Source organism: Polyodon spathula, chromosome 30 (assembly GCF_017654505.1).
Source record: "Polyodon spathula isolate WHYD16114869_AA chromosome 30, ASM1765450v1, whole genome shotgun sequence".
NCBI classification, from domain to species: Eukaryota; Metazoa; Chordata; class Actinopteri; order Acipenseriformes; family Polyodontidae; genus Polyodon; species Polyodon spathula.
Genome location: NC_054563.1, coordinates 4792742 through 4898798, shown reverse-complemented (window position 1 = coordinate 4898798; position 106057 = coordinate 4792742). Strand labels below are relative to the sequence as shown.

The 106057-nt window shown below is 38.7% G+C and overlaps 5 protein-coding genes across 18 annotated transcripts; 3 read left to right on the top strand and 2 right to left on the bottom strand.

The window, feature by feature from the left end:
- Positions 1-15603: 15603 nt before the first annotated feature.
- On the bottom strand, positions 15604-35199 carry LOC121302689 (cilia- and flagella-associated protein 44). Of its 4 annotated transcripts, none has more exons than XM_041232762.1 (34): positions 34571-35199; positions 33089-33286; positions 32536-32734; positions 32225-32390; positions 31916-32018; positions 31455-31671; positions 31203-31317; positions 30556-30720; positions 30302-30457; positions 30033-30080; positions 29502-29601; positions 29153-29247; positions 28620-28829; positions 27618-27728; positions 27113-27265; positions 26632-26859; positions 26002-26150; positions 25192-25471; positions 24861-24916; positions 24581-24743; positions 24120-24250; positions 23338-23540; positions 22657-22822; positions 22261-22438; positions 21546-22025; positions 20708-20911; positions 20279-20474; positions 19542-19652; positions 19175-19305; positions 18962-19078; positions 18519-18720; positions 17808-17968; positions 16677-16811; positions 15604-16242 (listed from the first exon to the last, which is right to left on the bottom strand). In XM_041232762.1, the coding sequence occupies exons 1-34, from the start codon at positions 34614-34616 to the stop codon at positions 16054-16056; spliced, it is 5562 nt and encodes a 1853-aa protein (XP_041088696.1). In that variant the 5' UTR covers positions 34617-35199; the 3' UTR covers positions 15604-16053. The 4 variants fall into 4 exon arrangements, with proteins under 4 accessions (XP_041088696.1, XP_041088697.1, XP_041088698.1 ...); XM_041232763.1 differs by having other exon boundaries at positions 33128-33286; XM_041232764.1 differs by lacking the exons at positions 15604-16242; positions 16677-16811; positions 17808-17968; ... (4 more) ...; positions 20279-20474; positions 20708-20911 and having other exon boundaries at positions 21615-21874.
- A 270-nt stretch (positions 35200-35469) lies between these two features.
- Positions 35470-42850, top strand: LOC121302691. Of its 3 annotated transcripts, none has more exons than XM_041232772.1 (11): positions 35470-35581; positions 36351-36416; positions 37075-37365; positions 37592-37612; positions 38143-38394; positions 38565-38624; positions 38879-38935; positions 39351-39452; positions 39776-39841; positions 40252-40488; positions 41378-42850. In XM_041232772.1, exons 2-11 carry the CDS (start codon positions 36383-36385, stop codon positions 42670-42672), a joined length of 2415 nt encoding a protein of 804 aa, XP_041088706.1. In that variant the 5' UTR covers positions 35470-35581; positions 36351-36382; the 3' UTR covers positions 42673-42850. The 3 variants fall into 3 exon arrangements, with proteins under 3 accessions (XP_041088706.1, XP_041088705.1, XP_041088707.1); XM_041232771.1 differs by having other exon boundaries at positions 38876-38935; XM_041232773.1 differs by lacking the exons at positions 35470-35581; positions 36351-36416 and having other exon boundaries at positions 37273-37365; positions 38148-38394; positions 38876-38935.
- A 781-nt stretch (positions 42851-43631) lies between these two features.
- spice1 (spindle and centriole associated protein 1) lies at positions 43632-53960 on the bottom strand. Of its 4 annotated transcripts, none has more exons than XM_041232766.1 (18): positions 53538-53960; positions 52808-52916; positions 52147-52194; positions 51610-51756; positions 51198-51300; positions 50444-50565; positions 49839-49951; positions 49463-49584; positions 49085-49237; positions 48451-48725; positions 47935-48066; positions 47306-47456; positions 46644-46847; positions 45727-46289; positions 45139-45316; positions 44662-44764; positions 44322-44397; positions 43632-44131 (listed from the first exon to the last, which is right to left on the bottom strand). In XM_041232766.1, exons 2-18 carry the CDS (start codon positions 52904-52906, stop codon positions 44078-44080), a joined length of 2643 nt encoding a protein of 880 aa, XP_041088700.1. In that variant the 5' UTR covers positions 52907-52916; positions 53538-53960; the 3' UTR covers positions 43632-44077. The 4 variants fall into 4 exon arrangements, with proteins under 4 accessions (XP_041088700.1, XP_041088701.1, XP_041088703.1 ...); XM_041232767.1 differs by having other exon boundaries at positions 53543-53960; XM_041232769.1 differs by lacking the exon at positions 53538-53960 and adding an exon at positions 53455-53533.
- A 369-nt stretch (positions 53961-54329) lies between these two features.
- Positions 54330-78368, top strand: LOC121302891 (SID1 transmembrane family member 1-like). 4 transcript variants are annotated; one of them, XM_041233197.1, is made up of 26 exons: positions 54330-55076; positions 61302-61423; positions 62584-62754; positions 63733-63778; positions 63973-64074; positions 64410-64493; positions 64932-65022; positions 65389-65460; positions 65962-66055; positions 66232-66278; positions 66691-66762; positions 67458-67609; positions 67814-67887; positions 68071-68137; positions 68295-68368; positions 68683-68806; positions 69013-69130; positions 69524-69633; positions 69941-70049; positions 70893-70907; positions 72440-72516; positions 73766-73812; positions 74179-74284; positions 74757-74867; positions 75786-75899; positions 76481-78368. In XM_041233197.1, the coding sequence occupies exons 1-26, from the start codon at positions 54801-54803 to the stop codon at positions 76541-76543; spliced, it is 2538 nt and encodes an 845-aa protein (XP_041089131.1). In that variant the 5' UTR covers positions 54330-54800; the 3' UTR covers positions 76544-78368. The 4 variants fall into 4 exon arrangements, with proteins under 4 accessions (XP_041089131.1, XP_041089130.1, XP_041089133.1 ...); XM_041233196.1 differs by having other exon boundaries at positions 69497-69633; XM_041233199.1 differs by having other exon boundaries at positions 54999-55076; positions 61328-61423; positions 69497-69633.
- Positions 78369-82018: 3650 nt separating this feature from the next.
- On the top strand, positions 82019-104048 carry casr (calcium-sensing receptor). Of its 3 annotated transcripts, none has more exons than XM_041232657.1 (7): positions 82019-82863; positions 89435-89852; positions 93296-93602; positions 94966-95844; positions 97123-97353; positions 98258-98381; positions 98884-104048. In XM_041232657.1, the coding sequence occupies exons 2-7, from the start codon at positions 89668-89670 to the stop codon at positions 100269-100271; spliced, it is 3114 nt and encodes a 1037-aa protein (XP_041088591.1). In that variant the 5' UTR covers positions 82019-82863; positions 89435-89667; the 3' UTR covers positions 100272-104048. The 3 variants fall into 3 exon arrangements, with proteins under 3 accessions (XP_041088591.1, XP_041088590.1, XP_041088592.1); XM_041232656.1 differs by lacking the exon at positions 82019-82863 and adding an exon at positions 85922-86308; XM_041232658.1 differs by lacking the exons at positions 82019-82863; positions 89435-89852 and adding an exon at positions 90687-90780.
- The last annotated feature ends 2009 nt before the right edge of the window (positions 104049-106057 follow it).

Here is a 106057-nt window from a genome sequence, read left to right as displayed (position 1 = left end):
GCCAGTGGCTGGCTGGTGGCGGTGAGCCGAGGACACCTTGGTCTACCTAAGCCTTCCCCCTGCGGGTGGCTCTTGGCCAATTGTGTGCCGCCCCCTGGGAACTCCCGTCCACGGTTGGCAGTGGAATAGCCTGGATTCGAACTGGTGACCTCCAGGCTATAGGGCACATCCTGCCCCTAAGTTAAAATATTTTAAGACATTCATTGTATGACCGTGTTGATTTATCATATAGAGCCATACACAAGGCAACCCTGCAGAACACTACCTTTTACCCCAGTGGAAAGATAATGTAACAAAATGAATACAAAACACATTAGCCAGCTAACATTTCAGAACCTGAAAAATTTTTTCAATAAACAACATACATAGACTTTTCTAAATATCCAACACATAGTATTTGAAAATAAAAATGTGCTAAACTCCATTTACATCTTTCATCTTGTTGAATTTACTTTTGTATCTTAAAAGCAAAAGCATAACTAATGGGATCCCAGTCTGTATTCCAAAATCAGTTCTGGATTCTTTTCAGTACTAAGAAAATCTGTCCCTAATATATACTATAAGGACGACGCTGGGTCTCTGTTTTACGCTTGTAAATCTGGCTGTGTGTGACAGTAGCATTGGTGTCTTCGAGTCTGAACCAGACAAGAGTTGACAGAACAAGGGGCACCGTGGAGGTGAACTCTGAGGCCTGGAAGGGGAAGTCAGCAGGCATCACCATTAGCAGGATCCATGCTGTTCACTGTGAAACCCAAGCTGGAAATCAGAGAAACCTGTGAATCTCATTAGCGCCATTATAGCTAAACATGATCCAGCACACTAGATTGGCATGTTAATAGGAAGTTAGCTTTGTGGGACTTTCAATTGATTTGTCCATATTCTTTGGTAATAACAGTTGAGCAAAGAGGAGCTGTTACTTGGATCAACTTACCAAATTACCAAAATGTACCACATAAAAAAAAATAGTGCAGTTAATTAGTGTGTGGTTTTATTTAACGACTCTGTTTAGAGTATTGTTGAAGGCATGTCTGATTTCCAGATGGTGTTTTATCACTTTGGCAGCGGCTTGAGAATCATAAATATCAGTCTCTTTGGAGCTGGCTATAAATTTCAGAGAATTTCAGTGTGGCTCATAATGATGAAATTACTTTTCCTTGCCTCTACAGACCTAAATCAAAGGCTTTGTAAGATGGCTTCCCATGTGTGACACATCAGGCCTGTTTTACTGGCTCAGGTGTGCATAGTGAGCTCTGGTAGACTATCATAAATGCCATAAGAAATGTATTTAATAGGTACTACTACTCAGACTGGAATCTCACCAATACCAGTTATTTATTATTGTACTAACGGTCCTACTTTAGGTATAAAGGTCAGATATAGTTTATAGATTCAGTTTTGTAGCCATGCCGTTTATTGTCTTCATAACTAGTTTCAGACTCCTTTCCTCAGACATCAAAGAGTAGCTTTCTAAGTGTAAAATCTCTTTCCTTTCTTTGGTTTTCTTTAGAATTTTGGAACTCAGTCTTCAACCTTCTGTCTATTAAAAAAATGTACATCTTCTATAGCTTTAATTATTAGTGAATCAATGGAGGGAGTCAAGCCACGTTTCACGAGGTGCTCTCTATCAAACATATTCCTTGCAACCTTGATTGTGGCAGTTTCTTTAAACAATACAACTATAGTACAGTTGCAGAGGGCGGATTCCATAGTACAGAAGCGACTGGCAGCCAGAAAGACTTCAGAAGGGAAAAAAAGATTGAATTAAATAAATTACACTATGTAACACAATTTTTGTTCCTGGGTAGTAAGTGTTATTTCCTAATTGCTTATGCCTCAAAAGTATAGAAAATGGCTATTATTCCCCACAAACTTTGCTTTTGTGACCAGGACAGTGATATTTCAAAATATCACTATTTCCAATGGGAAAACGGGCAAATGTGTGTCTTTTCGTTCACATAAAGTCAGAAAAAAACAACATATGAATTCAAATTAACATGTATTTATACTAAAGTAATACAAAAATGACTACAAAAGATTTAGAAGTGAGTAATTTTTCGAGATTTACGATTATACTGTAAATACAGTATAATTATAAATCTCGAAAAACTACTCACTTCTAAATCTTTTGTAGTCATTTTTGTATTAATGCCGTCTTAATGCCAATTAAAAATGAACTGATTTTTTGTCTAGGTTAAGTGATAAAAAGAATAAGATGATTCTGTTTGGACTGATTGCTGTTCTTTGATGTCGGTTAAGATGACATATTATGACGGGGCTTATGCTTGCAATTCTTTAGGGATTTTAGCATGTTATCTATGATCTGCTTGTAAGAACGAGATATGATGGAGATAATTCCTGTGTTTAATAATGATGTCAATTAAGAACATCTGCATGAAATATGCTGCAATCCCCTGCAGCAAATAATCCTGCAGAATGCTGAGCGTTTGTGGATGATTCGCAATGCTGATTGTATATTAAGTGCAGATGTTGGAAAAGATTCAAAGGTTTCATCACTCCATACACGGAAAGCCAAATCATTTTACTTGAGATGTGTTTCACGCTTGAATTGTAACTTATGTAGATCCTGTTGACGGAATCTCATCGGACACTTTGCAATCCTTTGCTGTGGAAGATCACCCAGAATTGTTCCAGGAGAACTTCTGTTCTATTACTCAACAAATAAACAATTCCACAGTCCAATACTGTTTCTTATCCAAGAGTTTTGGACACCACAATCCAAGGCTGTTATGCAAGCACCAAATAAACGCCTCATAGTACTTATTCACAGAAATAGTTTTGGAAGGCCTTATTTAAAAAGTACCCCAAAGACTTGAACCCAAGGGAAAAATCACTGTCTTTGGGTTTGGGTTGAATTGTGCACATATCTTTTTAAACAGGTACTTTGTCAGGTGGATTGTGCCAAGCATGCGAAAACAGCCAGACAAACCACTGTCCTACATATGCTTTCAACCCAAACCCAAAACCCTGTTTGTGTGAAACATTAAAAGGGTTTCTTTAAAAGCAAAAGCATGACTAATGGGATGGCAGTATTCAATCCTACGATCTCAACAATGTTTTGGTTGAATTCAGAAGGACTGTGCGGTTACTGCCTTGACCCTGACTGGAACTATACCCTCCTCCAGAGACCAGATCCACAATCTCCATGTAGATTCCTAGCCAACCTTTTTTTTCCAATAAATATTTAATTGCACTCACATGTGGCTCTGGGCTGATTATTTAGTTATTAATATAATTGTTTGAAACGTATACCTCCATTCACCCAGTCTGAACTTGGGGTCAGCAGTCCGGGTGAAAAATGTCCCCCCATTAAATTACAGCCACTTTTTTGACAGAACGCTGGTTAAAAAGTCTCAAGGCCACATGCATAAAGCATTAGTGTGCCAGTAATTGAATTGGGGTTTGTGGCAGAAGCCCTGCTGGCATAAAGTGTGTGTGTGTGTGTGTGTGTGTGTGTGTGTGTGGGTTGGCAAGGAAGAGGTTAAATTCCTCCCTGCCAGAAAGCATGTGGAAATGATTAATGGTTAATGAGCCTCCAGTCACAGGTATATAAAAGAGTTAATCACGGGTGTTGTTAGAGTTTAATGAAGGTGAATGTATAGGTATAGGTATAGGTATAGGTATGTGTTGCTGTGCTGTTTGTTCGTTGTTATGTCTGTGAGTTTTTGTAGACCGTTTACTTTGGCCCTTGTGCTTTTTGTTTTGTTAATGTGTTTTTTTGTCTATGCTGTACAGAGTGAATAAGCATGTAAAATATCGCTTAACCTACAGCTTCTTGCTTCTGAGTCTCTCTTCCCGTCAGTAACGGCTTGGGCCGTGATGCTACGCTGTCACGGGGTTCTATGCATTTATTGGCATGTTAATGCTTTATGAATACTCCTCCACGTGTTTTCATCTCGGGTATGTTGGCAATATAGACCACATGATAAATGCATTGCAGTTTGACAAGCCTCTGTTTTAATTTTCTCTTCTTGGCAATTATATTTTGGAATATCAGTTCAGTATGGTTAAGATTCAAATTGCATTCCGGTTTCAGGTTTGTGTACATGCCCATTTAGCCAATCATTTGTCATTCGGTGAATGCCAAACCAGCACAGATTTGAAACGTTATTAAAAAGAACTGTACCACCAGCATAGGAACTTGCCTTCGGTTCACCAGAGCAGACTACTGAGAGATATATTGCAGTTCAATGCCTTTAAAATAACTGCAGATTTAACTATTTTGTAAATTACAAGTTTTAAATTTTACCACTTTGATTTTGTATTCAGTAGTGGCTTTACATTAGAATTGTTTACATGTGTGAAACATCTGTGCAACCCTATTTAACCAGACTAACAAAACTAAACCAGAGTGAGGCGACTCCTCTTATCCTGACACAGGTCTGGATACATTCATATTAGGGTAGAGTTGAGGTGGTAGGGAGTGTCATGACTTTCATTAAAGGATCACGCTATAGGTCTTCAATTCCTCAAACCCTGTTAACAATGGCAGGGTATGCCTGAGGACTAGAACTTTCATCTCAGTGGATCTACAGAGCTGTATGTTACAAAAATACAATAAAAATTGCATTTACCATGGCTAACCTACCTCATAACAGGCAGCCACTTGCCATAAGAAAAATGGAGAGAATCATGTAATCAAAGAAACTACAAAATTATATTGCAAAAGTCTATACCAGTAGCCATAATAGTAGGTCAGCATTTAATGTTAGATTTCAAAATGTCATGGAAAACTACAAAGTGGTAAGTAATTCAATATGTTAATGTAACATTCTTCAGCAGGTTTCATTAGTTCATTCTATAGGGTGATGCTAAACTTTTGGCCATAGATCAACCATTTTTAAATGAAAGCTCTTATTTTGATCGTTTCTAGCAACCTTGCTTAGATTCTGCACAACATGAGCATTGCGGTTTTGCTGATTGTATTAGTACAAAATGTAAAGGCTTCTGTAATTCACTAGGTGGAAAGCAAATGATTGCAGTCTGCTCAACAGATCCATGCAGCTTAGCCCATGACTAAATGGAAGCCATATTTACTGAGAACAAGATTAGTTAGGGAGTCGAAAAAATGTTGAGTAAATCCATGCTCAGAGATCCCTTAGTGTGTAGAAAAACAGATTGTTTCCAACTCAAGTGTTTATCCAGACAGGACTGTGGTAAACTTTTTCATTTTAATCTCTGCCTTTTTGTTTTTTTAGTTTTTTAGTTTTTTGTATTATTAAATTGCATAGAGTTCAGGCAAGCCGGTTTAGAAAGCATGCATTCCCCCATGCTGAGAGATTTCTCTTTTTTTTTTGTGAGAAAACTTTACTTCAATTGTGATGTGCTGGCAGGAGGCGATTCATTCAGAATAACCTACTGGGTGAGGTATTTCCATTCAAGACTGACTGATGACCATATAAAATTGATTTATGAATTGAAACAGCCATTAATTGATTATATGTGCTTTAAGAGAAGAAGAAAAAAAACGTTCATACACCGAGCAATATTCTCATGGCTCTTCCTGACATGCACCCCTGTTCAGGGTTCTTTTTAAAAATACACTGTGATGGACTTAGCTGAGGGAGCCATTATTTACTGATTTCAAAGGCTCTTTGAGAACATGAAATCAAGTACATTAAGTAGGTTGTCTACTCCAGCTATAAGTGCCAGCACATTTCAATAGGCATGCAGCAGACAGCATTATTTCAATTTGCAATTCATTCCCCCATTGTGCCAGGGCATTTTCATAGAGCTTTCGCAAAAGCTGGTTTATTAAAGGCTTTCTGGTCTGTGACAACAACTACAGCAAGTTTTTTTTTTTATTCCCTCCCCCTCCTGATTGATAATGATTCAAGAAAGTTTGAGAAAAGCATTGGAATATTATAACACAAGCCTTGGCTGTGCAGCATGTTGATCAAGCACAGTAAACCAAAGTTGACCTTGAAGTAAGACTATAGTGAGTACCGTGCTGTGGCTTTTTCATATGCAGTAATATAAAGAGCACACCCTATATTGAACTGAAAAAGGACGGGTTAACTCTGCTGGTCATTGACCACAAGACCTTTAGTATTTTTATAGTTTTGTTTTATTTGTGGAATTCCAGGGGCCAGTTTTTCAAACCTTGTAATCTGTATAAAAGAACACTTCATTCAGCAGAACGTATATCCCAGGAAGCCTGTTTGTATTGCGCCTTTAGGCTCTTTTGTGGCAGGTGTTGCTTTAGATTCCTTTACGTTTTCAAGGTAATCAAAGCCACTGAATGTCAGCGGTGGTGTGTGATTAACACAGTACGCATTTAAACTCATTCAGAAAACATCTACAATCTGAAGCTGATACTGCTGTTCATCAAAAGTCCAGGTATGGATTATCTAGTTCTGTCAAAACTGGTGGCTGGCTGCCAAGATAGTTTTTATTGCAAACAGTGGCAAATCAAATATTTATATATTTGCATATAGAATACAGCATCAGTGGTATTCTAAAAAAAAAAAAAAAAAGGCTGCACAAGAACTGCCTATCAGGTTGACACAAACTAAACTGAAATACTTTATTCTGTATTAACAAGTTCTTGAATGCACAATATGCAGAACTGTATAGATGGGAAAACCTCATCATTTATTAACCAATATAGTGAAATCTGTTGTGTCTGAGTGTGATATTTTTTACTTATGTTTATAAAACACAGATCTGCAATTTACAAATTTCAAACATGAATACAGGAAATCAACACAACACAGCATGATCATTTATTTATTGCATTTACACGGCACTTTTTACACAAAAGTATCACAAAGCACTGTACAGTACAGAGCAGAAAAAAAGAACAAACCACAATACATTTGTATAAACAGTATAAGCATAATAATCCAAAAGCAGACATTTCAAAGTTACATTAAAACCCACTAAGATAAGAAAGCCATTTTATAAAGTATTTTACATATAGGTAAGATTCGTGCCGGGAGGCGCATCACACAGGGTGAGGCAATCCACACACAGGCGGAGGGCGGGCGCGAACCCGGGACCTCTCGCACTAAAGCATAGCGCCGATACCGCTGTACAAAAGAGCCGGCCCCCTTGCAAGGAGCATATATCGAGCTTATGTCTTTGTATGTGATTACGTCACCTAGCAGCCCTGCTGCTGCCTTTCCCCGTGCACGCTACACTCTCCCCAGCCAGCCTCAATTCCCCCCGGACTTGCTCACCAGGCGACAGTCCAACGAGTGCGTGCCGGGGTACCTGCATCCCACTGCTGCCACCAATGTAGCGTTCGAGATGACGAAATAACTTACTGACAGAATAAAACAAAAACAAAGGGAGGCAGGCTTGCGAGGTGAAATCAACAATGGCGGAATAATCTTTATTCTCCTTTTTCCGGCCAAAAAATACACAGCTTCCACTTCCCTTGTCATATAATACATAACCTTATTAAACCACTAGTTGGCAGCATAAGACCACAAATAGCTAGGGGACTCATTATTGATTTAGTATAGTTTTTAAACGATTACACCAATGAAAACTGCAAGCATTAAGAAAGACCAACATCTGGAGCAAGCCTAAGTATTACTATGAGGAATATTGGATATAAAAATGAAAATATGAACCTTTAAAAGACTGCACTAAATTGTAAATATCTGAAATATTTAGTTTTAAACTGAAAATGAAGACTAACCTAACATGTTTTCAAACTGTTTAATGCTTAAGGCGTTTCCATGTTCTGTATTTCTGTAATTCTATTTATCATTGAGCCCTGTATCTATAAATTAATGGGCATGCACATCAGTGCCAAATGGTACAGAACACGATTTGGCGGCATTCCGTTCTGTGCTTTCCTTTACTTACCAGATGGCCTGCATTCTAAAGAGGCATATTTCAGAATTCTGTTAAAAAAAAAAAACACAAACTTGCTAGTTTTATTATCAACACAACACTGACTGACCCAACTAATCTAAACAAGGTATTGTGAAAACTGAAAGCCGAAGGCATTGCGATTCAAATGGCTAAGATGTTTAAGGTGGATTTTAGACTGTGCCTGAACTTATTTAAAAAGCACTTCTTTTTGTTTCTTCTATGGTGTGTGTGGAAGGCTGGTGGGTGGAGTTTAAGTTGCTTGCTGAGAAAGGTATTTCTTTAGAAGAACACCACTACTCCGTTTGAAAAGGCCCATCTTACCACCCCCAGAAAGAGACCATTTTTTGTGCCTTTGGCTGAGCTGTCACAAGTAAATCCCTGCGCCGCTCCGTAACTAATCAGTGGCAATAGGGGGCCTTTAGGAGCGCGGGGATACAAGGCATTTATTAACCAGCCTGCACCAGGGTAGGGAGGAGTATTGTGGGAACTGAGAACTCAGACTGAGGCCTGAAAATAAAACATGGAAATGGTTTTCATCCCTATTGGTACATGTTTGTTACAATAGAATCCCTTGGAATTTTTTTTATTTAATTTTTTTGTATATTATTGTACTGTCAAAAAATGTTCCTTAACTTCAAAATAATCCACTTTTGGACCTACAGCAAACTCATTACTCATGTAACCTGTTTTGAATAATATCAAATGTCAAACTCATGAGTCAGGATCATAACTCATAGCTGGCAAATTAGATTTGATAGATTAAAAAGTCCTGTGTTAATTAGGATTAAAGGGAGTCAGTTTTACATTTTTGCATTGTTATTTATCATGTTATTTTTTTTTTTTTTTTTTTTACCATGCCTTACCAGTGTTCCTTATAGTACATCATCCTTGCCTGTGCTTTACGTAGCATCGTTACACCTTTACCACAGTTTACTGCTGTAATTTTTTTTTTTATGGAACCAGCTATTGGATAAGCCATTAAAACGTGGTAATTAGTTGCAACCTGGCTTTAAACTTGGATTCTAAACTGCTTGGTTCAAATGGCAGATTCTCTCCAAAGCAGGGAAAGCCTGATGACATCTGATCTAATTCTTTTCCAAACATATGAAGAGCAGGAAATCCCCTCTGTGCTAAAAGAAGAGCTGAGTGTTTACACTGCAGACCGGCGCACTCTCCAAAACTAACCAGGGGGTACACTTATAATTGTTTCAGATAGGCAAGATTACCTGGCTGGATTAACCTGGAAGAAATTATATCTGCTACCTTAGTGTTAGGAACTGAGAGGCAGCAAACCAGCTGTGAGTGGTACCTCTGGGTGTGGATAAAATCACTTAATCTGCTTAATCTGCTGTTGTACTGGGGGGGGGGGGGGGGGGGGGGGGGTCTTTTACATGTAATTGATACATAGATCAAATAAACTACTCAGCAGAGTTTGCTTTATTTAGTCATGAACTGTTACGGACTTGCAAAATTCTGCCTATTAACGATTCACAGGTTGACAGTGTTGATTGAAAAACTTACTGTGGGGTCTATTTTAATTCTCTAAATACACCTTAAAATGTATAAAGCTTTGTTTTCGTGGACCTCATTTCACTGTATTTGTAATGCTAGCAATAGGGTCCGTAAATCACTCTTGAGGGGGAAAAAACGACTGCCAGCACGAATTATGTTTTTAACCGGGGTCACACTACAGTATTTGTGCACATAAAGTGCACGTTTTCAAGGACTCCACCCCCCACCCCCCCTCCCCCGCTGCCCAACTTCCAGATTTGAATCACAGGCACTTCAGTTCAGAGAGACAAACTAATCAAATGCTTCTGAGGGCTTTTCCCAAGGGGGCCCTCGATGAGAGAAAACATTCTTCTTATTCTTTTCTGCTTTGTCTGTCTTCCTTCCACTGGCCTTTTAATTACTTCCCTCAAAAAATGTTCATTAAATGTGAACTATCATGAACTTTAAAAAAAAGAAACTAAAAGACTAAATGACAAGGAAAGCTGTGCGGGGTCAAACACAGTTTGAGTTTGTTATAGAACAGGAACGTGGTAACATATGAAAGCATATCAGAGCACTGTAAGAAACCCTTAAGGGCTCATATGCTGTTGCAATTTGGGTCAGGTTTTTTTTTTTCAGTGCTTAAATACATTTTACCATAAGTTCAAAAGGCTAGAACTCAATAGTCAGTGTTTTATAAAAGTAATTTAAATGACACAGCTAGTATTTTATTTTAAATTTGGTAACAGAGGTTTAAGCTTTGCTATGAAACCTGTAGTTCTTGGATAATAAATGAAAGACAGTATAAAAACAGTAGCCTCATGCTACACTTATATACAAGGTGTGCTGATTTGCCTTGTAGTGACTTGTTTAATGTGAGCCCCTGTCTGGGGCTTAGTGCCAACATCTTCAAGGTTTTTCTTTTTTCCCTACTAAATAAACATTACATGTGTGAAAGGGGTTTTAAAGAAACTATAGAGACAGCTTTCCCAGCCACGTTTTAAAATAACCGAAATATCCACCTGTGGCGCACTTGTTGATTTGTATGATGCCAAACGCTCCAGGAACATTCATGCTTCCACGAGAAGCTTAACATTAAAACATAACCCTAATCCTAACCTTAAATCACAATTGTCCCCCAGGCCATTATCTTAACCTAAACCTAAAGTCACTATCAGATTGCAAAATGACGTCCTCCAGGTCATCAATTGAAATATTTCTTCATACAACAGATGCTCTTCAATGGATGTTCACCAAGCAGATGAACTGCCCTGATCACCTGATTTGCAGGTGCTGAGAAACCTGCTGCTGAGAATATGCTGGGCGTGCCACGCAGAACAGAAGTTGCAAGTAGCCTTCCACTACGAGATTACACACAACACATATGCACACAGTGAAAAGAGTAGGGAGCACTGTTTATTTTTTATAATCAAATCCACATAAATGTTGCACCCCACTAGTTCTTTTTAATGCATAGACATATTCCCAAAGGTTTTTGACAGAAAGTTAATTGAATTAAGCCTTTCGCTGTATAGCAGTAAACAAATGAGGACAATGGTCCCCTTAAAATGCTCGGAAAATTTATTCAATCAGGGAGTGAACTTTGACTCTGGTACTAATTCTATAGCAGTCAAGCCCATGGGTATGGAACTGCGAGACACTTATCCAGTGTGTGTGCGTGCGTGTCCGCGTGCGTGCGTGTCCGCGTGCGTGCGTGCATGTGTGTCACATTCATTTATAATGCAGTTGCAGAGTCTGCAGGTGTGCTGGCTTATCAATGAGCCATTGAAGTAAAAACTGGATGAAAATGACAGAAAGCATATTACAATAGAAGAGTTTAGATAATAAGAAGCATGAGCTTCTGAAATACTTTTTATGAAATTTAAATGATCTCTGTATTACATATTTATTTCATATTACCACTAAGATATGCAGTTATTTTAAATGACATTTTAAACTGGGGAGCTTATTATACTTGATATGGATGTTGTTGTTTGAAGCAAGTTTCAATATTCAAAAGTTACCTTCAGAGGGCATCTACTGTAATTGATTGACCGTTCTACAGAGCCTGAGTGGCTGAAACAATCTGGGAAGTTTATAATGGGACCTGTTATTGTCAATACAATTTTGCTGGTCATGAAATTGTTCTATTCCTGTTTTAACCAGGACAGCATTTTTCCTCTTTTTGTTTCTTATTTCTATATACCCACTTTGTAATATTTGTTTTTAGAAACTTTTTTTTTCATTGAAGAAAAACATTTGAAAATAGCCACTGTTTGTATACAACGAAGAACAACTGCTTCAAGTGTAAGGCTCTGCAAACAGACACTAAACTTGTAGCTTCCATTGATCAGCAGCCTTCGGCCTTGTTCCTTGGTGCTCAGAGTCAATCCTGTTGAGCATCATTCTTAACGAGTAACCCACATTTCAAAATAATGACATCCATTACCAAGTAAACACTCACCTGCTTTGAAATAAAAGCCATGCCTGGTGATGAAAACTACTAAGGTGATATTCTATTAATAAAGCACCCACAAAAGCTGTCTTATAGTTCAATACAAGTTGAGATATACAGAATGTGTTTCAGAAATTAAGGGATATAGTAAAAGATGGAGCCAGAACACAGGGAAATAATGTATGTCATAAAGAAGCAATTATGTTTTGTTTAATCTACTCCATAAATTGTTTTAAAGGTGGTGGTGGGTAGACAGTGTGGACTCTACTAACCCCAATAATCTTTTGAAAAACGCAGTGAGGTCTGGCTTGCAGTCTTTAAGTATGTGTTGCCATTTAAAATGTCTTCCACAGGACTGGGAAGATTTCAACTTGGGATGGGCTGTTTGGGGTTAATCCAACTCTGTGATCTCAGCCACGATTATTTTCTACCACTGAAGTCCCAGTTGAACTGGATGGAGCCAAGCTGCTGTTAATAATAATTTCCAGTGTCCTTCTCAATACAAATGCAATTAAACACATGGAAATGGCAAAGGATCTTGAAAGGTAGAAAAAGCCTTCTTGGTCCAAGTTAAATATTTTAATTCCTAAGTAATGGAATGCAGCATGAACATTGCACATGTTATTTACATTGACTGGAGAACCATTCAGACAAAATAAAGGGTGGTCAAATGATCTGTGGAATATTAAGAAAGAAAAAAACACAAATTGACTAGCATTGCCATACCTGTATTGCCACACATTGTGAATGTCAGGACACACGATTTTTTTTTTTTTTTTTTTTTTTTTTAAAAATATTAGTACCATCAAACAATCAGCTTCCAGCTCTATCGGACTTCGATCATACGGAAGGTGCCCGCTGCTACGTCACACCATCAAATGTTAAACAGTCCGCGCAAGTACCGTTGTTATTTTAAAGAAGTTAATGAGAATTGCATTTTCTAATAGTGATGCTGCCCCCTCAATGAAGGCTTTACCATGTGGTAGCTGACCTTGACTTTCGTTAGCGCTCTCGCCTTCCAGTCGCGGTCAACTACCACACGGGAGACACACTCATCAACGAGCACTACAGCAAAATAAATCAGAATCACTCAGAGTAAAAAGTTAAGGGAAAGACGAAATGACAGATAACATTTGAAGCTGCTTCCCCTTCACATTATAATGAGTGAGCTAATATAAGATGCTCGTTCAAGTGCCAGAAATGGGTTTTGTATCAAACAGTGACCCTCATTGTTAAAATTTTAAAAAGCTTGATAAAAAACAACATTTTTCTATGAACTGATGAGCTGTTGTGTTATGCAGCAACTGTGAAAATATTTGACAGCAGAAAAAAATTTGATCTATGTTTACTTGGCATCTCCATGTCAACTGGCCTCGTCTTTTGTTTAAATTGTAATTTTATTGCCCCGCCCCTGGCTAGTGAGACTGGCAGTACAGAGATTTCATTCCTGGGGTTTTCTGGGGCAAGAGGAGTTATTAATCTTCTTTGTTTATAAAATGTAAAACAAATAAAAAAGCTTTCATTCCACACGCAGAGGATTGTAAGTGCTAGGTAGGAGTACAGACATGTTTCAGTTGCAAAGATGCCTTGTTATCTGTGCCAATCCCTCTGGGGTTTCAATGCAAAATTGCTTTCTTGGACAGAATTTTGAAATTTAAGGCTGCTGGTGTTGGAGATGGATTAAAAGGGATTAAAAAAAAAAAGAAACAATCTTAGATTATCAGTCACTCCCTGGTGATAAGGAGATAAGAGGTACACAGAAAAATGTTTGCTAATCAAAGTTTGCAAGAGGCAACTAAGATTAAGGCTGTTACACTTATATGCACAAAACCAAATGCTTTGGATGTTCCATTTTATTATAGAGAACTTTGCCATTTAGAACAATGCTTGACAAGTTCTCAGAAAACAAGTTATTATATCATATTTCATACTATATCCACACATGCTGTTGCTTACAGTATCTAGCCAATGTAGCATGCAGAGGACATTGTTGAAGCCCATAATTGCATTTCAAATGGTTAATCAAGTAGCTTTAAATTCAGTTGTTTTATTCCCCCCCTTATGATGTTTTCAGTCATTCTGATTGGTTCTTATTGCAAATACGGTCTTTTAAAAGTCTGTTTTAAGGTGCTGTAACTTTAGATCAGCCCATGTCTTTATGGAAAAGCCAGCATCCTCTAGTAATAGTTTCCTTTTGTTTTTCCAGCAATACAGTGCTTTGCACTAGATTGTGTTGGTGCTTAGTAATAAATCAACAAATACCTGATACAAAGGAAAAATTAACCTGTTAGGTGAAGGAATTACAAAATAGTGAACAATAAATCACCCTGTAACACACTTTGTACAGACTTTGTATGTACATCGCTTGAAACTGAATTCCTTGCTAATACCTTAGATTTGAAAGATAACAATAAAAACATTTAAATTTAAAACGATCAGAAATAAATAGATCTTGTGTCATACTCAAAGGAAAATCACACATGTGTACAGGGGGTGGGGTGAACTGCAGAGAGAAAATTCTGTACCACTTATCAACAGAAACATACATTTTTTGTGGTCAACATGCTGTATTTCAGGTATTCTAATATGAGGTCTTTAAACACTGAGTATGCACTGTTAAAAGCATAATTAGTATTTCATTGTTTTGTTAATATATTATTATTACTCGGTCTAAATCAAAATAAGCTATTCAAACACATGCCTCTCAAGAAAGAAAACTCGACATCTGTGCAACCTATGGAAAACAAAGACATGATATCCGAAAACAGGCTCTCACTTAAGTGTTTTCATTCATCCCTATCAAAATGAGATCTTCGATGACCTTATCATGAGTGATAGACAAGCAAACACAAACAAAAAGGGGGTGGGGTGCATTTAAACAGAGCTGTCCCCTCCCAGCGTCGCGTAACCCTCATTAAGGTTAAGTAGAAGTATATTTAAATGCAAGTTAAGCAAACACTCCAGTGAGTGACTGCCCTCCAAGTCCTTTTTTTATGCCTATTTTTGTCAGACAATTTTTTTTTTTTGCAGAAGAGAAGGGAGGGGGTAGTGGCAGAAGGGAAGAAAAAGGCAGGCTCTATTGACTCCTGAATGGGGAAGATAAAGGGGACCACATGGGAAACGTCGGCAGAATGGAGAGAGCAAGAGCCCTGTTCCTTGATCCCATTTTCTTTTTTTTTTTTTGCCAGTGCTATTCAGGCCCCACTGCTTTGGCCGTTGAGTGAGCTTAGGGTCCTTTCAGAATCACTGGATCAGGTTAAATCCCCATTCAAGCTCTCATCAGCTGTGCCTAGGCCTGAACAAAGGACTAGGCCGTATAATTAATGGTCTCTGTGGCGACCCCGCGCCCTGCATTTACCTCAGCTATTCCAAACCTCTTTACAAGTGCACACAGTTATTATGTGTAATATTTACTCCCTTTGATATTCTTACTGGTCATTGTGATGAGAATGCACCCCCCAAACAACTTTTTTTCTACAAGGACTTATTCGGTTAATATCCTTTTGGGAAGGCTAAAAAAAAAAAAAAGAACTACATTTTAAATTCTTACCACCTACAAAACCTTCTTTACTACAACTAAAAACATATCAGAACACATTTATGTTTATCCAAGTTTGCTTATGTAAAACAAGTCCTGCCATTTGCAACATTTTTGAAGTTACATTCCAGTGAATACAGTAAGAACATTTTGAAGCAAAAAGTTAAACAGACAAATAGCTTCAATATATAAAAAAAAAAAAAAATCTGCTGGTTATGTTAAAACAACAGTTACAGCACATTAGGTTTTGTACAAAAATAAAGATACTAAAATACAAAGTGGGCCTTTTTTATTTACGTTTCAGTGTTGAAGTTTCAAAGCCAGTTGTGTTGCCTCATGAAACACAGTGAAAGTTGGCGAAAAATTAACAGGTTCCAACTGAAACCAATACTGAGCAAACAGCACCATCTGTGGGACAATCTAAAAACTCAAAAACAAGACAGAGATAAATAGCTTGCTGAGACTAAAAGCTGGGTGCTTCCTGATAAAATACATTTTACATCAACAAAATAAACAAAGCAAAACAAAAATGCCTGGCATTTAACTTTATTTGCAATGTTACTCAGTGCTAGTTATATTTTTCAAGTGTTTTAAATGTTCCCTAAATTATATCATTGAAGTTGCCACAAATATGTGAAAAACAATAGCATGCCATCTGTTTAAGAAAATAAAATTAGGATCTGTATATTTGATAGCGTAGTAAGGGGGCTGCCAGCAATGGGTGCTAGACGACGCTCTGGCTGCTTGTTGGGATGGGCGGCTGGGCGGGTGGGAGGATGTGCCCCCCCTTCCTAGACAGGAGGCTGATCTCCTCTCTCAGAGCTTGTATCTCTTGGGCCTGCAGCTCCACCAGCTGGATCAGCCGCTGCCTGTCCTTTATCTCCTCCTGCCGCTTCTCCTGGAACACCGCGGCCTGAAAATCAGCAGCAATTTCAGGTTAAAATACTGGACGTTTTATTTATTTATGTATTTGGTTATTTAGGAGAGTACCAATTAATGCTGTGATATTTTCTTTTTACATATTAAATATATAACTCTCAGTACTAGTATGTTTTAATTGAAATGTATGTAATTTTTTATTGTACTGTGTAACTTGTCCCCACGCAGAAATGACGGTCATATTCACTAGGGGTAAATGCTTGCGAATATGGCCCTTAATCTCAGTGAGTAAACTTCACAGTTATCATTTTATATACCAAAAGGTAGCTGCGATTATTTCTAATCTCTTCTAACGTTTTATGGCTCTTCACTCTTGTTTTGCTTTCATTTTCATTTTCCACAAATAATTCATTTAGTTTCTAATTTTCCATGTAAATCTTGCAAAAAGCGCAGGCTACGAAAGCGTACCATTTTTTTTTGACGTGTGTCCAGGTTGGTTTCAAGCTCCTTCTTCTGATTCAGCAGCTCATTCATCTTCACTAGGTTCTGGGTGTGCAAGCGAGTGACCTCTTTCAGGCGATCCTTAACCTCCCATATCTTATCCTGGATTTTTATGAGAACAAATTATAAATAAAAAACATTTTCAGTTCAGATATGTTTATTTTAGTACTCAATCATCTCATTGTTTTGCACAACCACCCGCAATAACTGTTTTCTAAATTCCATTAGAAAATGATTCAGTGTTATCAGCCAATCAGCTTCCAGATATAGCAGGCATTAATACACAGTAGATGCCCGCTGGAATGCCACTGCATCACCTGTGAATCAAATTTAAAATCAATCCGCGCAAGCACTGGCTTTTTCATTTTGACTTGCTGTATTTTTAAGCATAGTTTTAAGTGTAGTGGACAAAAAATACTAAACACGGATACAATTGGTCCAAATTTATTTTATTATCCACCAAAACCAGCCAATCAATACTTTGCATCGACACAAGCAACCAATCCTGTACCTGCAACTGCCGAGTCAGCCAAACACAGCCTGCCGGCTCAACTAGAGCTCGGACGGCATCTTTCAATAGCAACAAACGGACACACGGACAGTTCAGTAATATTGCTCCATTCAGATATCTGGTACCGTTCAGATAAACTATAAGTAGCGCTGACAAGTAAAAAAGTTATTTGTTTAATGAAGGTTTTTTTTTTTTCCTCTAATTATGTGTGTGATCTTTTTATGAACATTTTTGGGACTGTTTTCCTAAAATTTCTCAGCGGAAGGGTTCCCGACTAATCATTACAAGTTCAAGGTAAATGTAAGCTTTAAAGTTTTTTTGTTTTTTTTTACAAAAAAATAATGAGAATTTTGTTTTCTAATAGTGATAGTACCCTTTCGATGAAGGCTCAACCGTGTGTCAGTTGATCTTGACCTTCGTTAACACCTTCGCCGTTGACTCAACTACCATGTGGCAGAGCCTTCACCGACGGGCACTATCGCTTAAATAGAGTCATCGGATGTTCAACCACTGACATAAAAGTGTTTAATCTAAACTAGAAATTCCCTTTTACTGAAATGGAATCTTTTGTCATTAAAAGCATTTACCTCCCACAGTTTTAAGTCTCTGGAGAACTCTTCTTCGTTGATTCTGGCCTTCACTTTCAACTCCTCCAAGTTCTTGTTCATTGAGACAGTCTTTAGGGCCTCCAAGTCCACCACTTTGCCAAACTTTGTTAGCATCAGCTGCATGCACTTCCCTTCCAGCACTACAGTGTCATAGGTACAAAACAAAAAAAGAATCGATATCGGTCTCCACAACAGAGACTGCTCAATGCCTTTTTTAAATGCAATCAAAAGGGGCATAAATGTAAATGAGCACCTGACATTATGTGATGATCATAAGTCAACAGCTAAAGATGTGTGATAATACAGCGAACATCACCATACAAGTACAATCTACTTTGTGTACACGATGGATCTCATCATTTCCATATTAACATCTCTCTATTGTACTTATTGCAGTCCAATAAAGGGTTCCATTTGCCCTGTCAAGAACACTTTCATAAATATCAAGGATTCTTTTAGTTATTAACTTTGAGTTAAAGGATCATGTTATATACATGTATTTTTTTGCTGATTTAATATCCTTTTTTTAGCAAGCATGGTAAATAATAATATACACAGAAACAACAGAGAATGACAGAGGACATACATGACTGGATAACAGTTAATAAATGTCAGTAAAAGGTATATATCACTTAAACAGCATTGTGATTAGGGCCGAATGCATGTTAAAACATAGTGAGAAGTGCTGACTCTGGATCTTAGCCTCCATGTCCCTTCTGTCTCGGATGAGCTGGACGTGTTGCTGCCTGGCCAGTTTGTAGAGGTGCCTCTGCTCTGACTTCTCAAGCTGCAGCTCCTGGATCCTCTGCTGCAGGGATACCAGTGCCTGATTTGTGAAGACCAGTGCTGAGGACAGATCTCCAGGGACCGTACCGTTGGACACAAACTCGATCTGTAACGCCAACCCAACAGACAATAAAACTGTAAGTAGCACCCAGCCAGTGCTAATTATACCATGGTCGTTCTTGTTGACATCCATTCCTAATTAAACAAGTACTACTGTATATGCAGTAATACTGTGCTAAAAGAAACTTATAGTACAAATATTTGACAAAGAGTTAAAATGGGTAAGACTGCTCTCATGTAGGAATTTCAAAACCGACAAATCCTGACCAGAACTTTTAACAGCATACCTGATGCAGTCTCAGTGGCACAACCACGTTCAGCTCATTCAGTCTCTGTTGTTTCTCTCTTTGAAATAACTCAAGATCGCCCTCTGCTGTTTTCAGACTTGATTGAACAATTTTCACCTGGCAAAATATTAACACCAGGGATGTTGAATAATGAAATCAGCTCTTTTAAATCAGTTTAATACCTTTAGAATGTTTCAGTGTTATTCTGCATACCTTTTTGGCCAATGAATCATTCTCCTTCCTAAGGTTATCCGCTATTTTCTTCTCTTCAACTAAAACCTCTTCAATGTCCAGACGTTTCTCTCGAAGTTGGATGGTGTTTTCAAAAAGGGCTGGATCACAGTCTACAAGTATAGGAAATGGTTTTGTATACAAACAGTCTAGGTTATAATCTGTATGTGGAACACTAAAATGCAATTATAACTATACATTTTCAATCGTACTGTATATTAATCTTCATGTTACTGAATTGTGTTAGTTTCTTTGGGAATGCACCAGTATTACTGAAATTCAAGTAGAGCTGCGGCAGCTTGGCTGCACTTCAGAGTTGGTGTAGGAGCGCAGCATTGAGCTTACTTACGCGGTGGACAGACACTGTCATCGAGTGCACCACTTTCTGATCCTGAGTCATCTTCATCGCTGTCCCATGCTGACTCTTCATCTGATTCTTCACCACTTTCCTCCTCTTCCTCTGTGGGAAAAGAGACAACTATACATAACTGGGATCAAAAAAGTCAATGAAGGTTTGCATACTTCTTTAGAAAATATAGATTTTACTAACTTGATTGGCCCAAACTATTTTGAATTGTATATGGATTTGGCTAGGCACTACTATTATTTTTAAACTATACAACTGTGTAAAAAACCGCAATATATTCAACAACATACTGTTCTCTGAAAGACTGTGGGCCCTCCTTTCTGGTGATGAATCTTCTGATTCACATCACTGCTTTAGACAGCAGAGACACTTAATGTGGCTGAGATTAAAAACTCATTGGCTGCTGTGTATAATAACTAAATCTTCATAAGATCCATAATTATGCACAATTTTCTGCATGTATGTAAGACAGTGTATATGGTGCTCCTATAGTAAAATGAACAGCTCTTGTACATTACTTTGGCTAAAACACCAGAAATTGTATTTTTATATATTATATATATATATATATATATATATATATATATATATATATATATATATATACACACACACATACATATAAACCACCCACACTCATATACTCCTAACATTTGCAAACAGGATGTGTGCCATTATCTGTCAATTACAGTATATGGCAGAGAGAGAAGGGGCCACACCTTCATCTCCCTTTTTCTCCTTCTTCTTCACTCGCTTGATTTTCTTCTTGAAGACCTTAGTGAGAAAGTCTGCAAACTTGTTGTTTTCTCCGAGGGAGACGAGGAAAGTACTGTGCAAGGTTTTCTCTCGTTCCTGCAGTTTGGCAATGTCTCGCTTCTTAGCCTCCAACTGCTGCAGACATTCCTCTGCCTTGTCCTGAACCGTTAAAAAAAAAACAAAAACAAAACAAAACAAAACAAACAGCAAATATTAAACGTGAGTTTATGGTTAAGCCAGTAATTTAAAAGTATATAGAAGTACTACCTTCCTAAAAAAGAAAATAATGCTCTTCATTCCTATAAACCACAGAACACAAGGCCTAGGTATTAATGTCTTTCTGTGATATCATTGTTTTACAAGTCAATCCCGTCTCATTTTGAGTGTCTGACCTGAATCTCCAGCTGCTCCTCGATGCGGCTGTTGACCTTCTCTAACAGAGAGTTCTCTCTCTTCTCAAACTCCTTCAGCAGCAGCAGCTCCTCAAAGAGCGTGACATGTCGCAGGTCTGCCATTTTAACGGCGATATCTGCCTTCAGCTTGTGGTGGCGCAATAGCCGCAGCTCTGCATCAAAGTTCTTGATGAGATCCTTAATCTGACATGAGAAGGAACAAAACATAAGGAACCACTATCACTACCACAGCACCCTACCTCTAAACTCTGTTGAATGGATTTACTTGTGTCCTAGAACACAAATACTATGCTCCAACAAGTACTGGGGCACATAAATAAATGCAGAAAGACAGTGGTAGGACATGTCTTGCCTTTTTCTCCCCATTCGTTGCCTTGCCTATTAAATAACTGCATTTCTAAACAGATCCTCAAATATCCTTCTATGTGATTTCAGCTCCAGTGAAGACTGGTTTCCTATCAAACCTTTGTAGGACAGTTTCAATGAAGTCTCTATGAATTCTGCTTAATAATGCATGTTTTTGAAGGACATAATGTTTACCTCCAGTAATCAAAGCACAAGAACATCAGCTTTTTGGAGCAGGACTACTAAAGATGGTTTGCGAAGACTAGCACCAGTTTTGACAAACTGAACCCAGCATACATTGGTGACATTAAACTGTACTGTATTTCTAAATGTGTTTATTATCCTAATGCAATAATGAATTCCCATATTAGACACTAAAAGCAACAGCAGTCTGTCATATTTCACAACATTTTCAGGGCATGGATATACAGTAACATGAGTTTGCATGAATTTCTTTACTGTCATTTCTTACCCTTTTCAGCAGACTGTCTTGAAGGTAGAGGTTTTTAATCTCCTCTGCCTGCATCACTTCCAGCTCTAGTTCTGAAAGTGACGTCTCTTGCTGGCAAGCTTGGCTGGTATCAGAACAGGCTGTGTCTGCCCTTTCAGAGTATTTACTGGGGGATATCATGTCCCGTTCTTCCCCCGGTTCTTCCAATCCCCTGCTGAATCCTCCAAACCCCTGCTCTCCCTTATTGGCCTGTTTTGCTTTGGTGGAAAGCTCTTGCTTATACCTGAGCAGTGTCTCTGTGGTGTATTGCCTCTTCTTCTCTGGCGTTTCCTCTGGAAGAAGTCTGGGCACTTGTGGAACAGGCAGACGTTTAGAAGGGTCTAACTTGGCCTGCACTACCTTTAGCTCATTCACATGGCTACGGATCTTCTCGATTGATTCAATTTTAAAATTTCGAAGGCCAAGGATTTTTCTGTTCATCTCAGATTTTAGCTCATGTGTCTAAACAGAAACGGATTGAATAGAGATATCTAAGAGATTATTGTTACTTCATCCCCAAATGTAAATTTCTTCTTAAGTCTACAAGTAGGTTTCCATTATGACAACTCAACGATCCAATTAGATGCATTAATAATAATAATAATAATAATAATAATAATAATAATAATAATAATAATAGTAATAAATATTGCGGGTTAGAGAGTAAGCTGTATATTTAATAGTTTGTTTCCCAAACCTGTTTTTCCAAGATTACAAGCTGTACTCTCTTTTTCTCAGTGTTGATACGCTGATGCTCGGGCACAGTGAAGTCCTTTGCTGTCTTTAGTTTGAAATCCCCCATGTGTTCACGGGCCTCTTTAATAGCCATCACATCCATCGGGTCCTCATAGTTCTCATCTGGCTTCCTGGCATATCTGCAAATTCATTGTTGTGTTTACACACATTAGGTGGCATCATCACTAATCATTTTTAAGTGCAGTCTTATATATACTGATCAGCAAAGTAACATAACTGGTATAGGATACATTTTGGCCATGTTATTTTAGTAAAAACTTTAAATAAAAATCTTGATTACAGAAAGACTTAGGTAAATGAGATTCTAGGACACCCGCTGTGTAATAAAAGTACTCACAGCTGCTCCCACTCTCTCTTCCTCTTCTCCACCTTAGCCTTAGCTTTCTCTGCTTTCTCAAAGTTTATTTTTAGTTTCTCAGCCTGTCGATTTCCAAGTTTGGTTTGCACACCTGGTTTCTGAAGCAAGCCCTCCTTCTTCAGTCCATCTCCCTGGTCCACATCATCTGAAAAAGAAGCACATGGCTAGAGATATATCTTGTATTCATAACAAGATTTTTCAGTTGAAAGGCTATAGTTTTCATTGTGGGTTTTCAACACGTACAGTTTTTTAGAGGTAAATTGTTTTCTCTACAGGCACTGTGGATTTTGTTAAGAGGGACACCATTGATTGGTAAACATATAAATGTGTAGTTAAAGACGTTGTTTTGAGAAATATTTTTACAGAACGATAATGCTTTTGAAATTGGAAAAACACTCCATGTCGGAATCATGGATAGCTCAGCAGGGTTCATATGTTTTCTGTAGAAAAGACACAGGATCTAATTATAATGAAAGGCTGTTATATGTCTAAAGAGATATAGTATAACATAAATATAATTTGCTGTATTATAATAAATCAGTAAAATAAACTGTTGATGTAATTTAGCTGCTTTTTCTTTGTTATTATAACAAAATGTTCAGATGCATAGATTATTGACGATTATCACCCACAACATCCTTAAGTACGGTATATACTTGCCTACTGCATCTTTGCTCGCGTCTTTCCAGAACTCTCCTGCTTTGCTCTTCCTGCGATCATTCCCTTCCGGCCCTTTCTTCCCGATCCTTTGCTGCAGCGTGTGGTATTTCTTCGACAGAGCCAGGAGGCGGTAAGTAGATACTTTGTGTTCACTTTCAAAAGCACTCACCATAACAGTGTCACACTCCAAAGAGTCCCAGAACCTGCAAAAAGCACACATGCATGTTTTACATATTGAAAGAAATACCTGTAGTACTTTTTCCTTAATTACCTATAATTATTTTTTATTGTCATGCCGAATTTTTAGAGTGCTCATTTTAAAAAAATGGGTATTCTATGTACTGATCTTGTCTGTCTTCAGTCCATCAGTCATGGTAAGCATGATAATTGCCTTACCCCTTCCTCTAGCTGAAACAAGGCTAGTTCTGTCAGATGTTAAACAAGTATTAAAATAAGTTTTAGACAGAATGTATTAAGTATTTAAAATGTATTGTTGTCTGGTCCATTGAAAAATAGGTACATCCATGAAATGAAAAGTGTAGCAAGTCAAAGCCTACCTATTAATAAATTACACAAAACACTTGCTGTCTACATTGTACCATGTCAATTGTATTGCTAGCAATGCAGAATGAAGCAATGATGTACAAGAAAAGTGGCAGTTATTGCACATAGACTATTCTATTATGTATGATTGTCTGTCTTTATCAGAAAAAAAAATTGTTTAAAATGTTATTGAAAGTGGCATCCTGGTATACATTAGACTATGATTCTACATGTTTTACCTTGCCTGTAGTTTCGCTAGCCCAATTCTGCACTTCTCTTGTTCCCATGCTAGCTCTTTGCGTACCAGGCGGATTCTCTGAGCTGTCTGCCTTTCTGTCTCCTCTCGAATCCTGGGGTCCAACTCAAACTCCTACATATCACAGGATGAAAATGAAGCCGAATGTGTATCACACAAATAAAGACACATCCACGGATCCATGTACACAAAAAAACACATGATAACATATGGCAATATCGTACTCAGCTACACATTTATGCACTGAATCCATTTTAAATGAACTGCTACCTGATTAGTTGTGATATTCCACAGACTTCAACTGGATCTGAGGAATCACTGAATTGTTCTGGATTGATTTTCTTTAAAAAAAAAACTATGCCAGACATACTTGTATAATTCAGATTTTGTTGCTTTTTCAGAAGTCTAATGTGTAACTGTAATCTAAAAAAAGAGAAAACGTACAGCTCTGTCAAGCCGCACATGTTCAGGAAGCTTTTTGTTCTTCAGCAGCAGCTGTTTAAAATCATTCTGCAGCTCGATAAGCTTCTTTCGTTTGCTGGCTTTCTTCTCCTCTGCCTCTTTCAGCATCTTGTCCATTTCAGTTTTCTGCTTGGCTGTCTCAATGCTAAACAGAAAAGAAATAGGGCAAACTTTTTTATTTATTTAAAAATAAATTATATATATACATATTACATATATTGGCTCTCGGAAGTTGGCTCTTATATATAAAGGCTCTACATACCTGTATGCATTGGGATCCACAATATCATCTGCAGCCTTCTCCTTCTCAAGATTAATCTGTGATAGATAATAATCAAAAACATTAGAAGTAACAATATCCAGAGTTCTGATATATGAGTTTATATTATAAATAATTGCAGAAAAGCTACAAAAATTGTAACCGATGCAATTTTTTTTTTTAATGTGCCACCATCCTTTGCATCAAAAATGCTTTGTAAGGTAACATTTAAGAATCCAAACTATTTAAAATATTTATTTTATGTATATATTACTATTTAATTCATTGTTATATTTATTTTTCTGTCCTAGTTATAGTCCCCCTTTGTGCTCACCCTTGGAGAAGGAACCTTTGCCCTTCTGTTCTCTATGGCTTTACTGATGTCCTCCTGCGGAAGGAGGCTGAAAACAAAGATGTTGCCGTCCTCTCCAGAGGTCAAAACAAACTGGTCATCGTAGCTGCTGCGGATGTTCTGGATGTGTCCGTACTGGTTGTCGTGGACACTCAGTACCCAGAAACCCTGCATGGAGCTTAGATTTGGGTCGTTTGTTTGCACGGTGTAGACCCTCACTTTACCACTCTGCATGCCACACAACAGCAGCTGCCCATTGAAGCTGCAAAAAAGACAGACAGTCACATGGGAATTAGACAGTGACATTTTTTTCTGTGCCCCTGGGAGGCATATTCTTGAAGAGTATAGTGCAGGCGCTAGTGCACACTTAAATATAAAACGTTTCAGAGTTTTACATATTAATATTGAGAGAACCAACTGTTCTATTGTGAGAAAAAGTAATGTATTTTAGTCTTGGGCTGTTTGGAGGCTGTCTGTCTGATTGTCTGTATGTCATGCTTATATTTTTCCACATATAAAATCGACAAAACCATTTATCCAAATGTGTTGAAAATGTCCATACAGAACATGGTGATCTACTTTTTCATATTAATAATAACCTTGCTGGAGACAAAAGTCACTGACATTTATTTTAACTGCCATTTTAAGCGCAGTGTTACCTGAAGGTATTTTGCTTCATAGCTAACAATTATAAAAAGCATGCTTGAATACAAAATCACAGAGGTAAATCTTAAATGTTTTGAGAGTCGCTTTAAAAAAGTGAAATATTGTGAATGAATACAATACACCCACCTGAAGCGCATGCTTCTGATGGCATCATTTTCTGAATCCTGAATTGGTATGAAACCGAAAGGTTGGTCCTGTCTTTTAGAAGGGTCAATTTCAGGGTCTTGCTGCTCAGAGAAGCTGCAGTGATACAAGAAGCCGGAATCATAGTCCCCCTACATGGAGAAAGAAAAGAGTGAAATCGTCAACGGCACTAGTGTTGTGAAAATGTGGGTTAGGTTTAAAGGAGAAGCTTCATAAAGATGTACAGTAATAGTACTCAAGAAGTACTAAACAGCAGTACTTCTAAATAGTACTATTGTATTTACAACATTCTGTGTCTCTAGATACAGCTCGTCTCTAGCGCTTTGTTTTGGGATCTGGCATTTTACTTCATTGTCTTTACATCCCTCAAAAACAAACTTTATTTAGAGTACAACGATCATAAAAGCGCTGTTATAAGGCAAACAAGAGGCATCCGGCACAATTTTGGGACATATTCAGTGCCGGTAACTACTGTATGAGAAAATCAGCAGGAATACAAAAAAGCCAAGTTATTTATAACTTCATCTTTAAATAACGTGAAGATCTGGGATGATTTTGTTACTAAGTAAATGTACACAAGTCCAGCAGCTATGAAATGGATTGGTGCTGTACCAAAGAGAGCCAGAATTCCCCTGGACCGGAGTAAAAGCCACAGTAAATGGGGCTGGGCTTCTCGGGGATGTAGAGAACCGGCAGCTCTTCTTCCTCAACCTCAGGCTCTTCTTGCAGTTCCTCCTCTGTGATCTCCAGGCCCAGGTCCCTCTTCCTCTTCAGCATGGCCTCCTTTTCCTTCAGCATCTGCGCCTTCACCTTCTGCCGCCGCTCAATCTCTGCATTTCTCTGCAGAACAGAGAAGCATATACATGTTTTTAAATATAAAACGTTACCATTTAGTTGTGCAACATGCTCTATGTTGGCAATGTAGGTTCTGCTAACAAACAAGCCTAAACATAAACAAAATAAAAATGACAAGCTTATGAGAACATACCCTGGGTGGTTCAAGCTAATTTATAACATTGTGTGACAGCAAAAGCCTATAAACACATAACCAAATGGCAGACATTTAGTGGAAGTGTTGATTGCTGATAGTTACCTTGATCTTAGATTTGATGCTGCAAAAGTGGAAGTGTCGACAGTAGATGTTTTGGATCTCAAATGTGACGTCTGTGATCTGCTTCTCAGGATCAGGAGCCTGGACCTCCACAACATGTCCATTTAAGCAGAGAATCAATAAGGTGTTCTTCTCCTAAACCCAGTAAAGCATATCGGCTCAGTTAGTAAAACCAACTTGTATAAATAACTTCTAGCAAATAAATACATAAACTTAGTTCCTACATCACAAAAGCTGTCATCTGCTGATCACATACACAAAATCATTCATGCATCGCCAGTTTACCCCTCACCACTGCTGCGCTCTCTGACTTTGGAACTGAAATGTTACCTCTCCTTAGCTTTCAAAATGAATAAAAGCAGGACTATGTTAACAAGATGGGTACATTTCAATTGGGATACCCAGCCCAAGATGCAAGGAAAAGAAGAACAAAAGAACAATTTAAATTCTAATTGAAATAAAAAGTAAATATTAGAAAAGGACGTACATAAGAAGCTGGAGACCACTCCAGTGCCTGCACCGGTCCAGGTACCCTGACAAACCCTATGGGTTCATAATTGTCTCCAACGGTGAAGAAGAATACAGTATTATCCGTGCTCTGAAAAAAGAACATGCAGGCACATACGTGAGGGCCCTCTTAATCTTGTAATAAGCGTAAGGTTGCAGTGAAATGCATTCTGAAACTTCTATAGCAGGTCAAATAAAAAGAAAGTTTGGTGGTGCAAAATCACGATGTGGAGTGTGACAGTTAAATAGTTAAATTAAATATATAATTTACATTTTGGTAATACTTAACATGCCATGCTAGATACTGTACTTTGTAGAACACTGATTCTATCCATGTAAGTTTAAATGCAGTTGCATTAGAGTCACAGACTTGGACAAAGTGGGTATTAATTAAGGAGCAACAATCTACTTGGCTAAAAACGCTGCCTAATAGTCAAAATAAATGCGTTGTTTAAATGTGCATACACTGCAACAGTACACAGAACAAATAAATAATTATCCAACTGCATTGTCACTCGCCAATGATAGAAGGATGATTGGTCATACATGTCTACCTTTTATGAAATAAAATATTGTGAAAACCAAGAACATATAACCATGAATGTTTGTAAGAATTGCATTTAGGGTTTCATTTCAATTAAACTCTGCATATCTCACCTGAAATGCCTGTTGATGTCAACAAAGATCGGAGCATTGTCTTATTGTAAAACTCTGCACTGGAACCCAGCAGAAACACATCTCCCTTACATCATTACATGGCACAGACATGCTTATCAGCATTTATTTTCATTTACAATGCAATGCAAATCTGTGTGTTTAATGACATTGCAGGCTTAAAACTAGTTTTGCCTGTTGCATAGAAGTAGAATTGACATTCCCACCCCCCCTCAGAAATAATAATGATAATTATAATAAAGACAATAAAGACTACGGGTCTCAAAATGTGACTAGATAATTGACGGGTGCAGTAACAGTGACTTACCCCAGTAGCCATCATCTCCCCATTCCTTTCATAAGCAATGGCAGTGACAGGAGCAGTGTGAGGTTTGAAGGCTTGTTTTAGACGGATTTCGGCATCTCCAATGTTGGTGCGGCCAGCCACTAGAGTCAGGCCTTTAGGACTGTAAATTTCTAAAATACGTACAACTCCATCCTCAAACCCAACAGCAATCAGACCTCCCTTTGGGTTTACCTTAATAAAAAAAATGCATAGAATACAATGCATATCATAAACATATCATTACAAGAAAAACATTAACTATATTGACTCATAAGAATGAGCTGGAACTTACTCAATTTCAAAGGCTCAATTCATAATGCATGCATATGTGCTACAATGTACTGGAGTCCGGAAACAGAAACTGAATTCATGAAGTTATTATCTGCTGATGCTGGTGCAAAATACAAACTGCGCTATCTCTTTTTTTATTTAAATGCTAGTCTCCAAAATGTACTGTGGTTGGCTCATGAAAAAAACTTGTCTTTTCATGGTTGAGCACACTATCTTAAACTCACCACACGTGGCGCCCAAGTAAGTGTTGTTCCTCCTTGTTTGAATCGGATATCTGTCAAGTCCTTTTTAGCAATGAAGTCAGAGATTCTCACTGAACCTAAAAGTACAAAAGCTTATTGTACTTTCACTATATGTTCTTTATAAGCTGGTAAAAGACAGTGAGGGGATTTAACTTAAAATGACTATACAGGCAAAGTGGTGGTATGTTCTATGCATACCAAAATAGTAACATTATAGGTTTAAATGACATTATTAGAAAATTATACGAGGCAGTTAACATGGGTTTCAGTATGCATTATTATAAAAGGTTGTTAATTGGGGATCAGGTGTCAGAATGCATCTTTCTCGTACGGTCCAGAGCAGTGGTAGCCATCAGATGCGTGGTCAGAGAGACGTCCATTCCCTGGATCTTTCCAGAATGAAATGAAAACAGACATTCTGGATCTTGAGTCTAAAAAAAAAAAATTTGAAACTAAAAGTGTCACATGACATTCATGTCAAAAATAACATGCTGTGACATAAAAGTAAAATTAAAGTGTAAGCATAAATCGTATTTTTTATAGCAATCTCATTATTGTTGCAGCCTCCTGCAAATGTATTTCTAGTAGTTTTTGTGTTTTTATCTAAACTGTTTTAAAAGAAGTGTTTGATAACGCTTCAATATGTAAAGAATTGCTATTACAAGTCTCTTGCTTTCAATGCTTTTCCGTAATAAATTGCATAGCAGGATATTTGCTGGGATTTCGTCTAGGGAATTATCCTAAAAGTGACAATTGAAAAATATTTTTGGTTACATGCAGTCCATCTCACTTGTTATTTTCCTGTCAAGAATTCTTCTACAGTATTCATTTGCTTCTAAAAAATAAAAATAAAATAACTTACAATATTTGAAAAGGAAAGATCAAGTTTCCAAATTCCTCCATTAGCATCCTAGAAGAGATCAACAGATGAAGTATTTCATGAACATATATTGTCAGCCAACATATCTACACAGAAGTGTTTGTTAAAATAGGGCAATTGATGATCTAGGCCCAGTATCAATTGGCATCATTTAGTTTTCCATAGATAAATCAAATAATTAAAGGGAAACAGTGTTTAGATCTGCTGCTGTTCTTTTCATCACTAGATCAATAAAAAGATGAATAACCTACTTGAGCAAACCATATGACTGAGTCTGGGTCACACGATTTAACCATCGAGTAGAGGTTAACGTTCTTATCAACCACCATTTCATTCATGGGTTCAATCTCAAAGAGTCCACTGTCATCCACTGAATCGGCAGCATCGATACCCTCAAAGTCCCACACCTGATGAATGTATTTTTTTATTAAAAAATAAAAAGTGACATACATTTTACCAAGTAAAAGGTGCAGACAAAAGCTTCAAGGGTAAATTCCTTACTTACCCTGATGCCCCCATCAGCTCCGATGGTGATCAGCTCTCCTTCGTCCAGGACAAACTGGTGGATGGGGCCACTGTGGCAGGGTTTACCCCCCTTCCTACAGATCTCTACCTTGATCAGCCCTCCATCCCAGAGCAGCATGTTCCCCCACTCTGAGCCTGACACAACCTAGCACGGGTAAAACTGCACTGTTAAAGTTACTCTTTTAACTGTGGTTTCTTTAAATAATTATAACATGGTACTCCCTACTATCTTGTAAAGCATTATTTCATCTATTTATTGAAATACTGTTGGACCATTTAATTTAATGGCCACAAAATGAGGAAACATATTTGTACAATTTCAAAACATTTAAAACATCTAAAAGTTCTAATAACGGTTAGTTAAAATAAATGGGCCACATGTACAGTATAAAGATGTAATATTATGTTTTTATCTTTTAATTGTGTACATTTTTTAGACCTTTCAAGAGTGTCTCCAATTTGAAGTCTATAAAATTTCACGAACTTTCTCCTTTATTTTGCAATATGTTTAGTTTCTTCAAAAACAATTAGAATTTTTAGGTAATCATGTTACATATTGTAGTGAATTGGTTTCTAAAACATGACCCTGGAAAGGATTGAAAAGACCAAGCATGGCAATGTACAAACCTTCCCATCTGGCAGCTCTACATATCCTTCGATGTCCGTCAGTGCTGTTTTACCAAACCGTCCAAGCATACCCTGGAGTTTGAGGCCAGTGAAGGTTCTCGCCATCTTCCAAAATCTACACAGAGGACAGTGTAACAATCAAATACTAATAGCAATACTAAAAGAGCTAACATTGGATCACATTTCAAATAAATTACCTTCACCTCAAGATCATTTAAACACAGTTTTGGACATGTTTGCTACTTCACATACTTGATGTGACCAGCCCCAGATGTAGTGAGCTGCCCTTCATTGTCAGAGGAGAAGGTGACTCGAAAAACATCCTGGGAGAAGGCTTTGGATCTCAGCATGACCTTCTCCTGTTTCCAGTCCCACACTGTCAGCATGAAGTCCGGGCTGCTCCCCACACTGGCCAACAGAGTCCCAGAGCTATTAAAATCCACAAAACTGTACGCTTTCTCTGTTCCACCTAGGCACAAAATATGAAAACAAATATAAAACCTTACTGTTGAACAATAAAAAATAAAACAAAACACAAAAACTTATTCATTGTAACTCTTACTGTAGGTGGTAGGAATTCAAATATATTTTTTGTAATTGTCACTTACTGTTATGGAAAACAAAGGGTCATGAAATCATGGTAAATATATTTTTTTAATATAATATAATATAATTATGTCTCATCTGTTTTGCTGCTTTTTAGATTAACCCACCTCTCAGTATTCTGTAGGGGCGCAGGGAAGGATATTCATAGATGATAATGTTTGGTTTCACACCATTTTCTGCAACTACAAAGTACTTTTTACTGGGGTGTACCTGGAAAGATGTAAGAAAAAAATAAAATAAAAGATTGAACAGACAAGTTCATTGACATTGTTAGAAGGCCTGTTTTAGTCGAGTCTCAGCATTGTTTTACAGAACATGCAAATGGAAGTGATACAGAAGATATAAGCATGTCTATCTCTCTTTTTTTTTTTTTACAATATAAAACACAGAAACCATGTAATAAGATTATACTTTACCATCAGAGTGCCGATTCCTCTGCCACTGCTGCTGCTCCTCAGGTATTTCTGTGACTTAGTCTTTATATCCAGAATAACCACCAGGTTTCCTGCAGCAAACATCAGAGAGCAGTCATCCAGGAGCTGTAGGTTGGCTCTCTTAGTACAGTCATAGCCAAAAGAATGACTAGAATTAAGGCTGTTAAAGAAAACCGAACATTGTCATAAACTAGAATGGCTGTTTCTATCATAGTATGACAGTATGATAGTTCAGACTTCTTTTCACACCCACCACTAGAGATTAAATTGTTATGCTTCTAATAAAAGGATACGTTAGATGAAGCAGGTTTGAAGGTATTTCTGAATCAGGGGACACAAAAGGCTTGGAGCAGATGTCTTCATATTCATAGTAAAAGTCTTCTGGGATTTTTTCCTGTGCCTCTTTGCCCTTTTTATCTTCCTCTTCGTTGTCTTCTCCTGCTTCTTTTCCTGGTTTCTCCTCCTCAGCCTGGTGTGGACCTTCTGCAATAACTGTGTTGTGAATATATTGTTATTTATTCAATCCTCATCAGGACAATTTGTTTTTGACACACAGCTGAGAAAGTAAGAGCCAAATAATTGTATACTTGTACATATCTGAATGTATAAGGCTTTATGCCATGGGAAAAACATTCCATTACTTTAAATGTCCATCTTAAAACTACAAAACTGTAAAATACAGTAACTTAGACAGCTATGTCATTTCATATTCTAATATAACACTGCTTTTAGATTCAGGTAGCTATCCAAAACAAGGCATGTAAATAACATACAGTTCATCTCCCCAAGACCTGACAGGTGTCAATATTGTGACCTACAGTACATCAACAGCAAGTGGAATAGAACCTTCTAATAAATCCAGTGGAGGATAGAAATGAGGCATACCAGCCTCCTGCTGCTGCTGCTGCTGCTGCTGCTGCTGTGTGCTTTCAGACTCTGGGCGGTCTGGATCCTGGGCACTGACGTCAAGTTGCTCTGTTGTCGTTTCACTGTCTCCGGTTGATGCTTCACCATCAGTTTTGATCACGTCTTCTGTTTTGTTGTCTTATAAAAATCACAAGATACTGTAATTAATAATTATTGAAAAACAATTTGGAAGCAGTCATATCGAAGCTTATGTTGTTTTATCATGGTTCCTGGTTCTTGACCTTATATTGTGATTGCTTTTTTGTGGCTCCTCCAGCTTTGTAGTATAGTAAAAACATTGAAAGGCTGCAAGTTATCAGAAAAATAAATCTTAGAATCATTCAGAATGATCATGAAAAGGTAAATTATCCAACATTTTCAATGAAAACCCGAATATTGCAAAGTGTTGAATGATAAAGAAAAATATGTATTCCTGCAGCATGGCAATATTAGCAATTTCACTGCAACTCTTTTGATGTTAACAGTGAAAAGAGAAACGACAGGTATGTGCAATATTAATTTGAAATCTAATCGCCTACATGTACAAATGGATTGGATGGATTCACATTTTTTACATGAAAATATGGAGTCTCAGATCAGGAATTTCAGAAATTCTGTAGCACTATTGGATTTACTATGCACTGTAGTTTGTTTACAGTAATAATTATGTGTAGCACGCACGCAGGGCACAGCGGTTGAGCCAGTTAACTCTCAGGGGAGTTCTGCATTTTGATATTTTAAATATTTTAGAACAAATCTATTTTCTAGATCTGTTTATATTGTAACACCTAGTAAATAATAAATCTTACAATTCTTTGTTATGGCTGTACAGATTCACAATTTAACCGCGATTACGTATTAATGATGTCACTGCCATCCACATAGTGTTTTTTTGTTTTTTTGTTTTTTTTTTTAATACTGTAACAAAAAACAAGAACATAAATTTCTGCACTTAGCCTGTTTATTCACGCTACGTTTCACTCTAAATGTACCTGTTAAAAGACAAAATAAAAAGGTAATCCAGTGATTTGTTTTATTTATTAATTTATTTACTACCGAATGTATTGTGCTGTATAACTGCTCTTATCTGTAATGTGATATATTTTGTAATGTGATATTTTTAACAACTGTAAGTCGCCCTAGATAAGGGCGTCTGCTAAGAAATAAATACTAATAATAATAATAATAATAATAATAATAATAATAATAATAATAATAATAATAATAATAATAACTTGTAAACTATATTATTATTTTTGGCAAAAACAATGTGTAATTTGCACAGCATAATGTGTAGACCTATTTCTTTTTTATATAAGATAATAATTGGAGAAAATAAACTGTAAAATAACTAATAGTTCAAAAATGTAATTTATGTTGTTTTAATTATACAATTATACAATTCAAATTATTATTTTTTACCTTTTTCTTCAGCACTTTCTTTCCCTTGTGGTTCTAAGGAGTCCATCTTCGTTTACTACCGTTGCTAGGTAACAGTTACTCAATTTTCTCAGCAGGGTAAATCATGGGTCCGCGCGGTGGATTATGGTACTTGTAGTTCTTAAAGTGTGACGACGCTTGAGCTGTATAATTACGAAATCCATAGTGCCCCCACCCCATTACAAAAAAGATTATTGATTTGATTTACATGTCTTAGTTATATAGCTGTGCATTTTATATTTTGATGTGTAACTTCCCCATTAATAACATAATGTCTTTATTTATGTGTATGCTTCAGTTTTGCTTTATTTGTCCTGTAATTTAAGTCGTGCATAAATCATTCGCCAAGCAGGTTGTATTTACACATTATTCAATGTGAAACCAACTGAGTTTAGAACTACCAATTTGTCAGTCACCTGGAAAAAATAATGCAAATAAATATTATTTTGTTCCATGCAGATGCACGCCTTAGTTCATGGTTATTTGTACTTCTGTGATTTATTCCACTGTTGGATCCTTTAAAACAGGACTAAACATTGTACTTTACCTTCCAGAGTAATTTTGCGACTGCAAACTAGCATCTGGAAGGAAAGGCAAGCAAGGAAGGAAATAGTAGAACACTTCATGCACCAACTTCCTAGATTTTTTTTATTTTAAACTTATTTATAATTCGTAGTCATGATTACAGTTGCGAATGCTGGTCCAGGATACGCTGTGTTATGAACGAAAAGTGTATTTATAAAAAACAAAAACAAAACAAGCAAAGCCCACGTTATCGTCATGGCGGTATTGTTTTAGTTGTCCAGCAATAAACCAGGAAGCGTGGCGACGTGGAGGTGCTTTACACTGAAAAACAAATCTTCCGTCGCACACATACAGTGCATTCCTGACAGCTCCCGGCAAGGAGGAAAACATGGAACAAGAGCTCTTGGAATAACGCCACGAACTAGCTTATAAAAAAAAAAAAAATGTACTCCGGATACTTACAAACATGTGAGTATTTGTTTTATTTTATTTTTCAAATACATTGTATTATTTTAGAATAGCTGTACAATATCCAAACTAATTCCAACAAATAGATTCATTTCAGTCGATATATTGTTTCTCATTAATGCAGACAGTGTTACTGTGTTTCGTGGATCATGCTCGATAGCAGATTAGACTATATATGTATATATATATATATATATATATATATATATATATATATATATATATATATATATATATATATGCAGCTTTATAAACTGTCCGGATGCGTATTTTCTCACTACGTTGAACGCAAGCGCGAGTAAGTTTTCTTCTTCTTGTTGTAATTTTGTTTTTCTTTATAGTTCTCATTCCCCACCGGAGCTGAACCCTTAAGTTGTAGAACACGGTTCCCTTTCTCGAAACGGAAAGCTAATACAGTGTTTATTTAAATATTTCTTCAGTCGTGATGTTAACCAGTAAAAACCTTTCGCGGCCACGTGATAAATTCCTACTCATGACCTCTAATGTTTACGTTTAGAGTTTTTAATATAACTACCCATCTCCCTTTCTCAAATCTGACGGTCAATACAGTGTTTAGCATCTGTTTCATTTCCAACTAAGCTGGGGTGATTTGATCAATTTCTTTACTTTAGTGGAAATGTGACTAGTGCATTCCAGATAGGACATTAATTTAGTCCGTTTTTATTTCTATTGCATAGCCGAAATTTTCCTTATGAACTTGCTTGCCACCGGGAATATCTGTTTCAAACTTCTGTTGCCTGTTTTTCAGCTATAAAAGCTTGATTCCGAAGTCTTAGCAAGATGGCATCCCCACTAGAAATGAACAAAACTGAAGGTAAATCTATTCCTGTTTTATTGTTTTGTTATTGTTATCCCCACTTGGACTGAATAAAAATGGTGACAAAAGGTGGAGATGTCCACATCAGAAGTTCACCAAAACCTTGGCACAAAGCATTTAAAACACAGAAAATCTCTTAAACAGATATGCCAGTTTTGCTGTGGAACAGAGTACTGTAGTGTAGGGTAACATTCTACCATACTGTTAAATTAGGATTGAAAACATAATAAAGGTGTATGCCACGTGTTGAAATTTGTATGCCATAGTATTTATCTCGGTTAACTCACGTTATTATCTGGGCAGTTTTTTTAAAGCAGGAATTTCCAAGAAATCATATAGCCACACCTTATCTGCAGGGAATTATTTGAGAACAGCCAGAAATAAATGTGTCATATATGAAGTCATCCTACTCTACTAATTGTTATGCTCATTCATATATATATACACACACACACACACACACACACACATATACACTGAGCATCAAAGAAACATATCACTTATATTTGGGCAGCAAAAGAAACTTATCACTTATATTTAGATAAATTATATATAATATGTGTGTGTGTGTGTGTGTATATTTGTATATACATATATAATATATTAGTGTTTTGGAACTCCCTATGCATTTTTCTCATCTTCAATGTGCTGGTAGATGAGGGTGTGGAGCCCCTGAAGAAACACATCCAGAACTGGCAGGACCTGCTGGTGGAGGCTCTGTACAATATTGCACCACTGCTAGATCACATGATCGCAGCGCACGTCCTCACACAGGAGAACTACTTTGAAGTGCAGGCTGAGAGGACGCCCCAGAACAAAGCCAGAAAGCTGCTGGAGGTGGTGCAGCACCAGATGGACGAGGAGAAAGCACTTCACTTTATTGAGTGTTTGAAGAAGTGCAAGGAACACTACCCTCGACTGAAGGACTGGCTGACAACAGATGCAGGTACACTTGTGTTTAAGATGCAGTGCAAATGACACATGCACTCGCTAGTGTCGTTCAAGCAAAATATTCCATGGGGGTACTTGCATAAACAGTACCATTTCCCATTCCCATCCACTCTATGTTCGAGTGTAGTTGTATACATTAGTAATACATTATGGGAATAATATATGCATTATTTCTTATGTTCAGAATATATCCTTATATTATTTGTTTTCTTTTTCCATAGGAATCAAGCGTGGACCAACAGGTATGTTTGTGTTTAAATCTCATATTAGAAGTATTGATTTTGTAACTAAACTGCTTTCGCTTTCAGTGTTTCATAGTTTCTGCGTTTTCTTAATATCTCTCAGAGGATGCATGTGGGTGATGTATCGGAGGCGACAGTGAGTGCATGAGGCACAGTAGAGTTCTACATCACATCTAGAGAACTGCTTATCTAATGGTAATGAATCTTGCATAGGGAATTCTTTATTTGAACAGAGTGGGGAGATTTATCTTCCACAGATCTTATTATGGTTTAAAGAACAGGTTGGTCGTGATTCTGGTGAGCTTTTTGTATGATGCATAATAAAGTCAAATGTTCACACCAGCTATGAAGCACACGGTTTCTTCATTCAAAAACCACTCGCTGAACTTCAGTGAGCTGCGTTGTTCTTTTGGTCTCATCGCGGTACAAACCACTTCAATTGCAGTACGACATATCATGTAAAGAACGTATCCTGATTCATGGATACACATGTAAAGGTTACACCCCTGATCATTGCTGTTCCTCCACAGAACAGAAGCTCCGCAAGCAGATGAGCGAGCTGTGCCTTCGTCTCGGACACCTCGTCACCCCGATCTCCATGAGGCTCTTCTCTAGCGGGACCCTCTCCCAGTTCGAGCTGGAGCAGGTGCAGGCCAGCACCACCCCCTTCCTCCAGAACAAGACCCTCCTCAGCCTCTGCCTGGCCAAGGGGGAGAAGACCTGCCTGAGCTTCTACCAGGCCTTCCACAGTGAAGACAGCATGCTGGCCAAGGATATTGACGGTAGGAGAACAGATCTCTTCACTCGTGCCTCCTTTTGTTGCACGTGACAAAGTTTGTATTATTTTTATTTAGTTGTACTTTTACTGCATTTTATTATTTGTGAGCATACTTGCTGTGAAAAATAATTTATCTATTTTTTTAAAAATGTGTTATTATTATTATTTCCCTAGAGTGTTCATCACCCTCATCTTTAAAAAACTGGGATTGCACATTTAATCCAGTCCAATCAGGTAAATGCAAATAAATAACCTTTTAGGAGGGGGGGTTGCAAGGGTTCCAAGCAACCAGACATCTAGACCAAAGAGGTTTTAGAGAAATTGCTTCACACATTACACTATGCTTAAATATGACAGTCTGGTCCTAGGTAGTGATATACACTATAGTGAATAAACTATTGTGTGACTCAGAAAGGCTTCCTTCTGTATATTGGAGAAAATAAACCCAATGTCATCCTTCTTGTATTACTGGTTTATGTTTGCAGCAGCAGGTTTCCTAGCACCTACAGGCAGTCTGGACTTTTCAGTTGGACATCCTGTACCTGGTAAGAAATGGTTAATAGTGATAGTTTGTATTAACAGAGCTGTAAAAGGGTACTCTGTATGTGCTGAGACAGAGGTTTGAAATGCTGCTCAGGGGTCTGTCTCTCATTTACAGTCACAGGTATTGCAATATAACAAGCTGTGCCTGGGGTACCAGCATTGACGTATTGTACTCATCCTGGTGTTAAACAAGCCCCTTCTTTAGAGCCTGCCTTTTAAAAGCCCAGAATAATCTGAGAACTTGACGTGGAAGTACTGACTCTATCAGTGATATGGCTAGATGTTAAAAGAAAATGAACAGTACTTATTATTGCATACAGTAGAAAGCAATTTTGCACTAAATGAGTTTTAAGGATGCTAGGTGCAATGTGCTGTACCACATGGGTGTTTATACTGTGTATCTTGTTTTTGTATTAGTAAGCAGACCATTTGAGTCACTGCCACCTTTAACAACAGCGAGTGCAGTGTCCTTATCCAGCTGCTCAACAGCAGTGGAGGAAACACACCCACTTTCTGCACGTATGTATTATATTGGAAAAATCCACTTGTTTTTCTGACGTCTCGTTTTGCAGTCAGATTGTCCAGTTTTAAAATTCTCAGCCACAAAGCCTGTTTACCACACCACAGAGATGTACATACTGTATACATGTGTCAGTATGTCTTTGATATAAGGCTGTGTGTTGATTTGGAAGATACTTTGGAATTTACTGACACTGGCTAGGTGTGTTGCCCTGAAATTAAACGTGATTTTAAACCACAATATGATGGGCTGATGTTTGAATTTTAGATGAATTGACCAGTTCGGTACACATTTACACCAATTCTTTCATATTTCATGACAGAGCTCCAGAATTTGACCCTGAAAATGGAATATGGGGGAGAGATTGAGCTTCGCCGAGAAGAGAAAGGTTGGTTTTCTCTTTATTGACATGTTCTTGAATGGCCTGTTTGAAAGCAAGATTCAATTTACACATGCATCATGCAATTTCCATCCTTGCATTCAAAGCAGAACAAGTAAAGGTTTTCAGTATACCAGAGCAAAATATTTAAGACTGCAGTACTACTTAAAGCCACAAATAAGATCAATTAAATCCTTACTGAAGGTAAGATAATGCATTTATTTTCCTTGCTTAGACCAACACAGTCAGTGGATATCAGTGGACATTCAGTTTTCCACATGGCTAACTTCAGGTCCTGCCTCTATTCGGTAGTTTTAAAAACAAGTTTCTGGTAGATCCATTCAAAAAAACAGTTTTTTGTATTTCTATTGTGTGTGCCCTCAAATTCCTTGTTGACGTCTCTCTTGTGGCCCTGGCAGAGCTGATCAGGGAAGCTACCCGGCTGCTGGGTCTGGAACTGGGCTCTGGAATGACCCTGAACCTGTGTGAGCTGGGCCTGGCGCTGGGCCTGCCTCGGGGTGTGGTAAGGGAGAGCCTGTTTGAGCTGGAGAGCGCTGGGGACCTGACTCAGCTTGCAGCCATCGTGCACTGCTTCATGGAGAAAACCCAGGACCAGAACCGACTCCTGCACAAGATAAGCGCCTGCAACACTAAGAGTATGTCTTTTAACCCAAAAAATAATTATCTTGTTTCCAAAGTAAATGTACCAAGTTCATTTATAATGTGGCATGCAGTTGATGTAGTCATTTTTAAAGATAGCCAATAACATTCCAGCACTGCTTTTAACCTGCTTGGGAGGGCTTTGGTGTTAAGAGTTGCCAGTAAAACATATTTTAGTTGCAGAGGCCACACAGGGAAAGTTTGCTTACTTACAGCTGGTTTACACATTTGTTATAATTGTGATATAAATGTACTCACACAGTGCCAGCAAACAAATAACACAGTCAGTCAACCTTGTATTAAGAATAAAATCAATCTCCATCATATATATGTAACAAATGAATGCATTTACCAGTCACACACGATTTCCGATTCCATCATCAGTTTTATGATACAAAGCCCATCTCTTCAGTGTGACAATTTATCTGATTATCCGTCACAGCCCAGAAGACTAATGCCAAATCAGTCTGTCTTATACTGTGTAGGTTCACCTGACAAAAATGCAAAACTTTATAGGGTCGGATATGTGTGTGCTGACTGTATACACGGGCATATTCATAAAACTGTACCAGGAAAATACAGCCATTGGAAACAACAAATGTTGGATGTAAATGTTAGGAGCCGGATAGGTTGTGTCTGTAATACAGAATAAAAAAATCAACATGTCCTTTTTAGTACCAAATTTCCTAAATTCGTTGTTAGGATATCCTAACTGTTAAGGTAAGATGGGCATGGCCGTTACTTCTACAATGTGAAAAAGAGAGGCTCATATAATAGCAGCTATGTGCTAAAGGCTAAGCAGATGGCAACATACAGTGGTGGATGGAATGTCAGTGTGTGGCACATGTGGAGTAAGTTAAGTTGACTGTTCCACCTCTTGTGCAGGGCTGATGCTGTCTGAACGGGGGAGACTCCTACTGGAGCTGCTTCAGGAGGTGACAGCAGATATAAACAGCAGTTTCGAAGATGTCTTGCAGAAGTGCCGACACCTCTTCCACTTTGTCATGCGGGACTGCTTTGCAGAAGTGGAAGAGGACCCCTCGGGGGCGTCCTGGACTGGCCCACTGGCGACGGTGCGGCTGCTGAAGAAGAACATCCTGGTGGACAGAGCTGTGATACAGGAGCTGGAGGACTGCTGGGGTGAGGAGACAGCAGAGAGCTACCAGCAGAGTATCCGTATTCTGGCCCAGCTCTTGAGAGACCTCTTCCCTCTCCTGGACTCTGCGGAGTTTGACGGAAACCTGCAAGGGGAGATCTACCGCTGCAAGCCACGGCGACTCCACAGGGTCACAAAGTTTAAAGGACTGCCACCCAGAATGATTCACAGGGTTCTCACTCGAGAAGGTGCCCACTCCGTGAGCAAGGATGCCACTGGCTCGGTAAACAGAACTGCGGTTACAAGGCAGTATAAAGACATTTGCCTCAGGGTGGCCAATCTGCTTGCTAAGGTTTCCACAGAGGGGAACAGTAAAGACCTCATGCAAGCCGAGATATCGGATATAGTCCGGGAGATTCAGTTAACCCTTTCCAAACCAGAGTTTAGCTATGATTCCTTTGATGCTGGTGTTAAGCTCAGGATTCTTTCGCTGGTTGAGTTTGATCCCATCGCCTTGGATATCCCAGCCTTAATCACACTTCACTGGAATACAGTCTCAGTCCTTGCCAAGTACTTGAAGACCAGTGACAGGCACGCTTTCCAGTTCAACATTGAATACGTCCGCATGCAGCAGTGCTTGGCTTCCCTTCAAGGAATATGCAGCGTCCGCGATCCAGTCACCATAGACGATGGGGTGGAAGAAGTATTTTGTTTCTTGACTTCAGGACCAGCTTTGTTTCTGGTTTGTCTGCATTGCAGGGGCTACAGAGATGACAAATATTTTATGTGCAATGAGCCGCTCTGTTTCCAGGTATTCGGCCTGCCGGAAACTGCAATGCAAGAGGTGGAGAGCTCCGGAGGAAAGGTGCTGACTGTAGAAAAAGGGAAAATATGGCTCCGGGAGGAGGGTCAGGAGGGATTAAAAAGCAGGCTGGAGGCAGTGAGTCAGAGCCACTCCGCGCTGCTGCAGGAAGGAAGCTGCTGTTTTTTGGTCAAATCCTTCAGCACGGAGTGCGAGGTCAAGTTCACGTTCAAGAACAACAAAATCACAGCTACAGCAGAAAAGAACTCGGAAGTTCTATAAAGCCGTGTTCTGTTACTGGATGAAAACAGAACTTTATTCCGTTATAAAAGCCCAAGTTTCAACTGATCTATGGAAGCACGTCCAGACCCAAAAAGTGTTAATATACCTGTGATACTGTAAAAAAAAAAAATTTGACTCAAGAGTCCATCTTTGTGACAACACATATATATATATATATATATATATATATATATATATATATATATATATTATTTTAAATCAACTGTTTAGTTTCAAGTATTTTATATTTCAGGGTTATACATTTATATAGAAGTATTATATCCAGGGCTCATGAACAGCACACTGCAATAAGTGTTGCTTTTGTGTGGAGAGCACAACTACTGTGAAATGTTTAAGGTCTCTTCTTTGTCAATGATGAAGATGCATTGACCTGCGTTGTCTTGTTACATATTTCAGGTCAACCTCATTCTGTCCTGTACCTCCATGTGTATTAGATTTTCAAAATTATAGACTGTTACTGGATAGTATAATGAACCAGAGAGTACTGCCCAAATAGTAATTTCTTGCACTTTATGAAATGCTATGAGTCTAAGTGTACTGTATATGTAATGTGTGTCTTATTGCAGTTGTGCTCCTGTCTATGCTTTCTTATGGTGCTTGGTTATTTTAAAATACAATCCTGCTTGATAATTTTAGTATGGCAATATTAATAAAAAAATAAGTGTATTCAGCATGTTTAAAGCTATTTTGTATTCTCAATATTTTTTTATTTTGTTACAAATTTTTAAAAAGGCGCATCTCATATTTATATATTCTAAAGTAAAAACAATAATGATGCACTGGTACCATTTTTTTTTTATAAATGCAGGGCCGGTGCAAAAAGTTTTGAAGCAATAATAAATCTAAACGTTACAAACGGTGTCTATATTGTGACTTTTTTCTGTTTGTGATTTCTTTGTGTTTTACGTTGTTATTTTTTGTATAATGGTATACTATAGAATCTTTTAAAAAAAAAAAGGTCAACAGGGTTACCAAATAATCCCTAATGAAAAGATTCAGCATTACATGGGTTAAAAACGAAACCAGCAACTTAAAACAATGGCCTTTAATATAAGTAAAAACAGTAAAAGACTATAAAATTATGTTTTCTTTCAATGTTCCTTTAAACTGTGTAAAACATCAACACTTAACTATAAAATAAAAACCCTTACCTATGAATACATAAAACGTATAAAAGATAGCAAAATATAAAATACTTAAAGAAATCCTCAACAAGTTTGATGACTTCATTAAATCTCTTAAATTCCGAGCCTGCACTCCTCTCCTGAAGCTAGTCTACTCTGCCTAGATGAACAGACGTTTAAGTGGAATATTCTGTTTAATGACTGAAGGCGGAAAGTCCATCCGATTTTTCTTTTTCAGGCAGTGTCACTTTATTTGCTGTTCATTTAACATGAGTGGACAAAGCAAACCACCCTTCTTCTTTAAATGTATCCACCTGCAATAAACGCAATAGAATTGTAAATGAGTTATTCTTTTAAAAGGACAGTTGCATCTCATTAGGGCTTTTAAACAGACATCAGTGTGTAAGTGGTGTTCATTACTGGTATATCCCACACACAAGCTGCATTGTATTTAATTAAAAAGATGCCTACTTTTACTTGAGTTAAAATATTTGTTCCACATACTTTTGCCCTTGTGCTGACAGGCGTTGCTCTCCCATCACTTAATGGGGAACAGCTCCTAGCAGCCTCCACTGCAGACCTAGAAAAGCAGAAAAAATTAAAACGATCATGTATCGTGCATCATGGAACACTTGATCCCTCTGATCAGAATGTAGGAACCTGAATAAAACATCTGGAATTATTGTTCGTATTCCAAAACCCTGTGAAGTCTGTATACAATGTGCTTAGGCTGCATGAAAATACCCTTTAGTTGAAATGCAGCATATTCACCAAAAGACTCCAGAATAAGCAAGCAAGAGATTTGAAATTAAAAGTGATTGATTAGAGCTGGAGAATAAGTTACCTTCTCCCGCTGGTTCTACTGACAGAGGAAGAAGGGGTTGTCCCAACAGAGGAGTCCGTATCAGGCAGTGGGATGGACACCTCAATGGTTCTTCCTCCATTTCCTTAAAAAAATGTATCTATTTATTTTATATATATATATATATATATATATATATATATATATATATATATATATATATATATACACACACACACACACACACACACACACACACACAATACTTCTGAGAATACTTGCTTTGATAAATAAATAGCTGCCCGTTTATTGAGCTCAATAAGACTAACTGTTCATGTGGCAGTGTCATCAATATTCTATCTTAAAAGTTTCCAAAGTGGGGGAAATCATTGAATAAAATAGAACCCAAATAAAGACTAATGTCCACTGAAATATTGAAAAGTATGAAACCTCATATTTTACGTTTTGAAATATTAGCAGAGCTGATCAAATGTACTGCTGTGTTTTTTAATCTCTTACCGGTGCTCCACCTGCCCTGTGCTGGGGGAATGGGAGAGACAGACGGCGAGGCCGCACCAGCAGCTTGCTTTTGCTGCTCAATCAGTTCCAGGAGTTTACTGCGCGCCTCGACACTCTGTCTGTTAAGCTCTGCTATACGCTGCTCCACACTGCCTGGGGATGAAGGTGGTAGAGGGCTCTACAGAAAAAGAATTGCAAAATCACAAATATTACATCAAATCAAAAGTCTACCTCCCAAGATACTGTTTTTTTTGGTTGCTCTCTTTTCATTGTGCATGCTGTTTGCAGGGTAGCGCAGACTGGACTTCTCCTTTTAAAAGAAACATTAAAAAAAAAAAAAATAATAATAATAATAATAATTAAAACAGCCAGCCAACATTTTTATTGCACGTCAATTTCAGCCTAGGGATTTAATTTTTGACAAAGTGCAGTTGTCATTTTGTTTGTTACAAAAGGTAGTAAAAACAAAATTCCTTAGTTACTTGTTTGCATACTTTAGGTAATTTTCAGGCCAATTTTACAACAAAATTCTTAATCTTGTTTTTTTGCTCTGGGAAATACAGCACTTTCTCTACCATCTGAAAGTACCTTTCTGCTTAGTGCGTCAGTCCCGGGATCCGTGGCCGCTCTGATCTTCTGGGTTTCAGTTGCTTGCTGCGAAGTCTTCCCGGCCCCCTCTGGCTGAGCTCTGAACTGACCCAGCTGGGCTTTAATAATGGAGTTCTGCCGGGTCAGCTCTGCAATGTGGCTCATCAGCAACTCCTGTTTCCTCTCCTCATCAGCAGATACACTTCCTGGTTTCTCCTTGGCATCCTGAAACACTGTGGCACTGTGCTGGCTTCCCTGGGTTTTCGATGGAAGGCTCGCCAGAGAGTCCGATCTGTGGCGGGGGTTTGCCTGGGGTAGGCTGGTGAACGAGGATGTCATGCTGCATTCCTCCAACTCATCCTCTGGATTCCCACCATTCCACTGCTGCATTTGACGATGAGTCTCCCCCAGGCCTCTCTGCTCTTCTGTTGGGGGCCAGTTATTTGCATGTAGCTCCCCCACCAGTGGGTTCATAGCTGGCACTAGGGTCTCTGGATACAGAGCGCTGTTGTTGGGTTTGCTGATGTTGAACCTTTGATTTTCTTGAAAGATGTTTCTTACATCTGAAGAAAATTCCAGAACCTCCATCACGTTAAGATCTAGATCTATTTCTTTGATACAATGTTCTTTCTATGAAAATCGACAACTTATAAAAACAATATTATCAGGGTGAAGGTATTTCACACAAATCAGGGCAATACTTATTCTGATCCAGTAAAGCTATCAAGAGAAAAGCAATTATTAAATGTGACTGTTCTGCATTGGCAGCAAATCATTTGAAGTGTGAAGTGTTGACAGTGGAGTTTCAGGCTACATAAAAATTCTATGGTAACTTTATTGTTCTGACACATTCAGCAGAATAACTGACAGTATCCAATGCACTGTAAACAGTACTGCAGGTAAAGAAGATCTCCCACCTGCTTTTGTTGGTAGCTGTGTTTGGCTGTCCCTCTGTCGCGGTGGCGACAGTAACACTGCTGGCTGGAAGAGGCGCTCGGGTAGAGGTTTGCCTGCTCCTGCCTTCACAGGGCTGTGAATATCCCTCTCTGGATAGTCACTCGGAGAAGGGTCCAGCCTGTCCACTCCGCAATAAGACATTCCATGTGTTGCTGTTCTATGCTCTGGAAAAAGAAAAAGAGTTTAGCCTTTTTAATTAAAGCTACAGTATGTCCTGTGGAAAGCAAATGATCAATAATTTTATTTTCAAGCCTTTGAATTAAAATGGACTTATTCATTTCATTTCTATAAACATCTTTCCTAATTTTCATTTAAATTTCTTTATTAATGTAAACACACAGAAAATACTTTATTTTTCACTCTAGCTTTAATAAAGACTAGTCACTTATTAACACGTTGCGACCTCATTTGTACGTTCTGCTTGTAAATGAAGAATTAAAATGTGACGGTCTGGCCGATTTAAAAGCCCAGTTAGTTGTTTCACAGAAACGTTTCTCAGTTGTAATTGGACATACGAGAATGACTTAACAGGTATCAATTTAATTCTTAAAGGAGAGTATAAAAGCCAGGGTAAAACACTGAAAATCAGAAGCCCTAAATATAGTGTACATGCTGCATATACCTTGACTTCTTGCTGCATGAGCTGGAACGCTGCTGTTCACCGGTCTAGCACTGAATCCCTCATTGTCTGTTCGCCCCGTCAGCTCATTCAGCTCCTGCTTCAATGAGATCAGCTGTTCGTCTGTGACAATCATGTACTGCTGCAGCTTGGCCTGACCAGAAAAAGAGATGCTCATAACATGCCACACCTGAGAAGGGTCTCACAGCCTGTAAAGTGCACTCATAAAACTGCTGGGAGATGAACAAGACATTGACATGAGTTCAGGTTTGGGGGATTTTGTTTTTCATTTTATGACGCAAATAGAGCCATGTTTCAAGTTCATGCTTCTCATGATGTGCATATTTACCATCAGAAAAAACAGGTAGGCACCATGTGTGCAATGTAAATGATATTCAATTAGCTTACCTGCAATTATCAGTGGCAGATACTAAGTCAATCATGGCATGTAATTTTTTTTCTTATGTAGATTGCCAACAAAAACACCCAGTTGCGTTTAAACTAAAATATCTGTAGAAATGAAATACAACTACTTTTATATAGTTGTTATACCACCTGATGCTACTGGATGTCAAATTGTATACTGAAAGGAATTTAGATTTTTAAAAAAGAAGTCACACTTCAAGACATGCCTGCATAGCTGCGTTCTCTTCCCTTATTGCAAGCACCTCCGCTGTCAGCACGTCAATCAGCATGCGCTGCTCCTTCGACTCCTCTGCCAGTCTCTGCCTTGCCTCTGATTCACGATTTAGCTGGATCCCACTCTGTCCACGAAAAACAAACACTCATCAAGGAGGTTGGCTAGTGAGTCTATTGCCCCTTTCAAAACCCTTTCTGACACTATAACCAACTAACCCTGCTAAAAACTGAATTTTTTTTGCAAACAGCATGTTTGGCAGAAAGTAACAGATGCCCTTGCCCTATCTTTCCCATAAGTATCCAAAACACATTAAAATGAGGGAAATAATTTTATGAAGTAAAAATGAGAGTCATGCAACTCTGAGAGTAGAAACCAGGCTTTATTGACCCCTGAACTAGAAATGTGTAGTGTTTACTTTTATGTAAATATCTAAAGATTTTCAAATAAATGTTCAAAAGTATTTGTTATTGCAACAACTTATCTGTGGATATGCACAATGTCTAGTTACCTCCTTCAGAAGGCGCACAAGTCTGCCGAGAGTTGATACCAGTGAGACTGAGAACCCTGTTAACCCCTGAGCTCTTGGCAGTGTTGTGCACTCGTTGACCCCTCTGCCTGTCTGCTGCTCGAAGTCCTGCAGATCCAGCTCCACCTCGCCCATCATGTGGTGCAGCAGCTCCAGACTCGACTGGTTCCCGCTCAGAGAGCCCAATGCTGTGCCGTCCAACTCTGGAAGCTCAGCAAGAGACCTTGAACTGGACAACGAATGTTTACTTTTCTTACCTGTAAATATACACATGAGAAACACATTTATCTGGGTATGTGTTTGCAATCAGAGATACATCTAACTTTATAGGATTCCCAAAGGCACAAATAAACTCAGTATATTATTAGCATTTATGATAACATTCTGTGTGTTTCAGGTTGCCATTGTAATGAGAATGTGTCTTCAATTGAATGAACAGGTTAAATTAACGATTTATCTGTTTATTATTCCGTGATCATCATTTACTACTATTTCTGCACCCTTGGATATTAGGCATGTTTAATATACTTACCTTTGAACAATCAGTTCTACTTTCATGAGCTCCGAACAACCCTGGTCAATAGAATTAGCTGCAGCCCCCTATCACAGTACCAACCTCTTTTCTGATTTTTGGGGTCAGGGTTCAGGACCTGTCCAATCATTTTGGATGGCCGTGTAGACGAGGAGCCATTCAGTGGCGTGCAGCTCCCCTCTTCATTGCGACGCCTGGAGCGGATTCTCTTAACTGCAGTGGTGGCATTCAACGCAGCTGGACCACACGAATAAAAACAGTTACATTCACAGTCTTCTGCATGGTTTACTTATTCATATAAAAAAAAAAAAAAAAAAAAAAAAAAAATCCCCCATTGTCCCCAGTAAAAAAAAATATGTTCTCTGGTGGTTCTTGGCATCCCTGGAAGTTGCACCAGTCTCTATCAGAAGTATGGCATAGCATTTAAAAGCAGCTCTACATAGGGTTAGTCACTTAACCTACCCTCCTGGTTCCCCAAGGATGTAGCTGGTGTGTGAGGGGTGCGAGGAGTCTCAGGGGGGTTCTCGTTTGTGGGTCTCTCACACTGAGAAGGAGATGCTTTCTCCTGTAAATATTGACTGTACCTGGGGATAGAGATGGGCAGGGAATCAGAACTATCTAAAACAGTAACAATCACTCTAAATGTCTGCTATACACTATCCAAAGAGTATGCAGCTAAGAACGTGGAAACAGAAAACAGCAGATTGGTTGTCAGCAGGAAAGACAGGGAAGGATATAAAAAAAATGGTTTTAACATCATAATTAAGCATACGTGTATGTAATTGTTTCAATTGGCTTCATATGCCTGGAGTAGGGCAGCATTCTTTGTCTGTCCTACCTGCTCATGTCCATGTTGGAGTTGAAGGTAACCAAGTCAGATGCATCCACTTCATCCTCGCTGCACTCCGAGTCTCTGGGATACAGGCTTTCGTCTTCAACTTCATTCAGAGCCTGAACCGCACATTAAGACGCAAAATCAGAGGCGGGCAGGGTGAACAGATTGTAAAATTATTTAGTCCATCCAAATTGCACTATTTCTGAATGTTTTGAGATTAGTTTCATCATGTGCACAGAATACAAGATATTGACAAACATTTAGTCACCAGTCATTTAAAAAACTTTAAATTGTTTGTACTGCTATTTATAAAAATAAGTTATTATATAAAGATCTAAAGTAGTGTCTTCTTGGTCACAACGTGCTCAGAAGAACACATAGTACAGAGCCAAGAGGACAAAGTTCCAAACCATTCATTACATTTGGCTACAAGGGGGACGTTACAGCAAGCTTAAAGCAGGTACAAACCCTGCAAAACAGTGAGGTACTTTTTGTATTTGCATTTACATGTTTTTCTAGGTTCAGTTCTTTCTAAAACAACTACCGAATGTTAGTATTTGTTTAAATTGATCAGTCAATCAAGACTCTAGCTATGCCTGTGCAGATACCTGAGAATCCATGACCGACTCACTGAGGATGGACAGCTGGGTGGGCGGGTGTCGTTTCTGCACTACTGGCAGCACAGAGGATTCAGGATCACAGTCCGGAGCCATGGTCACGTTTGGGAAACCTAGTGACAGAAACAGATAAAAGCGGCTTGGCTTTATTGAGATACTGACTTTGAAGTTAAGCTATAACTGGACAAGCTTTAGCATCTGTAACTAATTTTATAAATGTAATAAGGCCAGGGGGTTGGGGAGTATATTTAAGTGACGATTATGGGTTTAACAAAACACCAATGACACGTATGACAATATGCAAGCTACAATATAACATGCATCACAACAATTTGATAACAAGACAACATGTTTAAAGCACCTCTGTGGCCTCAATAGAGATCTCAAAATGACGTCTAATCTCCAACTATACCACGAGGTAACTATTAACCCCTGTGTGAAATTTCTTGCCAATATAGAGATATAGCGCTATTAGAGGCAAAGAGTTGTAAGACGACAGGTTAATATTACACTCGGGTGTACTAGCTGTACTAAGAGACAATTTTCAGACTGTACTGAAGCCACAGAGAGCTTTAAACCGAAATAGAATATGGTATACTGTAAAATGTGCATCTAAACGACGACAAGAATAAGTTAGTAAAGACAAAAATGAAATTTCACTCCCATGCCAAGTTGCACTTTAGGTTTGCATTTGAATATACATACTGTAGATCGCGAAGATCTTCTAAGAAGTAGATGTGCATACCCGTCTGTCTGCGTGGTGCATCTCCAAATATATCCTTCACCACAGCCATCGCCCGGTCTGACCTCTCCAACACATCCTGCATGTGGTACTGCTCAGACAAGACCTGGTGGCACACAAAACATACTGCTGGTTCTTCACTTAATTTATTTTTTTGGGATATGCAAATATTTAAAAGACAACACTATTGATAAACTGTGTATCTTGGTTTGTTATAGGTCACATGGTCCGATTGCTGCTACACTACTGGAGCGAGACTGAACTGCAAAACACAAAGTCCTGATGTATGGAAACTGCAAGGCAATGGTAAGCTTGCAACCATTTCCAGTTAATCGCCAGTGGAATGCACATTTGGAACAACTGGAATCAGAATAATGCTGCACGTCGTTACTATACATTACACCCCCCACTGTACCTCTCTCATGATGGCCAGTTTCATTCTCTCCAGTGGATCTGGACTGTCCTGGCCTTGCTTCCTCAGTCTCCTCTGCAGCATCTTCTCTCTCAGCTCCCACTGTGCAACTGCTTTGTTTTTTGACTTATGCATCTCATGACGCTGGCTCTACAGAAAGAAAAGGGCATTATGAGACCAACAGCAGCCTGTGACAAGAGCAGACTTTCACTCATTTAACTTGCTGATCTTGGTCTAAACAGCCCTGCCTATAACCATGACTGGGTTTTCCAATCAAGGCCTTATCAGAACTTATCCAGGAAAGGCACCCTTATCCTATGTTTATTGTTTAGGGCTATGGAAGAAACGTGGTCACTTATACCTCAAGGAACCTACAATATACATTCGTTGGACAAGTGTGTCAAAGCTGATATAGCTGTAAGAGGTGTTCAATGTCCTCATTTATAGCCAGTAGAGTACAACAGAGATGCTGGTTAGAAAGAGAAATGTCAGGTGTACAGGTGTATTTCTGTAAAGGTGTAGAGTTTCAGATTTACCTACCAGTTCCTCTGGAGTTGCACGGTGTACACTCAGGTCATTAACAGTACTCTTAAAAAAAAAGAATAAATAAATAAATAGAACACATTCTGTACAACAAATAACTGTATTAAAAAACCAAAATAAACAAAACATGCATGCTGTAGATTATATTTACAGGGATTGATAATGTTCTTTTTTTAGACTTCATTTTTCAGAGAGGGGGAAATTACTTTTGATAAACGGATTTTATCCAGAATGACTTCATCAACAAATTTGGCAGGACAATGGTCTGACATCTCACCCTGCAGTCCACACAGGCAACACTAACTCCTCCTACTGGGCCTCCAGCAATAGACTGGTCGACCTGTATCAAGGTATTTAAACCACAATGCAATTTACAAGGTTTTTGTTAAAGTAAAATAAAGCTGATAATACAATGTAAAAAAAAAACAAGTACTAAACAACTCACTCTCTTTGAAATGTTCCGTTTTACATTCCTTTAACCAAACATGGTGTTCACTACATATACTGACCACTTCCAACCCTGTTTCATTTCTGACAAGAGGTATTGCTGTAAGTTTTCTGAATATCATAAACGGAACATCTGCACTTGAGTATAGCAGATGTCAAGCCCCCTCAACCGATGAACAGTGCCTCTATTGATACTGATATATACACTCACAACCCATTCCTGCTTGGGTGCTGGTTTCCTCTTCATCTTGACAGCCCTCTTCCCTACCCCGTGGGGGTGGTACGCACGGTTCACTTTGAGGAAGGACATCTGTAAAAAGCTGAAGATTGGGGAGCAAATGAATGAAATGCTCTGAGCCTGCAAAATCCGTATGGGTAGATATAGTAAGACCATAACACGGTACATTAATGTCCCCCCTTATCCTACTGTAAAATGTATAGATTTTTTTTTTTGTTAACTTTACCTGTTTACTGTTGCTGTGTAGTTTTGATACAGATAATAAAAGTTTGTTTGGTTATCCCTTGGCGTTACCTGAAAATGGTCCTTCTCTCAAGAGAACTAGACTAAACAAACAAAAATGTACGTATGACCTTATTGTATCTAAATATCAGGCGGTTCATAATTGTGTAGGTAGTACATTTTAATAGACTGAGCGAATGATAAATGACAACAAGTCGAGAATGTTCAGTTTCGTGATAACTCAAGGCAGTTATTAACGTGCTCTTCGTTGTGGGTAACTAACACAAGACATGCGGACACTACCGCTATAAAAGGTCCACCCAAAAATATAAAAACCGTACATCAGTGTTGCATTAACACACATTCTCGCGTTTAACTGTAAAAAAGAAATATCCTACCTGTCCGAATATTCTTCTCAAATTATTGTGTCAGTGTTGAACTGACACGCATAAAATTCAGTTCTGTACAGAAAGAAACTCACCTTACATGTATAACCTGCTGTTGCTGCCGTTTGCTGCAACTCTGCCGCTTCAGTATCTCCTGAACCCGCCAGAAGGTTAAACTGGGTTCATTTCCGTATGTTACCAGGACAACCGACGCTTGTTAAGTTAAGGATTGTGGGAAATGTAGTTGTTTCGAATTCGAATACACTTCCACTGGTGGGTCGTATAAATTCACCAGTGGTTCCCAGGTTCACTCCCAGTGGAACGTTTTCTGTTGATATTGGCAAGAGTAAACATGTTTGTCTTATCAAAAAGCGGGCCTTGTTGATGTATCAGTTGGTTCACATTTACCAAATTGATTTAGAATTTTGCTTGTCACTGCCTTCCCCATAAGCATGCTCCCGCTTCTGTTTGCAGCAATTTAATTGTGTATAACAACAAGCTCTTGTATAGTTTTTTGTTTGTATAATTTGAAGATATATTTTCCACGCAAACATGCCCAGAACGCGCAAATGCTGTTTAAAATATGTTGCCTGCTAAAGGAATAACGATTGGTTATGTACAAAAATGGGCGTGTCTAAACTGAATAAATTAGAACGAAGTCCTAGCTGTATAGAATCACGAATGAGTATAGGCGTTCTTTTCAATGAAAATGTTACAATTCAGCTACACGAGGACACCCCAGAGGACAACATTATTAAATTTAAATTTTTTTATGTTTTTTTGGAAGACAAAAAAGAAGCTAAACATATAGATATAATATATATATATATATATATATATATATATATATATATATATATATATATATATATATATATATATTTTTTGTTTTGTGGTTAAATAAATGAGACCTCTATGTTATGTATTAATTATTAGCGTGGAAACCGTTATCTAATGTTGTGTTCAAACTGCTACTGCAAAGCAGAGACAAATGCGATGGATGATTTTATGAATTGCCAAGGAATAGTACCTCCTTTATTTGTTTTGATTAAAAATGATCTGTTATGTCTCTTGCATCTGTGAATCATCGGCGCTGAAATCCAACCAACGAGAAAAAAAGAATATTTCTTATGTCTGCCTCCTGGCTTTAAACCATCAATATTTTATTAGATTGCACTGGGCAAGAGAACAACATAAGACGGTTTGAACTGGAGAAGAAACCACATTACCAGAACCTGTGTTGATCGCTTATCACCAGACAACAAAAAATCTACACCGGTCAAGCATCTGCTGCGTTATTCAGTCAGACAGTGTACTGTATATTGCTAGAGAATCTGTATTGTCACTGGGTAGTCTACATGGTGAAAAGGTTCGTAAAAATAATGATTTTAAGAGCTGCTATCACGTCTGAAAAACTGACTAGAACAGCTGGATTTTCTCCTGTGGGTTTCGTTTGGAAAGCGGTGCTCCTGCTGTCAGTTTTGCATCGGAAATGTGAATGTTCGCGGATTCATAACACTGACAACAATCCTACAGCATCCAAGGGAGCCGAATTCAACCGAGTCTACAGTGGCTATGTGAACCGGGGAGTGGAGGAAATCTATTCCTTTAATTACACCACCAAGCCAGAGAAGGTATGATTCAGGCTCAAATTCTAGTCATAGTAATGAAATGAGCGTTCGTTAAAAAATAAAATAAAATAAAATAAAAAAAACACAATAACAACGTGTATTGTGTAGCATTGATAAAAGATTTAATAAATGTATTTGTTGTTGTTTTTTTATTTCAATTTTGTATTTTTTTCCCCACCTTATATTATTAAACGAAAATCTCTCTCTCTCTCTCTCTCTCTCTCTCTCTCTCTCTCTCTCTCTCTCTCTCTCTCTCTCTGTGTTTTTTTTTTTTTTTTTGGGGGGGGGGGGTCTGTTGGGGTGAGTATATCTTTGAAGTGTGTATTTTTGTGTGTGTTGACACTGTTTGTTGTGTTTTAGTTTAACGCAGGGAGTAGTGGACAGGGCCCTTTGTTTTTCTCATAATCTTAATAACATAATAGCAGGCTATAACCCTGTAATAATGCCCTGTGGCCCTCCAAACAGCCAACGAGTAAGCTGAAGAGGAGACTCGATACGAAGATGTACTGTACTACGACTAATATGAAATATTACCGTAGGCCTACCTGCACTGTTGTCTTTGTTATATTTATACAATTTTTAAATTATGTTTCTTTTGCCACTACTTTTTCATCACTTGTCTGTCATTACTTATTGAAGTACCACCTGCAGCTCTGACTGTAACCTATAGGCTTTCTCCTGAAACCTCGTTCTGTCAGATGACCAGCATAGTGTGGGTCTCGGGTATGGCTGCATTGTTTGTTGTGGGAATACTAATGTCTATACTCAACGGTTTCCCAATGGCACCATCATTAAACATGTAGCTATTGAAAAACCTTGTTTCTGAATAGCTAGCAAGGAGCTTTACTTTGTATTCATAAGCCTTTAGTAATGTGCTAGTGCATGCATATGCTTTTGTCACATCAATGCATTATGAACACATCCCTCTGATATGTACAGCTTTCCTGTATGGCTTTACTGTAAGGACAACATCATACAACCACAGCCACCCTGAGCCTAGCTTAATGTTAGCCCAAGGCTGACATCCTTTGTCTCGATCTCAAGCCCAGTGTACTGTAATTAATTGAACCCCATTTTCCAATATGTTCTACTGGGGCTCTCTGGATATACCTGTGCAGAACTGTGCCCTGTACTAGATTTCCTCTGAACAATAACTTCCTCCTGGTATACATGTGTAGAACTGTTCAAACAAAAAACTTGCATAGCTGACATGAAGCTGGCAATGTAGTGGAGCAGTTAGTCTTTAACAACTGATCAATGGTGGGAAACAGGTATCTAGGATTATCTTAATTATTCTCAATAATATTTGAAAAATAGCTAGATCTGGCAGTTGCCATAGCATCCATATATTCAAGCAATGACTCCTTCCATGAGTGCAGCTTCCACCTACGCTTAATTTTACAGCAACGAGCCTAAACAGAGCGCAGTTGGACGGTATACCATGGAGCACGGTGAGTATAGGAGACAGACCTAGACTTGACTGGAGCCAGGGTATCAAGGAAACTTACTAGAGAGCTATTGAAAAGCTGCAGCTTTTCCTCCAATGTGTCAGATACAGAAAAAAAGAAGAAAGAACAGAATCAGAAAACCTAGCATAGTCAACTGAACGCCAGCTATAAAATTTTACTCTGCATGAAAGAACAAAGCAAGAGACAGGAAGTTCCAAATCAAATAGAATGGCCATGTGGTCGGATATACCCAAGTCTAGATTAGTCAGATGAGAAGCAAGACGGCAGTTAGTAATAACTAAATCCAACTTCACGTTACTGTTTAAGATGCTTGCCTTCTGCCCTCTGAGGGCTTGAATCCTGCCACTTACAGTAATGACTATTGAGAGCACCTGCTTAAAGAAGGCAGTGGTCTTCTGTTACAAATGCATCTCTGTTGATTTTTCCTGAAACGACTGTTTAATGCTCTTGTTAAAAACAGATCTGTTTATCAAGAGGGGGAAAAAAACACTGTCGTCTTCTTATGAGCTACTGAACTCAATGTTAGACCAAGGTACTGCAAGCAGGCTTTATTAATGGCTTTTCATGACCTTCATGTTCTTGTGTCCTTTTTATTGATTTTGTTGTAAATGTGTGTGAAACTAATAATGTTATTGGATTTTTGACCATCTTCCTGAAACGCAGTCTACTATGTGGAACACCAGAGCAAAGACTAAAGCTAACTACAAATGAATGAGCCACATGTTATATATGTTGATATTTCAAGGAAATGTGAAGTCTTTTAACCTCTATGTGTGTCAGCCTACAGTATCACAAATACCTATCCTTGATCTCTCCTTATGTGACCAAAAGTTTGGGTCAGATATCAGGTGACTTACTGTAAAGTTCCTGTTTCTAAACTATTCCGGAAATCTTTATGCATAGCTAGGGCTCCTGAGTGGCGCATCCAGCAAAGGCGCTCCATGTGGAGAGGAATCCACGGCTCATCGTGCATCAGCGACCCCTGTGGCCGATAGGGCATCTGTGTTCCTGCAGTGGATCCTCCAGATCTGTGTTGTCCTCCGGCACTATAGGTCTGGTGGCCTCGCTGTGGATCCACAGTGCGAAAAATGATGGATTGGCAGGAGCACGTTTCGGAGGACGTGTGCTCCAGCCTCCGCTCCCCGAGTCAGCAGGGGGTTTGCGAGCAGTGAGCCAAGGATACAGATAATAATGGGGCACACTAAACTGGGGAGAAAACCGGGGTAAAAAATTGGAGACGACTAAATTAAAAAAAAAAAAAAAATTAAAAATCTTTATGCATTCCAATAAGTGTATAGTATTACAACTGACAACACATTGGTAATTGTGCAGCAAAATATTTTCTCAACATACTGGCAAGTTGTTGTGGCTACATTGTGAATGCAGCTGCAAAGGCTGTGGGAGGCCATTCCAAATACCATTGAACCTGTAGTTTAACTTTAAAACCCAGGATGCTCTAGTCCTGAGACACCTACGACAACATGGGAACGTTTCAGGGAAACTACATTAGGACAGGTGGTAACACACCTAGTTGGGTGTCGTCTCAGTGCAAAACTTTTTTCAAGGAGAGTAAAATACCTTCATTTTGTATTCTCCTACTGTGTAGAAATATCGTTTAATTATTTTAAAAAAAATGATTGCAATGCTTGTAGAAATGTGATTGCCATGAGCTGCCAATGATACCAGATGGTTTTAAAGATCCAGGGGAGGCAGGCCCCCGCTATTAAATCAGATTGCCTTGATCGGTTGCTATGGCACGATTACATCTTGAACCGTTGCTATGGACACGTGGATTAGTTAGCGCTTTAAGATGGAAAAACTGGATGACGGGTACAGAACGTCAAGAGGACTTTTTGTTTTGCCATGGCAACTAATGAAAGTGGAGGCTGCAAGGTTGAAGAGGGAAAAAAACAAAGTGAAATAAATGAGTTTAATCTCAAGTATCTTGTAATATGAGCTGCGAGCGTATCATTGCAAAAACTCAATGGGCTCTAATGCCTTGTGTTGTTTTGATGAATTTGAATGTGGTTTGATATTAATGAAGCTGCTGTTGTTTAATATCTTTTATATCAAACTAGAGTCAAAGGGTCATGTTTTCAAAGCCTTTACAAATTCAATTGATCTAAATTCTGCTTGTTTAAAATAGGACAACTTCTGGAGTTTAACACATTCTCACAGACATAAATACGCAAAAGATTCTGACATACATGTGTTATGGACAGTGTTGTGGGATATACTTCCATTACAGATTTCTGTCCGCTGTCGGTGAGATGAGATGAGCTTAAAATCTCTTAAACCACTGACGGGCCTTGCTCTTTTGCTTTGTGGTTAAGACGCTTGCTTGTGGTGCACAAAGTCGCCAGTTCACTCCTCGCCTCTGCTGGTTACATTGGTGATTCCGGAGGGGGCGTCGCAGTGGCTCTGGCTCTCCCGCGCTGCAGTGGACCCTACCGGCCAGTGAGCACAGGCAGACTCCTGCAGGGCTGGCCTTTGTCATCCAGAGGCTGGTAGCTGATACTTCAGTTCTCCTGAGCTGTGTGGGGAATTGCTGCAGTGAAGGGAACAATTGGACATTCTAAATTTAAGAGAAATAAAAAAAGTAGCAGATCTAAACACTGCCACCAATATTCAAATAAATCCAGACCTGGACTCTTGCTTAATTTTCTGCTCAACTAAAAATTTGGTCAACTTTATTGCACCCCACAATTCTTTTATCTTACCTTATTTAAAGATAACCACTGATTTGTGGTTTTTCGCAAAGGGATTCTGGGATGCCACTTTTCATATTCTGGTACAACATCAGCCCTTTTCTAAGCCTGTCCTTTACACAAACTGATAACAAAGCTCCTAATTTTCAAAACTTGTTCAGGAAGAGCATAGATTACGAAGCTTCGAAGATTAGGCCTTTACTGTATTATACTCTAACTGGTTGCTGAAAAAAGTATTTTAATGCAAACCTCTAAAAGAAAGGAAAAACCTGCAGTTGCTGATTAAAGCCTAGGCTTTACTTGCTTTTTTCCCCAGGGGATGCAGGCCAGAAACGCGGCAGAAATTAGACCCATAAATTATTCCTTGAATGTGAGAGATGAGTCATGGCTTATGAAAATCAGTAACATGTTTAACTGCGGAGGCCCTTATGGGATGAAGTATTACGGCCCCAGGTGCCGGAGATGGGATCTTGAAACCTCCTGGCAAGACAGAAAAATGATGAGGATATGCGGATTGTTAATAACCTTGCTAGTACAGCAGTGATGCTTAGGGATGAGCAAATCAGACTACTGCCAGCAGACTGGGAGAATGGGGGGTTCCTGAACAGCACGCTGTGATAGAGCATGCAGTCAAATAAGATGAAATGCTAACTGGAGCATAACAGCCTAATTAAAGGACAAGATGAAGGTCTTGGAGTGCCAGATGATTATTATTATTATTATTATTATTATTATTATTATTATTATTATTATTATTATTATTATTAAAGGTTGGACATTTGTCTTGTTTTCATGATTATTTTTTCACTATTTCAGTACTGTATTAAGGAAGAATAGCCTTAATGGTTTCCACAAGATATTACTTCCAATAGGTTGTGATTAATGGATTCTTTGCTTTGTAAATATGCCATATTTTCTTAATTTTACACAATCCTTAAATTCATGCATAATATATTCTGCATGGAAAATACAGTAGGTATAGTGTAGGTACATATTTTGTATCGGTTTAAATAATTACTCCTGGTCTTGGTATTTATTAATTTTTTTGTATATAAATCATTTTAGAGGAATGTATTAAAATACCGTACAATTCTTACACTAGTCTGATTTAATTTATTCAAAGTAAGGAGTTGGGCGTGCACAAGCCCAGAACAAAGCAGATGTGTGGTTATACACTAAAGTGAAGTTTGCAGTGAGTTTTTTTCATGTCTCGCATTATTGAAATCAGATATAAGAAGCTATAGAGGACATTCCCATGAATTTATAACAATGCCCATACTGTAACCCTAACCCTAACACAATTTTACTAAATCCCTTATTCATTTGATTTATTTTAGCAGCTGTTAGCACCAACTCATATCTGTCCTTGTGTCTTTGCTGGTTTATTACAGCTTTGTATCAAAATAACTGACAACTCAGGGCAACAGAAAGAGGCATTCATCACTTAACCCAAAACTCAGGACAAATTCTCCTTTAGGACATTTTTCTGGCACCCGAGGAAATTCACATTGTGAGATATTCCTTCACTGTAATTTATTTAGAAAACTGTACTGCTGATGGACTGCCGAGACGTGCAAGACGTTCATCAAGGATATTTATTACTCATGTTGCACTTAGCTGCTTTCTTTTTTCATTGAAAACAGGAAGCATTATATACAAGTGCAGTAAATGTTTCTGCAATGGTGACTGACAAGATTGATACAACATTCAGTATGATCCTAGTCTTGGCAGTCGCTGTTGTAGAATCCAGTGTGGTGGGTTAAATGGAGAACAGATATCCCACCCAGTCATTCTGCTATGCTTGAAAAAAAAATTTGGGGTACCACGGCACTTGTGGCACATCTATTTTTGAAGCAAGGACCATTATTAATTTTCATGGATAAGGATGTATTTAGTCATCAAAGGGTTTGATTAGGGTTAATGGGCAATAAATGCCCAATCACGGCAAACCAGCACAGGTTTTTCAATTTTTGATAGCCCAGCGCACATTTGAATTTATTGCAGTGTGAAGTGTGCAGAAGAAAAAAAACAAACCCTCTCCCTTTGTCCAGGTGGATGCCGTGCGGGTGTATGTCAGCGCCAACTCGGATGACCAGCACTACCCAGTGATCTTTGTGATTCGGCAGCAGAATGGAGTGCTTTCATGGCAGGTGCCCCTGGTTCTGCGTGGCCTGTGAGTAGAACGCCTCGCCTCCTTGTGTTTTTGTACTGCCAGATCTGAAGCCCTTGACATGTGAAGGGGTTGTGTAAGAAAGCAGCACAGACAGAATGCTACCTCTCCTGCTGTGCCACAGTGAAAATAAAATTAGATATTTTATCACAGTGCAAATTCACTTATAGCAGCCCCCCCCCCCACCCCCCCCACATGAGGCACTGCAGTTTTGCTTCCGTTTAACCCAATTTGTTGCATTTCTTGAGATTTAAAACTTTTTAACAAATAAAAAAAACGTCCCCACACCCACCAGTATCTTTTTTAAAGATGCCACTGTCTGTGGGTGCTATTAAACACCGTTAAGACATATAATTTTAACAATGTGTGTATGAAAAATATAGTTGTTGTCAAATAACCGTGAATAATTTGCATATAAAAATAACTAAATGAACAAACAAAACTATTTTACAAGCTACAGTTTCCACATTGTAAATTAACTGCATGCTTTAATGGCATTGGCTGTTGCATCAGCAGTCTAAGTGTGAATGCCATTTTTCCATGGCAGTGTATTCACTTAAGTGATATGTACATGATGGCAGCACAATCAAGGCCAGCCTCCGAGAGAAATTCAAATATAGTTACTGAGAGAAAGACAAATGTTTTATTCACAGTTGCCTCTTGTGTGTGCAAGCATGCTGTTTCTTTCTGAAAACATATACAGTAAATCCATTGGTTAATGTGCTTTGCAGATACACATAAACAAAACTATTTACAATAACAAAGTATTGTTAACAAAGGGGAGGCTCTTATAACAATTGTATGGAATATTACACATCACCTTTCTTGCTTAATAACACTGTAATATCTTTTTATTCCAACTTTTGATAGCAATACATCTATAAAATATTGGTTCAAATAATATTCTAATCTGAGGAACAGGAGTGTTAGTTTTTTGATGTTTAAAATACATGTATTTAATACGGTTCATCATTTGAAAACTGTATGTAATTCTCACCTGCCAGACAAAAAGGGTTCAGATCTAGGATCCGGTGTGATCTGGCACATATTAACCCCTCTGCTTACTGTGCACCATAGCAATCTATATTCTACTATGTGCACTATATCTCAGGATGTTTAAGCCATGGCCTTTGTTTACATTGCCTATGTGTTTGTTTCCATAGTTACCAGAGAAAGTACACCTACCAGGAAGTGGGCCGCACACTCTGCCCTTTGGAGCCAATGCAGGAGGAGAGGTCCACAGAACAGTACATGTTTATTGACGTGGCCTCCATGGCTCCTTTTGATGTGCGCTATGAGCTGCTAGTCACCAGTGTCAACCACTTCACTCTGGAGTAAGAGGTTTTATTGGTGTTTGACTGAATGGTCATAGGAAATCTGTTTTTCTAACATACTGATCTTACATTTATGCTGTTCATTGTACATGTGTGAAGGTGCTGGATTGAGATGCCTGCAGGATAACAGTAGTCCTCTGAAAAGCCAAATGGCAGTGATGTTCCTCAATGTGCCTGAACTGCCCTGCCCTGGAGGGACCTCCCGTTCACTTTAAAGATTCAAGAGCCATTCAGTCTCATGCTGTTCTTTCTAGTGACCATACCGTTTAAGTTACTATATGCAAGACTTATATACTTTTTTTTAACTATCATTAATTGCAAGGAGCTGTTCTTGTTGCAAAACAACAAAAGAACAAAAAACATGAATCAATCCACCAGTTTGGACAGACTTGTTTATAGTGCATCACCCTGTCAAGGGAATTAAACAGAATGAAAACAGATGTAAAGAGTCGGATGCAGTTGTAGGTTCTGAACTGTAGCCCAGTCTGTACCTGCTGATTGAAAGTGAGTGAGAAGTGTAGTGCATGACTGGTCAAATAATTCCAGACACAACTCATCCAGTGATAGCTCTGTTTGTCTCACAGACGCACCAGTTCCAGGTGCAGTGCAGCATGCATGTGCTAACGATGATTCATCCGCTCACTGATGGCAAAGCATACTGCAGTTTATTACTTGAAATGTCAAATTTACTTCAGTGAGTTTAGAAGGCCAAGCTGTTATCAAACCCCCTTGGCGTAAACACAAATTGGATTGATCTCTGTTTCTGCTATAGGAAAGGCTATTCCTAACAAGGGAACTGTGAACTGAGAGACTCGTTCACGTAGAATTAGCATGATAGTCACCTCGGCACTTAACAGCTGCTCTAGAAGATATTTGCAAGAAATTTGATCACTAAAAGATGCAGAGGTGACTGTACATGCTGCAGACTAAAGCACAAATGTAGGAAGGATCATTATATTAATTATTCTCTATTTGCAGGACAGGAGTGATGTCGAACTTCAGTGCTACTCCATCCCAGCCTTGGGTGTGTACTTTTTGTTTGTATTTTGTGTTTATGTGGGCTTGATTTTCCCTTCCCTTCTGTGTTAATTGCATTAAAATACGTCTCAATATAGAATTACGCATGCACAAGAACACTTATTTACAAATTAGAAGTGGCTAATGACGTATGAAGTTGATGTATTGATTCTTATAGCTTTACATCTGTGTCATCCACAGTACTTTTTATACGAGTTTCCAGACAAAGTCAACTCTGTTGTGATCAAGGTGGTGTCTAACCAGGCATTCCCCTGCACCGTGGTGTCAGTGCAAGATATTTGGGTGAGTCCAGAGCTGTTGCTGTGATGGCTTCAGGAGAGCGGAGGAGGGATTTAGGCATTGCTTTTTTCCCATTGCAGTGGGTGCATACTTTAATCCAGCATTGGGCTCTGTAAAGAACAATAGTGGAGCCGTTTCTAGACAACCGTGCTCTAAAGACTTCTTCGTATAGAGTGAACTTTGCATCAGAAACCAGGGTGTTAGTAGGGTGCATGGCGCTCCTAAATATTTGGCTAATCGCATAATTTGGTGATGCCTTTTTGGTACAGATTTGACCTTTCAATAGAATACAGTGCAATGCAAGAAAAAAACATGATATCCTGGTCTTTCTCTTCTAGTGCCCAGTTTATGATCAGGACCACAACGTGGAATTCATTGGGGTGTACCAGTCCATGACGCTGAAAGCTGCAATCACAGTGCAGGTAAGGGCTGCTAGACCTGAAGCAGAACGAGCCAATTCTGTACAGTGTAAGAAAGACCAAGGGCTGAAATTTAATTGCAATCAAATATGCCCTGGGAACACCAACATTTTGGATGGGTCTTCTCTTTATGTCAGCTTTGATTTGGAAGGTGACTTCCTGTCATATGATATTGAAAACCTGTGGGATACATTTTGTTCAGCCTCAGTAATTTCACTTTTGGAAATTCATTTCAGTTCCTAACACAGTACAAAGGATACTATCATTGTCAACAGCGCTGAATTTGATACAGCTCTTCCCATTCTAGAGCTCTATCAATTCCTGTTACCAGTGCTGTGTGTCTTGAGATACCTAACCCCTGGGGTGTCTAAATTCTTAGTTCCTGCAGGTTGCTCTGTGTAATTCACAGGCTGGTCTGACTGTCTCTCTTGCGGTTTACAGAGGAAGGATTTCCCTGGAGGAAAGTTCTATGTGGTTTTTGTCATTAAGCCCGAGGACTACACTTGTGGGGGTTCGTTTCCTTCAACAAGAGGTGACTTTTTGAATTCTAGCGCAATGGTTTAATCTTTTCTTAACAGTTGAACACATTGGGCCTGATTTGCAGAGCAATTTGTCTTGTTTTCATCTTTTTTTATCTCAAGATATTTTCCAAAATTTACAAAAGAGCTTCATTTTAACTTAAAATCTCCATTATGGATGTATGAATAGGGTTAATATGATTAGATTTAGCTTGTATCCTAAAAAACACAATGCTTGGTAAAACTATAGGCTAGCAGCTAGTCTAGAAGACCATAATCTGTGACATTAATTGTATAATAAAATCTAATCTGAAGACACTTACTCTTTAAGTAAATGAGAGACTTAGACCAACACAGTGTGACCTTCTTTCTTCTACTAGGTAAAGGAAATCACACATGGAACCAGGATCGTACAAAAGACCTTAAAGTTATCATAGTGCCTTCCATAAATGGTGAGTGTTTGATTTCAGGTTTGATGTAAATTGAGGAAAAAAATACATGACACTAGAGCAGGGGAGTCAAACCATATTGTCTTCTGGCTTTCGTTCCACCCGAGCTCTCAATTACTTAACTGGTCTGATTATTTGATTAATTGGACAAATGTAACACTTCTCTCCAAGACTCAATGTTTCATAGGTAGTGAACCTTGAAAGACCTTGAACAAATAATTAGATAAATTATGTTAATTGAGAGATTAAGTTGGCATGGAAACCAGAAGACCCTGCGACCCTGGAGGACTGGAGTTTGACACCCCTGCACTAGAGAATATATAATCCACCAATGATGTAACGGCAAAGCTTTTTACTCCAAACTGTGCTTTCTGTATTGCTTGTTGATGTTTTATAAAAGATGATTACGGAAACACAGATTTGAAACCGCCCCTCTCCCTTGATTTCTGTTGTGATTGCCATGCTGGTTTATGAATGCAATGTCAATGTGTTTTTTTCTGTCAGAGCGGGCGTATGTTCATGCCATGCTGTTCTCCTTCGTCATCTTCCTGTTCTTCTTCTTGGGATCTGTGGTCGTGGCCTTCGTTCACTATGTCAGGTACCCCCACAGCCTTCATCTCAAGGATAAAGAAAAAATGATTGAGCACAAAAAAAATGGGGGATGCAATTTTTGTTCTTCAATTGACATTTTGGGGACCAAGTATACCAAGCCAAGAGTGTTCTAAGTTGTGACATGTTGTATTATCCCAGTGCTCACCCTGTTTCTTTTGGTAGGCTCCAGAAGCAGGAGACGGATGGACTCTACAGCCCTGACGATGATGGTAATCCAGGTTTTAAAATGTACTGTTGAAGAGTGTTTGTTATAGAAGCTCTGCTGTGCATTGGTTTATGTCTGAGCTGCATTTTAAAAACCTGCTGAGCTACACAAAGGAGGACAAAACAGTACCTGGGCCGCACCTACTGTCCACCTTTCATTTGGATCAGATGCTGCAGTCTGTGGGTGTTTTCGGAAGCTTGACGTATTGACTGCCCAATGTTTATAAACTATACTGTTAGATAACAGCAACACAGCAGCCTCAGCCTGTGCCTGGTGCACTTCTTAGTTGTTCTGTTCTGAACACAGCAAACTTAAATCGTATTTTGTTTCATACACGTGCCATTCATACTCCTTAGGGCTTTCTGAATGCCAGGAAGGATGGTGAGGATAATAAAGGGCTATTCTTCTTTCCCCAGGCACTGGAATGGTGGCAGCGTCTCATCCCCTCGCCAGCAGTGCCTCGGAGGGGGGGAGCTATGGGGCGATTGGTGAGCCTCAGTCACACCGGGTTATTGACCTTGCACTAAGCAATAGCCTCCGGTCAGCAGAGATGCTGGGTTAAAACACTTGCTGGCAGTGTACTCCCTAAAGGATGTCACCCGCTATTGCTCACACGCAAAAGGGCATTATCTTTACAGACATGAATAGAGATATTTAAGGTGGTCCAGTCAGGTATGCAATATATGCAATCCAAACAATGAATCATTATGAAGCTCTGCTCAGTGTAGAAACATGGACTGCTATGATACAACATATGCAAATATCGCCCTCTAGTGGAAAATAAGCCTTTAAATTCAGAAGGCAAACTGATTTTATTCTGAAAACTCACTTCTCCGGTGGAATATATAAGAAACCTAATGCAACCAGAGTAGAAATATTAGTACCCAAGCACTGGGAATGACCTAACCTTAACCTACAACCACACGCTAAAGACCTCATGGACAGCAAAGATTACTAGAATTCAGAAAAACACTCTGGGTACTTTGAACTGATTTTCTGAGATTTGCTATGCATTTATAGATTTTCTCTTTTCTGTAATTGCCTAATTTGAACTCGAAATGTACATTATGCATTCTGTTTCCAATTGTTTGAGGAAATTTACATGGAACATCATTTTGTATGTGTTACCATGCTTGCCAGGCCCTGGTAAGGCAGATTCTTATGTCTCCTGGTTCCTCCCCAGATGAATCGAGCCCTGCAGCTCCTGGCAGCCACTCTGCCTCCCCAGTGGACGCAGCACGCTGCCGCTCCTACTCCGACAGCTCGGCGGAGGAGGACAGTGATTTAGATACGCTCCAGGACATGGTCCACGACAAGAACGTTGCTACAGCCAAGGCATGAGGAACCGTAAACTATTACCGGCCTCCCAATCTCTATTGTATTACAGCAGAGACCCATTTTAACACCTTTACCAGCATTAATAAACACTACCTGGCACTTAATAACAAATCAATCTCATGAAACAGCGATGACATAGATACTTAATTGATGGGAGTCACAGTGACATATTTATTTTTTTAAATTGTATTTTTGTTTCAGGCTTACCTTTATGTGTCAGACTTGGCTCGTAAAGACAGCAAAATTGTCAGCAAAAAGTACAAAATCTACTTTTGGTAAGTTTTTTTAAAAAACATTTTATGTATGCTAAATATATACAGCGTTAATATACCCCAAAGTTTTACTGGTTCTTACCAAAAGTGTCATCATCTTATACCTCACATGGTATTAGTAATGAAGCTGGATTTGTGTAGCAGGGAAAAAAAATTGTGTTTTTCTATTGTTGTGTTTTATCACAGGAATATTACCACCATTTCAGTGTTCTATGCACTTCCTGTAATTCAGCTGGTCATAACATATCAAACTGTAAGTATGTGAAATGCAGTAACTGTTTGACTTGTGCTATGAAATGTTTCATTTCACAATAAATTAAAAAAAAAAAACATATTCAATAGTTTGTAAAATAGCATACCGTCACTGAGTCACAACTTCTTATTTTGTATTTTATTTTTTTTTGCTTCAGGTGGTGAATGTCACAGGAAATCAGGACATCTGCTACTATAACTTTCTGTGCGCCCATCCGCTTGGAGTGTTAAGGTCAGCTCTGTATCCCCTGAAGCGTGTAGATGCTGTTACAGGTGTACTAGCTTATCATTAACATCACAACATTCTCCCCAATGACTTGTTGTTTTGAAGACCTCCATTTTCACTTTGATAAGATGGAGCACAAAATGGTGGTACTAGCAGGTGTTAAAATCTTCTTTTAAAATGATTTGGAACTGTTACCATCAATCCAGAGGCTGTTAAAGTTGTGTGAATGTGAGCAATTGAAGAAAGAAAGAAACTGAGATAATGTATTTATAATTGTTTTGTTTTTGTGTGTGTGTGTGTGTGTGTGTTTTGTGTTTCAGTGCCTTCAACAACATCCTGAGTAATGTTGGTTACATCTTGCTGGGTTTCCTGTTCCTGCTCATCGTACTCCGAAGGAACATCCTGCACAAGCGCGCCCTGGAGGCCAAAGATATCTATGCTATGGTGAGTGGAAAGCAATGAAGACACTAGCTAAGCAGCAAAGATAACTTGGCTTTTACAGTAAGGCACGTCTGGGCAGTTGGAGAGAGACGGACCCTTGTTTGATGTCCCTGCGCTCCATCACCCTCGACCCATGTTGTTTGGATGATATTGCATGCCCACATGTGGAGGATGGTTGGTGTCAAATGTTTTTTGCTATTTGCATACAGGACTACGGCATCCCTAAACACTTTGGCCTCTTCTACACCATGGCTATCGCGCTGGTGATGGAGGGGGTGCTGAGTGCCTGCTACCACGTCTGCCCAAACTACTCCAACTTCCAATTCGGTAAGGAGAGGCCACAAACATCCACCAGTTCTTTATATGTTTAACAACAGCAATAGCATTTTTGATTACTGATGTCTAGTAAGCTATTGCATTGTGTAGGGTGCCTAAGATTTCACACAACATGACATGCCAAACCTGCACAGCTTCCCTTTACTGTTCCCATCTCTTATAAGAGACACACGAAACACAAACTATGATGTTGGATAGTGGCTCCAATATCGCAAACAGTACCTTGCAACAATTACTGGGGCACGGAAGTATCTCTATAGCTTTCTCTTTACAGAAGCCTTTTTAGTGTATATGATTACATGACCCTGCAGAGTTGTCTGTATGAATAATGATGTTAATATTGATGTCTGCATGCAGATACCTCCTTCATGTATATTATCGCAGGGCTGTGCATGCTGAAGCTCTACCAGACCCGCCACCCTGACATCAATGCCAGCGCCTACTTTGCCTACGCCACCTTTGCCGTTGTGATACTGCTCACGGTCCTGGGCGTGGTAAGAAGATCCTCTCTTTAACTGTGCCAGCCTGTTAGCACACAAAGCAGCCAGCAAGACAGGGCAAGCCCACAATTATAATACTTGCAGAATATAGCAAGTCATTTTCCAGTATTGTTTACAAACTGTATTTGAAGGCTCCTGTCTAATTTTCAGTATGTTAAATTGTTAAAGTTGAACATGTAACTGCAGCCAATAATATGTCAGCTATAAGTGTTCTGGTTCCGTGGCTTAACACTTCGTACTGTTCACAAAAAAAGTGAGGAAAGCCTTGATAATCTTCCCTGTCTACCCGTCTTCTTTGCAGATCTTTGGAAAGAACGCTACCTGGTTCTGGATTCTCTTCTCTCTGATTCACGTCATCGCATCTCTGACACTCAGCACACAGATATACTACATGGGCAGGTTCAAGATAGGTACGTGTCAATGAGATCCCCTGAAAGAATTCAAATTCTACTATAGACCATACTGGAGGCTGGAGGGGGGAATGCTGGGGCAGCAGCAGTGCTGATCACATGCACAAGAACACCAGTGCACAGAAAAACATACAGCTCCCCATACAGATACACACATACACATACACACATTACCATCAGTTCCAGGATAGACTCCACTTACAAAGGGTGTCCCATAAAGCAGGCATGTGAAATGGGGTGGTCACACCGTGTTGACTACAGTATCAACACCACGCATCAAAATGATCTGAATTGTTCCACTGGTTAAAAACATTTCACCCTTGAAAGAAACAGAGACAGCCAATAGCAAAGACTACTTTGACAGTTTGACTCATGAGGCATCCTGGGGTATAATTTAGTAATATGAAATGAGTAAAAGAAAGCTCCCTGCAGGATATAAGTTGTGGAGAAACAAAAGGCTTTTGCACTTTAAAGATTTTGTTTTTAGACATATGGGCTGCTTTAAGAAAATCCCTATGTTATTCTTGCAGCGGGACCAATGTATAATACTATGACTCATTTCTAGTATTCAGTTAATAAACAATGTATATGTTGAAAACAGACATCAATATTTACTTTTCCATTTACTTCGTACCAGACATGTTTTGAAATTGAGGTAGTGTACACACACACAACACCTATGGGATTTATCATAGATTAAAAAGTAGAATGGTAATGATTCAACTGTTCTTTGTGTGTTGCCTGTGGTAAATATCATCACCTGCATTGAAAGGTCAATTCTGAACTTGTTTCTCAATTCTCTTCTTTTTTTTCAACCATGTCCCTCTTCCTTCCTCGCTCAAGATGTTTCAAATGCAGGTATGGTTCAATCTTACTGAGTGATAAATACAGTAGCTTATGGGTATTTACACAGCTGCTGTCTACAGTGAGAACATCCCCAAGACCTGAAGTCCAAATCTGCTTATCGTTATTAAACTACGTATATATAAATATGTATTGTGGGTGGGTGTGGGGGTGTGGGTGTGGGTGTGGGTGTGGGTGTGTGTGTGTGTGTGGGTGGGTGGGGATACCTTACTGATTTACTAACTCCCAGACCACATTTGCCCTTGACTCTGGGCCAAGTTGGGGCTATCCAACAATGTCCCCCTAATCTCGTTCCCACAGATACCCTACAATATATTGTGTCCCCCAAAAGCGGGGCAAGTTAAATTAAGAAATGAGTACCTCTGGCATCATGCAGCATCTAACTAAGCTTTACCCATAACACAGATCTTGAATTTGTAATGGAAAGTTAAAGAATAACAATAGCTATTATGGATTGTTGCATACTTGTAATAAAAATTAAAAAGAAACTGATTACATTTCATTTTCTCATTTCTAATACCAATAGAAAATGATTGGAATTTGGTTCATATTAAGTTTCGATGTTTTGTGACTCTTTCTTTCTCTCCTTCTCCTAACTTCTTGCCAAGAATTCAGCCAAATAAACCATTGATATTCAGGCTTCAGGTTGAATCCTGAATGTTTCGTAGTCGGTATGGCTTTGGATTTGGCTTTGTAACATTATAGACTGGCCGAGGTGTTAGTTGAGCAGGCAGCTACAAATAAAGTACTTGGTGTTAGGATATGTGATGGGGTTTTGTGGGTTACCTTCTGACAGACGGGGAGAGACACAGAGGCTACTCCTCTATTCAAAGAGGTCCTGCTGACACACCTCACTGTACTAGTGGGATTTAAAATCCCTAAAAAATCCCTGTTCCAACACATAATAAAACCCCGACCCTGGTTTCACACACAGTGGTTGACGTTTTTTGGCTTCTCGCTCATGGAGCTCCAGTCTCGTTTAAAGTCACGGTGATTGGAGAATTTTAGCTTTTAAAGGTTTCGTTGTTCAGGTAGCGTGGACGGTTCTGGTCCTTTCCGCAGTCTCAAGGTGTGTCAGCTGATCTCTTATCCTGAGACACTCCGCTGGGACATGATGCCCACCTGCTGGTTAGGGATCCATAGCTGGCCAATCCCCAGCTGCTTTTCCCTGCAACCAAACACAGTAGGTAGCAAGTCTCAGACAGAGTGTTTGACTCTAATTAAAAACAAATACAGCCCCCCCCCCGAAACAATAATGAACAAAACAAAAACACTTCGATTTCATGTACAGGGCCTCAGCCCTGACTCAACATTATATACAGCTCACATTTCTTCTCTGGGAGAAACTGCTTTCAAGGTTGAAAAGAGTGATAATGATTGGTGAGACAAGCAAAATGTTTCCACCGTTCGTAGGTTTATATTGCCACTTAAAGATGATTTCAGTTCAAAGCAGTGTAACAGCCATTGACAAGCTGAATATTACTGTTCATCTAAAATTATGTATTTCTTTTTCTTTTCTAATACAGACACTGGCTTTTTCAAACGCATCGTGACAGTTCTATACACCGACTGTATTCAGCAGTGCAACAGGCCAATGTACACGGTGAGAAATTCTTCAATAATAGTACAAAACATTAAGATCACAGGGACAGAGGTAACCTATTAAAACTATGCAAATTCAGCCACACAGTTTAGATTTAAACATATTTTTGCATACATTGCATTGGTGTTTAAACCATGAACATAATAGAGTGCTGTGGTGATTTCATTCCTGAGGATGGCTACAAACAGGGTTTGTGCGTTATTTGACCATCCTAGTGGAATAACTACAGAACTCTGTGAATGTTCATCGTGTAGCCTCTAAATATAATAGTATAACCCCAAGTATACGGTGCACATCATATATAATAAGGAACCCATTAATCTAAAAGGTATAACAGAAACCCTGCAAAGAAGAGTTTTACTTTACAGTATAGAGCACCTTAAACAGTATGTAGTGGGTTTCCAAAAGATATAGCCGATAAATGTAAAATATGTCCCCACGTGTTGCTACAACTGTTTAAATAACATTGTTAACATTCTTACAACTTTCTACACTTATCATTTTAAAGTCTGTTTCAAAGCTCTTTTCAAAATGTCTGCTCTGGTGCACTGAGTGTAAGGATTATTGCCCACATTGTCAAACAGGCAACACAGCAGTAAAGATCCGTGATGTGGAACGGAACAGAAAAGCCAGAACACATGTTTGTTTTGTTTGTTTGTTTGTTTTTTAATCGCTCTTCCTGCAGTGATTTAGAAGACAGACCCCGGTGCACTAGAGCGGACATTTTGAAAAGAGCTTTAAAACAGACTTTAAAGTTATAAGTGTAACAAAGTTGTCAGGATGTTAACAATGAAAAGAACAATTACAGGTACATTATTTAAACAGTTGTAGCCACACGTGGGGATGTATAATGCTGTATTGTTCAGAACCCTGCTACTTACTCAGTAATACATGTCGAATTGATCATGAATTGATGATTGTTTTATTAGAATGCAATTTGAATTACTGGATCTACTACTCGTGGTCCCCCAGGATTGCTAATTTCATTTAGGTCAATATCTGGTGGGAGCCATGACACAACTGACCATTGACAGTAATGTAACAAACACGTCTGGAATTACTTAAGAAATTGGGGAGCGGGCAACTGAAAGATTGGGATAAATCCAGCATATTTTAGTCAACTTTTCATTTGTTTTATACGACTACAAATTTATACATGACGTTTGATAAAATAATAATATTGAAAGTCCACAGTGCGGGAAAGGGGGTTGGAAAACCAGTATTTCTGTGTCTCCTTTCATTTCTTTAGGACAGGATGGTTCTCCTGGTCCTTGGGAATCTTGTCAACTGGTCCTTGTAAGTAACAGAAGTATCAAATATCAGTAATACTGTAACTCACTGGCTACAGTGCTGTGTTTATTAAAATAAATGTCACTCTTGTTTATTTTTTTGGCATGCTATTAAAATTTGCTGCAGTGGGGATTCATCTTTTAAACACAATTACAGTTTACATTAGGCAGTATTCACAAAGGATCAACTTGTATTATTCATAGACCCCCCCCAAAGAAACAGCTAAATGTTTTAGTTTTTTTAACATCAACAGTTTATTTTATTCCTGAATGCATATTTAAACAGTCTTTAAATAGGTTGTAAAGCTTTGTGAAATGGGCCTGCTTGATCTGCATTCTGCCCACTAACCTCGCAGGCATTGTTTTCTTGCAGTGCTATCTTTGGGCTGATATTAAAGCCTAAAGACTTTCCCTCCTATCTCCTCGGCATCTTCATTTGTAATCTTCTGCTTTACCTGGCGTTCTACATCATCATGAAGGTAATGGGCCACTCAGGAAACAGCGTCTAGGTTACATGTTATATTACACATCCTGTCTATCCAAGGTCCACGTTTCCTTGTTTGTTTTTGGTGAAATGAAAAATATATACAATGATACCAAAATAATTTGAAGATATCACAACTGGAAACAATTTGAAGCTACAATTTGGAGTAAAGACTTTAATAAATCTGGACCAGTTGGCGCTAGATAAAATCCAATTATTATTATTATTATTATTATTATTATTATTATTATTATTATTATTATTATTATTATTATTATTATTAATAGTAGTAGTACTTGCTGGTGGTTTGTACAATTTCCTAACCTTGGTGTGCGATTTGGCATGAGAAAGTTGTGCAATATCCTGCCTCTGCCGTGGGTAACCTAATGATGTTATTTTGTCAGTAAGTGGGGACTGTGTTGAACTTCCAGCCCCAGTTTTACACTCTGCCCACTCTTCATTGACAGCTCCGGAACTCAGAGAGTTTGCGGCCCTTCCCCCTGTTCTGTATCATCGCCACAGCCGTGATGTGGGGGGCGGCGCTCTACTTCTTCTTCCAGAACCTCACCAGCTGGGAGGTGAGGAGAAACAAAGAGAGAAATACTTTAAAATGCAATGTGTACCCTGTCATCATTGCTGTCATGTTCATAAACACACAGGACGCTGTGGGGACCCTTGTTTAGCGATCTGTCAGGATGGACACGCATCGATTCACACATGATCAAAACTGTACTGATTCCAGCCAAAGACATTATGCTTCATGTTGTAAAGAATGGTACTTGCTTTAACAAAGCTTGTCCTTTAGCATGCACATACCCATGCTCAGGAGGCTTCGGCATTATGGAACTGCTATGAAATCTCCTTCCCAAAGTATAGAGGTTCTGTAGTTAATTAATCTCACCCTCCCAGACTCCAGGATGCTGTTTTCTATGCTGAAAACCTTGCTGAGGCATCAGACACATCTTTTTATTACTCAGCTTAATCCTCATTGTGAAGTAGAGGAGCAGGTGGTCAGTAGAGTTTAGAGGTCACAATATCACATGGTTCCTCAAGACCAGGAGCCAATGATGCACACAAGCAAGATGGCAGCCAGTTAGAGGATAACAAAAACCATTCAGAACTACTGTAGACGTCATAAAGGGTGAGCTGTCCACAGTGTCTGACCAGGTTCATTTTAACACACGTCCCCAGTGACACTGAGCTGCCCTATTCAGATTGGATGCATTCACCACACGATGTCTGAGAAGGGGATTTATCAGGAGGTCCAGGTGTCTTGTGAAAACAGCAGAGGTAGTGGTGTGATGTTTCTCAGTGTCAAACCGACATGGCTAGTTCGCTTTGGATATTCATTATAAAGGCAACATGAAATCAGTTCATATAGAGTTACACTTCAATAACTGACTCTGTTACCCGACATCCTGTCCCCCCCGTCCTCATGTTACTGCTGGCTGGGGACGTTTTGTTCTGTCAGTTTGACATCTTGTTGGCCTCAACAGGAAACGCCTGCCGAGTCACGGGAACAGAACCGCGAGTGCGTCCTACTCAGCTTCTTTGACGATCATGACATCTGGCACTTCCTGTCCGCTGCTGCCATGTTCTTCTCCTTCTTGGTGAGTGGGAAACATCTTTAAAGAGGAGCATTGAAGAGCAATGGAGTTTGATTACTAGGTTTGCTCTTGCTGTTTGTTGCTTTGAAGCCATTTGTACCAGGTGTCCCTTTAAGAGTGTGGAGGCATCTTCTTCCCCATGCTGGGCGGGACTGGATCCAGGCCAGGATGCCTTGGGAACTTTAGCAAAACGGACAAGCCATCTGTTTTAATTTCAATTTGGGAAACGTCCAGTTTAACAGTGCAGTGGACTTCCTATGCTCCACATGTACAATATACCAGCATAACTTTGTGAACACTGGTCACTCATGTAACATAAAATCATGTTTGATCTGCTTGACTAATGTCACACTCGCTTAGCATCATTCATAGACAGGGTGTATCTTTCAAACATAAAACATGGACAGACTGTCAGAGCTGTGCAATAATATATATGTAAAAAATATTCATACAGTTTCGATAAGGTAACAAAACAAAGTAACAAACTAAAAACGTGAATTATTATCTGGACACTTGGGCACACACCTGTCTTGATTCAGGTTAAATTTGGCTTTTTGTAATTTTTATTTTTTTCATTATTGTAGGTTCTCCTAACTTTAGATGATGACCTGGATTATGTAAGAAGAGACAAAATTCCTGTATTCTAGATGACGGACACATGGAAACTGGAGGGACCAGTCAAGGATATTCACACAGGGCAGTGGAAGAACCTGAGCAATTTAAGCATGGAATCAAGTGGAGCAAAAAACAAAAACAAAAAAGAAACCAACTTCATATAATCTGTGCCTTAGTGGCAAAGGGAAGTATTCAAGATCATCCAGCGTTGCGTCTTGGGTCGCCTCATATTCACCCCATGACATTTCACTTGAATGAAACAAGAAGGAAACAGGTGAGAAGGAAGGACACTGTTATCAACATTTTCAGTTTTATACCGTGTCATCTAAAGGACTTTTTTTTTGTCATTTGCTTTCTGACTTCAATTTGCTTCAACAGTTTCACTGTCTATAGTACGCATATACAGTGTTGAGTGTATTAAAACTGCATCTCAGACAACCTAAGTCTTTTTCTACAGACTTACTGGCATTTCCAGGTAGTCCCTAACAAGGAAGGAAATAGAAGAGTGATTCAGTGGTAACCCTATACCGAAGGGTTTCAGCTGTGAATCTGAGTTGAATAAATGCTGCAAGCCACTGATGTGTTTGGCTAAAATAGACCAGTGCATCTGCCATCCAAACAAACTGATGTTTGGATCCTATGAAGCAAAATATCCTCCATTAGCTGTCTTTGTTTAGCAAAAAAAAAATGTTTTGTGAATTGTGAATTACATGTATGTGAAGTTTAAGCATAAGTGACCTGTGTGAAATATTAAACTGAAAACAAATTTTTTATCAAGACTACTGCTGCTGGGAACTGCCAGGTCACTGCATGACAACAGATGGACAGGACAGCCAAAGGTGTTACTCTTGCCAAACAACTGACCTGCATGCTCAAGTAACTACAGTTGCCTTGGTGATTTCGTGGTGTGTCGCTTTGTTTCAGGGTATTACTGCAAAACAGTTATTTGCACGACTTACTAGATTATTTGTTTCCAAAATTATATCTTTTTTGTGAATCTTGATATGAAAATGCCTCTCAAAAGTATGAGCTGGTAACTGAAGCAGAGAGTGATTTGCTGGATAAGTGCTGTATATCCACAGCTTCAGCTGTTTTAAAGTCTGAGGGTCAGACTGAATTCACCAAGACATTTCACAAAGATAACAACTGATGTATGGTTATTTATGACATGTCCTTGATTTGTGCATATGGTGGCTGATTCTGTTAAATTTGTCTGTGAAATTCTTTGTGAAAATGTTTGCACTGACTTTTTTTTTGCAATGCTGTCCCTGGCATTTGAATTGTCATTAAAACTCAGAAAGCCTGCAAAAGAACTCACCCAGAAAGAAACAGCATGAACTTCAAAAGGCGCAAAGTGCTCTGACAGGTGTGTGCCCAAGTGATGGAAAACATTTTGCAGTCCGTTAAATTAATCTGCCAACTCATTGCATGGTTTAAACAAGATTAACTGACCAGTTGACTTTTAGATCTGCTACGTGCCGAGCCAAAGAGAAAATGCAAGATGGTACACCCTAATGAGCTTTTCCTGATGTTTTTTAAATTATGATTTATTTATTTATTTTTTTATTTTTATTTTTTTAAATGACTGGCACCGTACTGCTTTTTACCTTGTCTCCTTTTCAAGTTTTTCTTTCACTTGGCTGTAATGTAAAACATTTTAGATTCTATTTGTAAAAGTGCTAATAAATATCAGGTTTTCTGATTGCATTCTTATTTATCTGTTGTTGTTTTTTTTGTATAACTGTATTGTTGCGTTAATGGTATATTATCAATCTGAAGTTGGACAGGTTTGAAGACGCATGCCTTTAGTAATGGAACAGAATTTTGCATTTTAATAAAGGCTGATGTATGACATCAGTTTAAAGTATGTATTTCTTTATTCATGCATCTATTCTGAAGCTAGAGGCTTCTTTAAAAAGCACACTACAGAACCACACACTTAATATAGCTCTGCCTCTATATTGATTTTTTGAGTTGTCCTGTTGTTGTTCTTTTGAATACAGTATATGCAGTATACAAAAACAAGTTTGTATTCTGTAGAGTTCCGTTCTATTAGGAATCACTGCTATGCTATCCCAGATGAACACACCGGACTGCACTGCAAGGTGATCCCCACTCACCCTCGCTGATAAGGTCTCCAATAGGCCAAAGACATTCCATCGTTTTGCTGTGACTGAATGGCTTGGTAAAGGCAGCCCATATAGGACTCCAAAAAGCAGCCGAACAGAGAAGAGGGGCCGCTTTGTACAGGAGAGGGGAACTGGTTGTCTGGACTGTCCAAGCAAGGTGGACAAAATGAAGATAACCAGCGTTATAAAAAACATTTATATTCATTTTTAACTTTGTGTATGAAATTCACAAGAGGTGCATTTTTTCAGATTGACTTTCCCTATGAGCTACTAGGTACCAGTCTCCCCCCACTGAGTGAAGTAAAAGGAAGTTTCAAAGATGTTTAAAGAGTATTTGAATAGGTTTTATTTATTTATTTATTTATTTATTTATTTATTTATGTATGTATGTATTTATTTATTATCTGGTGGGTGACTTAAAACCAGTAAACCCTTACAAAGTCTAGAGTGGTTTATAGGGCTCTTACAGAACGAGTTAGATTCAAGTAATATCTAACTAGGGTTTGTATCTAACTAGTTGCTGTAATGAAAATATGTCATTTCTCTGTAGCTGTGCACTACTTGGTGCATTTTCATCTGATATCTTTAATGTCTAATGACTAAGGGGTGATTAGGATCATAGATGCAGATGTTGCTATGACAGTTGATTGCAATACATTGGGCATTTTGTCCCATATGAAATGATTGTGTAAATAACAGCATGATTCTGTCTGCCTAATAAAATGTAAAAAACAGAAAGTCATAAATAATGTTGCTTAGCTAACAGAAAATGGCATTGTGTATTTTTCCATTTGAGATGCACTAGGTTATTTACATTTTGTTTTTGTGTGGTGGTGGGGGGGGGGGGGGGGGTAACACGTGGAAGACACTGACATAATCTTTATTAGAAATACAGTTTTTGAAAAGGACGTGTTCATCAAAAACGCTTGATCCAAAAATTTTTAGTCATATAAATTGAAAAAAATATTTTATTTTTTTATTTTACCTTCAAGTATCACCCTACTGTTAATTACAAACACCTCCATACGAACCCTAAAATATTGACATGACACGAGTTAAACGATCCACTTGATTTGAGTACAAAAATGTTCACTACCGAATAGTAAGGCATTACACATCAAACCGGGTAACGGTACCTGCTATAAAAGCAGGTTAAACTACACACATTGGACATTTTACACAATGCCCTGTTTAGAAAACTAGAATTTAAAGGATTCAAATGCACAGAACATCTTGCTTTTGGTCTCTTTTAATAATAATTAATAGTTTCTATCAATTGAGGTTTTTTTTTTTTTAATTATTATTATTGGCAAAAACATTCATTTTATTACGCAATTAAAAGCAGAGGCTCATTGTACTTTAATCCATAATAAGTGTTTGGCATATACAAATACAACTACATTACCTACAATCCCATTGGATAGAGGACTGCCCGTGGGATACAACAGATGTGGAACAGAGACGAGGTCGGTGCTGCTGTGCATCAGTGGTAATCAAATTGATCCAAATGATACTGCTGAATAGTACGGTACATATCAATTATCAGATCAGGGCGTCAGGAAGCAACACACCGTCAAATGTTTTAAAAGGATTTTAATAATAAGTTTAAAAAAGACTATCCATCGATTTACTGGAGTGAAGCTTCCAAAGTAAGACAGATTATGGATTTATCTAGTTATTTACGTTTGTGTTTCTTTTTTATTTATTAGGTTAATTTATGTGTTTCATTTTCTTAATATCTAAAACTTGTTTTGGCTTATTCTTAAACGTGATTCTGTGTTAAAATGTTAAATATGACAGCCCATATAAAAATACAGCAGTCCAAAAAAGCTGTAGTTTACTATAGGCTAGTAAGAGGGTTTATTGGGACACAGATTAATGTTGTGTGTTCAAAACAGTATTTAAGAAAGTTGTTACATTGCCATTCCGTGTTGATAATAAAAGCTTTGTTGATTGTAAAATGAAGAATAACAAAACACCGTGTTTAATTATTTATATTTGTATATGTTATATACTTAACTCTAAGAAGCAGGTGCGTGTTTTCATGTATCTCAGTGTAAATACCTTTTTTTAGGCAATGTAAAAAAAAAATAATAATAATCAAGCAACAGTAATAGTAAAAAAAAGAATAGCATAAAGTTACAAAAAAACTGCAACCTTGTCTGATAAGAGGCCTAGTCTTGTCCGTCTGGTCTATATTTGGACAACATATTGCATTTATTGTAGTTTCTCACAGTATTCACTTTCATAAACGTTTTTAAATGGATTTTAGCCTTTGGATGTAGCCGTTATGAAGGTGTTGTAGTAGCATGCCTTGTTCCAATTCAGATAAAGCGGTACTGGTATAACTATCCCTGCTGATAAGCCACACTTCCTGCAGACTACACAAACAGTTTCATACAACAGTTTCATTAATATCAAACATTACTAAATCCACCAAAACAATCTGTAAGAAAATATTATTTAATAACTGCTGATGTTTTATTGAAGGCCACTTCAATTCACCTATTCGAGTCAAGTCTGAACCAGCGTGTCATTATGACAGTGATTCTTATTTAGGTAAATTCAGACTACCGAGGTTTTATTTCGTCTACCGTAGTGTTTCCTCCAAAAGGATTGTATTTTACTTCTGTTGGTCCATACGCAGTGTTATTCATATTTGGCCCGTGAGAAGCATGCATCTGGCCTGTCAGGTGTCAGCTGTCCTTCATTACAAATGCTAGTTGCAGACAGGCACGGCTGAAAGGCCCCTAACATGCGATGTTTATTGGCAACGCGCCATAATACAGGAACAAATGTTCAAATGCACAAATGTAATAACACTTCTCCATCTGTGTTTACAACTTAAGCTACCCTCAACTCATAAACTTGTGTTTACACCCACTGTCTGCACATTCATTCCTATTCGTGTCAGTACACTCTGTAACCTAACGGTGTGTGTGTGTGTGTGTGTCTATATATATATATATATATATATATATATATATATATATATATATATATATATATATATATATATATATATATACAGTTTACTATTGTATTTAACTTCTCCAAATAATGACTCCTCTTCTGTAACGTCTATCTTTACTAAGGTTGCTGTTTAAATACTTGCAGCTCACTCTGGTCCACTTCTGACACGGAAAATGATTTGAATGTATTTTATTGATGCCTGCACAAAGTTTGTTTAGGACCATGCCTCTGTTTGACTTGCTTTCATTTCTAAAAATTAATAGGGTGCAGTTTTAATAGCATTTCAGTGATAATATATTTGCTTTGTGTACGCACATCACGAGCGCCCTGTACCTTATCTGGCAGTGACTCTAATTGAATACCACTGGTCTGTAGGTTTATGTGTTAATGTTTTGTGTTCCTTCATAGTTTCAAGTTCGATAGTGGCTATCATACAAGAACAAAACAAACTTGTGTGTTTGCAAGTTTACAAATCTGCAGAGTAAACTGCAAGGTAATACAGTACAGGGATGCTGCAGGGTATGGTATTTTTGCAGTTTTACCATGCTTTTCCCATAGTTACACTATGCATTTACTATAGTGTACACTGGTTTGCCTTGCTTATTAATATAGTTTAACATGCCTCGCTATTCTTTACAGTGCTTACCTATGCCTTACCATACTTTCACTATGCTTGCACTTGCCTACTATGGTAAACTTTTGTGTATTGTATCTGGACCAGATTGGAAACCTCTGTAGTGTTGTCTTGTGGAATGTTGTAATGGCAGCACTGAACTAATGGAACGCCACCCCTCTGCCCATTACTGGCACAGGCCAGACTTGGCTCTTCATACTTGAGTTTTACTGCTCCCTCCTCTTGAATGGACAATAGCAAACGCAGCTTATTCAATAATGCATTCTTTTTTATAACATTGTCCCAGGGCACACTGGAATGCAATACCCGAGTGCTCCTGGTTGCTGTCTGGTATCATGACTCATGGAATTGGCTATATAAAGAAGCATTTCCCAGTCAGTCTTGTTTGTTACACAGTGTGGATACAGCAGGTCTATGTTTTATGGTTAGAATTGGAATAACTGTTGTAACTGGTTACGGCTCTGTTGTATAAGTCATTTATAAGTAAGCCCCGGTTGGGATTGAAGGCTGGCAGAACTCTCTAACTCGCACGGATGGCGGAAGCTAGCTGGACTGCAGAAAAAAATGAATAAAAGGCAGACCATGAGGGCTGTGGATAAATACTACTGACAGGAAGGTTGGTGAATTCATTTATAAATAGCAATTACAAAAAAACATGCATCTTTGATTTTTTGTGCAATGTCAGTTTGCAGAATGGATTCCAGAATGCAGGGGGAGCTGACGGTAGAACCGGTTTAAGACTGAAACGAAAGATTGGGTTCTTTAATTTCTACACACAATATATATATATATATATATATATATATATATATATATATATATATATATATACACACACACACACACACACACACACACACACACACACACTATTAAAAAACCCAACGTGTTTGTACTGTAATGTGAAGGAATTATTCTGTCAGATGGATGTTCTTTAAGATTGGATGACTGCTGTTGTTTATTCAGTCCCTTGATGTAAACCGGTTTCAGTACTTCTGTTCCATTTCTATTGAGAGCTGTCAAGATTTATTTTTTTCAGATCATCTGTTAGATGCCACTGGCACTGATAACTGCTGCCCTCTGTTGCAGTGCGTTTGCCCCGTTCCTTCCTATTATCTTATGATCCAGTCTGTGCAAATAGCACTGCTGTAACCGAGCATACTGCTTGTTGTTCCAGAGTTTCTCCTGTTGAGTTTATCAGCACTGCCTTCATTCAGCTTTGTGTTGACATTTGATTCTACTATGTAGTTTGCATGCAGTCAGTGACACTGGGCTGTTCTTGAATGGGGAAGGATAATTTGTGTTGTTAACGGCGTAAACCAATGGGAATTCAGGTCCCAGTTCTGTGCTCGAAGCCTGTGTTAGAAGCCTGTCCACAATTGAAGTGATTTTTTTAATTGCTTTAAATGTGCATGTTTTGTACATGTAGCTGACAAACCAGCAGACCACAAGACAGGCATGATGTAGATACCAGCTAACAATGTATTTTGAGTTACCCAAAAGATTTAAGGGTATGAAAAGAAGGTTACCTTCACTCTCATTGTTTTAATGTATGTAAGTTGAGTGTGAGGTGAATGTTTAAAATGTACAGTAGGATATCCTTTCTAACAAGATGGTTCTTAGGACCCTTTCCAGGGTAACACAGTGCGATTAATAAATAGCTACGGCAAGGTTGCCAAGGAACGGGAAGGAATTTGATTTAACCCTATAGTTTGTGTGCATCGAGTGCAGCCCTACCTCCCGTTTCAATGATACCTATGCGAATGAAGTGAGCTCTGAGCAGGCAGCAGGCAGTCAGCGCAGTTGCTATCCCCTCCAGGCATGTGTAATGTGGTTTGTAGTTGCAATGTGCTAGAATAATGTTCAAACCAGTAACAGGCTGTTTTCACTAGTTTGTTGCCTTTAACAGCGAGGGCACAGGGTCACCACACAGGCACAGCTTGTAATTTCCACCTGAACCAAAATAACATGTTGCTGGTGACTAATTAGCTAATCAGGTGTGTAAAAATGTGGCTGTATATCTAATAAACGGTGTATGACAACGATGCAGTGCAATACGTGGACTGGGTCTGTTTTTTTATTGTAAGTTTTTTTCTTATTGTTTTTATGATTATCCAATTGTCCTTGTTGTCCTTGACTACATCTTTCTGTGCTATAGAAAGCTAAAAAAGGTATAAAGCACTCAAAAACACACTCAAAGAGGTTTTAAACAGTTGCCCAAGGAGAAGAAAGATACTGACTGTATTTCTTTTGTAGCACTGGGCCTAATTTAGTGAAGGTCAGAGTGTAACTCATGAATTAATGAATGGGGCCTATTGGTTTTGTTTTTTTTCAAATGCATCCCACTGCAGGTCTAGTTCTACTATTTATTCATCTATGTTTTTATTCATACCCTATATAAGGATGCTAAAGTCATTTAAAGTCTGTGTGTTTCAATTAATATTGATTGACTAGATATATTAAATATACTGTACATTAAATACATTTAAAAAACCTGTTGTATTTGAAAGGTATTGAATGTTTTACCATTTTATGGTAAATGTAGCTCCACAAGCATCTTAAAAACATGCAAATAAATTAAAAAAAAACACAAATGCACTTTATGCTTTATCATTCAGTGTGAGAGTACAGCACTTTCCCATGTCAAACACTGTTTTCAGGCTTGTAACTGTATTACAGCATGGTTGAGTGCTGTTGCCTCCTGAGTTAGGCACCACACTTTCTAGCATTTTCCAAGAGCGATGAAGTTGGTCATTCCAGGAAGTACTTTGCGTAAATGGAGGTCCTTTAAGGATCCTGTTCTAGGTTGAATTCCGTCCTGCACATCAGAGCTTAAACTCACAAGCAGGATTTCCAGGCTGACAAATGGCTTTTTTACAGTACTCGTCACTTTTCTCAAAGGCATGGCGTTTAATCTGCAGGATTCTGTCCCCTTAAAGATGAAGCTCCTCGTAATCATGTATTTTTTAAAGGTCTAAAGGTAAAACTAATTAAAAAAAAAAAAAACTGAAATACTAGCGCCTTCATCAGTGTATTGATTCAGACTGCATGTGGCGGTCCATGCCTGCGAGAGCCAGGTGTAACAGCATCCATCATCATAAGCCATGCACATGCCTTTTTAAAATGCATTTCTCATTTGAATAGACACTTTATTCCACCCATTCATTGATATAATGTGAGTGAAAAGTAATTTTTCAATAATAAAAAAAGCATTTTCATTAAAATTATACTTTATATATTACAGTAGGTGGGACGAGCAGAGGTGAAAGGTAACATTGTCTCATGATGTGTGTGGCATGAGAAGAAGAAAGCAGTCAAAACAGACAGCAAGGAGTGAGATTTCAGTGTAAGACATGACTGGGACATAGCGACGTGAAAAGAAACCTTTAACCAAAAAGTGCCTCAGCTCGGAAGTGCTTGCTCTCTCAAACAGACTTGTTTTAGTGTCACTTGAGTTACTGCCTGGGCTGAGGCAGTACGTTTCACACAGGCCATCCAAAGTCATTGTACAGAAATTATTTTCCTGGCAGTACTGACCACAGCTGGATGAAAGTATTCAGAGCCCAGTCTAGTGGGAGGTGACTGTGTGTCACCATGCAGAGGATTGTGTGAGTCCTTAGTGCTGCCCCTTGCTCAAGAAGACACCCCCTTATACACAGCCTTTTTTTGGACTGCTGTGTTTTTGCAGATAACGGTCAATATGACCAGTTATTACAAAGCTGAGCGATGCTAAACACAGGCTTCTCCTGTAAAAAATAATCTTCTAAACTAGTAGAAAGAGGAAGGATTAATAAGTAACTAAGGTTAGAAAGCAATGCCCTTTTCTGAAAGGCACCGTGCAATGAATTAATGATCAAAGTGGGCGAAATTACACAGAAAAACTGTGAAAGAGACAAGCGTTAGCTGACACTACTGAAAATGAAATGTTTCCAGTGCCCTTTGCAGGAATGGATTAAATGTTACTGATATACTCCCACTACTAGGATGCTGAAAACATCAAAAGACGTTTCTTGATAAATGTGTAGAATCTAAGCACATGTACTGGGACATCTTCTAACAAGGTAAGATCTTTGGCTTATTATGATAATAACTGAAAACTTTCCTTAACCTTGAAAGGCTTTCTTATTTGTGTTGATGGTTTTCACATACTTTAAAGCTCTAAACAGAGATTAAAGAAGAGGTTGAATCGTTCAGGTTTTCCCTGGTTTGATAAACGCTGGGTACTGCATGTATGGTCCATGCAAAAATCTCTGTACCAGAAAAATGTTTGTTTTAATAAAATATCACCAGAAAATCATAAGAGCTTCTACTTCTTGTTTTGTATTTGTAACATGACTATATTTTTTGTGCTGGACTAAAAAGTGTATTTAGTTGGTTATTTAAAAAATGCATATGTTTATATTATAACATTACATTAAACAATGAACAAGAAGCTTAGTTTCATTGTTCATCTTATACACTATATAACGTAGATCTTTTATTTAACATCATCTAATATAAAATAAATACAAAATTATATCGCAAAAGTCAACCGGAAGACATAATGGTAGTATGGCATTTTCATGATAGACAGTTTTTGTCAGTTTTTTGTGAAGTATATGGAAAACTACAAAGTGGTATGTAATTCAATAAGTTCATAAGAATATTATTCAACAGGATTCATTCGACTTTCTGAATCAAATGAGTTCATTATATAGGGTGAAGCAAAACTTTGGCCATAGCTGTACACCTGTGACAAGCATTACCTGTGGTTCAATTACAGATTAAAACTGTTATTTTGTACTGTCCATCAAGTATAAAGTAAAATGTCCACTGTTGTCACATTTTCTGTTTTTATTATATTATATGAGATTATATGCTCCAGTTTATTCCGTTATTACAGAAAAGTTTACAATAATTTTTAATTTTTTTTTTTTTTTTTTTTTTTTAAGAGATTTTCACCTAAAATTTGGCAGAATAAATTGTGATTTATACCAAGAAATGAATTTTCCTTTGGCAGATACATTTATTTCATTAATGAATTTGTGTTACTGCACTACGAGTGCTGTTCAGATAGTAACACGTTAACCTCACCGGCTTTAAGTGGTCACTCAGATAGCTGTTACTAATAAAATGATGTTCAGTCATTTCTGATGTTATAAACCCGCAAACATTTTAAACTAGAAGTAATTCAAATGGGGAGGTCAATTTTGCCTCTGAGCCCTACTGTTCAAGGTGCCCTTTAGTGGCAAAAACAGGCATTGTTGTCTTCGGGTCAGCCCAATAGAGGATAGCAAGAATGTTTTGTTATTTAGCGTTTGTATTTAAAATGGCAGCACTGGTTTGCATGATCTGCTGCACCTCGTTAAACTCGGACTTTAAAAAAACACAAAATGCTTCGACAGACCAACAGCTGGTTTAGGTAGTAAGAGTTCGTCTTCAGTCTGGCTTGTTTTTGGCTTCCCATCTCAATATAGACAGAAACGATCTAAACATTTGTAAACGAACACTGGTTAGAAGGAGAACTAATAGCGAGGACGTGTTTTTGCCAGTAATGAGCTTGAGCCGAAAGGGCCTCGCGGTGGATGGTATTGCTGTCATGCACTTGTATTATCTTGCCTTAATATTTCTAACAGGAAGCTTTAACTGTTGCTGTACCCTTGATTATCTCACTTGCTTTTACCTGCCGTTATCCTCCTACAATGAACGGTTTCAAAATGTAATCTGCTTTAAACATTATAGCAACCTGACTGCATCTCTGCCCACTCCATACCACGTGCCAAACCACGAGACACTGATGCCAGTGGAAGCTCATTAATAACTGCTGACTCCACCTCCGATGAATTTGAGGTTTCTGTGTCACTGGTCTTGTGCAACAATGAATGTGTTTATTCGGGCCCCATCACACAGATATCAAACACTAGTTACTTGGACTTAGACTGTCAAACTGCGTACTTGGAGCCCATTGAAGAATTTAGAAACAGTAAATATTGCTTTGTCCCTTATTAGAAACCGTTTTGCATCCATTCTAACCAATCACATTGCTCAGCTACAGTAAATGTTCTCACCTTACATCTAATGGAACAAAAAAGCACTGCTATGGAGACTGCTGTAAAAATAGAGGGCTCTTCCTATTACAAATTATAAATTAAATAAACATTTAAAAATTGAATTAGCACCAAAGCGTACAAATCATTAATTATGTATTAAATATCCTTGTGTACCAATGTGTACACATTGTGTCTGTAGGTGTCTGTAAAATGTGTTCCTCTGTACAATCTGTGCTCAATCTTTTTCCTATTGCTAAAAGAGCGGTGCTCTGTTCATTTTATCACGGTCCTGCCTCTGCATTTTTCCAGTGCAATTAGCCCATTACTGCAGCTAAATGGGGCATGGCGCCTGCACAAGTCACACCGTCTCCATGGTGATTGCGCATGTTTGCTGTGGAATTAGCAGGAAACTGAGATGTGTGGGCTTGCTCGAGTGTGACCACCCTCTTGTCACCTTCAGTGTGAAAGGACCTCATTACAGACATCACATGGTCACTACAGTGGGAGGGGACCTTGTAGGGTACTTAGTGGACAATAGCTGCATGTAACTTTGTCACAGATCTTGTAGGCTTTGAAGGTGTAGTGTTCTCAAAGCAAAATCGCCTCTGATTTGACCTTGGTATGTGTTTTTATGAAGAACCAAACCCAAAGTGCATTTTACAGTCTGTAATCAGAGAGTAAGATATTTGCCCTTGAAAATAGATTTATTTTATATATATATATATATATATATATATATATATATATATATATATATATATATATATATATATATATATATATATATGATAAAACATTGTCCACTTGTATGTTTGATTATCTAAGAAAATATATGACTCCCAGTATAGTCTTATTGCTATTATACAATATTGTATGCACATGTATTATGGTGATATTCCCTAACCTGCACTAAGACAATAGAGTTTCTCACCAATGACCTCTTTCTACTATGTCCTGGGCTGAGCTGGTACAGCATCAATATTAGGCAGGTTACAGTTTCAGGTTGTTCAAACTAAATGCACGGCTACAACACCTCCATTTCTCATAAAGAATTCAGCGATAGTTATTTATGCTTTCATTATACTTTACATGATGTGTCTCTGGTTCTTTAATACATGTATAATTTTTGTAAATTTTTCTTTGTTTTTACATGTTCAGGGAAACAGAAATGAGATGGTCTCCACGTGACAAATATCCAGCGTGATTCAGGAGAGAAAAATCCAAAGGCATTTCGTTACAGGACGGTAAATGGCAGCGAGCCTCAAGCTTTGTTTTCTTTGGTCGCCTTCACAAACAGTATGGTCAAGAAAGTCAGCAGAACTTGACAGAGGTTCCCTGAGCTGTAAATGTTCTGTTTCCTGAGGTTTTAGAAGCACCTGGACTGAAATACAATGAGGTTTCATGTGTACAATCTGGTCCTGTTGGGATTAACCTGTGTCATCTCCGAATACGGTCCAAACCAGAGAGCGCAGAAGAAAGGAGACATCATACTAGGAGGACTCTTTCCTATTCACTTTGGAGTGACGGCAAAAGATCAGGATTTAGCATCAAGGCCAGAGTCTACAGAGTGTGTGAGGTAACCATTTTACTATCAGCATAACGAATGACCATACTGCATGATTCACATGGCAGTCTCCAGGGCTTTCCCAACCATGCTCGCTATTCTGACAAATTCATGGATCAGAAAAGAAGGCATGCTGGTATTACATCTTTGTTTTTTTAAAGGCATTAAGAAATTTTAATTTATATAATTGACTGGACAGCAATTTCATTGGCTGCAAAGAATTCAAGTCTATGCAATTGTCTCTGTAAAACCAAATGACTGGTCTCATTAGCATCACAACATTAATATCATATATGAATACCTTCTATATTATTTTATATTTTATTGGCTGTTCTATAAGCACAGCAGCACCCCTGCAATACGTGTCTGGTGGTTGAAGCACTTGGCAGCCTGAGATGAGGGTTGTCTCAGTTCATCTGTTTTTTTTTGTTTTTTTTTTTTGTTTTTTTGTAATTACATTTTTATTAAACAAGTTTATAAAACTTGGAGCCCAATAGCCAGGTTTATTTCTTATGTATGGAAAATGACAAGCTTTTAGTCACAGGCAGTGAACTATATTAAACACAGGCAAGAATTTCAGCAAAAGTGAAACTAAATAACAAGTTCTTTAAGCCCTACTTTCTCAACCCCACATACTGGTCTCAGATTTATTACCTGAAGATGTAAGCAATATCCCTACTCCTCACAACAGGGGGCAACACTTCTTTGTAAGAACTACTTTCCATCTAAACTGCATACAGCTGACACTGTAAGGAGAGGAATAACACAAAATAAGTATAAAACTAGCAAGAAACTAATTGTAACGATAAATAAAAATTAAAACACTCAGGTTACAGCTCAAGTAGCTCCTAGTGAGCCCAATGGATCAGCTGTGATTGAAAAGGAAACTCTTCGACAAACGTTTGGACTAGAAGACTTGATCAGCGTCTTTGACCGACTGGTATGTTCTTGTTTGTTAGGGTTTTGGTGTTGGCGCCACCTTCAGGTGATTAGGTGTAAAAATCTCTTAATGGTCCTATGGAAATGAAGTCTAGTGTTGGTCTGCATGTAATTGACCACACTCAGGTGTCTCGTGAAGAGAGTTAGGAGTAAGATAGAATGCAGTGAAGCTGGAGAAGTAAGGTAGGAATAAGCTGCTGCTGAATTCAGGAAAATGTGAAACAGTGAGGTGGATGTTTGTGGTGAAAACGAAATCGGAAATATTTTCTGGTGTAACAGTGTTATTTATTTAATTCCAGGTTGGCTGTCTGTCATTAATGGGCTGCTGGTATTTTGTCTTTTTTTTTTGTTGCAGAGTTTTTGTTGGTTAAAGAACCGAGATTGAGTTTGAAATTGTGAATAAAGCGAAGTGAGAGAAACTTTGGTGTCAAAAATTATCATAGTCACATAATATGTCAAGTTTGTATTCACATGTTCTTTAATGGGTAAGAAATGGACCAAATCAGCGTATGAAAGCCAGATTTTTAAACTAGATATCTAGTTATGGAGCGTTACTGTAACACTACCACAAAGAAGGCTTAGCCAGTATTTGCTATTACAAAATATAGTATGCACAAATCCATTTTCACCAAATCCACTTTCCAAAACATAGTTTTTGCTATGTAAAAGCATAACCAGACATTTTGGGAAAAGTGGCCCGGTACTGACCCGTTTTTCTTTATCCTTTGGGAGCGAGTTGATTTCAGGCCCTGGTTGAATATCCTGTCCTACTGACAGCATGTGAGATGGATTGTAGCATGATATATTAATAAACAAGCATGTCCCCTTACCACACCCAACACTGCACTCCAAACTTTAACATCCGTGACAGCTGTGAAAGGTCAGCCTGTAAATATGCATAAACAAAGTTGTTATAGAAATACACTGCAATTTCTAGCTAAACTAACACCAGCATCTGACTGGTCACTGACTATATACTATATCTACACCGACCACAGTACTACCACTGCCTTAAAAATCCAGGCGTCAGGAGGTTTGCCAAAGACAAATGCGTTCTGTGTTTAGAAGGCTATGTGGTCCAGTGGTTAAAGAAACGGCCATGTAATGAGGTGGTCCCCGGTTCAAATCCTAGCTCATCTACTGACTCATCGTGTGACCCTGAGCAAGTCATTTAACCTCCTTGTGCTCTGTCTTTCATGTGAGACGTTGTTGTAAGTTCACACACCCTAGTCTTGTATCTTGTAAAGTGCTTTTTAATGGTGGTCCTCTATATATATAAATAAAGATGAAAGCAATCCAGCTGATTTTCAAAGCAATAATACAATCCAAATGTAAAAGCTTTACTCTTTACGTTCCAACTCCTCAGCTGTGTAAGCACCAGAAGTATGGGTGTTGTTCATACTGTATTTAATATTGTATCTATAAAGTAAGTGAAAGGAGATTTCTGATTGAGAAACTTGAATTTGTGTTTCACTTACACTGTAGCAATTGGGAATCGCTTTTTTATACTAATGTTTTATTCTTGGGTTAAGTTGTACCAGCAATACATTTCCATGCACATTGAATATGGTCACATTCCAGGTACTGTGAATATGCACAGTTTAGAATAAAGTACCAGTGGAAGTCATAAGGGAACGATCTAATATATGTAGTGAATGCTGTACTGAGAAGGGATGTTCACTGTGTATTTCAGTGTATGCAAATAACAAGATCCCTACATCAGAAGAATAGTTTACAACTCAGTTTACAGCTCGGCAGTTTCAGTTGCTAGGTTTGGTTTGGTGTCTTTAGGACAGAAATGTGGAGTATTATGACATACATATTAGCAATGCAAAGCCATTTTATTAGTCGAACCACGACCAAATATCACTCAAAAACGGTTTCCCTCAAAACTGAGCTTCACCACAGTGAGGCGCAAAGCAATAATAACAATTAATCAGAAATATATTCATACAGCATAGTCACAAGTGTTCAGTACATGTAAACAGACTTTATTAACAGTTTACAATCCAAAACAACTTCAAATAGTGCATGCTGCAAACAAACTATACTGTAACTGATCACTAATTGGAATCTCTGTAAACAGACAACACAATATTTGAATTACAGTCCCGTATTTGTACAGATCATCAATAACTTTCAACAATCACTGGTTACAGCATAGTACCAAAAAGAAACTTGGGAATACACTGAAACCTTGTCTTGTGTGTAGCTGTGATTGACGTTGATACATCATTCGGATGTTAAACTTTACCTGTTAACATTTCTTTAAAACAACCTGCCACTGAAGTTTTTTTTTTAAACGATAAAACTAAATTAAAATGTTAAGGTAAGAGAATAAAGAAGAGAAGATAAACGACAAACTGTTGATGTAAACAGAATTCCAGATACGAAAACAACACAATGACCAGTGGCCAGCAAAGCAATACACTTTGAACTGTAGCTTTTGCATTGCTTAAAACAAGTGAGCTGAACCTAAAGCTGCTCCCCTAATGCATTCTGTTTGTGCTCGACAGGTATAACTTCAGAGGATTTCGCTGGTTGCAAGCTATGATATTTGCTATTGAAGAAATCAACAACAGCAGCACCCTTCTCCCGAACATCACCCTGGGCTACAGGATATTCGACACCTGCAACACTGTGTCCAAAGCCCTGGAGGCCACCTTGAGCTTTGTGGCCCAAAACAAGATCGACTCCCTGAACCTGGATGAGTTCTGTAACTGCTCAGAGCACATCCCCTCCACCATAGCTGTGGTGGGAGCCACAGGATCTGGAATTTCAACCGCAGTAGCAAACCTGCTGGGACTGTTCTACATCCCCCAGGTAAGCACGCTGATCTGTGGAGAAGTTTCTCAACAGTTTATTTAATATAGTCGTGGATCCTCCACGTTCCCCTTTTCGCTGTTCTTGTGCTGTGGATGACGTTTGTTTGGAGGGACTATTTTACAGTGATTCGTAAGGGAGCTCCTCTTCTAAGTATTTCCTAGCGCATGTGTTAAAATACACTGTTGATTAAACTGCTGTGCTAGACCCCCTTGAGTTGATTCATCCTGTTTTGTAATGAGCAATCCATCCTCCAATGCACACCAAATGGGAGAGATTTCTGTTCTTCATTTTCCCCCCTCAAACTGGGCTTCCAAAGCGGTGACTGAAGACTGGTCATTGAGCTCTCCAATAAATATTTTACAAAGTGACCTGGGTGTCAAACCTGTAAGTGAGTTTATAACTGAGACGAAAAATATAAGTGGCCTGGTTCTTAGATTGAATATCTCGCAGACTGTAAACATATTGACAATATTGAAAGCTGACAGGAAGAACCCCCCCCCCCCCCCCCCCCTTCTCTGTCCCCTCCAAATTTGTGATCCAGCATCTTGTTTCAGGACTGTCCTAGGCATGTTTTCAGGGGTACTGAATATATTTTTATGGAAAGCCATGAAAAGGGTGGCTTGTTTTCTGTGTGCATACTTGGTACAGGAGATGCAAAGAAAGGCTTGAGGGAAAAACTATCCTGGGGAAAATATCTCCAAGCAGTTTAGTATCTTTCAGGGAACAATTAGAAACTAGAGAATGATGAGGTCAAGGCCTGGACTGCCTGTTACTATGCACCTGGTGGGCTGGCAATGTCTGAAACTTGGTTAAGTTAGAAGATAAGCTGCTATTTTGCAATTACAAACTTTACAGACTGTACAGACATGAGTATGAGTAGATGGCATACAGTGGAGAGGTTTATTTCATTTGCCACTTGCCACTGGCACAATTTTGAAAAAAGGGCTTTAGAATCCAATAATACTGGTAACACTATTGGCATTGGTAGCTATATTGATATTATGTAATATATACATGACAGTGGTATCCTATGTGGATCTGAAAACATAGCAGTATAAACCCACAAGCTGATCCGTTTTATTGGGTAATAATGAATGCCCTTGTGCTATTTTCACAGACCTAACAGAAGTTTTCACCTAATTTTAATTGGAGAATTAACTGGATTGGGGATGGATCCTTTGTAGGGTTAGGTATGAGATACAAAAGGGAAGGTATGAGATACAAAAAGAAAAATATAAATGCAATTATTTTGGAATATATTTAATCGTATTTGAAGAGATTAGCATCAGAACATTACCAGATCTGAGGCACTTATTTTAACCCAAATGTTATAACAGTTTCTGTTTCGCCCCCTATAAAGGTTAGCTATGCGTCCTCCAGTAGACTCCTGAGCAACAAGAACCAGTATAAGTCTTTTCTGCGGACTATTCCTACCGATGAGCACCAGGCGACGGCCATGGCTGACATCATCGACTACTTCCACTGGAACTGGGTGATAACGATTGCTGCAGACGATGACTATGGCCGACCGGGAATTGAGAAGTTTGAACAAGAGGTTAGCGATCGAGATATCTGCATTGACTTTGGCGAGCTCATCACACAGTATTCTGACGAGGAGCACATCCAGGGGGTCGCTGACCGCATCCAGAACTCCTCGGCGAAGGTCATCGCTGTGTTCTCGAGCGGCCCGGATCTGGAGCCTCTGATCAAGGAGATTGTCCGGCGGAACATCACTGACCGGATCTGGCTGGCGAGTGAGGCATGGGCCAGCTCTTCCCTCATCGCCCTGCCAGAGTTTTTCCACGTGGTCGGCGGCACCATCGGGTTCGCCCTCAGGGCTGGACAAATACCCGGCTTCCAGCAGTTTTTGCAACAAGTGCAGCCCTCAAAATCTTCACACAATGGGTTCGTCAGGGAGTTTTGGGAAGAAACCTTTGATTGCTCTCTGGGCGGCAGTTCAGACTCCAAACCCACAGGGCCTTTGACCAGACGTCCTATGGAACCATCTCAGAGTGGAAACAAAAGCGTGAACATCAGGCCCCTTTGCACAGGAGAGGAAAACATCACCAGTGTGGAGACCCCCTACTTGGACTTCACTCATCTGCGGATCTCCTACAACGTGTATGTGGCTGTATACTCCATCGCCCATGCCTTGCAGGACATCCTCACCTGCACCCCTGGGAAAGGCCTCTTTGCTAACGGCTCATGCGCAGACATCAAGAAGGTGGAAGCGTGGCAGGTAAGGCAGGAGTAACAACTGTCTGCCCCACTATTCACTCATGCTGCTCAGTTACACAATAAGTAAGATAATAGCTTGTATTAGCTGCCTCATTTTTGCTAGAAGTACAGCTACGGCCAAAGGTTTTGCATCACCCTATATTTTGCTTCATAAAATCGAATGAAACCTGCTTGATAATTTTACGTTAACATACTGAATTACACACCGCTTTGTAATTGCTATATACTTAGTGAAAAAAAACTGGCACAAATTAAAAAATGTGGCATTTCGAAATCTAATATGAAATACTGTACAGCTGTCGTGGCTTGTATGATGTTAAATTATGTCTCAATCCTAAAATTCTAGGTGATGTAAAACTTTTGGCCATAGCTGTAAGTTAATAGCTTGCATTTGCTCAGGGCATGGGCGAAACAAAGGAACCTTGTGGCATCCACCATCACCATACTGCCTCTCTTTCACTGGATACAGCACATTAAAACACCAGAGCACGTGCTGAATCAATCTGTTAACCAAAGATAATTTATCATTTTCTTAGCTTTGGGCTTTGTCCTTTGCAGAGCAGCCCGGTATCACTTTAATTATTTCATTAGAGTTCATCTTAATTTGCTCAGGATACCAAAAAGTTGAAACCTGTTTTTAAAAAACATTCATCAGAAATGTCTGGTCCAGTTGACTTTTTATTTTGGTCTGCAGATCATAAAACAAAGCTCGACAGTACAGAGAACTCACAACCACTCATAATGATCCTAAACACCATTAAAACAAGAGCAGATCAGGGAAGGTTAAGAATTAACGTTTGCTTCAAAGATTCTCAACTGTACAGATTTTGCAAGTCTAGACACCCTTTTGTTCCTGGCTGAAGTCTATGGCATGAGGAGAAGTTGGTATTTTACTGTTCTGACCCCTCCTGTTAGAGAGGGACTGCAGTAGACTGAGACTTGACTCGTGTATTTGTAAAAAATGTATAATTTTTTTTAATACATTTTATTGCATACACATCTAAAAATATGTAGGTGGGTATATATATATATATATATATATATATATATATATATATATATATATATATATATATATATATATATATAAAACGGTGTGTTTCAATTTAAAAAATTGCACATCTCTAGGAATTAGTGAATAACCCCATTATTGCATTTGATTTCCTGCTCTAATTACACAGGCTACACTTCCATTGAGCAGATGTGTGAGTATGTGAAAGAATGAAGTGGCAATTTATTTTTGTCTTGCCCCACTTGACATTCTAAAGTGTATTTTTAGGTCCTAAAACAACTGAGACACTTAAACTTCACGAATAGCATGGGAGAGCAGGTGGACTTCGATGAGAGCGGGGACCTGCTCGGGAACTACACCATTATCAACTGGCACCGCTCGCTAGAAGACGGCTCAGTTGTGTTCGAAGAGGTTGGCCTCTACAACATGAATGCTAAAAAAGGGGAGAGGCTCTTTGTTGATGAAAGAAAAGTGCTATGGAACGGATTTGTCAGAGAAGTGAGTGTGCTGTGATGTGGCTTTTTTTCTTAGGATTCTGTAGTTTGTACTTCACAACTCCCAGTGCAACTGCACTTCAGACACTAGAGGGCGCCATATATGTATAAACAGTAATCCTTTGCGTATCCGCCCGTCACATATCCGCATCACCGTTTATCCTCCATGATCAACCTCTTCAGCAACGTTAGTTTATTATTGAACAGAGAAGATTAGTTCAGAGATTGTAAATCCGATCAAAGTCTTCATACACTGTGTTGTATGTGCTCAGTGTGCTGCCATTGCTTGTAGTGTCACATGTGCTGTTCAGTGTGTTGACAATAAATCCTGTTCACCTGCAGGGCGTATCAACTTCAGCCTCCGTCTCGATCTCCTGCCTGTCACTCAGCAGCGAATGCGCGCACCACACAGACAGCTACTCTGTCACAAGCATTAATACCCTGTATCTTTCTAAACAAGGGATTTAGGGGAGCTCCCTAATAAAAGCTGAATCTCAAAACAGTAACTGTGTGAATATAGTAAGTGTTACAGCTGTGTATAGTGGCATTTAAAACAGGACTTTTTACATACCCGCCCTTACTCTGGTCCCACCACAGTCAGATACGAGTCTCATTACTGCATTACATTACACACTGAAGCAACTGTGTACGTTTTTTAAAACTGTATTCTTATATCTAGCTTACTCTCTACTATATCATTCACACTAATACTATATTGCACGGAAAACAATGATTAACGCTTTAACATTTATCTTTAATTGAACCATAAACAGAGCTACACCATGTGTTTTGTCTCCACACACCTTGTGTGTGGAGACAAAATCAAAACTAAATCTGGTACACTGCTTAATTGCCCACCTAAAGACTACATTTTACAGGGATTCAGACTCTCTATCTTCTTAATGTAGGTGCCGTTTTCAAACTGCAGCATGGACTGTGAGCCTGGCACCAGAAAAGGGATCATCGAGGGGGAGCCCACCTGCTGCTTTGAGTGTGTGGAGTGTCCTGAAGGAGAGTACAGTGATGAAACAGGTGAGACACTAATATTTATACCTTCTCGAAATCCAAAAAAGAACACTGATGCTCACAGAGTAAGCACAAAGACTTTGTGATAGAAAGGCTAAAGTGGTTAATGAGTGAGTGGATGTAGTTAAAGAAAGATAGAAGAGCTAGCAATTCTGTGATCAGCTCTAATTATCAGCCTGTTCTACCTATCTGTTAATAACACTGCAGGCAGTAGACGAGGAAAAAGACAGTGGATGCTGTTTAAAATGTGCACTGTCTGAACTTTTGACAGGTTAAGAAGGTGTACAAAGTGCAGCTCAAAAGTAAAGGGGTTGTGACAGTTAATAGCTAGCATGTGAATGCTTCTCCTATGTGAAGTGTAAAACCCTACATTATTTTAATCACATGAATGGCCAGCAGAAAGCTTATTTCACTACCCTCTGTTGTCTTTTTAAGGCAATTCTATTTGTTTGTTACTGAGCTGATTATTTTCCAATATTTCTTGTGTATTTTTTTTTTTCTTTAAAAGATGCAAGCGAGTGCTTTAAGTGCCCTCCTGACTCCTGGTCTAATGAAAACCACACATCCTGCATTCTCAAGCAGATCGAGTATCTTTCCTGGACTGAACCCTTTGGAATAGCGTTGACCCTGTTTGCCGCCCTGGGGATTTTTTTGACCTCCTTTGTATTGGGAGTTTTTGTGAAATTCCGTAACACTCCCATTGTGAAGGCCACCAACAGGGAGCTCTCCTACCTCCTCCTTTTCTCCCTCATCTGCTGCTTCTCCAGCTCCCTGATATTCATCGGCGAGCCCAAAGACTGGACCTGCAGGCTCCGCCAACCAGCCTTCGGGGTCAGTTTTGTGTTCTGCATCTCCTGCATCCTGGTGAAGACCAACCGAGTCTTGCTGGTCTTCGAGGCGAAAATACCCACCAGCCTTCACCGAAAATGGTGGGGTCTGAATCTCCAGTTCCTCCTGGTTTTTCTTTGCACATTTGTGCAGATCATGACCTGCGTGATTTGGCTTTACAATGCACCCCCATCGAGCTACTGGAACAGTGAGCTGGAGGATGAGATCATTTTCATCACCTGTAATGAGGGCTCCCTGATGGCTCTTGGCTTCCTGATAGGCTACACCTGCCTCCTGGCAGCTGTCTGTTTTTTCTTCGCCTTCAAGTCCCGCAAACTCCCCGAGAACTTCAACGAGGCCAAGTTCATCACTTTCAGCATGCTCATCTTCTTCATCGTCTGGATCTCCTTCATCCCTGCCTACGTCAGCACCTACGGCAAGTTTGTGTCGGCCGTGGAGATTATTGCCATCCTTGCCTCCAGCTTCGGGCTGCTGGCCTGCATCTTCTTCAACAAGATCTACATCATCCTGTTCAAGCCTTCGAGGAACACGATCGAGGAGGTGCGGTGCAGCACAGCCGCCCACGCCTTCAAAGTGGCAGCCAGGGCCACTCTGCGGAGGAATACGGTGTCGCGGAAGAGGTCCAATAGCATCGGCTCCTCCGTCTCCACACCCTCATCCTCCGAGAGCTGCAAGAGCAACACTGAAGAGCCTTCCTCCCCCACAGGGCGGCAGAAAGCCTGCAAGCAGAAGGTCAGCTTTGGCAGTGGCACTGTCACCCTCTCCCTCAGCTTCGAGGAATCCAGGAAGAACTCCGTGCCCTGCAAGAACATGAGGAGGAAAAACTCTCTGGAAGCCAAAAACAGCGATGACAGTCTGATGAGACACAAGGCCTTGCTTCCTCTTCAGAACAGCGAGGCAGGGAGCGACGCCAGCTTCAGGACAGCCAGCAACAACCCATCTCAGGAGTCAGTCCCAGGAGCCAAAAAAGAAGAAACCCCGAATTCTGAAGAAACAGCTTCCTTCCCATCGGTGAACTCTGTACATTTTGATACCAACTTTTCTTAATATAGCGGAAGAAGATGGGAAGGACAGCTCCCCCCAGTCCTGAACTGTGTAAATAGGCTGAATATTATTATACACAAAGTTCTTCCTTAGAACTACTGTATTGCTTTGGATGTGCTCAAGAGGTTTTGACTGAACAGACAAAGGCAGTGTCTTACATGTTTAACACCCTGCAGCTGAATGTAATAATCCAAGTTTCAGACCAGGGTTATCTTCTAGCTGTGGAGGGAACAGAATATATGAGACGTGATTGTGTGCAGTGCTTTTGTTGCATATTGGAGCCAGCTTTTGATTCCACTGAAATTCCACTGTTTGTTTGTTTTTTATGACACTAAAATTTTGGAGGGGCTGCGTATATGAAGATATGTGGATATAATCCAACAATCTGACTGGCTAATAAGCGTTCAATAATGTTTTTGTATTTATTTCACAAGTAAAATAACACAGTTTGTGAGTAAGTGAAGATTTTGTGATGTGATTGAGCACGAAGTTGTGTAGAGGATCCAGATTAATGGAATACAGGGGACAGACATCACAACTGTAACACAACACGTATGGTATTTCAAAGCAGTATCCAGGGCAATTCATTTCTGTTTATTTGTTTGATCCATTGTACAAAAAAAATAATATTTTTTAAAGAATTCGAGTTTCCGTACATACCTGTATATAAAGAATATTTTTTAATTATAATTGTATGGAGTTTAGATTTGGAAAAGTACTGGAAATGTACTTATTACAACAGATTGAATATTGGCACGGATTGTTTTTCACACATGAATAGATTAGTGCAGCAAAATTCTCTATTTGTCAAGACAAAATATGAAGTAATTTTGATGCATTTTTTTAAAATAATAAATGTAGGGGTTTCATCGATTAATGATTAATCACACATGTGGGCTCTGATGGATTAGAAAAAATGGGATGATTAATCTGGTCCACCTGAGTGCGGTATCAAACAATGTTGCGGGAAAAAATACATCTTGAAAAATGGCGGAGGGTACTTCTAAAGACCAGGGCAAAAGGGCAACAGGATGGTGTGTCAGAATGAAGAAAAAAAGTGCAACTTGCAGCATTTGCTTATCGGTGCTTTCCTTTCACAGCTGTGCTACAAGTTTATCGTATCATCTTAGTCGCAAGTAAGCTGTTTTTTCTTTTTATTCCTCCTATTTCTTTCAAACGATAGCAGAATATGGACAGCTGTATAGCTGGCAATAAATTACATTTCTCTTCAGCAACTGGTAATTTACAGTAAATTATTAACTCTTTTTGTTAATATATACTCTCTTTTTGGTAATATATACACTGTTTTTGCTAATGTATACACTCTTTTTGGTAATATATACACTCTTTTTGGTAATATATACACTTGTTTTGTATGTTTAATCTTTTTTCTTTTAGACATGTCAGTTGGCTGAAGGAAACACACACAGGCAGTACAGCTAACGTCACAAAAGGGGATTACTTGTAATTTTGTCTTTCATATCATGAGCAAACAAGTGTGATTAATTGATTAATCAATTGTAGCTCTTATGACGAATTGGTCAATAAATGATTCAAACCACTAATTAAATGTAATACACATATCAAGAGTTAATAAGAAATGGTGCATATATATATATATATATATACTGTATTCTCAGTAGACCTCCTGGTAAAAGAGAAAGAAGAAAATATGTTAGTCCACAATGTGTATCTGAACTACAGGGGTGAAAACCATTTTCATTTTCTATGGAAAATCATATATCGTATGCCGTTAAGTACACCTTTCAAAGCTTTATTGAGAGTCTTCAAATCTAAATTATATATATATTATATTATATTATATTCTAGAATACACCAGTCTTTCACATTTCAATGGAGGTTGGAATCTAATGAGAAAATCAATGCTCTGATATTATTAGCAGGTCTGAAATAAAAAAAGTTATTTTTTGAGATTGCAGAATGATGCCAGCCCTTATACAAGTTTACTGCGCTATACCACGACACATGCACAGCAAAGTATAGTGAAAGCATGGTGAAGCTTGATAAAGCACTGTATGGTCAACACCATGTTAAAGATAGAGGACTAGTAGGGATGTTAATAGTTTATAGAGAATTTTGTTAGAAATTTGAGTGTCAAATATAGACATAGTTAGTCTTAGTGGTAGTGCTGTAGTAAGGAGATTTTATTATTATTTTTTTTTTATATTCTATAATCTATTCCATCACTGTTGTACACATTTAGTCTTACACAGAAATTTCATAGTAATTCATAAAATAAAAGTACAAGCTTCTTATGCTGGCTTTTCTGAGCAGTTACAAAGATGACCAATATTGTCCCCTGAGTGGCTCGCTGGTAAAAGTGCAGTTGTATGTTATGCAGGGTGAGTCATACAGTGCTGGTTCGCGTCCTGGCTGTGCAAAGTGGCGGTCTTTAATGGAGATTTCCGAAGGGAGCATCGCATTAGCTCTGGAGCTCCTGTGGGTTAGGGAGGCAAAACCGGCAGGGACTGTTTCTCCTCATCGCTCTACAGCGAACCCTGCTGGCCACGTGCCCAGGGAGCTCAGAGCAGACACCTGCAAGGCTGGTCTTTGCCCTCTAGAGGTCACTAACATCTGCTTTCGAGTTCCTGGGTGTAAAACAGGAATCTGGCTTGGTCATGGGATCAGTGAAGCCCCACTGAACCATCACTTCTCGTGAGCTGTGTGGGAATTCTGGGATGAGGGGGGGAAATTGGATTGGACACTCCAAATTGGGGAGAAAATCAATCCTATAGTTTATGTATGTCCCTGGTAGTGGACTGACAAAATGAGTGAGATTTACAAAGCTGTAAAATAAGGTCTGAAACTTGCTTACGAGGTTTCAGAAAAGTAGCAGCCTTAGATAATCTACTGAGGCAAAAGCTGAACAAATCAGCCCACACTGAAGTTTCATTAATTATCAAATACATGTTTGTGACTTCTCAGAGAGCAAGCTGATTGTTTTGTGTGTGTGTAAAGCTGAAAAAAAAACCTTCAAAGCACTGTCTGTAAATTCCTTAACCAAATAAAAATAAAGGATTTCTCTTATGTGCTGTTTAATCCTTAGTACATAGAAAGCACAAACAACACTTCTGTCTGAATATGAGATTTGATTATTAGAAATGCATTACTGTAGTTTCCAGGCAAACTATAGTAGAAAGATTCAGTGATACTGTATAACTCTGGCACCCTCTTTATACCTAAGGGGGTTCAAAGTGACACAGCTAGTAATCGATGTAGAAAATGAAATAATCATACAAATATCAAAATAACATTTCTGAACCTCACAAAAAGGTTCCCAGCATTTTTTATTCCCATACTTTGAACTAAATAACAATATCTGTACCGTGGGGCCCTTCCCCAGTTGAAACCCCACTCTATATACTGTAGCACTTCACTCAAGCTTTATTTCCATGGAATTTTGTTACGGATGGAGACATGGTTTAAATTGTATCATATCAGCCACAAAACCAAAATGGTGTTGTCAAGTGGCAGTGAAAGGGTTACTTAAAGTGATTATCATGGGCTCACCAAATTGTAGTTAGTTGGACTTGCAGATCGTTTAGATCAGTTCATAACTCTCATAAAGCGCCTGCTGTACTCCTAGCTCACCTCACCTCTGGGCCCGATGCACAGGCGGTGCTCATTGTGAGCCTCTTTATCATGATTGCAGCTCATTATTTGTGTGTGTTGAGTAATGTGCATTGCTCTTAGGCTGCCAAAATGTAACAAGTGTAACATTTTTAAGAAACAGTAAAAAAAAATCAGCATAAACTTTAAGATCTTAAACATAGATGTTTAATGATTTGACACAATGAGCCAGATTGATCAAGTTTCTTGCGTTTTTATTTTCATTTCACAAACAAAAGGGGAAATTACACTTTGGAAGAATGCCATTAAGAAATCTGGCCCATTCTGCCGTCTTGCTCTCAAAGATGCAATGTGTGTTGTAGATGTGCATGTCTTTGAAAGTCAGGCACTGGATCCACTGTCCAGTTTTCATTGACTTGGTAAGATCAACACAATTCAGTAGTTATTTTTCATCATGAACAGGCACCTATTTTAAAGTGGTAACATATGAAAAAAATAATAAAATGAAGAGCTTTTTTTCATGCATTCTGTTGTCTAATCACTTTTCTCAGATTAGGTAGAAGACACGTGTTGAAAATGCATAGATAAATGATTTAGCTTCTCTATTCCCAGTTGTTTACTAGCATTCTCCAGTTATTGCCCTTGTTATCAATTGCTGTCTGGCATAGACATCACAACAGTGTAAATGGCATTGACTTACCATGCATTGCAGAATTAAGATGCGAACTAAGCTCATTCTGTAATATGTAACTCCGGACACTAGATGGCAGAGTTTACATATTAACAGACAGAAAAGTAATGAAACTGTTACACTTCTTTCACAACCATCTGGAAAAAAGTGGCACAAACACCAAGTTTTATTTAATCAGTCCTTCAGAAACAAACTTAAATGCAGCCGCACTGAACAGGTGTCATTGTTTGTGAAAGGATACAATGGAAAATGCTGGTTAAAGTTTACTGCAGCCATGTTTATATGTGGTTAAGCCTGTGTAGTGAAAGAAATACAGTAAAGCACAGCTAGAAAAAAGCCTGGAATAATAAAAGCAAGTTAAACATCACAATTGAAACGTGTTCATTGTCTCTTGCTTTATACAATAACATTTCCTCTCTTTGTTTTTAAACCAATTCAAATGCCAGCTAACCCCCTTGCCAACCAGGTGGACTGAAGAACATGGTAACATTCGATTGCACTTGGAACCTGCGGCCAAACAAACAAATAAATATAGTACTGAAAATCCGCAATTATATCTGTGAAGAATGTGCATATAAAGGGTTGGGTGAGTAGTTATGAAGAGACAGGTCAGAATGTGTGGTGCTTCTCAAGGGAAGATCATTAGCATTCCTTCGAAAGAGGTCAACGTTTACTACAATTTTAAGGAAATCAGTTCAGTTTATTTCAGTTACAGGATTTTATTAAAAAAAGATAAAGTGAAAAATGAAAAACTGCCACCACTCAACTGTGTTTAATCCATATCCCCCATTCTGACACGTTGGAAATGGTGCCAGACTTCCATTTTAACCCGCAACTACCATCCACGGGTCCTGTGGACGCAGAGCCCTGTTCAAATGCCCACTGCTCTTCTGCTATGTGCAGCCGCTCACTGTACCCTCTATCGATTGATCAAGAAACGATCATAATGAATAACTTGCAATAACTCATTAATATAATTAAATGCTGGAGCTACTAGGAGTCAATTCTAGAGTCCTATGACGTTAATATGTTGCAAACGGAAATAAAAAGGCTTTTCCAATTTTTTTTTCAGGTTCATTTTTACTTATTTTGGCCAATGGCACCATTTTGTGCCACTAAACTTTGCTGGGATAAACAGTTGCATTCTCTACATGTCTGCAGACCCAAATGAGTCTGAAATGCTCTCGCAAACTCCGCTCCCTACAGTGGATATTCTCAGAACCGCTGCTTGCTGACCCAGTCCCTGCAGATGATCTTTCCATGTCCAAAAGGAAAAGGTGCTCCATTTGTCCATGGACTGAAAGACAAACATTTCCTGCGCCTTGTGCAAAAATCCCATCTGTGCCTGTGTCCAAACTGCACCTGAGCAATGAAACGGCTCAGACACCTTTCAATAGTGCTGTTTTCTTTTGCTATGATGTCATCTTTGTTAAATGGATTTCATCAGTCAGTTTCTCAGACGATGGGTCCGCTGGACCAGTGGATAGTACTTAATTCCCTTTTTTTA

What these genes read in the sequence shown, in the direction of transcription:
- casr (XM_041232657.1), top strand. Translation starts at nt 89,668, where the DNA reads ATGAGGTTTCATGTGTACAATCTGGTCCTGTTGGGATTAACCTGTGTC. An exon ending in GAGTCTACAGAGTGTGTGAG is followed by an intron (nt 89,853 to 93,295) that starts GTAACCATTTTA and finishes TGTGCTCGACAG; the next exon opens with GTATAACTTCAGAGGATTTC. An exon ending in GGAACGGATTTGTCAGAGAA is followed by an intron (nt 97,354 to 98,257) that starts GTGAGTGTGCTG and finishes TTCTTAATGTAG; the next exon opens with GTGCCGTTTTCAAACTGCAG.
- spice1 (XM_041232766.1), bottom strand. Translation starts at nt 52,906, where the DNA reads ATGTCCTTCCTCAAAGTGAACCGTGCGTACCACCCCCACGGGGTAGGG. An exon ending in ACAGCTACCAACAAAAGCAG is followed by an intron (nt 46,290 to 46,643) that starts GTGGGAGATCTT and finishes AATTTTCTTCAG; the next exon opens with ATGTAAGAAACATCTTTCAA. An exon ending in CTGTCAGCACAAGGGCAAAA is followed by an intron (nt 44,132 to 44,321) that starts GTATGTGGAACA and finishes CGTTTATTGCAG; the next exon opens with GTGGATACATTTAAAGAAGA.
- LOC121302689 (XM_041232762.1), bottom strand. Translation starts at nt 34,616, where the DNA reads ATGGACTCCTTAGAACCACAAGGGAAAGAAAGTGCTGAAGAAAAAG. An exon ending in GAGCTGATGGGGGCATCAGG is followed by an intron (nt 30,458 to 30,555) that starts GTAAGTAAGGAA and finishes TACATTCATCAG; the next exon opens with GTGTGGGACTTTGAGGGTAT. An exon ending in GCATCAAATCTAAGATCAAG is followed by an intron (nt 26,860 to 27,112) that starts GTAACTATCAGC and finishes TCTGTTCTGCAG; the next exon opens with AGAAATGCAGAGATTGAGCG.
- LOC121302891 (XM_041233196.1), top strand. Translation starts at nt 54,801, where the DNA reads ATGGTGAAAAGGTTCGTAAAAATAATGATTTTAAGAGCTGCTATCACG. An exon ending in CCCCTGGTTCTGCGTGGCCT is followed by an intron (nt 61,424 to 62,583) that starts GTGAGTAGAACG and finishes TTGTTTCCATAG; the next exon opens with TTACCAGAGAAAGTACACCT. An exon ending in AGAACCTCACCAGCTGGGAG is followed by an intron (nt 74,868 to 75,785) that starts GTGAGGAGAAAC and finishes TGGCCTCAACAG; the next exon opens with GAAACGCCTGCCGAGTCACG.
- LOC121302691 (XM_041232771.1), top strand. Translation starts at nt 36,383, where the DNA reads ATGGCATCCCCACTAGAAATGAACAAAACTGAAG. An exon ending in AGAAATGAACAAAACTGAAG is followed by an intron (nt 36,417 to 37,074) that starts GTAAATCTATTC and finishes ATGTGCTGGTAG; the next exon opens with ATGAGGGTGTGGAGCCCCTG. An exon ending in AAGCGCCTGCAACACTAAGA is followed by an intron (nt 40,489 to 41,377) that starts GTATGTCTTTTA and finishes CCTCTTGTGCAG; the next exon opens with GGCTGATGCTGTCTGAACGG.